General features: G+C 48.3%; 3 protein-coding genes across 7 annotated transcripts in view; 1 reads left to right on the plus strand and 2 right to left on the minus strand.

Moving 5' to 3' along the window:
- Nucleotides 1-1,839: 1,839 nt before the first annotated feature.
- On the plus strand, nt 1,840-61,022 carry ZNF395 (zinc finger protein 395). Of its 2 annotated transcripts, none has more exons than XM_081854787.1 (10): nt 1,840-2,039; nt 33,950-34,196; nt 37,317-37,621; nt 42,068-42,183; nt 46,809-47,035; nt 48,299-48,399; nt 51,245-51,527; nt 52,562-52,654; nt 54,598-54,728; nt 56,561-61,022. In XM_081854787.1, exons 2-10 carry the CDS (start codon nt 33,960-33,962, stop codon nt 56,670-56,672), a joined length of 1,605 nt encoding a protein of 534 aa, XP_081710913.1. In that variant the 5' UTR covers nt 1,840-2,039; nt 33,950-33,959; the 3' UTR covers nt 56,673-61,022. The 2 variants fall into 2 exon arrangements, with proteins under 2 accessions (XP_081710913.1, XP_081710912.1); XM_081854786.1 differs by lacking the exon at nt 1,840-2,039 and adding an exon at nt 10,948-11,204.
- A 12,202-nt stretch (nt 61,023-73,224) lies between these two features.
- On the minus strand, nt 73,225-100,906 carry LOC309337910 (Golgi-associated RAB2 interactor protein 3-like). Of its 4 annotated transcripts, none has more exons than XM_081854927.1 (9): nt 100,719-100,906; nt 94,546-94,663; nt 89,136-89,293; nt 85,964-86,133; nt 84,355-84,613; nt 83,140-83,381; nt 78,821-78,918; nt 75,468-75,635; nt 73,225-73,574 (listed from the first exon to the last, which is right to left on the minus strand). In XM_081854927.1, the coding sequence occupies exons 2-8, from the start codon at nt 94,661-94,663 to the stop codon at nt 75,535-75,537; spliced, it is 1,146 nt and encodes a 381-aa protein (XP_081711053.1). In that variant the 5' UTR covers nt 100,719-100,906; the 3' UTR covers nt 73,225-73,574; nt 75,468-75,534. The 4 variants fall into 4 exon arrangements, with proteins under 4 accessions (XP_081711053.1, XP_081711054.1, XP_081711055.1 ...); XM_081854928.1 differs by having other exon boundaries at nt 73,225-73,592; XM_081854929.1 differs by lacking the exon at nt 73,225-73,574 and having other exon boundaries at nt 75,594-75,635; nt 83,114-83,381.
- A 10,351-nt stretch (nt 100,907-111,257) lies between these two features.
- Nucleotides 111,258-111,871, minus strand: part of PNOC (prepronociceptin) — a gene marked incomplete at its 3' end in the record, with an annotated part of 36,792 nt that continues 36,178 nt past the window's right edge. The window contains exon 3 of the mRNA XM_081855111.1: nt 111,258-111,824. Coding sequence (XP_081711237.1) covers nt 111,258-111,824 — 567 coding nt within the window. The remainder of the gene's footprint in view (nt 111,825-111,871) is intronic.

A 111,871-nucleotide genomic window follows, 5' to 3' on the forward strand; every position in this document is an offset into this window, starting at 1 on the left:
AACCTAGCAGTTCGAAAGCACACCAGTGCAAGTAGATAAATAGGTACTGCTACGACGGAAAGGCAAACAGCATTTCCATGCACTCTGGCACTCTCACTGCGTTATCTTCCTTAGTGGGTCCTGCGAACTGCTACTCTGAATAATGCTTTTTATAGGGCAGGGGCACTGGAAATGAGTTCATAGAACAAGGGCCCAGAAAAGTTTGGGAACTACTGCTTTGGTTCTCTTTAAAGGTAAAGGGACCCCTGACCATTAGGTCCAGTCGTGACCGACTCTGGGGTTGCGGCGCTCATCTCGCTTTATTGGCCGAGGGATCCGGCGTACAGCTTCCGGGTCATGTGGCCAGCATGACTAAGCCACTTCTGGCAAACCAGAGCAGCGCATGGAAACGCCGTTTACCTTCCCGCCGGAGCGGTTCCTATTTACCTACTTGCACTTTGACGTGCTTTTGAACTGCTAGGTTGGCAGGAGCAGGGACCGAGCAACGGGAGCTCACCCCGTTGCGGGGATTCGAACCGCCGACCTTCTGATCGGCAAGTCCTAGGCTCTGTGGTGTAACCCACAGTGCAAAGAGAATAATAATAATAATAATAATAATAATAATAATAATAATAATAATAGAAGAAGAGCTATTATGCAGGCCAAATCTGGTTGGAGAGCTGTAAGGAGAAATATCATGTGTGGAGGTGTTATGTACTGCCCTCCCTTCCTTCCTTCCTTCCTTCCTTCCCTCCCTCTGGGATAAATGCAGGGCAAAGTTTCCCTCCTGCATGTTTGAGAACCATTCGCTGAGCAGAGGTGAAAGTTCCCCATGTGGATATTATAAACTAGTTGTGTTCTGTGTTATAAATCAAGCACTGCTAGGAGCTGTTCCTTTCCCCCCTTTCCAATATGTTTCTTATCAATAAAAGAAAAACCGGTGTAGCCAGAGCACGTTTTGATTCTGAAAGTGGGGCCCAAAGAAAAAAAAGTTCCGAGAACCACTGGTTTAAGAGGGACGTCGCGAACAGCCTACATCCTCCCTCCCAAAGTCATAACACTATGATGCCAGGCACACCACAGAGGTTTTATTTGTGGCAGAGAGAAAAAAAGATACAGCGGCCTCGCAAGCAAAGAGGATTTGAAACTGACCAGCGGTACCTGGGTGGGCTGAGGGGGAGAGAGAGAAAGCTTCCTGCCGAACAGCTTTGCAAAGCGCCGCAGCTCAACTGATCGGTGGCGTTTGCAAAGCCCTTTTGCCCCTGTGTCTTATTTTCAAACGCCCCAGGGCCCGAAGGCGTCCAGCAAGGTCGTGGCACGAGGGAGATTTGAACCCAGCCCCTCGTTTCCCTTGCAGCTCCAGACCTTGAATGCGCCGGCCTTTTGGGGGATGCCACAGGGCTCTCCAAATGAAAACGAAAACAGACACAAAGCCCCTCTCCACGGCGTTTAAAGCGGGTTTTGCAGCAAGAAAGCTGCGCGCCCAGAGGCCAGCCCTTTGGATCTGCCTCCTTTTAGCGGGCAGCGCCTTCTCGTTGCATTTCCCGGGCTCGTGGGAACGCGCGCATCTCCTCGGGCGAGCCCTTGCCGTTGGCAACAAGGCGCTCGCAGGCAGCCCTGGAAACAGATCAGGAAAAGCAACAGCGGGAGGTGGCGAGAGGGAGGGAGGGAGGGAGGCGGAGGGCTGAAGGTCTCTTTTCCTGGCCCGGGTGTTTATTTTTTGCAGAGCTCCGGCTGGGGGCGTGTATTTAAATGGCGCCGCGCAGCCAATGCGCACCGAGGGGCCGGGCCATGTGGGCAGCTTGTTTACAACAGACCTTCGCGAGAAAGCTTGAACCCGGCCGGCAAAGGAGGCGGAGGAGGCGGCGAGAAGGAAAGCCCGGCGCCCCGGAGCACGTGGAGGAGCCGCGCGCGCTCCGGGGATCGGTGGCTGTGCGCCGGCTCTCGTGCGCCCTGGTGCGCTCCCGGTTGCGCACCCGGAGGCTGCGGTGATGGGCGCGGCGGCCCCCGCGAGGAGACCCCGCTAGGAGAGGACCCCGCAGCGGCTCGGAGGCGAAGAGGTGAGCTCGGAGGAAGGTTGTGCATCGGAAGACACGGGGAAAAGTGGCTTGGTGTTGCAGGGGGAACGTCGGAACGGAGGCCCACCACCTGGTCCTTTTTGCAAGCAGAGCAGCCAGGCAGAAAACCTTATTTTGCCGTCGGTGCTGCTGTTGGTCTCAGCCAGCTGGTATCGGGGGGGGGGGGCTGCTGTTTGCTTAATTCAGGCTTAGGACCGCATGGATGTAGCTAAAATTCCTCCCTGGATTCGCCCCGTCCTTTTGGAGAGCTATCTAAGCAAAGGGCTGCCGCCACACCTTGTGGCAAGGAGTTCCGTGCATTAATGAGGGGATGATGGGAGGAAGTGCTCGCCTTTGTCTGCTCTGCCTCTCCTGCCAGGAAGAGTATCCCGGGAACCCGGGATTCTGGAACTATGGGAAAGGTAGAAACATAGAATCGTATTTTATTTGTTTATTACATATATGCCACATTTTTTCTTCCAAGGAATTCAGGGTGGTGCACTTGGTTCTCATCTTACCCTAACAACAACCCCGTGAGGTAGGTTTAAATCATAGAATTATAGAGCTGGAAGGGACCACAAGGGTCATCTAGTCCAACCCCCTGCAATGCAGGAATCTTTTGCCTAAGTGAGGCTTGAACCCATGACCCTTAGATTAAGGGTCTCATGCTCTGCTAATTGAGCTATATGAAATATAGGACTCTCTGGTTGTTTTCTTGCGCCATGCATTCTTCCCCCAACCCTCTCCCATGCATCCTGTTGTTCTCCTAATATATATTTTTTTAAAGCATCATAGCCCTAAGCTCAGCCTTTCCCAGCCTGGTGCCCTCCAGACGTTTTGGATCGCAGATCCTGTTGGCCCAGGCTGCTTAAACTCTTCCACAAAGGAAAGATGCACAAACTTCGCAGTCATTTTAATTACTTTTTTTCTGGCTGTTTTTGCACCTCTCTGAATATTAACAGTTAACGGCTGCAGATCCTGCCTTTGGTGCTAGGAAAGAACGTTTTAGGTAGGTAATCTAGTACAGTCCTTTGCCAAGCTGGTGCCCTCCAGATGTTTTGGACTACAGTTCCCATCAACCTGATGTGCTGACTGGGATTGGTGGGAGTTGTAGTCCAAAACACCAGGAGGGCACCAGGTTGGGGATTAATAATAATAATAATAATAATAATAATAATAATAATAATAATACCATACCCATTTGGCTAGGTTTCCCGGGAAGGAAGGCTGGGGCTGGGCTTATAGATTCCCCTATCCCCGTTCTCCTTTCTTTTGCAATCTTATTTATGATATGTTTGCCCTGATTCTGAGCTCATGTGGCAAAGAGACTGTGGTGTGCGCCTTGCCATGCTGCCATTTGTGCACATCCAAGGAAGCTGGGTGTTGGATGATTCCGGGACAGATACAAGGAAGGAATTACTTCCACGTGGTGCATAGTTAGACCGTGGAACTCCCTCCCACTGTAGACAGTGCTGGCCACCAACGTGGATGGCTTTAAAAGAGGATGGGAGGAGGAGGACCATCAATTGGCCTCATCCAGCAGGCTCTCCTTATGTTCCTATGCCAGCAAGTCACCTGGAGATATTTGCTCTGCCTGTTGTGAATTTCCACCCGCTGATAGCGTACTTTAAAGCCCTAAATGGCCTCGGTCCAGTATATCTGAAGGAGCGTCTCCTCCCCCATCGTTCTGCCCGGACACTGAGGTCCAGCTCCGAGGGCCTTCTGGCGGTTCCCTCACTGCGAGAGGCCAAGTTGCAGGGAACCAGGCAGAGGGCCTTCTCGGTGGTGGCGCCCGCCCTGTGGAATGCCCTCCCATCGGATGTCAAGGCGATGGACAACTACCTGACATTCAGAAGACATCTGAAGGCAGCCCTGTTCAGGGAAGTTTTTAATATGTGACATTTTAGTGTATTTTTTATCTCTGTTGGAAGCCGCCCAGAGTGGCTGGGGAAACCCAGCCAGATGGGCGGGGTACAAATAATAAATTATTATTATTATTATTATACCTGGCCTGGGATGTGTAAACAGATCTGTTGCCAGTCTGATGGGGGAAGGTGTAAGGGTTTTGTTTTGCTAACAGTGTGAATCTCCTGATAGCAGGTGAACCGTGGCTGGAGGGGTGAAGTGGACTCCTTTATAGCTTTGTGAAAGAGGTAAAGGTAAAGGGACCCCTGATCATTAGGTCCAGTCGTGACTGACTCTGGGGTTGCAGTACTCATCTTGCTTTACTGGCTGAGGGAGCCGGCATACAGCTTCCGGGTCATGTGGCCAGCATGACTAAGCCGCTTCTGGCAAACCAGAGCAGCGCATGGAAATGCTGTTTACCTTCCCACCGGAGTGGTACCTATTTATCTACTTGCACTTTGATGTGCTTTCGAACTGCAGGAGGTTGGCAGGAGCAGGGACTGAGCAACGGGAGCTCACCCTGTTGCGGGAATTCGAACTGCCGATCTTCTGATTGGCAAGTCCTAGGTTCTGTGGTTTAACCCACAGCGCCACCCGCATCCCTTGTGAAAGAGACCCCCTCCTTAAAAAAATTCCTTCTTTACATACTTGAAATAGCCCTGTCTCAAAAGCAGCACAGCCGATTCTGTGTAACTTACTATGTCCACCTGGTGATTTGGACTACGGTTTCCATCAGACCCACCATCCTATGGCCTTGCTGACTAGGGAAGATGGGAATTGCGGTCTTAAATCATCTGGAGGGCAAAGGCTGCCGTAGAATATTCAGCCGCCAGAGCCTTCCTTATAGAATTGCAAGATTATGGATTTATATCTATTGTAGAATTACAATTGTGCATCGGAAAATGCAGGGAGGGTGCATAAGTTAGTGCAGAAGGTTCTTAGTTAAATCTCTGGCATCTCCAGTTCTGACCCCATGCACACACAAACAAAACAAAACAAAACAAAACAAAACAAAACAAAACAAAACAAAACAAAACAAAACAAAACAAAACAAAACAAAACAAAACAAAACAGGTAGCAGGACTCTGTACAGAAGATCCAGGAGTGCTGTTCCGGTGTGATTAGATGGTAGCAGGCGGGTGGAAAAATAGCCTGACTTGTTCTAGGGTAGCTTCCTTTTACAATAGACCTTTAGAGCATGGGTAGGAAAACTAAGGCCCGTGAGCCGGATCCGTCCCAATCGCCTTCTAAATCCGGCCCGCTGACGGCCTTGGAATCAGCGTGTTTTTACATGAGTAGAATGTATCCTTTTATTTAAAATGCATCTCTGGGTTATTTGTGAGGCCTGCCTGGTGTTTTTACATGAGGAGAATGTGTGCTTTTATTTAAAATGCATCTCTGGGTTATTTGAGGGGCATTGGAATTCGTCCATTTCACCCCCAAAAGTATAGTCCGGCCCCACACAAGGTCTATGGGGCAGTGGACTGGCCCCCTACTGAAAAAGTTTGCTGACCCCTGCTTTAGAGAGTCTTGTGACCTAGAGACCAACATCTCCAGGATGCAATCAAGAGGCCTAGCAAAATGGGAAGCTTTTTTTTTATACCAAGTCAGACGGTTGGTCCTTCTGGCTCAGTATTGTGTACCCTGATTGGTTGTGTTTCCCTGGGGTTTCTGACAGGAGTCTCTCCCAGCCATACCTAGAGAGTCCCAGGACTGAATCTGGGACCTCCTGCTTGCCCTTCTCTCCCTGACTTCATAGGACTCTATATCCACTGATAGCTCTTGGCTGCATGAAGCAGATGAACTGAATGTTGACCACAAACTTGACATGAGCCAACAGTGTGACGCGGCAGCTAAAAAAGCCAATGCAATTCTGGGCTGCATCAATAGGAGTATAGCATCTAGATCAAGGGAAGTAATAGTGCCACTGTATTCTGCTCTGGTCAGACCTCACCTGGAGTACTGTGTCCAGTTCTGGGCACCACAGTTCAAGAAGGACACTGACAAACTGGAACGTGTCCAGAGGAGGGCAACCAAAATGGTCAAAGGCCTGGAAACGATGCCTTATGAGGAACGGCTAAGGGAGCTGGGCATGTTTAGCCTGGAGAAGAGGAGGTTAAGGGTGATATGATAGCCATGTTCAAATATATAAAAGGATGTCACATAGAGGAGGAAGAAAGGTTGTTTTCTGCTGCTCCAGAGAAGCGGACACGGAGCAATGGTTCCAAACTACAAGAAAGAAGATTCCACCTAAACATTGGGAAGAACTTCCTGACAGTAAGAGCTGTTCGACAGTGGAATTTGCTGCCAAGGAGTGTGGTGGAGTCTCCTTCTTTGGAGGTCTTTGAGCAGAGGCTTGACAACCATATGTCAGGAGTGCTCTGATGGTGTTTCCTGCTTGGCAGGGGGTTGGACTCGATGGCCCTTGTGGTCTCTTCCAACTCTAGGATTCTATGTCAAGCTAGCACTTCGCGATGTATTTCAGGGTTGAAAGCTCGTTCAGCCAAGCCACATCTGAGTTGGTGTGAACCAGGCACCCCCAAACTCAGCCCTCCAGCTGTTTTGGGACTACAACTCCTATCATCCCTAGCTAACAGGACCAGTGGTCAGTGATGATGGAAATTGTAGTCCTAAAACATCTGGAGGGCTGAGTTTGGGGATGCCTGGTGTGAACTCTCCTGTGGTAGTTCTCAGGCCTAGTTATTTAGGATGCAGTCATTTCCAAAGGCTGCAAGATGAAATTCCTTAACCAGAGATAGCTCACAAAGAACATGTCTCAAACCTGAAGGTTCACATACTCCAATGGTGTCGCTTGCCATGGAGATAGGATGTAATTCTCCTAGGAAATGCTTAAAGTTTAAGTTCTTAAAAGCAGTTATGATGAGCCCTCCTGTATAATCCAGGTCAAGTGGTGGGGTGTGTGTGTGAAAAATCCACATTTGTGAACTTTTTTGGATGCAAGTGGATGGTATGCAAAACCCTGATAGCAACGATCTTTCAATTAATGTGCAAATGACAATTATGAAACATTTGCATTCTTTAATGTGGGTTGTTATAATTGTACATATCAGGAAATGTGCCCAGGGCTGCCGACTCCCACCTTGCCTCAAGTAGTCCTATTGTTGAACCTTGTGGCAAACCCCCACCGCCCCAAATTAAAATACAGAGCACATTGGCACACTTGTTCCCTTATTCCCTGCAGACAGGAATACTAAGAGGATGTTCTTCGGGAAAGAAAGGCGTGAGTTCTCTGGTGCTAAGGTGCTGCGAAACATACAATTGGATCCTGCCGCGGCCTTGCCCCCCCCCACTGTTTTTCTTTTCATTAAAAGAGTTTCAACAATATGGCGCCCTGCCACCTTATTCCTCCAAACACTCAGAAGCTGCACTCAGCCAGTCTGTTTGCACTGTAGGTGTGTCTCTCCGAAGAAATATCTGCAAACTCCCAGTGCAAACAAAGGGGTAGTGTAAGGCTTCTGCTGGGGGCTGGATCACGTAGGTGTCTTCATTAGGTGAGGACTGCAGCTCATGTGAATAGGCTGGCATAGAGCCAGCAACCCTGCTTTTCAGGGCTGGCAGTTCACACATTCAGCTCCCAGCCATGCCATGTGCAGAGGAGATGGACAGAGCAATGTTTTGCCTGTCCGCTCAGAACTCAAGCACTGCCAAGTAACTGTGTACACTTGGTTCTCAAGCGTAAAACACTCCGGAAGTCCGTTTGACTTCTGAAATGCTTGAAAACCAAGGCTGCGGCTTCCGATTGGTGCAGGCGCCCTGGAAACAATAGCCAGGTGTTCGGCTTCTGGAAAACATTCGAAAACCAGAACACTTACTTCTGGGTTTTGAGTGTTCAGAAGCTGAAATGTTCAAGTACCAAGGCGTTCAAGAACCAAGGTTCCACTGTACAAGCACTCTTCCCCAAATTCATGCCCTCCAGTGGCATAGCGAGGGTTGCCAGTGACCGGGGCAAGCAGGTATCCTTGGTTCTGCCCACCGACACGCTGGAACGAAGGGGTAATAGCTTGGTGGCCTACCCGAGTGGGGCGCCATGGTACCCCGTGAGGGTCAAGCATTGCGCTGTGCAGAGGGTGCCCTAGCAAACCACCATTGCCCAAATCCACTCCTCAGTCCGCCCACACAAACATTGGGAGACATTCTCTGTGAGGGAGAAGGTGCACTATTTTTAGTTATTTATGATTCTTTCCTTTTGAAGTTTTGTTCCCCTAATAATTTTGCACCCAGGGCAAGCTACGTCACTGTGCAACTCCCAGCTTCTCCAGCCAGCATGGCTGCAGGATACTGGGTGATGGGAGTTGTAGCCCAAGGGTGCCAGGGTGGGTAATGCTGTGAAGGATGTGAATCTGCAAGGCAGCCCGAGGCGGCTGCTTCTCAGTTACTGTAAGTTCCAGGGATCTCGCCTAAAGCCAAAACCGTGTATTGCCAAAAACATTGGGTTCAATGGTGGGTAGGCTTGTCAAAGTCTTTATTCCCAGAGGCCCAGCCCCTTTCTACTACAGTGGTACCTTCATTCTTGAATTTAATAATAATAATAATAATAATAATAATAATAATAATAATAATAATAATAATAATTTATTTGTACCCCGCCCATCTGGCTGGGTTTCTCCAGCCACTCTGGGCAGCTTCCACAGAGACCAAAAATACACTAAAATGTCACACATTAAAAACTTCCCTGAACAGGGCTGCCTTAAGATGTCTTCTGAATATCAGGTAGTTGTTTATCGCTTTGACATCTGGTGGGAGGGCGTTCCACAGGGCGGGTGCCACTACCGAGAAGGCCCTCTGCCTGGTTCCCTGTAACTTGGCTTCTTGCAGCGAGGAAACCACCAGAAGGCCCTCGGAGCTGGACCTCAGTGTCTGGGCAGAACGATGGGGGTGGAGACGCTCCTTCAGGTATACTGGACCGAGGCCGTTTAGGGCTTTAAAGGTCAGCACCAACACTTTGAATTGTGCTCTGAAACGTTAGTTAGGTTAGTTTCCAAAGACACCCCCACACCTCCTCGCTATCCATCATCTAAGGAAGCAAAAGGCATTGTTCAAGCCCAGGTCTTGGCCACGTGAAAACAACACGAAGGGAAGTTGCAAAGCCAGGGGGTGTGTGGCTACGAAGGAGATGTGGGCTGTAGAGTGTCCTGTGGGCCATACTGAGAAGGTTGCATTCAGTCCCTGTAGCCTCATCCACTGGTGTAGCTTAAGAAAAGCTGGTGGTGACTCTGGTCTAGTGTTCTAACGCAGTTCTTTTCCTGCACTGGTGCAAACCCACCCGCCATCCTTTGTGAAGGGCAGGGGGAGTGTTGAATTCTGTGGCACTCATTTGCTGGCCAGCAGAGACGAGAACTCTAGGACAGGGGTCGGCAACCTAAGGCCCATGGGCCACAAGCAGCCCATGGGGGTCGTTTAACCACCCCATGGACCCCCATCACCTGCTTGGACGCCTCCCGTGCACCACGCTAAACTGATGCAAAGCAGAGGGGGGACCACATTCCAGGACGCTGGCCTGCTTCCCATTGGTTGCAGGAAGCTCCTGCAGCCAATGGGAAGCTGTGCACACCTCCTCTGCGCTGGAAGGAGTGCTGGAAATAGCATTTGCGCATGTGTGTGTGTGTGTGCACTCGCGGGGTCTGCAGGACCGTGAACTGGCCCAAGCCACAAAAACTTTGCCGACCCCTGCTCTAGGAGTATTAAGGGAGCATAGATGGGTAGAACTCATTCACTCTATCAAGGAAAAATCCTTCCAAATCAACACGTGCCCAGATTCTAAGAATGCTCAGATTGCATTTCACTTTTATTTATTTCCTCCTTTAAAGAAACTGTTTGTCCATAGTGATTCTATACTATGTTTTTTGGGGGCGGGGAAACACCAAATGCCTAGAAATTCGCGATCTGTTTGGCTCACATCCTGTGGCTTCCCATATGCCCCCTTCGTAAGCAACTTTTGTGCAATTCAGACTGCGCAACAGGGCCAGCCCTGGGTCTGCACTCTCAGTTTTCTGCCTTTGCCCACTTTGGCCCTTTTCTCTCCGTTTGGGGTCCCAATTTCTCCCTCTCTTCTCGCCCAGGTTTGTGCAGGGCACCGTGGTTAGAATCCTGGTCCAGCGGCGTAGCGTGGGTTGTCAGCACCCGGGACAAGGCAAGTAATTTGCGCCCCTAACCCCTAACCTGCCGCTGCTGCCAGCTTCTTCTTGCTGCTGCCTAGGCTGGGGTATTTACGGCAAGGTGGCCACGCGGCGGGTCCGTGTCAGGTGATCTGAGGCGAGTTGCCGCTGGCGCTGCCGCCCAAACGACGCCGCTTGCCCGGAGGAGGAGGGCATAGAGGCGAGGAAAATGCAACATGGCCCAGCAGCTGCAGTGGTGGCGGGGCTGTGAGGAGGGGCTGCCTGGCGTGCCCTCCGCGGCGAGCGCTGAGAGCCGCTGCCTGCCAGACGCCTTCAGCCCGGACGCGCACACAGCTCGTCGGTTCCGCGAGACATGGGGCTCTGCTACAGCCTGCGCCTGAGGCTCTTCGGCGACTCCGGAGGCGGCGAGCGCCCCCCCAGATGTTGCGCCCGGTGCGGCCGGCCGCCCCTGCACCCCCCACGCTACGCCACTGTCCTGGTCTAGGACCTGGGAGACCAGGGTTCATATTCCTGATGTGCCATGAAGCTGTCTGGGTGACCTTAGGCCACTCTAACCTACCTCACAGGACTGTTGGGAGGATAAATGGGAGGTGGGGAGGTGTATGTACACCACCTTGAGAGCCTTTGAAATAAGGTGGGATATACATATAGTGATCATAAAAGCTATTTAGGCCTTTCTCACTCCCTGTTGGGTGTGGGTGCGTTTTCTGCAGACCAAAAGTCTAGATAGCGCGGCCCTCAGCCTCCAGCTGGCGGCCAGGCAGGTGCGCCCTTGGCGACGCGCAGGTAACTTGCCGCCGCCGCTCCTGGAAGCTCCGCTGCGCGCCACCTCCCTCCAGCCCGTCCACCGGCCCCTTCCGCGCGTCGGCAGCTTTCTCTCCTTTTGCGCGCCCGCCACTCCCTTCCGCGCGCGGGGACTCCATTCCGGGGGCTGCCTGCAGCCGCGTACGTGAGGCAGCCTGTGCCGGGGACAGCCGAGGGGAGGGGACTGGAGGAGGAGGCGGCGGCGGCGAGGGCGGAGGGAGCGGGCGAGCCGCGGCGGAGCTGGAAGGGGAATTTCAAAACAAGCTGCGCGAGGGAAGGAGGGAGCCGAGCTGGCAGGCGAGGCGGAGCGCGCGCGGAGCTGGTAAGCCGGGGAGGGGGCGCCCGTCGGGGGCTGGCGGCGCGGGCGTGGGGTTTGATGGGGGTGGGGAGGGCTGGTTGTGCGGGTGGGCGACGCTGCTCTTGCAGCTGCACGGCGGTGAGAGAGGGGTGTGTGCGAGGGGGCGCGCCGGCGATGCAATCCCCTCGCCTTGCGCCCGTGCGCCCTAGCCAAGCTGCACGGGCCACTCCGCGCTGCCCGAAGGCGCGCACTCTTTTCTCTCCCCACGCGTGTCTCCCTCGATTTCTCTCCTCCTGCCGTGGCATGCAACATCCCCCCCTTCTTCCAGGGAGGGCGATCGTGCGTGGATCCCCCCTCCCTCTCCAACCGTGCAGCCTCCTCTTGCGCCCCCCCCCCCCGTTCGCTCCCACTTATTCCCAGCTGCAGCCCCGGGATCCTCCGCTTTCCCCTCGACGGGTTCTCGCCCGCCTTTTGCTTTCCCCGCTGCAGGAAGCCCTTCGCCGCCTCCGCGGCTTTTTGCGCGCACACCCGCCCGCCATCGCCGGTGATCGCGGAGGAGTGCGCACTTGTGTTTTGCTCCCCGCGTGTTCGCCACGCCTCCTCCACCTCCGGGCCGTGGCGCTGTTTTTTGCGCGCCTGGCGAGGCGGCGGCACCCGCGGGCGCTTTCGGCCCGGCACACCCCCTTCTCGCCTCCGCGGCCGAGCCTTCCCCGCACCCCCCGCTTCGGCCTCGCTCGCCGGCCCCCACGGGCCAGCTGGCACGCCCACCCCCACGACAGCCGGGCCGTGGCACCGCGCGGAACGGTGGATGGTGGCGGACACGGGTCGGCATGCGCCACGCCCCCTCCCCTCGCGGCCATGTCGCGGTAGTGCACGGACCTCGCACCCCTCCCCGAGGGGACCTGATCCTGCCTCGCGAGTGGCGTCGTGCGTCCGGAAGGCCGCTTCCTCGGTGCGCGCTGCGACGGCGCCCGCGGGCATTAGGAAGCCGCCTCGATCGAATGAGCTTGGATGCGTCCACTCAGACCGGGGCTTTAGGCATAATGGTTTGGGGCATTCTGCCTGCAGAGGAGAAGCTTTACCGGTGAGCTGCGGCCCTGATCCGTGGTGAAGCAGGGGTCACCCCCTCTCTCCAAGATTCGCTTGTTTGCTGCATTTCTAGCCCGCGTTTACCTCCAAGGAGCTGGAGGTGGCATGCATGGTTCCCCCCCTCCTTTAATCCCCACAACACCCCTGCGAGGTAGGGCACCCAGTGGCTTCCAGGACCAAGTGGGGAATTTGAGCCCTAGTTTGCCCCAGGTCCTCGCCTGATGCTCTAACCACTGGGCCACACTGGCTCAAGTGGAGATACTAGGGACTGAACTAGGGAGAGACCTTCTGCATGCATTGCAAAGTGGCTGCCAATATCTTCCAGACCTAATTCAAAGTGCTTGTTTTGACCTATAATGACTTTTACGGCTCAGGACCGCAAGACCTCAAGGACCACCTCTCCACGTATAAACCGTCCCGGGTTCTGCATTTATCATCATAGACCCTTCTTGGTGTGCCTCCTCCCTGGGAGGTCTGGAGGGTGGCAACGGAAGAAAGGGCCTTTTCTGTGGTGGCTCCCACTTTGTGGAATGCTCTCCCCAGGGAGGTTCGCCTGGCATCTTCGTTATACTGTATATTTTTTAGGAGCCAGGCAAAGACCTTCCTCTTCAACCACGCCTTGGGCTGATTAATATCCTACAGCCTTTTAAATGTACCTGTGGGGAAGGGGGTGTTGCTGTTTTGCTGTTCTGTTTTAATTATTTACTTGTGTCTTTACCTTGTATTTAATTCTGTGAACCGCCCTCAGATAGTAATAATAATAATAATGATAATATAATATTTATATCCCGCCCATCTGGCTGGGTTTCCCCACCTATTCTGGGTGGCTTCCAACAGAATATTAAAATACAATAGTCAGTTAAACATTAAAAGCTTCCCTGAACAGGGCTGCCTTCAGATGTCTTCTAAAAGTCTGGTAGTTGTTGTTCTCTTTGACATCTGGTGGGAGGGCGTTCCACAGGGTGGGGGCCACTACCAAGAAGGCCCTCTGCCTGGTTCCCTGTAGCTTTGCTTCTCGCAATGAGGGAACCGCCAGAAGGCCCTCGGAGCTGGACCTCAGTGTCTGGGCTGAACGATGGGGGTGGAGACACTCCTTCAGGTATACAGTAGACGCTCGGGTTGTGAACGTGACCCGTGACACGCGGGTTGTGATTCGGTGCTTCTGTGCATGCATGACCGCCGAAACCCGGAAGTAACCCGTTCTGGTATTTCCGGGTTTTGGCAGTCTGCAACCCAAAAAAACACAACCTGAAGCGGACACAATGTGAGGTATGACTGTACCGGACCGAGGACGATTAGGGCTTTAAAGGTTAGACCAAAACTTTGAATTGTGCTCATCTTTGGATGAAGGGTGGTATATAAGTTTAACAAAAACCAATGAAATAATAATAATAATGTGCTGTGCCAGCCATGGCCTAGGTAGGCTAATAGTTTGATCTGGGGTATGACAGCTCCTTCCACATTGAGGGATGGAGATTCTGGTGCCCCCCTTCAAGACATTGCTGGGCTCCCAACTCCCATAAGCCTTAGCAGCCAGCCTGGCCAGTGGTCAGAGATAATGGGAGTTCTAGTCCAGCAGCATTGGAATGGCCACACAGGTTCCCTCACAGGCATGCTTGGTGGGGAGGAAAGGCAGGGCCTTCTTGGTGGCTGCTCCCAGACTTTGGAACTCCCTTCTAGACTGGCTCCCTCCCTGTTGTCCTTTGGGAACAGGGCCGTCTTAAGCATATCCGGCACCGTGGTGCAAAGATCCTTCCGGCACCCCCCCCTTCCCCAGAGTTGACTTTTTTTAGGGCTGGAGGAGGCAGGCAGCGGCTGGAGGGTGGCTCCTCTGGCGGAGAAGAGGTGGAGGCTGGACGCGCCAACTCCTGGCTCAGCTGACCGCTTTGTGCTGCGGTGGCTATGGCAGGCAGCGCACCGAGTGAGCGGGCCTGCGCCGAGTGAGCGAGGGCACATGCGCTGCTCCCGCCAAGCACCGGCTCGGTTTTTTCCTTTTGGCACCCCGCAGAATTTGGCGCCTGCAGGATAAAAGGGAAAAAACTGAGCCGACGCTCGGCAGGAGCGGCGCATGCACCCTCGCTCACTCACTGCGCTCGTTTGGTGTTCCCCGGACTCTCGCCTGGCGCCCTCCAGAACTTGGTGCCCCGCGCCACTAGCCTCAGTGGGTAAGACGGGCCTGTTTGGGAACAGAATTGTGTTTCAAGCAAAGGGCTTTTAACAGTGCTGTTAAGAGTATGATTGCCTTTTAGTCCTGGTCTTTCATGCTTTTTACCTTTCATGCATTTTACCTTTCGCTATTTTATATGAGGGACGCGGGTAGCGCTGTGGGTTAAACCTCAGAGTCTATGACTTGCTGATCATAAGGTTGGCGGTTCGAATCCCTGCGACGGGGTGAGCTCCCGTTGCTCAGTCCCAGCTCCTGCCAACCGAGCAGTTCGAAAGCACGTCAAAGTGCAAGTAGATAAATAGGTACTGCTCCGGCGGGAAGGTAAACAGCGTTTCCGTGCGCTGCTCTGGTTCGCCAGAAGCGGCTTAGTCCTGCTGGCCACATGACCCGGTAGCGGTACGCCGGCTCCCTCGGCCAATAAAGCGAGATGAGCGCCACATCCCCAGAGTCGGTCACGACTGGACCTAATGGTCAGGGGTCCCTTTACCTTTTTATATTTTATATGAGCTGTTGTTTTGATTTGTGTTAGCCACCTTGAGTCCTGGCCTGGGGAAAAGCACAATATAAATATTATAATAAAACCGCCCTGAGATCTCTGGGTATAGGGTGGTATATAAATTCAATAAAAAATAATAACAACAGATAAAACTTGTCATAGTCGGTAGAGCATGAGACTCTTAATCTCAGGGTTGTGGGTTCGAGCCCTATGCAGGGGGTTGGACTAGAATGACCCTCATGGTCCCAACCCTGCAATTCTATGATCCTACTCGCTGCGTGGCTCGCCCCTTTTGGACACCCACTGTGCTTTGAGATTTCCAGTCCTTTCTCTGCTATTATGGTTTCGCTCACATACACAACGTTGCAACATGTGGATGGCCCTTTGCTATGCAACTTTGCCTTCTGGTTTAGGCCTGAGTGTGTCTACTCAGAAGTAAGCCTGCTGAACTTGAGCCTGTCGAACTCTCAGGAAAGTGTGCTTGGGGTGGCAACCAGGGCCTTACTTCTGCCGTCTTCCTGAGTCTCTCATGAAGTGGCCACCTGTCAGGGATCCTTTAGTTGCGATTCCCAGATTGTAGGGGGTTGGACTAGAGGACCCTTGGGACCCATTCCAGCTCTACGGTTCTATGAATCTTTTTGGGCCCAGCTGCGGAAAGGATTGGAGCGGAGTGTTTTGGTGTCAGGTCCTTTTGAACTGGGTTTTGCCTCCTCCTCCCGTGAATTCTCCTACTCTCTTCTGGATTATATCTCAGGTCTTTTCCCTGGGAAGATCTGTGGTCACTCAGAGTAACACTGCCATCTCGCCTTGGGACAGCTGATACAGTCATACCTCCGGTTACAGACGCTTCAGGTTGTGGTTTTTTTGGGTTATGGACCCGCCGAAACCCGGAAATACCAGAATGGGTTACTTCTGGGTTTCAGGGATTGCACATGTGCAGAAGTGACCAATCACAAGCTGCGTGTGCGCAGATGTGCCGCTGTGGGTTGCGAATGCTGCGGGTTGTGAACGTGCATCCTGCAGAGATCATGTTTGCAACCTGAGCATCCACTGTACAGTGGTACCTTGGGTTACATACGCTTCAGGTTACACACTCCGCTAACCAAGAGATAGTGCTTCAGGTTAAGAACTTTGCTTCAGGATAAGAACAGAAATCGCGCTGTGGCGGCACGGCATCAGCAGGAGGCCCCATTAGCTAAAGTGGTGCTTCAGGTTAAGAACAGACCTCTGGAACGAATTAAGTACTTAACCTGAGGTACCACTGTACCGCGATGGAACTCAACTGAATTTATTGGCTTTATAGCCCACCTTTTCCTCCAAGGAGCTCGGGGTGGTGTACGTGTCTCTCCCCCCCTCATTTAATCCCAGCAACAACCTTGTAAGGTCGGCTAGCCTGAGAGGCCTGAGACGCCCACCGTCAGCAAGTGAGCTTCATGTCCAAAGGGGGATTTGAACCCTGGGCTCCCAGGCAGCGTTTGAAATCCGCCAGATGTGTTTTACACCCGACAGTTCGATAGCACGTCAACGTGCAAATAGATAAATAGGTACCGCTCTGGCGGGAAGGTAAACGGTGTTTCCGTGCACTGCTCTGGTTTTGCCAGAAGCGGCTTAGTCATGCTGGCCACATGACCTGGAAATAAATCATCATCATAATAATAATAATCATAATTTATTATTTATTTATTTTTTTATTTTTTTTTTTAAATAATTTTTATTGATTTTACAACATAAACAAAAAACAAATAAACATAACACGACTTCCCCGAACCTCCCCTTCACTGCATCCATATTTTAAAATTTTTAGCAATTCTTCATCCCATTTTTATATTTAATTCTCTTTAAAAAAAATTCTATTTTATAAATTTCAATTTATAGCTGTAATTCTTTGTATCCAATCCCTTGACATCTTAACATTCCGAAATTTTACAACAATTTTTAAGATAGATTTTAAAATTTTTCCAGTCCTCCTCCACTGTCTCTTTATTTATACCCCGCTCATCTGGCTGGGCTTCCCCAGCCACTCTGGGCGGCTTCCAACAAAATATTAAAATACATCAAACGTTAAAAGCTTCCCTAAACAGGGCTGCCTTCAGATGTCTTCTAAAAGTCTGGTAGTTGTTGTTCTCTTTGACATCTGGTAGGAGGGCTTTCCCCAGGGCGGGGGCCACCACCGAAAAGGCCCTCTGCCTGGTTCACTGTAACTTGGCTTCTCGCAATGAGGGAACTGCCAGAAGGCCCTCGGCGCTGGACCTCAGTGTCCGGGTAGAACGTGAAAAACTGTCTACGGACAAAACGTCAGCTCCCTCAGCCAGTAAAGCGAGATGAGTGCCGCAACCCCAGAGTCGTTTGCGACTGGACTTACCTGTCAAGGGGTCCTTTACCTTTACCTTTTTATCAGCCCCTTGAGACCAAGTGTAGATGTCCGGGGGGCCAGCGTGGCGCCCGACGTCTCCACCACCTGGAGGTGCATTCCTGGGGAATCCTTGGGTCGTGCCTGTTTTCACACACCAGCAAGGCCTCCTGTAGAATTCCGTTACGTTTTTTATCTGCACAACCAATGAACTTCAGGAACAGAGAAGCCATCTTGAAAAATACGACTTTCGAGATGCCTAGCTCCCAAATGGCAACTAGGCATTCTGTTTTGGCACCTGTGAACCCTGTTTTAAGGAGCCGTTTGGCTCCTAGCTGATATATCTGAGCTTCTCAGTTTGCTCCCAGGTCTGGCACACCATGCAGATTGCGACACCTTTATTTGGCTGGCAGCTGTTTATATGCCCGATAGTATACCTGGCTGCTCTTTTTGTATGCTCACCTGTGTGGGTGTCTGTGCCACTGACGCAAAACACAGGTAGAGGCTTTTCTCCTGGGCATGGTCGGCCAATTGGTGCCAAAGAGAGATAGGACTTTTTTTATGTACGCTACCACAGCAGCAAGGGTACTTATAGCAAAGTATTGGAAGACACAAGAACTACCCACTCTGGAAGAATGGCAGACGAAGGTGATCGACTACATGGGACTGGCCGAGATGACTGGCAGAATCCGCGACCAAGGAAAAGAGACGGTGGAGGAAGATTGGAAGAAATTTAAAGTGTATCTTAAAAATGATTATAAAATTAATGAGTGCTAAAATGTCGAGGTTAGAAAAAAAGAGGATTACAGCTGTAAATGATTAGGTAAGAGAGAAGGGAGAAAAAGAGTAATTAGTTAAATTAAATGAGGATTTGCTGAAAGAAATTTGGAAATAGGGATGCAGAAAGGAGAGGTATGGGGAAGTCGGAGAAGTAAGGTTTATGAAAAGAAGGTTTTGAAATTATATTTGTGTGTGTTTATGTGGTTGTTTGTCTTTGTATAATGTATTGTAATGTGTTTAATTTGTGTTGGAAAATCAATAAAAAGATTATATATAAAAAAAAAAAAACCACAGGTAGTGTGGAGCCGGGGAGGAGATCGCCTCTTTGGAGCGTCTTTTTTGACAGGCGGCTGGTTCTGTGTGATTTCCCCCCTCTTAAACCACAGATGACTATCGCAGGCGTAATTTCAAGAGGAACAAGCCACGTTAGCTGTTGCAGCACGCAGCAAATGGCTCCGGTGGCACCTTGGGCGTCTAGCCCATTTTGCACGAGACCTTCTGCCACGATAAAATCGGTTGTCGCAAGGCCGCACGGTGTCGCAAGACCTGTCGTCATCTTGCCACAGAAATGCCACACGGGGTGCCTAAAAACCCTTCTGCGTTAGAAACTTGCGTGGGCTACAGAATAATGGTAGGCTCACATGAAGCTGCTTTCTTTGGAGGATAGAGTTACGTACAGCAAGCGAAATAATAATAATAATAATAATAATAATAATAATAATAATAATAATAAAATTTATTATTTATACCCCGTCCATCTGGCTGGGTTTCCCCAGCCACTCTCGGTGGCTTCCAACAAAGATTAAAAATACATTAAAATGTCACACATTAAAAACTTTCCTAAACAGGGTTGCCTTCACATGTCTTCTAAATGTCAGATAGTTGTTTATTTCTTTGACATCTGCTGGGAGGGCGTTGCACAGGGCAGGCGCCACTACCGAGAAGGCCCTCTGCCTGGTTCCCTGTAACCTCACTTCTTGCAGCGAGGGAACCGCTAGAAGGCCCTCAGTGCTGGACCTCAGTGTCCGGGCTGGATGATGGGGGTGGAGACGCTCCTTCAGGTATACTGGACCGAGGCCGTTTAGGGCTTTAAAGGTCTGCACCAACACTTTGAATTGTTCTCGGAAACGTACTGGGAGCCAATGTAGGTCTTTCAAGACCGGTGTTATATGGTCTCAGCAGCTGCTCCCAGTCACCAGTCTAGCTGCTGCATTCTGGATTAATTGCAGTTTCCGGGTCACCTTCAAAGGTAGCCCCACGTAGAGCGCGTTGCAGTAGTCCAAGCGAAATGATAGAATGCCCTACATCTCCCTGCACATAGAAAGCTAGCAGGTCAAGGAGAAGGCCAGGCAAGAGCCTGCTAGTTTGCTATGAGTCAGGAGGTTGTTTTCTGTGGCAGTCGGGGAAGAGTGCATCTGCCGCACCCCTCGACCGATTCTTATTGACAACTCTTTTTTAAAATGTTTTTATCTATGCAATTGTTTTAGCTGGTTTTATGTATGTAAACTATTTTAAATACAATGTTGTAAATTGCTTTAGGACGCTGCTGTATTTGTTTGATATTATGGTATGTGTTCTTCTGTCTTTATATTGTAAACTGCCCTGGGGTCTTCAGATGCGGGATGGTGTAGAAATCTAATAATAATAAAAATAATTAATTTGGCTTTTTTGTGCACTGTGCTGACTGGCTTGCCGCCGTAACATCACAAAAATATCTTTTCCCACAACCAAAGTGTTCTAAAGCCAGGTTTGAGGCACTCAGCCTTATCTATACGCACCTTTGGCAATTAGCTCTACCTTGCCTATAGTTTTGTCACCTCTAAAAGTGGTGTAATGTAAGGAATTTTAAAGGTGGCCAGTAAGTCATATCCTAGCCCTCGCTCCCCCCTCCCCCCGGAAAGGACCGTGGGAGGAAGGGATACTATCACCACTGCCATCCCCACCTATTTTCCTCCTCCCTCTCAACCCATTTTCCTTTTGTGTCATATCTTTTTTTCCAGTTTTGCAGGCCTGAGGGCAGGAACTACCTTACGAATGATAGTTCCAAGCCGATCTGATCAATGGGATCAAATGCTTTCAGCAGCTTTCCAGTAGGCTATATATTCGCTGAGGGACGCGGGTGGCGCTGTGGGTTAAACCACAGAGCCTAGGACTTGCCGATGAGTAGGTCGGCGGTTCGAATCCCCGCGACGGGGTGAGCTCCCGTTGCTCAGTCCCTGCTCCTGCCAACCTACCAGTTCAAAAGCACGTCAAAGTGCAAGTAGATAAATAGGTACCGCTCCGGCAGGAAGGTAAACGGCGTTTCCGTGCGCTGCTCTGGTTTGCCAGAAGCGGCTTAGTCCTGCTGGCCACATGACACAGAAGCTGTACGCCGGCTCCCTCGGCCAGTAGAGCGAGATGAGCGCCGCAACCCCAGATTTGGCCATGACTGGACCTAATGGTCAGGGGTCCCTTTACCTTTACCTATATATTCTTTGCATGCGTTCCACCGGCCCTTCAAGCTCCCCTCTCTCCTTTTCCTCTTGCACCCTGGGTGCCCTTTCCTAATATCCCATTGCCGGCTCCTTTCTGCCTCTGGGCAAGACCGCCACACCCCCCTCTGTGTAACCCTCCTCCTCCCTGTCTCTCTCTGCCCGGAATATGCTGAGGCTGTCAGATCTGCTAATCCTTCCCTTTTCCTTCCTGGAGACTTTGACTGTTAACCCTTTCGCGCAGCTGCCTTTGGGAAGGGAGGGCCGTAGCTGAGCAGCAGAACGTCTTCTTGGCACGCGGAAAGACCCATGTTCTGACCATCTCTATTTATTTTTTTAATATATTCTTATTGGTTTTTAACATACAAAATTATAAAACATACCACACAATTTATCACAAATACATTCTTATTGGACTTCCATCAGCACCTCTGATAATCCTCCGTCTTAATCACCTCTTACGCATTTCCTAACTTAATATTGCCTTTACATCTCTTAACATTTCACATCTCCTTCTCCATTTTTGCAATATTTCTAATATTATTCCTCACAGAACTTCTTGCAAACCTACAAAGGTCGCCTGATCATCACAAATACTTTTCAAATAATCCGTAAACTTACTCCAGTCCTCGGTAAACTTCTGGTCCCACCGGTTTCGGATCCTTCCCGTTAGTTTATCAAGTTCCACATAGTCCATTAATTTCATCCTCCATTCTTCCATCGTTGGTAATTCTTCTTGCTTCCATTTTTGGGCCAATAGTATTCTTGCCGCTGTTACTGCATATAGAAAAAGCTTACATTCCTTTCTATTTATATCGTTTCCAACAATACCCAAGAGAAATGCTTCTGGTTTCTTTATAAATGTATATTTCAACATTTTTTTCAACTCATTATATATCATCTCCCAGAAGCATTTCACCCTTTTACATTCCCACCACATGGGATAAAATGTTCCCTCTTTTCCTTACATTTCCAACATTTAACGTTCTGACCATCTCTAGGGAGGACTCGGAAAGGTTCCTTTGCCTGAAACCCTGAAGTGCTTCTGCCGGTCAGTGTCGACTGTATTGAGCTAAATGGAGCAGAGGCCGGACTGGTATATTGCAGATTTCTCTGTCCTGCAGAGGTTTATGGCTCAGTGGTAGAGCTCTTTCCTTGCAGGGAGTCCCAGGATTGATCCACAGGATCGATCCACAGCCTCTTCAATAAGGACTGAGAAATACTCGGTGCCCGAAATACAGAGAGAAGCTGTCAGTCCATGTAGATCACACCACTGGATCTCAAACCTTTTTCTCTGAGCCACTCTTTCAGAATGCAAATTTGCCGTGCCATTTTTTTTATTGATAAGGATTAGGCTGGAAAACAAAAACAAACAACAGTGCTTGATTTATAATATAGAACACAACTACTTCATAATATCATCAGAAAGTATAAAACGACGCAGCTACCTAAGAACACAAATCATTCCCAAAATATAATTAGAAACGGGCCTCTTACGTATGTACCTTAAGTACATCTACTCTACAAACTCAATCAGAGGTGTGAGCTTGCTTTTGCCGGCTGATTTCATTTATATTAGGTTTAATTTGAGCAAGCAAACTCTCCTCCTGTTTGGCACAAATAAGCCTTTCTCTTTTCTGGTCTGTCATGTTTGTCAGAGTTGAGAATCGCGGCTCACAATAATACGTCATGGAGAACTGTAGAATAGCCAATGCTCTTGAAGAGAGGCCATGGGTATTACTTTTGGTTGTATATCCAGAAGGAGTTCAGTGGCATACTGCCATGTGAAACTGAGACTTGGATAGCTGTCCACATATTGTTGACTAACTTTCTTTTTTGGCGGTTTGCTCGTCGAGTCTTTTGCAGCGCTCTGTTCGAACGGTGATTCCAGGCAATCTCGACTAGCATTGTCCTCAGTTTTGCTTGATGCTCTTGCTCCCGTTTTGAAAAGAAATCTACCCATATTCTGCAAATAAATTAAAAAATATTTTGATAATGTAGTATACAGTGGTACCTTGGTTCTCAAACGCCTTGGTACTCAAACAACTTGGAACCCAAACATTGCAAAGCCAGAAGTAAGTGTTCTGGTTTGCGAACCTTTTTCAGAAGCCGAACATGTTCCATTTTGAGTATTACACTGAGGTGTGTTTATTTTTGCTATTTATTTTGCCGTTCTGTTTTTGTGACTGCGTGGAACCCAGTTCAGCTACTGACTGATTGATTGTGTGACTGCAGTATGTTGTTTATTGCTTTCATTTCATGGATCAGTGGTCTCGTTAAATAGTAAAATTCATGTTAAATTGCTGTTTTGGGGGTTGTTTTTAAAAGTCTGGAACGGATTGATCCATTTTGCATTACCTTCTATTGGAAAGCACGCCTTGGTTTTGGAACGCTTTGGTTTTGGAACGGACTTCCGGAACGGATTAAGTTTGAGAACCAAGTAACACTGTGCTGTACTGAAATGTTTCCATGTTTATCTGATTGTCCTTGAATCTTCCCTCCACACTTGCCATCCACTATTGCTGTCTTAACCTCACTGTGTGCTGTGTTCCATATGTTATCTTTGCAAATATGTACATAGCTGCTAAGCAGGGCAGCCTCACCTGGACGTAAGCTCTACGGAACTCGGTGGGATTTACCTCTTAGGAAATGTGTACAGGATTGCGATGTTACAAACCATTTGAGGGGAAATGTTCCGCTTGGGTTCTGAGAGGGCAACCTGTGAACCTCAAAACGCTTGGCTCAAATCTCAGCTGAGGATTTCATGGGCGATTGCAACCTGCCTCAGTTCCTCTGTCTGCAGTATGGGGGCAAGAACACATCTCTCAAAGTTGTGTGTTAACACGTGTCTTTGTGATGTGCTTTCGGTACTTAACCAGCACTCACGGTTGGAGGTTGTTATAGTGGTTGTAACATTGCATAGCCTAGTTTAATGTTGTGTAGCCTATTAATAATGATAATATTTATTTGTTTATAGCATTTCTATCCTGCGTTGCGGGGGGTTGGACTAGGCGACGTCCCTTCCAACTCAAGGGGGTCTTTGTGGATCTCCCCCTCCTTATTTAATCCCCACAACAATTGTGAGGTAGGCTAGGCTGAGAAGCAGGGACTGGTCCCCAGGGGCCCCCAGTGAACGTCAAGTGGTGAGATTTGAACCCAGGTCTCTCCCAGGTGCTAGTCCGGCTGACACTTTATCACTGGCTCTCTAGATAAGGACAGAATGGTAGCATTTCGCGTTTCGCCTGGATTTAAATGGCTAAGCAAATTTTGCAGAGGTTGTGTTTGGTACTTCAATTTTTATTTTTATTTTTAAAAAATATATAGAAGCTAGCGGTGCAGTCCTGTGCGTGTTTACTTGGAAGTAAGTCCTGCTGTCTTCAGTGGGACTTACTCCCAGGCAAGGAGTCTAGAGTTTGCAGCCTAGGCGGGCCTTACTTGCGAGTAGGTCCCCTTGAAGACAGCGAGGACCTCTGTCTTGCGACTCAAAGCACAACCTTGCGGCACAAAACTTGTGACATTCCCTGTGAGATTTCGGGTCGCTGGCAGCTGTGTGGGTGGGTGACCAAACTCAATATTTGCTGACTGGAATAAAACTTTGGCACCAGGAACCTGGATTTCGAAATTCACGGGTTGCGTTCTGATGGCCTCCGGGATGAGTTTACCTGCGTTTTGAGGTGTGCATTGTCAGTTCCTCTCCGTTGACCTGGGAGCCTAAGACCTGGACATTGTACTTTTGAAGATGAACAAGTTGTTGTTTTTTACACACGGGCACAGAATTTTGAATCCCATGATACTTTGCCTGCTCTGAATATTCTTAATATAGTTTTTACAGTTGCTTTCAATCAAAGAGTTAAAATTGTGCTCAAAAATGCTTCGGGCATAACAGACTTTCTGGAGTGCTTCAGTAAATAGTTGGTGTTGGGGTTTTTTTTCAGGCCTTTTTTAAAAGTGTGCTTTACTTGGTTTCCTAGACATTTCACTATTCAGTACTAGTTGTATAGGGCACAGGTTTTGCAATTTTCCTGCCCCCTACGGGCCGCTTGAAAATTGTTGAGGGTCTTGGTGGACGACTTAAATATTTCTCTATAACGCAGTGTGCAAGGAGCTGTACCATTTTTAATTGTTTTTTTTAACAGAGCAGCTGAAAAGCTTGTGGACTGCTGGTATCTTAAAACAACGAATCGTTTAAATTTTATATTACATCTTCTTCATTTTAATGATCATTTCTCATTTTTGTGTGTGTGTTGCATCTGTGTTGTTTTAATTTGTGTAAGCTAGTCTTGGGGGGGGGGGAGGCAGGATATAAATAATGCGGTGATAATGCTGATAATCTGAAGGCAGCCCTGTTTAGGGAAGTTTTTAATGTTGGGTGTTTTATCGTGCTTTCTACATTTCTGCTGAGAGCTGCTCAGAGTGGCTGGGGAAACCCAGCCAGATGAGCGGGGTAAAGTTAAAGGGACCTCTGATGGTTAAGTCCAGTCACAAACGACTCTGGGGTTGCGGCACTCATCTCACTTTATTGGCCAAGGGATCCGGCGTACAGCTTCCGGGTGATGTGGCCAGCATGACTAAGCCCCTTCTGTCGAACCAGAGCAGCGCACGGAAACGCCGTTTACCTTCCCACCGGAGCGGTATCTATTTATCTATTTGCACTTTGATGTGCTTTTGAACTGCTAGGTTGGCAGGAGCAGGGACCGAGGAACGGGAGCTCACCCCGTCGCGGGGATTCGAACCGCCGACCTTCTGATCGGCAAGCCCTAGGCTCTGTGGTTTAGACCACAGCGCCACCCGCGTACAGTCATACCTTAAGTCGCTTCAGGTTGAGTGTTTTCAGTTTGTGCTCCGTGGCGACCCGGAAGTAATGGAACGCGTTACTTCCGGGGTTCGCCCCTTGTGCATGAGAAGACGTTCAAAATGACGTCATGCGCGTGCGCAGAAGTGACGAATCGCGACCTGTGCACGCACAGACACAGGTTGCATTCTGCTCTGGATGCGAATGGGGCTCCAGAATGGATCCCGTTCGCATCCAGAGGTACCACTGTATTATTATTATTATTATTAACAATAGTAGTAGTAGTAGTAAAAAAATAAATAAAACCAAACCCAGAATATAATAAACAGCAGCACTGGGTGTTTTGCTGCTTCCCTGTGGAGGGTGGGGCACATTGAGGCTTTTGTTGTGTGAGCAGAGCATGGGACCAGACCTAATCTTCTGATTTACTCATTGGGTGACCCACCCACCTGTCCGCCCCCTGCAGGTATGCAGTGTTCTTGCAAAGAGAAGGGCTGTGTGAGAGAGATGGAGAAACAAAGAACAGAATGGAAGCAGAGAGGGGAGGCATAGGCTGTCCTGGTTGGCTTTTTCTTATTCATAGCTTTATCGCCGTATCTTTTTGTAAACAACCACCGGGGAATCTCCCTGCATGGTGCTGTGGGGGAAAGCCTTCGCCCGTGTGGTTCTCAACAGATTACAGTCTCTCGCAGACAGTCACAATGCGGCTTTAGAGCTCAGAGGTCGACAGTCGACATGATTTCCTCGTTGCGCCAGCGGCAGGGGAAATGCCAAGGGCACAGAACACCCCAGGGGCATCATCGCCTTTGTAGACCTGATGGAGGCCTTTGACCTCATTGGCCAAAAAGGACTCTTCATTCTGCTCAGTGAGATAGGATCCCCACCTGAGGTTTGCAAGAGGATTGTATCCTTCTGCAAGAACACGCAGCACTGTCCAATAGGATGCACACCTCCCCTACAGAGGGTGGTATGAAACAGGACTGTGTTCTTGCCCCAAACCTCTCTGGCATATTCTTCTCCCTTTTGTTCTCCAAGACTCTTAAGAGTCCCATGGACTGCAAGAAGATCAAACCTCTCCATTCTGAAGGAAATCAGCCCTGAGTGCTCACTGGAAGGACAGATCCTGAAGCTGAGGCTCCAATCCTTTGGCCACCTCATGAGAAGAGAAGACTCCCTGGAAAAGACCCTGATGTGGGGAAAGATGGAGGGCACCAGGAGAAGGGGACGACAGAGGACGAGATGGTGGGACAGTGTTCTCGAAGCTACCAGCATGAGTTTGACCAAACTGCGGGAGGCAGTGGAAGAGAGGAGTGCCTGGCGTGCTCTGGTCCAGCGGGTCCCGAAGAGTCGGACACGACTAAACAACAGCCTTCAGCTCGTCTGAAGACAGCTTGTACAGCCGTACCTTGGAAGTCGAACGGAATCCATTCCAGAAGTCTGTTCAACTTCCAAAATGTTTAGAAACGAAAGCGCAGCTTCTGATTGGAAGCCCCATAAGCTCCATCGGATATTTGGGTTCCAAAGAATGTTCGCAAACTGGAACACTCACTTCCGGGTTTGCAGTGTTCGGGAGCCAAAACGTCCGAGTACCAAGGCGTTCGGTATCCAAGGTATGACTGTACAGTGGTACCTCGGGTTACAGACGCTTCAGGTTACAAACGCTTCAGGTTACATACTCCGCTAACCCATAAATAGTACCTCGGGTTAAGAACTTTGCTTCAGGATGAAGAACAGAAATTGTGCTCCAGCGGCGTGGCGCCTGCAGGAGGCCCCATTAGCCAAAGTGGTACCTCAGGTTAAGAACAGTTTCAGGTTAAGAACAGACACCTGAGGTACCACTGTTCAAGGAGCAATGGGAGCCTGTTTGACCCGACAAGTCTCCACACCAACCAAAAGTGAGTCCTTATCTGAGATATGTTTGTAGAAGATGTAGCCTTGACAGTGCACCCAAGGAAGCTCTACAGAGATTCGCCAACTGCTTGACCAAGCCTCACCATCAGCCTGAGCAAAGACCGACGTCCTGGGTCATCGCCAACAGTCCACACATCCGCATTGGTGATTGTAATATTGAGGTGGCCAATGCTATTATGGGCTGCATCCACAGAAGTCGAGGGTCCAAATCAAGGGAAGTCAAGAGTCCCACTCTCTTCTGCCTTGGTCAAACCCTCACTTGAAGTTCTGGGTCCAGTTTTGGGTGCCATAATTTAAGAAGGATGTTGACAAGCTGGAAGGTGTGCACAGGAGGGCAACCAAGATCGTCAAGCTCTGGAAAACCAAGCCTTATGAGGGATTGTGGGTGTTTAGCTCGAGAAGAGGACCCAAACCAACAGATTCAAAAAGGAGATTCCAGCTAACCCTAATGAACTGAAAGTTCATAATGTTTTGGGACTACAACTCCCATCATCCCTGGACCTGTTAGCTAGGGATGATGGGAGTTGTAGTCCCAAAACATCTGGAGGGCTGAGTTTGCCTATGCCTGCTTATGAAGAACTTTCAGATGGTAAGAGCAGTTTTGGCAGTGGAACGGACCCCTCCGGAAGGTCTTGACTTTCCTTCATTGCCTGAGCTGCCTCACAGAGTTATTCTGGGGATTAAAAGAATCATTGTTACAGATTTGAGCTTTGAAGAAAAGACGGAATATACCGTAAATGCAATAGATAGATAAAACAAACCCAGGTGTGGTGAGGTAGCGACTGCAGCAGGATTTCACCCATAGCTCCCATAAAATGGGCATTTTGTCTTGTTTCATGGAGTAGATTTCAGACTGAAGAGTAGCCTGCATGGCTATTAAAAGGGCTTTCTGCATCGTCAGAATTCAGTGGCCTAAAATTATCTTGGAATATTTTTTAGCCCGCTCCGTCTGGAAGCCCAGACAGCTAAGAACAGCTCCTTACTCAGCAAAGCAGCAATGCTGTAAGACGGGCCCAGACTGATCCCATTTCGCAGATGAGGGCATGTCCGCCACAGAGTAGAGGCTGCTCAGAGCTATGGGATATTTTTAACTGGTTTACTGGAATTATTTATATCCTGCCTTTCTAGCAGTATTGTTGAGCCAAGATCTGAACCCTGGTCTTGACAAGTCCCAGTCCTGCGTCTTAACTTGGCTTTCTCTTTGAGCAGGCCAGCATGCTCATCCCTGGCTGTGATGGCTAACACCCACTCCAAACAGGGTCTGTCCAACCCGCTAGACCAGTGGTGGCCAAACTCGGCCCTCCAGATGTTTCGGGACTACAATTCCCATCATCCCTGACCACTGTTTCTGTTAGCTAGGGATGATGGGAGTTGTAGTCCCAAAACATCTGGAGGGCTGAGTTTGGCCACCACTGCCTTAGACCTATTAATATTAATATTAATATTAATATTAATATTAATATTATTAATAATAATTTATTTGTACCCGCGCCCACCCATCTGGCTGGGTTTCCCCAGCCACTCTGGGTGGCTTCCAACAAAGATTAAAAATACATTAAAATGTCACACATTAAAAACTTTCCTAAACAGGGCTGCCTTCAGATGTCTTCTAAATGTCAGATAGTTGTTTATTTCTTTGACATCTGATGGGAGGGCGTTCCACAGGGCGGGCGCCACCACTGAGAAGGCCCTCTGTCTGGTTCCCTGTAGCTTTGCTTCTCGCAGTGAGGGAACCGCCAGAAGGCCGTCAGAGCTGGACCTCAGTGTCCTGGCTGGACGATGGGGGTGAAGACGCTCCTTCAGGTATACTGGGCCAAGGCCGTTTAGGGCTTTAAAGGCCAGGCAGCACAGCAGGGTTTGACACCCGTCAGCATCACTGAATGTCCACAAATTATAGTGTTATGAGAGCAGGAGAAGAATGTCTCTCTAGCTGTTTCTGCATGCCAAACATAGATGCATAAACCTTTGTCGTGTTGTGTTTTCGTTGCCTTTTCTCTAAGCTAAGATGTCCCAAGCGTTGCAACCTTCCCTCCACCCCCTTGATCTTTTGAGTCACCATTTTGTTCACCTTTCCAACTCCTGCTACCATGGTTAGTGCGTAGGGGTGACGGGAACTGAAGAGAAGAATAGGTTGCTGGATCTAGTCCAGAGGGGCACCCGGTTGGCTAAACTTGCTCTCTACTGGTCTACCTTTTCATCATCTCGATCCCTATCAGAATCCCGGATTTGAAGTGATTTTTTTTTGGGGGGGGGGGAATTAAGGGAAAAGGCTATGGAGATAAGTTGTATTTGGATTCCTATCTGGCTATGGTCACCTTCCGATGGGCAGTATATTCTGGGAGAGATCCAGGCATATGCTGGAATCTGAAGTTTGCACAGTTAAAAGTGGATTAAAGTGCTCTGTTGTCCTAATGCAACACTCCCATTTTAAAAAGGGGTTTGGGGAGTGATGAGGAAATGCGCTTAAAGGTGTGGGATGAACAAATGGTTAATGGGAAGATGCATGGCATGTCAGGATGAATGCTCGTTGTTGTAGACCTGCCCCATGAATAAATTGGAACATATGCTCTGTAGAGATTGGACACCGTCTAACCTCCGTGGAAGCTTTGCGCAAGCGAATCAGGATGAGCGTTCAGTAAATGTGTCATTTGGATGAGCCTATAGCGAGGGGGTGAAGCCTCTGGATTGAGACATGCCTGTCAACTCCGCCTAACTCCAATTCCAAACTTCCATTTCGTGGGAATGTTGTCAAAGAAGCGCTCTTGGGAGTTTCGCTTTCTCCAGGAGCGTTCTGAAGATTAGCTTGAGACACCAAAGTTTTCCTTGTGACCCAGGCTGGCCATCTTTGACGGGGGAACTGCAGCCTCTTCATCCCATGCGATTGTCGTCCTTTGCTGGCGATATGATGGCAGGAGTGTTTGCAGAGGGGTGCATGTGTGGCAATTAAAGCAACGTAAACCCAATGTACTTTATGTTTATAATAATAATAGTAATAATAATAATAATAATAATAATAATAATAATAATAATAAATTATTTATTTTCTGCCCTCCCCAGCCAAAGCCGGGCTCAGTGAATTGAAATGTTTTGTAATGTAAATATAAAGAATCGATTTAGCGACAATAAGGTGAAATATTATCATTTGCCAAAGGGTAAATAAGTGCTTATAGAAATGCAAAGAATACGGAAAGTTATGTGGAAGTCAGAAGGAGGGAGGGAGGGAGGTCGATGCTCTTACAAGAGTAATATATTAAGTCATAGAATTATGTAATAAAATGTGAATAAGATTTAATGGAAAACTCAATAAAAAATACTTAAAAAAAAAAAAAGAGATAATGGAGGTTTGGTGGTTCCCTGTATGGTGCCTGTCCCTGGTGCCAGCACCAAGCCAGGCCCTCTGCACATGCTCAAAAGACATGTTCTCTCCGCTGCAGATTCCAGAGGTGAGCTCTGGATTCCGATTGAGCTCTGGCTTCTTCTTGGAACCTGGCTTGCCCAGCGGTGGGCTGCAGACTTCTTTCAATACAGGCGAATGGTTGCCGAATTTTGGAAGCTCAAACTTCTGTTTACACAGCCGAGGCTCATCCGGTTGCTGAAAAAGCCATCCCTCCGCTTCTCGTCTGCCGCTTCCTGCCAGCGCTGTCCCTGGGGGGCGAGGGGGAGACGGACGCGTGGGCACCGGCGTTGCTTGTCTGCCATCCTCCCGGCTTGTTTTGCTTTTTTAAAAAACTCCCCTGGTCAAATGCAAAATAAATGAATATCTTTACTGTACTTGGCTGCACAAACACTCGCTGCACAAGGAAACTCTTTCTCTCCTGCCTCGTTCCCGAGACACCCCAGCCTTGGTCAAACCGCATTGAAAGCAGCTTCTACTGGGAAGGCGATTGTTGTTTGAGAGGCCCCTGCATTTGGGTCGGGGGGGGGGGCAGGTCTCCCTGGTGCCGCTCTTTGGGCTGGCTCAGCCTCCCCGCTCTGTATTTTTAGACATCGTGCGCAGCAGCCAGCACGCAGCTGACGGCTTGCTGCAGAGCTTTCCATCGAACAGAACCGTGGAATTGTCGAGCTGGAAGGGACCCCATGGGGGCATCTAGTCCAACACCCTACGGTGCTTCGACGAATCGAATTCCAGAGTTTCATAGAAACACAGAATTGTAGAGCTGGGAGGAACCTTCAGGGTCGTTTAGTCCCACCATTCAGAGCGGGGATCCTGCCCACAGCCATCCCTAGGTGGGCTCTGTTATGTACTGAAGTTCTCACCCTGGGCCAGCAGGGGGATACTGTAGATAGTTCAGGTCCACATATGCAAATAAGGGATTGAAAGTGACGTTCAGTGATTGGATAGTTACAGAAAGTTGTTACAGTTACGTTGTAGTGGAGCTCTATATAAGCAGGCTGGCTGAACCCTTCAGTTCAGTTCTGTTCTGGCCTGTGAATAAACAAGAGCTGTTTGGAGAATCGCTGTGTCGTCTGATATGTTCACCCACAACTTAACAGGCTCGAACCACCAACCTTCTGGTTAGTAGCCAGATGCATGGACCCATTGCACCACGGCTACCCGTATGTGGTGTTTTTGCAGTTCCCACAAAAGATGGCCGCATGGAAGGTGGCCCAGTCGGACATGTAGAGCTCAGTCCGTTGGGCAGTTGTTACTTATTAGACCCAGCGGGTGCAGAATGCCGGGGCGAGGCTCCTTACGGGGTCCTTGCCGCGGGATCACATTCACCCAGTGCTTTACCAGCTGCACTGGCTCCTGGTGGAGTACAGGATCAGGTTTAAGGTGCTGGTTTTGACCTTTAAAGCCCTATGTGGCCTAAGGCCCACATTCCTACAGGACCGCCTCTCCTGGTATGCCCCACGGAGGACCTTAAAGTCCACAAATGACAACACTTTGGAGGTCCCAAGTCGCAAGGTGGTTAGATTGGTCTCAGCTAGAGCCAGGGCCTTTTCAGCACTGGCCCCAACTTGGTGGAATGCTCTGTCCCAAGAGACTAGGGCCCTGCGGGACTTGACATCTTTCCGCAGGGCCTGCAAGACAGAGCTGTTCCGCCTGGCCTTTGGTTTGGACTCAGTCTGACCCTTATGTCTTCCCTCCCCTTATGGTTTTGATTTATGGGCTACTTTTAAAATGAGGCTGCATTTTAAATTGCATTTTAACCTGCATTTTAAATTGTTTTTCCCCCCTATAATTGTAATTTTACTGGTATTAGCTGTCCTTAGCCCAGCTCTGGCCAGGGAGGGTGGGGTATAAATAAAATTTATTATTCTTATTATTAAATTTGCATGCCACCCTTCTTCCATAGGTTTCAGGGCGGTTCACAACGCAAAGTGGGAAATGTGATATACGTAATGAAAACAAGAACACAAAACAAACCACATTTGTACTCCTGCTTTCGTTTCGGTGGGGTTTGCTCAGGCGACATTTCCTGACGTTGCATGCTTGCAATGGCGCAGCAACCCCCTATCTGCTTCCCCTGCGGTTCCGAAACACGCAGTTTTCCACCCGTATTTTATCAGAGCATCCTAGTTAGCTGCCTTTCGCTGGGTCAGAGCTATTGGTCCATCTGGCTCAATACCGGCAGCAGTGGCTCTCCAGGGATCCAGTCAGAGATCTCTCCCAGTTCTACTGGGAGTTGGGGTCTCTCTCTGCATACAGAGGAGGTGCTCTGCCACTACCAATATTTTCCACCCAGGAGTGCAAAGAAGGGCTGTTTTAACTCTGCTTGGAGGCCAGGCTTGTGCTTTTGAGAACTGTGGCCCGGGGGGGGGGGGCGTTTCTGGAGGTCAAGCCAGAACCTTTGTAGTTTGCATGGCCTTACTCCCATCAAAGCCCATTCGGCCGCTTTGGTTGGACCAGGAGGTTGGACCAGATGACCCTCTCAGGGGTCCCTTCCAACACTACAAATCTGTGATTGGCAGAACCGGCATGGTTACAGTTTCCGCGTTTCGTAGAATCGTAGAACGGTGGAGTCTGAAGGGACCCCTGGAGGTCATCCATTCCAACCCCCAGCAATGCAGGAATCTCAGCTAAAGCACCAGGACAGATGGCCAGCCAAATTCTGCTTGAAAACCTCCAAGGAAGGAAAGTTCAACACCTTACAGGGAAAACTGTTCCACTGTTTAGACGGAATCTCCCCTTTTGTAACTTGAATCCGTTTTCGGGTGGCAGAATCAGTACTCTGGAACTCCCTGCCACTTGACATCAGGGAAGCGCCTTCTCGATGCCTGCTGAGAACATAGTTGTTCAGAGAAGCCCATGTGAAGAATGTGGATGTGTGTTTTAATCGGTTTTCAGTCCGTTGCGGATATTATATTTTTGAATGTTTTGAAGCGTCGTTTTTACTGATACAGTGGACGCTCAGGTTGCGAACGTGATCCGTGCGGGATGCACGTTCGCAACCTGCTGTGTTCGCAAACCGCGTCTGCGCATGTGCAGGTTGTGATTCGGCGCTTCTGCGCATGCGCAACTGCCGAAACCCGGAAGTAACCCCTTCTGGTACTTCCAGGTTTCGGCAGTCCGCAACCCGAAAAAACGCAACCTCAAGCGGCTGTAACCCGAGGTATGACTGTAGTTTTACAGCGTTGTTCTCTTACTAAAACCTCTTTGAGGTTTGCTTGTTTTACAACCGAGAGGTGGATAGATTTTATGGAGAAAACAAATGTGAAAATGCAATCTCCCGTGACCTAACCTCTGCTGCCCCTTTTTCTCTCTGCAGCGGGTCCGAGATGGCGAGTGTTCTCTCCAGGAGGCTGGGGAAGCGGTCCCTGCTGGGCGCCCGAATTTCCGCTCCCCCCTTGCTGGGGGACGGGGTGCTGATGATGGCCCAGCTCCCCCCCTTGCAGACGGAGCACGTCAAAGAGTCTCCTTGTCTGGCTTCGTGTGAGGACGGGCGCTTCAAGGAACCTGTCGCAGACTCTGGCGGTCAGGGCCAGAACTGGCCACTCCTGCAACCAGGCCAAAAGGTAACCGAACCAGTTTTTCTGCTGGGTGTGGTAGCATGTAAAAGGGGTTCTAGTCCTTGCCAATATCTCAAATTATGCATGATTTCCCTCTATTACAGCTATATTCCAGAGTGAGCGATTTGATGTTTTCAGATGTTGTATACAGCTTTGGTTTTTTTTCTTTAAAATGTAAAGCGTTATATAAATGCAGTGCTTTTTTTCCTTTAAAAAATGTTTGGGGGTACTCTCATTTTCCTACTCATATTGAAATACTGCCCCTCAACGAGGCCAAACTTCAATTCACAAAATGTATAGGGGTATGCGTTCCCCCAGAAAGAAAGCACTGTATAAATGAATTTTTTAAACTTAAGGCCATTCCCACCAATTATGCATAAATGAACCATAGTCGTATTTTTCGCTCCATAGGGCGCACCGGACCATAGGGGGCACCTAGTTTTTAGAGGGGGAAATCAAGAAAAAAAATCTTATTGCACGCGGCTATGGCACAAGCCAAGGCAGCGAGCGGGATGGATCCTGCTCACTGTTTTGGCTTCCTCTTTAGCCCCACGCAACCTCCCCCTGCCAGGAGAGGCTGTACGGGGCTAAAGAAGCCATAGCCGCATGCAGCCTCTCCCTGCCGGAGGGGTTGCGCGCGGCTATCCCTGAAGCCTTCCGAGCACAGCGCAAGTTTCTGCTGCGCTCCTCAGGCTTCGGGTTCCTTTTGCTGAAGCCGGGAGAGCAAGACTCTCCCGGCTTCAGCGAAAGGAACCTGAAGCCTCCAGAACGCAGCGGGAACTCACGCTGTGCTCCGAAGGCCTTCAGGTGGCTATCCCTGAAGCCTGTAGAGCGAGAGGGGTCGGTGCGCACCGACGCCTCTCGCTCTCCAGGCTTCAGGGAAAGCAACGGGAAGTCTCCGGAGCGCGGAGGGAGCGCTCCCTCTGCGCTTTGGAGACTTCGCGTTGCTATCGCTGAAGCCAAGGAGCCTGCATTCGCTCCAGAGGACCCACACACATTTCCCCTCAATTTTTGGAGGGGAAAAAGTGTGTCCTATAGAGCGAAAAATACGGTACCTGTCCAGGGATCCTTTACTTTGTTTACCTTTTTACCTGTGGTTGACCACTTTGCGAATGGGATGCTGGACTAGATGGGCTCTTGGCCTGATCCAGCAACCTCTTAGGATTTTACATGCAGACGCTACTCTGAGCCACCGAGTCTGGTCCCCAGTTAATCTGTCCTCCCAACAGAGTGGTGTTTTATCTCTCGTTTTCTGCTGCCCATTCCATTCCGGCTTGTACATTATAGCACCTTCAGTCTTTCTGTAGGGTAACCGGAGTTCTCTATAAATAGCTCCCAGGAATAACTAACACAAGTGGGCCCATCTCTGCACAGATACAATTACATACGTAAAAATAGACTTTGGGATTTAAGGCAGTGGCTCTGTGTCCAATTAGGTCACTGTGGAGAGGGGAGACCCATCTAGGCCTCGGATATCAGGTCTCCCAAATGAGCTTGTCCCAGCTGGATAAATGGGTCATAGAATTGTAGAACTGTAGAGTCGGAAGGGACCCCAAAGGACATCTAGTCCAGCCCCCTGAGATGCAGGAATCTCAAACACAAGTGTCTGCTTAGAATAGAAGAGAATTTATTTATACCCCACCCATCTGGCTGGGTTTCCCCAGTGACTCTGGATGACTTCCAACAGAGTATTAAAATACAGTGGTCTGTTAAACATTAAAAGCTTCCCTAAACAGGGCTGCCTTCAGATGTCTTCTAAAAGTCTGGTAGTTGTTGTTCTCTTTGACATCTGGTGGGAGGGTGTTCCACAGGGTGGGTGCCACCACCGAGAAGGCCTTCTGCCTGGTTCCCTGTAGCTTGGCTTCTCGCAGGGAGGGAACCACCAGAAGGCTCTTGGCGCTGGACCTCAGCGTCCAGGCCGATTAATGGGGGTGGAGACGCTCGACGCTCCTTCAGGTATACAGGACCTGTTTGTTAGGATTTCAGTTTCGTTTTAAATGCATTTGTGGTTTCAGTTATCTTAGGTGTGAATTGCATTGAGACGGTGCTTTGGAAGTCAGTGAATCCAACAAATTGCGGGAATAATAACACAGCCTTTGCTCGTCAAACACACTCTTCATTCCTGCTAGGCTGAAGGTGCAATTATCTACAGGACACTGATAGGGTAGCTCAGTTGGTAGAGACCACGAGGCTCTTGATCTCAGGGCCGTGGGTTCAAAACTCCATGTTGGGCTAAAGATTCCTGCATTGCAAATGATGCTCATGGTCCTTTGCAAAGCTATGACTCTATGACACAATGGGGCCTATTTTCAGGGGTTTAGTATATTTTATTTCTCAGATTTGCACGCTTCCCTTCATCCTTAGATCTCAGGGTGGTTTGCAACTTGAAAACCCAAGGCATGAAGAAGTATGGCAAGGGAAATTGATGGACTTTGTAGAACTGGCAAAACTGACACATAAACTACGGGACAAGGATAACTGTGACTTTAAAGATGAATGGGAACCTTTTGCAAAGTATTTAAAGACGCAGCAAAGTGAATTGGACTCCTTGGCAGGTTTTGATGAAACACTCACAAACTTTTTACAGTGTTATCTTGGGTTACATACGCTTCAGGTTACAGACTCCGCTAACCCAGAAATATTACCTCAGGTTAAGAACTTTGCTTCAGGATGAGAACAGAAATCATGTTCTGGCGGCGCAGCGGCAGCAGGATGCCCCATTAGCTAAAGTGGTGCTTCAGATTAAGAACAGTTTCAGGTTAAGAACCGACCTCCGGAACGAATTAAGTACTTAACCCGAGGTACCACTGTATTGATAACAACCAGTTAGACAAATTAAGGATCTATACAAATCTGTAACATGCAGAGAATAGCATTTATAGAGAAACCAGAGATTGGAACTGAGGGAAGTCAGGGTGGGGTGGAGTGGGGAGGGGAGGGTGGGTTGTTTTATGGGAGGGGGGGGAATGGGAAAAAAATTAAGGATGATATGTGTTTAAGATAACATGTTTTGTTTAAATTTATTAAAAAAGAAAAGAAAACCCAAGGCATGGCACACTGGGCTTGGGGGTTTGAGCCTGAAATGGCCGCCATGACGCTAGAGCGCATTTCCTCCTCCCTTTATAGGTCTACGTCTTCTACAAAGGTCAAGAGGCCCCTGGCTTGGTGGAGCACCACGACCACCTCAGCAACGAAGTGAAGGTGCTTCTTCTGGAGCAGGGCTTCTACGTCTGCCGGAAAGCCGAGGAAGTGAGGCTGGTTAACATGCAGGCCTTGCCTCTCCCAGCTCTGGAGATGGACCTCGGGTCTCCTGCCACGACGGGCTACGACACCGTCCCAGTGGCCATGGACCACGGACCGACCACGGAGGCGGCTGCCGTGGCAGCACCTGGACCGAGGTCGGTCTCACGGAGCATCGATGTGCCAAAAAGGTGAGTCCCGGATGTTTTGCTCGTGGCTGCGTAATACTTAATTCCTTATGACGTGGATCAAGTATTTTTTTAGCGTGGCCATCACCAAAATGGTGGCCCCCAGATGCATAGCTGTCAACTTACAGATTTGAAAATAAGGGACCAGCAGCCTCGAAAATAAGGGACCAGCAGCCAAAATAAGGGATTTTAGTCAACCAGCTGAAATGCGAAGTTAAAAGGGACCAGATAATTTGGGAGAGCAGCGCCAGTTTTTGGCCCTTCGTTTCCAGAGGTTGCTGCTCAAGACACCAGCTGATGAAACTCTGCAATTAAAGAACTACAAGCAGCAACCACTTTTCACGCAAAACGAAGTCCAATCTACGAAGATGCTGCTGCAGTTCTGTATCTTTTCTCTCGTGCTCCATGTGCAGCTCTCAGTTCCATCAGGCGGGGCGGGAGGAAGCGAGGGGAAATAGTGGCCGAAGTAAACCCACAGATCAGACCATCTATGCTAGTCTACTACTACAAATCTATGGGAGAAGCGCTTGCGGTCCTTCCTCCGCTTTCCCCCCTTGGAACACCTGCCCGCGCCTCCGCTTCCTCCTCCTCCTCTCTCTAAACTGCTTTCTCTATGGTTGCCCTCGCTCTCCTCTCAAGGCTCCTCAGCAATTCATAGGCCGCGCCAGGCTGCCCATCTCATCCGGGTCCTTCAGCGGAGCAGCCGCAGTACGGCCTAGTGGGAGCGGTGGTGATAGGCAGAGGGGAGGACCCAGGCAGAGACGTTCAGGAGGAGGATGGCGATGGAAGGGCCCGAGGCTCCCACCAGTCCCGGCAGGGAGGGGCTCCCGGGGGCCAAGGCTGGTGAGAGGAGGCCGGAGGGGGGCGGGCCAGGCAGCCAAGCAACACAGTTGGAGCCTCCCTCCTCCCTGGCCGGCAGGGAGGGAAATTTAAGGGGCATCATCAATAAGGGACAGCAGCGGGACATGGCGCTGGGATAAGGGACTGTCCCGCCAAATAAGGGACGCTTGACAGCTATGCCCAGATGTTTTTTTCCAGCTTCCCTCGGTTTCCAGAGCAGCTTGCAGTGATAAGACCACCTTAGAAACATGGACCGCCATTGTTAAAATGGCTGCGATCAGCTGCCCACTTCCTCACTGGAGTTCTTGCCTTTCAAAGGAGTTGGGGCGGCACTGCTGTGCCTTGTTAAACTGGGGTGCAAGTTGGGAGGTTCCTAAAAGGTGTCCAAAGTCCACCCCCCCCCCCGTGATGCACGAAATCTGTTACAGCATCCATCTTCAAACATGTGGTTGGAGGGTGGATGGTGGCTAACAGATTGAGGTTGAATCCTGACAAAACAGAAGTACTGTTTTTGGGGGACAGGGGGCGGGCAGGTGTGGAGGACTCCCTGGTCCTGAATGGGGTAACTGTGCCTCCGAAGGCCAGATGATCAGCCTGGGAGTCATTTTGGACTCATAGCTGTCCATGGAGGTGCAGGTCATTTCTGTGTCCAGGGCAGCTGTCTACCAGCTCCACCTGGTACACAGGATGAGACCTTACCTGCCTGCGGACTGTCTCGCCATAGTGCTGCATGCTCTGATTATCTCCCGCTTGGACTACTGCAATGCGCTCTACATGGGGCTACCTTTGAAGGTGACCCAGAAACTGCAATTAATGCAGAATGCGGCTGCTGGAGTGGCTGCTGGGACAGTATAACACCAGTCCTGAAAGATCTGCATTGGCTCCCAGTAAGTTTCCAAGCACAATTCAAAGTGTTGGTGCTGACCTTTCAAGCCCTAAACGGCCTCGGTCCTGTATACCTGAAGGAGCGTCTCCACCCCCATCATTCTGCCCGGACACTGAGGTCCAGCACCGAAGGCCTTCTGGCAGTTCCCTCGCTGCGAGAAGTGAGGTTACAGGGAACCAGACAGAGGGCCTTCTCGGTAGTGGCGCCTGCCCTGTGGAACGCCCTCCCCTCAGATGTGAAGGAAATAAGCAGCTATCTTCTTTTTAAAAGACATCTGAAGGCAGCCCTGTTTAGGGAAGTTTTAAATGTTAGATGCTGTATTGTTTTGACACTTGATTGGAAGCCGCCCAGTGTGGCTGGGGAAACTCAGCCAGATGGGCAGGGTATAAAAAATAAATTATTATTATTATTACTTTATTATTATTATTATTATTATTATTATTATTATTATTATTATTAGATCAAATAGTTCTTTGTAATGTTCAGTCTCCCTTTTCTAGTAATTGCAACCTGTTCTGGTCTCCCCCAGAGTTTGCATAGCAATAGCAAACAATACATCGCCCAGGACCGCTATGAGGGGCAGAGCGCGATGGCGGCTTCGCCCAGCGGTATATTGGAGGGGTGTGTGAAACTGCCATGTGCTCCCCAGCAGAGCAGCTTAAAGAACACCCCCCAGCTCTTGTGAGTCATAGGTAGGGTAGGGGCTCCGTTGAACGAATGGAGCCCAATGTTTTGACTCTGTGCAAGGAGACAGCTTCCCATGTTCCTAAATTGGGCAGCAGTTTTCAGGGTCTGGGGAGGGGCCCGTCCTGCTTCCTTTTTATTGCAGATGCTGGTGACTGAATGTGGCACCTTCCTTAGCAACCCCCCTTGCCTACTTCTGAGTTGCAGCCCCCCCGCGTTAAAGCAGACCAAGACATTGCATGGCAGTCCAAGCTGGAAATCCTAAGGAGAGCTTTCTTAACTCCTGGATACAACTAATGCTTAATTTTTTTAAAAAAAGGGGGGGGAGCGAAATGCTTTCTCTCCTGACTCCAGGTACGTGATGTTCTCCAGATCTGCTCTTGGGGGCTGTTTGGACTCGCCGCTTAAATAATTCATTCTGTTAAAAGCGCCTCTTACAGATCTCTCTTCCTGGATAGGCGGGCGAGCTGAGTTCAGCGCTGAGCTGAGTTCAGCTTTCCGTGCAGATTTGGGGGGCGGGGGGGGGGGGGAAGAGGCCTGGACTTTCCTTAACCCCCCGTGCCGGTTTCAAAGCTACCTTTTTTTTAAACGCCTGCTGAAACCTAACCAATTAAATGTCCTGTTTGAAACCCTCCATTCATTGCTGCCTTGTTGAGTCGATGCTTGCCGTCGTTTCATGACACCATGCTGAAATGCCTTCGTAGGATCAAGGCATAGTGCGATTCTTCCGCTGTGGTTCTTGCATTTCATTGGGGGGTACCTTCCAGTTCGACGATTCTGGTTAGAAGGGACCCAAGGGTCATCTAGTCCAACCCCCGTGTTGATTGGTTCGGTGGTTAGCACAGTGGAGGAATGCGCTTTTGGGGGGGGGGGTCAGACTGTTGGAAGATTCTTTTTTCCCCCTGGTGCAGAAATTCAACCAGCTTGTCGAGCGATACTCTGAGCTCCAAGCACCCATTGAAGCAAGCGAGGGACAGTGGCGGGTCAGTACTTTATAGACAAGGGACTGTCCGGCTCAAGGCAGGCAGTAGCTGACCAGCGACACTGTGCTCTCTCCCACCTACAAAGGCAACCTGTGGCACGCCTGCAGTGCAGGAATAGCAGCTAATAATACTGTAGTAGTAGTAATAATAATAATAATAATAATAATAATAATAATAATAATTTATTTATACCCCACCCATCTGGCTGGGTTTCCCCAGCCACTCTGGGCGGCTTCCAACAAAGTATTAAAATACAGTGGTCTGTTAAACATTAAAAGCTAGCAGCTACATTCTATTCGGCAGCTAGACTGGTGACTGGGGGGCGGCCGCCGAGACCATATAACACTGGTCCTGAAAGACCTACACTGGCTCCCAGCATGTTTCCAAGCACAATTCAAAGTGTTGGTGCTGACCTTTAAAGCCCTAAACGGCCTCAGTCCAGTATACCTGAAGGAGCGTCTCCACCTCCATCATCCATCCTGGACACTGAGGTCCAGCGCCGAGGGCCTTCTGGCGGTTCCCTCGCTGCGAGGGTGGCACCCGCCCTGTGGAATGCTCTCCCACCAGTTGTCAAAGAGAAAAATAACTACCAAACTTTTAGAAGACATCTGAAGGCAGCCCTGTTTAGGGAAGCTCTTAAAGTTTAATAGGTTATTGTATTTTAGTGTTTTGTTGGAAGCAGCCCAGTGTGGCTGGGGGGGCCCAGCCAGATGGGCGGGGTATAAATAGTAAATTGTTGTTGTTGTTGTTATTTATTATATAAAAGCTTCCCTAAACAGGGCTGCCTCCAGATGTCTTCTAAAAGTTTGGTAGTTGTTCTTCTCTTTGACGTCTGGTGGGAGGGCATTCCACAGGGAGGGTGCCACCACCGAGAAGACTGGTTCCTTGTAACTTGGCTGTTTGAAACAAATGCAAGCTGTTCAAAGTGTGACAGCAGGGCTCGAATCCTGGCGCCGTTTCTCCTGGGACGTGCTGGTTTCCCACCGTTTTTGTATGCATGGAAGTTGGCTTCATATTCAGCCCCCCTCCACCCTGTTCTTCGGTCTCTTGTTGCAGGAAATCAGATGCTGCTGCTGTGGAGATGGACGAAATGATGGCAGCCATGGTGTTGACCAGCTTATCCTGCAGCCCCGTGGTCCAGAGCCCCCCGAATGGTGATGCCGGCATCCCAGGTGAGCTTGATACGCCAAGATCGAATAGGAAGGACCCCATGGCCTAGTGGCAAGGGACACAAGGTCCCAGGTTCAGTCCCAGGTGTCTCCAGGTAAGGCTGGCAAAGGCTTTCCATTTTCATTGTCATTCTGGTCTCCCTGCTGCTCCACAACAGAGCAATGGAAAGCAAATTTGCTCCATATGGTTGACAGTCCTTAAAACACAGGGTGAAATCATGGGATGCCTTTGCCAGCCAGTTCAGATGTCCTGTTTCCTCCGTGGTCACAAACACTCAGACTCTCCTCTCGGTGATTTTGCTGAAGGTTTTGTTCCAGAAAACAGCATGTGACCTAAACATAGATCCGGTGATTGATTGATTGATGGACTACTGATCATTCAATTTCTGTGTGGCTTAATAGATTAAAACATACGAGAAAACAGAAGTGACAACAGACGACTTAAACATGAATTACTGCAAAAATACACGGTTGCGCATAAAAACGTTGCATTAATGCAAAGATGCTAATATACAGTGGTACCTCTGGTTATGTACTTAATTCGTTCCGGAGGTCTGTTCGTAGCCTGAAACTGTTCTTAACCTGAAGCACCACTTTAGCTAATGGGGCCCTCGCTGCTGCCGTGCCACCGGAGCACAATTTCTGTTCTCATCCTGAAGCAAAGTTCTTTGGACTGGGTGTCCATCAATATGCAGATGATACCCAGCTCTACCTCTCTTTCAAATCAGAACCAGTGAAGGCGGTGAAGGTCCTGTGTGAGTGCCTGGAGGCGGTTGGAGGATGGATGGAGGATGGATGGCGGCTAATGGACTGAGGTTGAATCCTGACAAGGCAGAAGTACTGTTTTGGGGGGACAGGGGGCGGGCTGGTGTGGAGGACTCCCTGGTCCTGAATAGGGTAACTGTGCCCCTGAAGGACCAGGTGCGCAGCCTGGGAGTCATTTTGGACTCACAGCTGTCCATGGAGGCGCAGGTCAATTCTGTATCCAGGGCAGCTGTTTACCAACTCCACCTGGTACGCAGGCTGAGACCCTACCTGCCCGCGGACTGTCTCGCCAGAGTGGTGCATGCTCTAGTTATCTCCCGCTTGGACTACTGCAATGCGCTCTACGTGGGGCTACCTTTGAAGGTGACTCGGAAACTACAGCTAATCCAGAATGCGGCAGCTAGACTGGTGACTGGGGGCGGCCGCCGAGACCACATAACACCGGTCTTGAAAGACCTACATTGGCTCCCAGTACGTTTCCGAGCACAATTCAAAGTGCTGGTGTTGACCTTTAAAGCCCTAAATGGCCTCGGCCCAGTATACCTGAAGGAGCGTCTCCACCCCCATTATATTATTATTATTAACCCAAGGTACTATTTCTGGATTAGCGGAGTCTGTAACCTGAAGCATATGTAACCCGAGGTACCACTGTATATAATATTTTCTTCTTAACACGCCCTCCCTCTCAGCTTCCAGGTTCTCATCAGGGTCCAAACAAATGCTCAGCTCACCCCAAAAATTCTCACCGCCAGAAGAGTTCCTGAAAACAGTGTTCCTCGCCCTCGTCTCTCACTCTAGACTTGCTTTTTCTGGGCGTCTCAAGGCGAAAGGTCCTTAATCAGGCTGCCCACAGCTGCGTCCCGTTCAGCTGCCCTCTGCACACCTAGTTCCAGGTGTGGCAGGTTTGGTGGGTTTCCAGCCCAATCACCTTCTAAATCCAGCCCACGGACGGTCCGGGAATCAGCAGTTTTTTACATGAGTAGAATGTGCCCTTTTATTTAAAATGCATATCTGGGTTATTTGTGGGGCCTGCCTGGTGTTTTTACATGAGTAGAATGTGCACTTTTATTTAAAATGTATCTCTGGGTTATTTGTGGGGCATAGGAGTTCGTTCATTATTTCCCTTCAAAATACAGTCCGGCCCCCACAAGGTCTGAGGGACAGTGGACTGGCCCCCTGCTGAAAAAGTTTGCTGACCCCTCGTCTAGAGGATGGGAAGAGGGGCCCCTTCCACTCACAGCAGGTTATGTGATCCTAACCCTGCAAAAATAAAAAATAAAATCCAAAGAGCTCAAGGTGTCATATGAGGCTTCCCCCCCCCCCCATTGAATCTCCCCAACACCCCTGCGAGGGAGGTTGGGCTGAAAGGCAGCGATTGGCCGAAGGTCACCCGGCGTCCTCAGTGGCCAAGTGATTGGATTTGAACCCAGGTCCTAGCCTGACACTCTAAGCCAGGCTTCCTCAACTTCGGCCCTCCAGATGTTTTGAGACTACAATTCCCATCATCCCTGACCACCGGTCCTGCTAGCTAGGGATCATGGGAGTTGTAGGCAAAACACATCTGGAGGGCCAACGTTGAGGAAGCCTGCACTAACCAGTGAAAAAAAGACAGCCACGCAACCAAGAAATTACACAAAACAAAAGAATTGCCGTGAAAATCCCTGAAACGAGAGATAATCGACTATCGAATTGAATAACAAAAATCATTTTTTTTGGGGGGGGGGTGTGGAAATTAACCTAGAATTAAACAAAGACTTAATGAGATGCCGGCTACAAAACTCCTTTCACTGAACTAATCCGTTTCCTCAGAAGGAAATAAAGAATTTTTAAACCTTGAATGATTTTAAGTGATATCAAACAAACTCAAGAGCAGGGCTGCGACGCTTCCTTGAGTTTACAAAAAAGGTATAAAAACCTCAGTGACAAGTTTAAAACATAGCCCTATTTAAGAGAACATTATAAACCATAAATGGTTTTCAATGATTTCCAGAAAACTCAAAAGCAGGGCTGAAACGCTTACAAAAAAAGGTTTTAAGAAAAACTTACAAAGGAATACGAGATAAGCTGTTTAAGTTTCAAACAAACTCAAAAACAGGGCTGAAGCGCTCCTGACTGCTGATGTTAAAGACTGATTCCCCCCCCCCGCCCCACTGCTCTAACCACTGAGACACACTGTCCTGGATCAGGACAGTGGCTCGTCTGGTCCGTAAGCAGGCCCTGAGCGAGAGAGCGCTCGATTTCACCCCTCCAACAGCTGCCCCATCTCCCTCCTTCGAGGTCTGACGGGACCCCTGCGTCCCCCCTGCGACCGTCTGGTTCAGTCGCCTTCTGAAACCAGCAAGGAGATGGTGGCGGAACTTTGCTGGCCGAGGAAACCGCCAGCCCAGTCCCTTGAGGGTTGCTGTTTGTGACCGTCCGCTCCCTTCTCTGTGCCCTCCGCCCGGCCCTGCCGTCGGACAGCTGCTTGGAAGGGCAGCTGGCCGCATTTGGGACGGTGTCTGCATTCCTAGAGAGAGGCACGGAGCACGTAACCCGACTCCCGGCCGCCGTTTCCAGTCGGATGCTCGGGCCTATTATGGGAGCGATGGGTCCTGGGGCCCCCAGAGGAGCCGGCGTCTCTATTTAGAGGTGCTGCCCAGGAATCAAGTTAAAAATAGGACTCTGCCAGTGTGGGAAAAGCCATCGATCGACTTAAGTTGGCAGCGCATTTGTGGAAACTCAGAGTGTGTAGGATTTATTCTCTTGCCCTCCTTTCCAGAAGCAAATTTCGCAGGTGCGATCCTGTGGACGCCTGCTCAAAGGTTATCCCTTTTGAGTTGGTTGGGCTTTGTCCAGCAGTGTCATACCCAACGCACAAATTTACTAAAGTCCTTCATATATCAGTTGCTGGAAACCACAGGAAGCGACAACGCTCCTGTATTCGAATCCTGCTTTCGGATTTCCCGAAATGGGCATCTGGTTGGTCACTGTGAGAGGTGGAAGCTGGACCAGATTTGCCATGGGCCTGATCCAGCACACTCATCTTACGTTTGTTAAATTGCTGTCTGAAACATCTGGAAGACACCAGCCTGAAGAAGGCCGTTTCAGCAAGACCTCTGACGTATCCCTACCCCATAAACAACCCACAATATTCCAGTGGAATCACAAAATTGTAAAACTGCTTTTCCTTTTTTTTTGCATATGCTTTTCGGTAATGGATAAGTAAAAAGCAAAACAAATAAATTTACAGATCAATTGTAAACAGATAAAAACATTAGCAGGATCATTGTAATAACCCGCAGTTTTATAAGAGTGTATATTTACAGTAGATAATTTAAGTGAGCAAGTTGAATGAATTTGGATATCCAAAACTAAATTTAAGGAACCGCAGAAAGGGGGGGGGGGGAGGAAGTCAAATTTTGAAATGTGAATTTGATTGTGAAACTAATGAAATGTATAAATTTTGAAAAGTATAACTGAAAAACAAAAACAAAGCAAAACAGAGAGGTTGATAGATGGGTGGATAAATTGAATGGCTATCTGGAGAGGGTGAGATTTGAACCTGGAGCCCTTTGCATGCAGGGCAGATTCCTCGGCCCTCCAGATGTTTGGAGACTACAATTCCCATCATCCCTGACCACTGGTCCTGCTAGCTAGGGATCATGGAAGTTGTAGTCCCAAAACATCTGGAGGGCCGAGGTTGAGAAGCCTGGCCTAGTAACGGGGGGGGGGGGGGGGAGAACAATTCGGAAAAGACGTTGACGGGGGCTGGAACTGAGCCAAGTGCGAAAGCAGTTTGCGTCTTGTTTCTCAAAAGAGCCGTGGGGTTGGAAGGGCTTCCCGAGGGTCATCTAGTCCAACCCCCTCTCTCCTCTGTTCCTTAGCATCCCAAGCGGCGGGCGATGTGTGGAAGGAAAGCGGAGACATGTCGGACGGGGGCAGCAGCAGCACTAGTGGGCACTGGAGCTGTATGTCGACCCCGTCTCCTCCCCATTCTGAGGCCAGCCCCAAGTACTCGAGCGAAGCCTTCAGTTCTCCCCGGCCGGACGACGGCTTTGAGACGGACTTGGACCCCTTCCTCTTTGATGAGCCTGCTCCCCGGAAGAGAAAGGTAGGGGGCGCAGAAGTGGGGAGGGGCAGTGGCTGGAGAATCGCCCCATGGAACGCGGATTCTTCGCTGCCTGATTTTTTGGCGACTTTCATTAACTCACTGTTAACCTGTGGAACTCCCTCCCACAGGAGGCTGTAATTGCCACTGACTATTATGGCTTTAGGGACGCGGGTGGCACCACAGAGCCTAGGATTGCCAATCAGAAGGTTGACGGTTCGAATCCCCGCAACGGGGTGAGCTCCCGTTCCTCGGTCCCTGCTCCTGCCAACCTAGCAGTTCGAAAGCACGTCAAAGTGCAAGTAGATAAATAGGTACTGCTCCAGCGGGAAGATAAACAGCGTTTCTGTGTGCTGCTCTGGTTCACCAGAAGTGGCTTAGTCATGCTGGCCTCATGACCCGGAAGCTGTATGCCGGCTCCCTCGGCCAATAAAGCGAGATGAGCACCGCAACCCCAGAGTCATCCGCGACTGGATCTAACAGTCAGGGTTCCCTTTACCTTTTTACAGTGGTGCCCCGCAAGACGAACGCCTCGCAAGACGGAAAACCCGCTAGACGAAAGGGTTTTCCGTTTTGGAGGCGCTTCGCAAAACGAATTTCCCTATGGGCTTGCTTCGCAAGACGAAAATGTCTTGCGAGTTCCTGCGGGGTTTTTCCTCTTTTTTCCCCCTTTTCCTAAGCCGTAAGCTGCTTATCAGCTGATCCGCTGATAAGCCGCTTATCAGCTGATCCGCTAAAAGCCGCTAAACCGCTAATAGCGCTAATCAGCTAAGCTGTCAATGGGCTTGCTTTGCAAGACGAAAAACCCGCTATACGAAGAGCCTCACGGAACGGATTAATTTCGTCTTGCGAGGCACCACTGTATGATGGCTTTTAAAAAGGATCCTGGTCTAGATGGGTCATTGGCCTGATCAGCAGACTCCTCTGTTCTTACTCAGCAGTTGGCTGATAATTAACTTGGCTAATGATGAGAAAAACAGGCCTGTTTTTCATGTGAATGTCCCTTTTGTGAGAATTTTTTTTTTTTACTGAATTTTTTCAGATAAGCAAAGAATAGCTATTAATGAACAAGACATATAAGAAAGCCTGACTATAGACTTAGTCCCGGGGATTCTTCTTCTTCTTCTTCTTTGATAACATTTTTTTTTATTTTCCAAATATGACAAAACGGAAACAAACAAACAAATAACCAGAAAAAAACAATAACCAGATTTAACTGCCTGCAGACCTGAACCAGGTGTCTCTCTCTCTCTCTCTCTCCCCTAGAATTCTGTGAAGGTGATGTACACCTGTCTGTGGCCCAGCTGCGGAAAAGTCCTTCGCTCCATCGTGGGGATCAAAAGGCACGTGAAGACCCAGCACTTGGGGTGAGTAAGGCCCCAAGACCCCGGTTGAACAGCGTTCACCCAGAGGGAAGCGACACGGTGTTGAGATTCCTTTCATTGTAGCTGGTTGGGCTGGATCAGCAATGTCCAACAGGTCAATCACAATCGACAGGTCTCCTTTGGATTGCCAGCTGGAGAAAGAAATGTTCTGGAATTCTCCGCCCACCGCGGTCCTTGTTCTGTCCATGAAATGGGGGAAGACGTTACTGAAAAGAAGCTTTCTCCTCTTATTTGCGTCGTGTTGTTTTGTGTGTGTTTTATGTCCTCCCCTTGGTGCTGGAGGAGACTCTTGAGAGTCCCATGGACTGCAAGAAGATCAAACCTCTCCATTCTGAAGGAAATCAGCCCTGAGTGCTCACTGGAAGGACAGATCCTGAAGCTGAGGCTCCAAGACTTTGGCCACCTCAGGAGAAGAGAAGACTCCCTGGAAAAGACCCTGATGTTGGGAAAGATGGAGGGCGCAAGGAGAAGGGGACGACAGAGGACGAGATGGTGGGAGAGTGTTCTCGAAGCTACCAGCATGAGTTTGACCAAACTGCGGGAGGCAGTGGAAGACAGGAGTGCCTGGCGTGCTCTGGTCCAGGGGGTCACGAAGAGTCGGACACGACTAAACGACTAAACAACAACAACAACAATGTCCTCCCCTCCGTTTTGCTTCCTCCAATGATGATGGGTAGATTCCCCCTCTCCATTGATCATTCCAGATCACTGCCAGTTGTTTTATGCTGGGAGTAGATCGCAGCCTCTAGGGAGTTGGGACTTGCTTGGGCTAGATGAACTTGGGGTAGCGTCCAACTCTTTCGTTCTGTGATGGAACTCGGGCGCTATTGATGGAATCAGAGGCTCCAGATGTGCCTGATTCCAGATATGGAACATTTGTGTGCAGGTGGCCTTCCAAGCTGAGCTCCTCAAGATCAGTTGCTGTACCTGCCAGCTTGAGGAGTTGTTGTTGTTGTACAATCACAGAATTGTAGAGGTGGAAGCGACTCCAAGTGTCACAGTTGTCCCCGTTGGGTTGTCACAGCTGGCCATGGTGGACGCCGCGACTGGTGTAGTGGCCAGAATTGGAGCTTCAACTTCTAACCGCCTGGTATTTATACCAAGCCTGGCCAATCCGGAGGTGCCATGCTGCCTGCCAATCACAGCCGCCGACATTGCCCATTCCCGTCCGTTTGCGAGCCTGAAAGAGAACTGAAAGGTGTAATAGAATGATTGGAACCTTATAACATATGTGGTGTTCATGTCCGGAAATTAAGAAATATTGGAATACAATACATGAGGAAATTAAAAAGCTAATAAAAACATCACATACTAAAAGAGCAGAATCATATTTATTAGGAATTTTGAATGGAGACATCCCAAATGACAAAATTAATATTTTATTGTACGCGACAACAGCAGTGAGAATGTTAATAGCCAATAACGGGAAAGGAAATTACGTTCCAACCAAAGAAGAATGGCTGAATAAATTATGCGAATACTAGGAATTAGCAAAGTTGACCGATTTGATAAGACAAAAACCAAAAAATATAATCTAGAAACAGTGGAAATGTTTAAATGATTTATTTATTATTTACAAAGATTAAATGTAAGGTATTGGTTGTGTTTAGAATAGATTTATGAAAGATTTAGAAAACTTATTGATTAGAATATTTGTGTGAGATTGTATGGGAAAAATACGGAATAACAGATACTATCTTGCTTAAAATGCATATAGGAAGTGCAGTGTAAGCGATGGAAGTCAACCAATGAAATTTTATTATTGAGATATTTGTAGGATAAATATGGAAGAAATTGTTCCAACTTTACTCTTTATTTTTTATTTTCTTCCTTTCCCCCTCTTTTGTTCTTTTTTTATATGTGTGTGCTTATCTGTATGTATTTGCAATATTTTGCATATATTTGACAATAATTATATTAAATAAATTAATAAAATAAAAGGGGAAAAAATGAAAGAGAACTCTGAGGCTCGGACATTCCCGGGGAATTTGCCTCCCCAAAAGCACAGCGTCGTCTCTGAGCTCTGAACGATGAGCAAAACAAAAGGGGAAACTGGGAGGTAGGCGGTTAACGCTACCTGGGCTGTTCTGTGGTCAAGAGGACGGTGCTTCTCTGTTTGATCTGGGGAGCCGATGGAAAAAGGGCGCCTCTAATTTAAATTAGACTACTGCAATGCGCTCTACTTGGGGCTACCTTTGAAGGTGACCCAGAAACTGCAATTAATCCCGAATGCAGCAGCTAGACTGGTGACTGGGAGTGGCCGCCGAGACCACATAACACCGGTCCTGAGAGATCTGCATTGGCTCCTAGTATGTTTCCGAGCACAATTCAAAGTGTTGATGCTGACCTTTAAAGCCCTAAACGGCCTCAGCCCAGTATACCTGAAGGAGCGTCTCCACCCCCATCATTCTGCCCGGATACTGAGGTCCAGCTCCAAGGGCCTTCTGGCAGTTCCTTCATTGTGAGAAGTGAGGTTACAGGGAACCAGGCAGAGGGCCTTTTCGGTAGTGGCACCTGCCCTGTGGAACACCCTCCCTTCAGATGTGAAGGAAATAAGCAGCTATCTTCTCTTTAAAAGACATCTGAAGGCAGCCCTGTTTGGGGAAGTTTTTAATATTTAATGCTGTATTGTTTTTAACACTTGATTGGAAGCCGCCCAGAGTGGCTGGGGAAACTCAGCCAGATGGACGGGGGTAAAATAAATAAATAAATAAATAAATAAATAAATAAATAATATCCCCAGAGCCCAAAATTTGCCAAATGTTGGACTTGTGTCTCCCCCCAGTTCCCTGGGCGTTGCTTAATCTCTCATTTCCCATCGCTGCAGAGACGGCGCCAATTCTGACCAGCGGAAGAGGGAAGAGGATTTTTACTACACGGAAATGCAAGTGAAGGACGAGGCGCCCCCAGAACCCGCAGCGGCCGTCTCCAGCCCCACCGCCACCTCTGTGGGGGCTTCTTCTCCCATCGCCATTCAGCAGACTCCGTCACAGCCAGAGGCTCTCATCCTGGACCAAGCAGTCCCTCCGGAACATCACCTGTCCAGCAGCGCCCTCAGCCAGTCGGCTCCTAGCTCCTTCTGGCACATCCAAGCCGACCATGCGTATCAGGTAGGGCCCGGCTGGCCCTCCCCAAATATATATCTCCCCCTCACACCCTTTTTATTACAACTAGCAAAACCCCAAAAGTGTGGCTTTGGGGTATTGCATCATACCACGTGCAAAACAGTTGAACGATAAATAATAAGAGGAATAGGGATGCACCAATATAATTTGAGGTTAAACCACAGAGCCTAGGACTTGCCGATCAGAAGGTCGGCCGTTCGAATCCCCTCTACGGGGTGAGCTCCCGTTGCTCGGTCCCTGCTCCTGCCAACCTAGCAGTTCGAAAGCACGTCAAAGTGCAAGTAGATAAATAGGTACCACTCCAGCGGGAAGGTAAACGGCGTTTCGACTTAGTCCTGCTGGCCACATGACCCGGAAGCTGTACGCCGGCTCCCTCGGCCAGTAAAGCGAGATGAGCGCCGCAACCCCAGAGTCGGCCACAACTGGACCTAATGGTCAGGGGTCCCTTTACCTTTACCATTATGCCACCTACAAGCGACGCAGGAGGCGCTGTGGGTTAAACCACAGAGCCTGGGGTTTCTGCTCAGAAGGTTGGCGGTTCGAATCCCTGTGACGGGGTGAGCTCCCGTTGCTCGGTCCCTGCTCCTGCCAACTTAACAGTTCGAAAGCACCTCAAAGTGCAAGTAGATAAATAGGTACCACTCTGGCGGGAAGATAAATGGTGTTTCCGTGCGCTGCTCTGCTTCGCCAGAAGCGGCTTAGTCCTGCTGGCCACATGACCCGGAAGCTGTACGCCGGCTCCCTCGGCCAATAAAGCGAGATGAGTGCCGCAACCCCAGAGTCACCCGCGACTGGACCTAATGGTCAGGGGTCTCTTTTACCTTTAGGCCACCTACAAGGGTAGTCTGGCTACGGTAATGCATGCTTTGAAAACAAAGTCCTCCTTCATGCAGCGTGCAGTTAAACTACAAACCTCTCTCTCTCTCTCCTGCCACCCCATAAATGCATTTTGCAAAATAGGCAGCGGAGATGGAAACGCAGTGAATCCTTTCACACCTCCCTTGTTTTTTCTCTCTCAGGCTCTGCCGTCCATCCAGATTCCAGTATCCCCGCACATATTCACCAGTATCAGCTGGGCTGCAGCGACATCTACTATCCCCACCCTCTCGCCGGTGAGTCCTGACTAGAGATTTAAAATTTCCGGAGATTTTGAAACCATGAGAAAAAATTGTTCCCCCCCCCTTGTTTTTTCCGGGGAAAAATACAAATTTTGGAAAAATTGAAAAAAAGTTTAGTGTGGAGTAGTTTTACAAATTGCGCGAAATGCAGTGTATATAAAAATATTATGCCTGCAATAAAACACGTAGCCACCCCCCTTCCCCTCAAAGGCAACAAAAAAAGCAAGAAACCATCAACGTAAAAATAATCAGATTTGCTCCTTAGCACCAATAGCAAATAAAGTTAAGGTCCACCTCAGTATTTAAGCTCCATAGAAGGTCTACCCTTTGAGTAGCGCTTTTTTAAAAGAAGAAACAAGACACAACATATGTTAAAACAAAATAAAAATTTTTCCTTCCAGTAGCACCTTAAAGACCAACTAAGTTAGTTCTTGGTATGAGCTTTCGTGTGCATGCACACTTCTTCTTTATTTTGTTTTGACTATGGCAGACCAACACGGCTACCTATCTGTAACTACAACATAGGTTGTTGTTGTTTAGTCGTTTAGTCGTGTCCGTCTCTTCATGACCCCATGGACCAGAGCATGCCAGGCACTCCTGTCTTCCACTGCCTCCCGCAGTTTGGTCAAACTCATGTTCGTACCTTCAAGAACACTATCCAACCATCTCGTCCTCTGTCGTCCCCTTCTCCTTGTGCCCTCCATCTTTCCCAACATCAGGGTCTTTTCCAGGGAGTCTTCTCTTCTCATGAGGTGGCCAAAGTATTGGAGCCTCAGCTTCAGGAGCTGTCCTTCCAGTGAGCACTCAGGGCTGATTTCCTTCAGAATGGAGAGGTTTGATCTTCTTGCAGTCCATGGGACTCTCAAGCGTCTCCTCCAGCACCAGAATTCAAAAGCATCAATTCTTCAGCGATCAGCCTTCTTTATGGTCCAGCTCTCACTTCCATACATCACTGCTGGGAAAACCATAGCTTTTACTATACGGACCTTTGTTGGCAAGGTGATGTTTCAGCTTTAAGATGCTGTCTAGGTTTGCCATCGCCTTTCTCCCAAGGAGCAGGTGTCTTTTAATTTCGTGGCTGCTGTCACCATCTGCAGTGATCATGGAGCCCAAGGAAGTAAAATCTCTCACTGCCTCTATTTCTTCCCCTTCTATTTGCCAGGAGGTGATGGCACCAGTGGCCATGATCTCATTAAAAGGTTCTTTAATTCCTCCTCACTTTCTGCCATCAAGGTTGTGTCATCTGCATATCTGAGGTTGTTGATATTTCTTCCGGCGATCTTAATTCCGGCTTGGGATTCATCCAGCCCAGCCTTTCGCATGATGAATTCTGCATATATGTTAAATAAGCAGGGAGACAGCCTTGTCGTACTACTTTCCCAATTTTGAACCTATCCATTGTTCCATATCCAGTTCTAGCTGTAGCTTCTTGTCCCACATAGAGATTTCTCAGAAGGCAAATGAGGTGATCAGAAATGGGAGTGTTCTTTAAGAACTTGCCATAGTTTGCTGTGGTCGACACAGTCAAAGGCTTTTGCATAGTCAATGAAGCAGAAGTAGATGTCTTTCTCGAACTCTCTAGCTTTCTCCATAATCCAGCGAATGTTTGCAATTTGGTCTCTGGTTCCTCTGCCTCTTCGAATACATGCAGTTTATTCTATCTCATTTTCTGAACTACTGTCATTTTCCATTTCTTCCTCCTTTGTCATATTTCTCGTGGACTTCTAAAAACCGGCTTTGGAAAAAAACAGGAAAAAACCTGATTTCCCCCCAATTTTTCTGGTTTTTTCCAGGCCTTTCCATCTCTTGTCCTGACTTCTGTGGCTGCAGGAATCTTGAGCGGCACAAAGGGCTGTTTCCAGCGCCTTGGGGAGGTGGGGTCCTGGAGTGACTTGCACTTGGGTGTATCGTAAACCGCGTACGTTTCTTGTTTGCAGGTGCGAAGCCGGTCCCTGAGTTTCAGCGAGCAGCAGCCTCCGCCGCCGCTGCCTCCTCCTCCTCCTCCGCCCCCTGTCTTGAAATCCCACCTGATTGTCACGTCTCCTCTGCGGGCGCCCAGCAGCTCGAGGTAAGGCCGGCAAATAATAATAATACAGCGGTACCTCAGGATACGAAAGGGATCCGTTCCGGAGCCCCGTTCGCATCCAGAAGCAAACGCAACCCGTGTCTCTGTGGCTCGCGATTTGCCGCTTCTGCACATGCGCATGATGTCATTTTGACCGTCTGCGCATGCGCAAGTGATGAAACCCGGAACTAACGCGTTCCGTTACTTCCGGGTCGCCGCGGAGCGCAACCCAAAAGCGCTCAACCTGAAGCGACTTCAACCCGAGGTATGACTGTAATACAGCGGACGCTCGGGTTGCGAACGTGATCCATGCGGGATGCACGTTCACAACCCGCAGCGTTCACAACCTGCAGCGGCGCATCTGTGCACACATGGGTTGCGATTCGGCGCTTCTGCGCATGCGCAAAGTGCGATTTAGAGTTTCTGCGCATGTGTGACCGCCGAAGCATCTGTAACCCGAGGTATGACTGTGATGATGATGATGATGATGATAATAATAATAATAATAATAATAGTAATAATAGTAATAATAATAGCCCACCCATCTGGCTGTGTTCCCCTGGCCACTCTGGCCAGCTTCCGACACATATAAAAACATAATAAAGTGTCAAACATTACAAACTTCCTAATAGCTTTTTATTATCAATTTATTTTACAATGCATATAAAATAGAGAACAACAATTACGGCAACAGGCAAAAATTAAAAGATGGGGGGAAACGAACTGTAAAATAGACACCTAGAATGGGTAAGCTGCACATGAATTAAAATAACCAAGCCCAGATCATCAAGTATTGTTCTACATTTGCCAGGCTTGTGACAGATTTGAAAATGATGGTTCTGGACTGCACTGAGATCTAGGGATGGAGGAAATAAAGGAAGGAACGAATGGATGAATGTCATAACAGAATGCCAAATCCTATCAAAGGTGTCTGGAGGTTCTAGTCCTTGTAGAAATCACAAATTATGTGTGATTTAAGTCTGCCTGGATAGCTCAGTTGGATAGAGTGTGGTGCTGATAACGCCAAGGTTGCAGGTTTGATCCCCGTATGGGACAGCTGCATATTCCTGCCTTGCAGGAATTTGGACTAAATGATCCTCAAAGACCCTTCCAACTCTTCAGTTATACGATTCTTTGATTTTCCTGTATTATAGCTATATTCCAGAGTCAGCAGTATCAAATATCTGGTGTAAGATTTTGGGCAGTTTCTGATTGAGTTGTGATCACTATTTGTGCTGCCAAGATTATATATATATATAACGACAACAACAGCAACAACAATTTCAATTTGTACCCTGCCCTCCCCGGCTGGAGCCGGGCTCAGGGCAGCTAACAACATAAAACTAACACAGTATACAAAGAACATAGTAACAGGCAATCAATTAATTAAAATACATCTTAAAATTTAGTTCAGAGCAAATTAAAATCTGGACAGATGGCAGTCCACAGGTAAAATTGACATGATGATGATGATGATATTTTATTATTTATACCTTGTCCATCTGGCTGGGCTTCCCCAGCAACTCTGGGCGGCTCCCGACAGAACCCCCAAAACAGAATAAAACTCCAAATATTAAAAAGCTCCCTAAACAGGGCTGCCTTCATCAGAAACACTCAGCAACATTTATTTTGAACAAGGCCTTCTTGACTTCCTTTTCGTTTGGCCCCGTGGTTCCCAGAGTGGGCGTAGTTCTGAACACGCCTAGAAGACGCCCCCCCCCCCCCAGGACTGCAACAAAGGCTGCTGTCCGCCTCTGTCCCCCTGTTTTCATGGCCCTAGGAAGTTCTCCTGCGTCTCGTTCAACGCCTGTCCCCTGCCTTTCTCTCTCCCGCAGGAAAGTCCGCGGCGAAGCCAAGAAGTGCCGTAAGGTCTACGGCATCGAGCACCGCGACCAGTGGTGCACCGCCTGCCGGTGGAAAAAGGCCTGCCAGCGATTCCTGGACTGAGCGCATGCAAGTTTCCCAAGATGGAGGGAGCAATTCTCTCTCTCGCTGCCAGCCAAGCACCAAGGGGCCAGACCTCTGTGTTTTTGCAGCGTCCGCGCCCTTGGAAGCCACTCTCCCCGTGCTTCAGCGGAGATCTCGAGATCCCGTCCTGGGCTCCGTATATTCTACATCCGGCAGGTTTTTTTCCTTCCTAATTTTCAGTGTTTTGTGGGAATGTTCGTTTTTTTTAAAACACACCTTTTCCTCCTATTTTTTAACACACATACACAAACACAGCACCTCCCTTTCTGTTTGTAAATAAGAGGGGCAAAGTGGGGAGGAAAGAGAGTTTTTGGCTTGGTGTAGCTTAACAGACTTGTTTCTCGGTGTGCCCAGGGACCAAAGAACCTTTTTTCCTGAACTGTTCCCTCCAAACGTAGTTGGCTGAGTGTTTGGGTCGGTGGTTGCCATATGGAGTGCATAGGAGCATCCCTTAGCTAACCCCAAATCGAGAGGGTGCTGGGTCCATCAGCTGAAGGAGGAAGGGGCGTGGCTGACTTCCTGTGGACTGTCTCCCCCTTCTGGTGCCCGGGAGGAATTACACGCTTGCACCCAAGCCCTGGGTGTTTTTTCCCTTCCTTTTAAACATTACGCTGTCAAAAGAACAATCATTGCATCAAGCTACAATCCAGCTTGTTTCATTGAAGTGGAAGAAACCTGGCTATATTGCTTTGATTTATGCTTTCATCCCCCCATTTTACACCTAAAATTTAATGTGCAAAACAGCCCTGGGGCACCTGAGGATTTCTCGTGTGGCTTCAGTTGCCCCCTCCCTCAAAGGCCAGACCCGGCGTTACCTGAGGGAGGAAATCATATTTTTGCTTAATGATGGGCTTGCCCATCAAGACCATAGGGTGGTTTTGTGGGTGCTCTGGTCCGAACTGGAGCGAGCAAAAGTCATGGGTGCCAGGGCATAAACGCCGTTATCGTGGCCTTCCTCAGCTTGGCCCCCCCTGCCAATGTTTTGGGCTGGCTGGGGCTGATGGGAGTTGTAGTCCGAAACACTGGCAGGGCGTCCGGTCGAGGAATTTGCTTCCTTCCTTCCTCTTCAAGGTCAGACCCGTTGTGCATGCAATCCAGACCGTTTGTCGCCAATGCACCCAACCTGCGCCATTTTGCAGAGCATGCTGGGAGAATGCACTTGGCTCACGCTGTGCAGTTGTGTGGAAGGGCAAAACATTTTGGGGAAAACCCTCTTTCTAGCCTAGTGCTGCCAGCAGTCAGTGCAGTTGCCAAATGACAATCAATGCAGAGAACTAGATCTCCTCGCTGGGGAACGATAAAAGTAGCCCAGGGATGTCTTGGGACAGGAGATTTAAAAACTCCAGGAATGTTGAAGCCCTGTTTCCCTGCACCCCCAGGTTGGGGGGGGGAATGAAAGTTTAGGTAGTACTTTTTTAAAAAATCGGATTTTCAACTTGCTTTAACACACCACGTTCCCAGCGGTTTCCATTTAGGCCCCAGAACCCTGGGGGAGAGGTGTGGGCCCCCACCCACAATTTGTCACATGACTCCATCTGCTTTTCTCTCGGTTGTGGGTACAGCACTGCGCAAGGAGGGAGTCCTCATTGAGGGCACTAAACTTTGGGGCTGCCAGTCACAACAGAGATGTGCTTGTTAACGAATCGTGGTTTCCCTTCCTTGGGGGAGCGCTTCCCTCCCTCCACAAAAACCCGTTGCCCGGACAGCTTTTTCGGATTGCTTATGTGGTTCCCCCCGTCCCAGTCACCTGCGTTTTGATAATCATGAGCCATAAACTAAAGACACAGATCTCTCCTTGCGAAAAGAGCAACGGAATGAACAATGAACACTCTGAGAACGAGGATTTCTTTACAGAAAATAAAAGCTAGCCCTGCTTTACTTTTAAGGGTACTTTTTAAGGCTTGGGGTGGGAGAGTTTTTTTTTTTTTAAAGGAGTTATGTATATTATCGGTGCTTGTTGAAAATTTTGTGTTTTTCTTTGTTGTCATTTTGCGCATCATAAACACCAGCCTCCCTCAATCTCCTGATCCTTTGGACCAGAACTGTGCCAGCTGCGGCTGGTTGGCAGATCTGGTCCAATACATCTGGAACACCCGAAAGTTGCGGGATGCTGCTATACACAGTATGTCGGATTTTTTATTTCCCTAAGCCCAGACTCCTGGTCAGTGCTAAAGCTGGTCGACGCCAAAATGTGGGTCTTATTTGAGCGCTTTGAACATCCAGGGAATCAGTGGATTATTGGATCACCCAAAGCTTGAGCCCAGATTTCTGCATTTTTATATTTCCAAATGTGAGATTTTGGGATATTTGTGTTCTCTCAATATCTTCAAATCAAATCAATCTTTATTATGGCCCAGAGACCCAACAAAACGATTTCTTCAAAGCAGTGTGCATTTTTTGGAAAAAGATGCCGTCATGAATTATGATGCGGAAACCTTGTCTTTTTGACAGCTGTGTTTAAATTTTGGGGACAAATAATCTGGGGCATCAGAGACGTTTCTTTGGAAATCTCATTCATCCTTCTTCAGAAATATTGATCTGTAGCTGCATTTGACCTTTCTGAGGTCCGGCAAAAATCTACCGGATTTCCAAAATTTTCTGTTTCTGCTCCTGAAGGAGTCGCCTGACCTCTCTTCCCCATCAGAACTAATTTGTCTTGAGACCAGTTTCTTCACTGGCAGAAGTCTAGGCCCTTTGGAATCTCTTTTTCGCTTCTGGTTTTTGTTTTGTTTTGTTAAAAGGTGATTAAGGAGGAGGTGGAAACAGAGAAATAATTTGTAAAGGAAAAAGGAAAGAAAAAAGAAAGGACTTTGGGGTAAGCATGGTGGTATCTGGCTTTCTCTTGCTAAGCTGCAAAAACCCCGGGGTTGGGGAATATTTCCTGCTGTTACCGAGCTATTAAAGGAATGTGCACTCCGTCAGCGGGGAGGCGATGAGTTATACTCACTGCTAAAAGCAGCGCCCTGGTTGCTGTATGCTCCAACCCCTGGCCTTGTTCATCAAATGCCTCGTTCCAAAATTCTATAGCACTTAAATTTTGGAAAGTAAAAAAGGAAAAGCTAAGCTTGCATAGGAATATATTTGTTGTCAGTATTTTATTTTTTTTTGTTTCATTCCATGGGATAAGAGTTCCCCACCGTCTCTTTTTATTTTCTGAGCTGTGCAGTACAAGTTAGACTGGACAACGTAGGTCTGTGGTTTTATGTATGCCTAGCCTTTTTCTTTCTTTTTAAAAAAACCTCGCTTGTCAAAGTCGTGGGGTGGGAGGGAACCCAGAACGCAATGGAAACTCGAGGGAACAATCTACCCATGCAACAGATTTCCGCTTTGCCATTATTTCCTAGGGCGCACAACTTCCCCTGCACCGAAAGGGCGCAATCCTGTTGTCTCTACACTTAGGATAGCGGACTTTACATCTGCATGTGATGGCCAGAAACTAGGGGCGAGTGATGGGAACAGGGAGGGCTGGCTCATTCTGCCTCCTCCTGGCAGACTGACTGCGAGGGCTGCCTATGCATGAGACTAGCCCTCATTGAGGAGCCAGGTTTAAGGTGCAGCCTGCTTCGTTCCACTCAAGATGCTCTGCTTCCTAGACTCTGGTCCTCCCCACCAAGCGCTTTGTGGCCCCACATGTAACTCCGATGGCTGGCATGCCTGTGTGTTGCCACGCTGTGGACTAGCGCCTTCCTTTTTGAATTGTGGCATGGTGGGAGCTTCGGGACTTTGCACTCAATAGAAACCAGCAATACACAAATCCCATCACCACTTCAAAAGCTGTGACCTTCATCTTGGGTCTCTGCATGATGTCCAGAGAGGTGTTCTGCAAATTATTTCAGGGCCCCAAAGTACACAATCCGGCTTCGATCAACGATAGCCTTGCAACTATTGCAGGTAACTTCAGTTTTTTCCCTTGGCAGGAAATGAACCGACAGCAAAATATTTGCTATTTCCGATGGCCAAAACAGCTGTTCCTCTGGATTTTCTTTACAGCTTTGAGCTCCCCTTTCCTCTGTTTGGGAAAATAGCCTAAATGTTTAGATCTCATTTTTAAAAATCTCTTCCCTTCCCCTTTCTCGTTTTCCCAGCCCATTCTCTCAATTTCCCTTGAAATGTGGTCGAGTTTCTTACGTAGAACTTTTTATAGTGAAAAGTCTCTCTTTTCCTCACCTGTCTGTAAAATGGGGTCGGGGGTCTCTCCTCTGACCACAGGTGTGTTTGTAGCCTTCCTAACAAATGGCAGCTCCTGCAACTGAACTCTATGAGCTGTTTTTCGTTGCCACATCTTTAAGGACATGGGTATATCCTTACTTCTAAAGGGGTTTTTTAAAATAAGAAAAATATAGGGTTGTATTCAAGCCAAGTTCCTCAACCCATTGATTCCAGTTTTGCAGGGCTTTCGGTCCACCATTCTGTGATCAGAATTTGTTCTTGTGCAACAGAAATTTTCTCTCCCTCCCTCTATACCTCCTAAATCTAAATCCTAGGGGTTTCTCATCCCATAACGGGGCACACATCAGAGGGGAATCTTGTTGTGTTAGCACGAAATCCCACACTTGTACAATTACTCTGTTGCACGCCACCTATATTCTTGTCCATCCAGTGTCTCTCTTTCCCCAATCGAACGGTCCAGGTTTGTCATTTCTGTATCCTGACTTTGCGAGACAGAAATCGCGTGAGTCGAAGACCCAGGAAAGATCTGCACACACCGCTGTGGGCTGGATCTCCCGCCCCACTTAAGAGGACTTTTGTACACATGTATATAGGAATCTTTTCTACCAGGCACTAATAGGAAGAGGTGGGAGCTGTTTTCTAATTTACACTTTGCACTGTGAACCGTTGAGTTTTCGTTGGGAGGCTGGGAGCCCACACGAGACAGACAGAGAGGAAGAGTTTGTGCAGAAAACCGGCACAAACTGACCCATTGCACAATGTCTGGTTCAATCCAGAACTCATTTATGACCCCTTCCTACCAGGAAAGAAAAAACGAACGCTTGGGTTTTGATCGGGGATGGGAACAGGGGACCCTTTGTGGATGTTGTTGGACTACAACTCACCCCAGCCAAAATAAACTACCAGCGAAATCCCACATGGAAAGGGCTGCGTGGGTATGTGCATGTGTGGATGTCGTGACCTGTCGGGCATGCATAGACATTTTTGTTAGCTCATCCTGGTGGGCTTTACCTGCATTTCTAGTTGCCTGGATACAAACTCCTTTTTGCATTTGGTAGAAATCTTCACACATACATACACACATACACACACATCACACACACACTGGTGCAAACAATTTTGTGGGTGCATGAGAAAAGGGACCAGTCTGATCACCAGCAATTTTCTTCTTCTCTTTTGAAAGAGTTTAACAAAGGTGTGGGGAGAGAAAGAACCAGGAACCTCCATTTTTTCTGCCCTTTCTCCCTCGCACAAGTCACACACCAGCCAGTTCAGAAGTTCCAAGATGCTAGCCGTCCTCTCCAAACTGTCCGTCTGTCAAGATCTCCTTAGGAAGCTAAGGAATGCAACATGGCCATTTTTGTGAGCTTGCTGGGTTGCTGGCAGGGTGGGAAAGGGCGAGGGGCGCACCCCCCCCCAGTTATTACGAGGCGTTTGGACAGGAAAGGGGAAAGGATGAGATCTTGTAACCCGCCAATAATAGCTGCTGTTTGGATGGTGATACGCTACCAAGCCTAACGGGGGGAATATATCGTATCGGTGAATTACTGTCTCTTAATTGGAGCTTTTCTTTTTTGATTGTCTTCCAAGTATTATTTTTTATTGTAAGCAAAACAAAAAAAAAATGTGAAATGTAATTTTTACAACGGCAATATGAAATATATTTTATAATAAAATGATATGGCCTGATAACCCCACGTTTCTCTGGGTTTTTCTTCTCCTACTTGCTATTACTGAATCATCATCAAGATGACATTTATACCCTACTTTTTCCTCAAAGAAACTGAAGGTGTCGTACGTAGTTCTCCTCCCTATTGCAACCCTACAACAACCCTGTGAGGTAGTTTAGGCTGAGAGGCAGTGACTGGACCCCAAGGCCACCCAGAGAGCATGCAGACTGAGTGGCGATTTGAACCCTGGTCGCCCAGGTCCTTGCCTGACTCTAACCACTACACCACCGCTGCCTCTCATTCCATTACTTCAGCGGAAACCCCTGGGGGATGTCCCTGTGTGCTTCAGGTATGTGTGCAGCAACCACAAGGCCATTTAGAAACAGCCTGACAATGTTTTGGACTTGCTCTGTGTTATTCCGATTTGATTCTTTATTTGGGTTTGAATCTGTTAAATCCAAAGCTCTGGTTTTCCTCCCATTGATTATATTTGGGGGGGAGGATCTAAAAAGGCTATTAAAGTTTCTTTCCCCGACTTTATTACATTCCTATCCCACCTTCCCTCTCAGCACCTGAAGGTGCCACATGAAGCTCTCCTCCCCATCTAATCCTCACAACGTCCTTGCGAGGGAGGGTAATAATAATAATTTATTATTTGTATCCCGCCCATCTGGCTGGGTTTCCCCAGCCACTCTGGGTGGCTTCCAACAAAGATTAAAAATACATCAAAATGTCACACATTAAAAACTTCCCTGAACAGGGCTACCTTCACATGTCTTCTAAATGTCATGTAGTTATTTCCTTGACATCTGGTGGGAGGGCGTTCCACAGGGCGGGAGCCACTACCGAGAAGACCCTCTGCCTGGTTCCCTGTAACCTTGCAGTGAGGGAACCGCCAGAAGGCCCTCTGTGCTGGACCTCAGTGTCCGGGCTGAGTGACGGGGGTGGAGACGCTCCTTCAGGTATACTGGAACAAGGCTGTTTAGGGCTTTCAAGGTCAGCACCAACACTTTGAATTGTTCTCGGAAACGTCCTGTGAGCCAATGTAGGTCTTTCAAGACCGGTGTTATGTGGTCTCAGCGGCCTCTCCCAGTCACCAGTCTAGCTGCCGCATTCTGGATTAGTTGTAGTTTCCGGGTCACCTTCAAAGGTAGCCCCACGTGGAGTGCATTGCAGTAGTCCAAGCGGGAGATAACCAGAGCATGCACCACTCTGGTGAGACAGTCCGCAGGCAGGCAGGGTCTCAGCCTGTGTACCAGATGGAGCTGGTAAACAGCTGCCCTGGACACAGAATTGACCTGTGTCTCCATGGACAGCTGTGAGTCCAAAATCCCACGCTGCGCACCTGGTCCTTCAGGGGCACAGTTACCCCATTCAGGACCAGGGAGTCCTCCACACCTGCCCCACTCCTGTCCCCTAAGAAAAAGTACTTCTGTCTTGTCAGGATTCAACCTCAATCTGTTAGCCGCCATCCATCCTCCAACCACCTCCAGACGCTCACACAGCACCTTCACCGCCTTCACTGGTTCTGATTTGAGAGAGAGGTAGAGCTGGGTATCATCCGCATATTGATGAACACCCAGCCCAAACCCCCTGATAATCTCTCCCAGCGGCTGCATGTAGATGTTAATAATAATAATAAAACTATTATTTATACCCCGCCCATCTGGCTGGGTTTCCTCAGCCACTCTGGGCGGCTTCCAACAGAACACTAAGATACAATAACCTATTAAATATTAAAAGCTTCCCTAAACAGGGCTGCCTGTTAGATGTCTTCTAAAAGTTTGGTAGTTATTTTTCTCTTTGACATCTGGTGGTGACATCTGTTAAAAAGCATGGTAGGACTCCCTCAGAAGGTGCCGGATTCTCCTTCATGGCAAGGTTTTTAAACAGATCGGGAAGACGATCGGGTCGGATTCTTCAGCTGCAGTTCCTGCGTTGCAAGGGGGTTGGACTGGATGACCCGGGGTTCCCTTAAAGCCCTGCGATTCTATGATTTTTACGCAGCCGTTCAGAGAGGCTGTGCGGGGCTTGGGTGAGCTGGGTTCAGATCCTTGCCTGCTCCGCCTCAGAGGTTTGGCAGTGCGAAGGGCGATGGAGAGCTCTTATTTTATAAAGTGCCTCCAGCCTCCTTGGCAGGCTTTGATTTGGGCAATTAAAAAGGGAGGGAGAAACAAAACATGCACTAGGGTGAGGTGTGGCCTGGGTGAGGCATCAGTTCCTTGCTTCCCCATTGGAATGTCCCTCCCCCTTCCTTTCAATTTCTATGAATTATGACTTCGTAGGAATGCAAACACCATCGCCCCGAGATGGAACACCTGGGCTTTGCTTGCAGGAAAGTAATTAAAAAGTGGTCCTGGGTGGCTCACAACTCGGGCCAATGTTTCTTGCGAGGTAGGGTTGCTTGAGCAACGAGCCTCGTGGCCAGGACAGGCTGTTTTCACCCCTGATTTTGGGGGGTATGTGTGTGTGTTGTACTTAAATAGTTGTTGTTGTTCAGTCGTTTAGTTGTGTCCGACTCTTCGTGACCCCCTGGACCAGAGCACGCCAGGCACTCCTGTCTTCCACTGCCTCCCGCAGTTTGGTCAAACTTACACTGGTAGCTTCGAGAACACTGTCCCACCATCTCGTCCTCTGTCGTCCCCTTCTCCTTGTGCCCTCCATCTTTCCCAGCATCAGGGTCTTTTCCAGGGAGTCTTCTCTTCTCATGAGGTGGCCAAAGTCTTGGAGCCTCAGCTTCAGGATCTGTCCTTCCAGTGAGCACTCAGGGCTGATTTCCTTCAGAATGGAGAGGTTTGATCTTCTTGCAGTCCATGGGACTCTCAAGAGTCTCCTCCAGCACCAGAATTCAAAAGCATCCATTCTTAGACGATCAGCCTTTTTTTCATGGTCCAGCTCTCACTTCCATGTACTTAAATAAGAGCCTTGCTTATTCTGGTCTCAGAGAGATCATGAGTGCATTTGCATCCGTAGTTTTTGTGCAGGGTGCTGGGAATTGTAGTTCTCTGTGGTTATGCTCAATAGTTCCAGGGATTCTTTGTGGGAAAGTTCATGAGATTTGGATGGATGTTGCAAATGTCATGTCTGTGCAGTGCCAGATCACCTATTCCACCCTCACCCGCTGCCTTATGCATAGCTCAGCTGCTTAGAGTAGGTGCAGACAATGCCATGGTGCAGGTTCAATTCCTGTAAACAACAGCTGCATTGCAAGGACTTGGACCAGAAGGTCCTAGGGTCTGCTTAAAGGTAAAGGTAAAGGTAAAGGGACCCCTGACCATTAGGTCCAGTCACGGACGACTCTGGGGTTGCGGCGCTCATCTCGCTTTACTGGCCGAGGGAGCCGGCGTACAGCTTCCGGGTCATGTGGTCTGCATGACTAAGCCGCTTCTGGCAAACCAGAGCAGTGCATGGAAACACCGTTTATCTTCCTGCTGGAGCGGTACCTATTTATCTACTTGTGCTTTGACGTGCTTTTGAACTGCTAGGTTGGCAGGAACAGGGACTGAGCAACGGGAGCTCACCCCGTCATGGGGATTAGAACCGCCGACCTTCTGATCGGCAATTCCTAGGCTCTGTGGTTTAATCCAGAGCACCACCCACATCCCTTAGAAGCCCTGTTTAGGGAAGCTTTTAATATTTAACGCTGCATTGTTTTTAACGCTCGGTTGGGAGCTGCCCAGAGTGGCTGGGGAAACTCAGCTAGATGGGAAAGAAAGAAAGAAAGAAAGAAAGAAAGAAAGAAAGAAAGAAAGAAAGAGAAAGAGAGAAAGAAGGAAGGAAGGAAGGAAGGAAGGAAGGAAGGAAGGAAGGAAGGAAAGAAAGAAAGAAAGAAAGAAAGAAAGAAAGAAAGAAAGAAAGAAAGAAAGAAAGAAAGAAAGAAAGAAAGAAAGAAAGAAAGTCATGCTACCATGAATCCACTAGAGGGAACTGTTGACCCATTTTCCCCTCCTGCTTTACCTACCACGCACTTCAATGTTTCTCCCACCAGATGGCAGTGTCTGTCCTTTCTTGTTCCCAGATATGAGGCTTGGCTTGAAAGCAGACACATCTATCTGTCTGTCTGTCTCTCTGTCTTTCTGCCTCTTATTATAGATAGAGCAATGGTTATGGAAGGTGTTTAGCCATCCAAATGTGAACTTTCTTTTTTCTTGCTCGGGCAATTAAAGGTAAAGCAGGGTGAATATGGTGAAAAGTTTCAGATTAAGGCTGAACTCTTCTGCTCACTTTCTCTGATTGATTTCAGGTGAGACTTACTTCTGAGTAGACACATGCAAAATTACACTGGAAGACAAGCAGTCCAGGGATGCATTAGGGATGGGAGTTTGTGGACCTTCTGGACCGTCTAGAGGGACTGGGAGCTGGGGGCACTGTTATACAGTGGTTTCGCTCCTTCCTCCTGGGCCGTGTCCAGAAAGTGGTGGTGGGGGATGAGTGTTCAGACCCCTGGGCTCTCACTTGTGGGGTGCCTCAGGGTTCCGTCCTCTCCCCCATGCTTTTTAACATCTATATGAAGCCGCTGGGAGAGATCATCAGGGGATTTGGACTGGGTGTCCATCAATATGCAGATGATACCCAGCTCTACCTCTCTTTCAAATCAGAACCAGTGAAGGCAGTGAAGGTCCTGTGTGAGTGTCTGGAGGCAGTTGGAGGATGGATGGCGGCTAATGGATTGAGGTTGAATCCTGACAAGACAGAAGTACTGTTTTTGGGGGACAGGGGGCGGGCGGGTGTGGAGGACTCCCTGGTCCTGAATAGGGTAACTGTGCCCCTGAAGGACCAGGTGCGCCGCCTGGGAGTCATTTTGGACTCACAGCTGTCCATGGAGGTGCAGGTCAATTCTGTATCCAGGGCAGCTGTCTACCAACTCCACCGTTTTGCCTGGACGCTGAGGTCCAGCGCCGAGGGCCTTCTGGCGGTTCCCTCATTGCGAGAAGCAAAGCTACAGGGAACCAGGCAGAGGGCCTTCTCGGTAGTGGCGCCTGCCCTGTGGAACGCCCTCCCATCAGATGTCAAAGCGATAAATAACTACTTGACATTCAGAAGACATCTTAAGGCAGCCTTGTTCAGGGAAGTTTTTAATCTGTGATATTTTAGTGTATTTTTGGTTTCTATGGAAGCTGCCCAGAGTGGCTGGGGAAACCGAGCCAGATGGGCGGGGTACAAATAATAAATTATTATTATTATTATTATTATTTGTTATGTACTGAGTTGAATAGGATCCAAAATGCAGCAGTATGATTGGCCGTAGAACAATAGGATCCAAATTGCAGCAGTCTGATTGGTCCTAGAACAATAGGATTCAGAATGCAGCAGTTTGATTGGTCCACAGGAGCCACCCAATCCAACTCCGGGTGGAAGTGAATTCCATAGCTGTCAACCGTCCCTTATTTGGCAGGAGAGTCCCTTATCCCAGTGCTGTGTCCCGCTGCTGTCCCTTATTGATGGATGTCCCTTAAATTTCCCGGGTTTCAAAGGAAGCAGCTCCTCTCCCTCCCTCTCTGCCGGCCAGGGAGGAGGGAGGCTCCAACTGTGTTGCTTGGCTGCCCAGCCCGGCCCCCTCTGGCCCCCTCTCATCAGCCTTGGCCCCCGGGAGCCCCTCCCTGCCGGGACTGGTGGGAGCCTTGGGCCCTTCCGCCACCATCCTCCTCGCGGCCGCTGAACTGAGCATCTCTGCCTGGGGCCTCCCCTCTGCCCTATGCTGCTGTTCCCGCTAGGCCGTACTGCGGCTGTGCCGCGGAAGGACCCGGATGAGATGGGCAGCCTGGCGCGGCCTATGAATTGCTGAGGAGCCTTGAGAGGAGAGCGAGGGCAACCATAGAGAAAGCAGTTCAGAGAGAGGAGGAGGAGGAGGAGGCGGAGGCTCGGGCAGGTGTTCCAAGTGCTATCCATAGAGGGGGAAAGCGGAGGAAGGACCGCAAGCGCTTCTCCCATAGATTTGTAGTGGTAGACTAGCATAGATGGTCTGATCTGCGGGTTTACTTCGGGCGCTATTCCCCCCCCTTCCTCCCGCCCCGCCTGATGGAACTGAGAGCTGCACATGGAGCACGAGAGAAAAGATACAGAACTGCAGCAGCATCTTCGTAGCTTGGACTTCGTTTTGCGCGAAAAGTGGTTGCTGCTTGTAGTTCTTTAATTGCAGAGTTTCATCAGCTGGTGTCTTGAGCGGCAACCTCTGGAAACGAAGGGCCAAAAACTGGCGCTGCTCTCCCAAATTATCTGGTCCCTTTTAACTTCGCATTTCAGCTGGTTGACTAAAATCCCTTATTTTGGCTACTGGTCCTTTATTTTCTAGGCTGCTGGTCCCTTATTTTCAAAGTTGACAGCTATGGTGAATTCACAACCTGATTGGCCTACAGGGGAATCCCAGAATTAGCCAATCACGTGGGGTCCATTGTGTAAATAATGTATATAAAGCAGACATTTCGGAGGAACTTCCATTCCTCCTCACCACTATGAGCTGAATAAAGAGCATGAAATCCACTCTCAACTCAGTATATTTCAGAGTTGTTCAGGCCACATCATGTTTTAATGCAAACCTTCCTGATTCCTGTTTCCCAAAGCAAGATACGAAACGAAATGCAGCTCTCCTTGAAATTCCCACCTCTCCGAATTTTGTGGGGCAGTTGCCCAAGCACAGAATGCATATATTCAGGGAAAGGGTGCAGCGAAGTCTCTCACTGTGGGGAGATTAGGGTGTGCATAAGTGCAAAATGGATATTGTAGAGTTGGAAAAGGTTCAGAAAAGGATCTGGACAGAGGAAAGCTTTTCTCCTGCTCTCGTAACAGTCATGGAAGTCCATTGAAGTCGAGGCTGATGGGAATTGCAGTCCAACAAAATATGGAGGGCACCAGCTTGGCAAAGAATGTTCTGCTGTCTCTGGCTTGCTTTTTGCATTTCTTGTAGGCATGTCCATTTGTTAACTTTTGCTTTGATCTATGTGTGATGCTCTGTCCCAGCTCCTGCCAACCTAGCAGTTCAAAAGCACGTCAAAGGGCAAGTAGATAAATAGGTACAGCTCCGGCGGGAAGGTAAACGGCGTTTCCGTGCGCTGCTCTGGTTCGCTTAGTCATGCTGGCCATATGACCCAGAAGCTGTACGCCAGCTCCCTTGGCCAATAAAGCGAGATGAGTGCCACAACCCCAGAGTCGTCTGCAACTGGACCTAATGGTCAGAGGTCCCTTTACCTTTTTATGTGTGATGCACCGCTTTGAGGGCACAACATCGTTGCATAATGCCTCAGCAGTCTATATGAGTTGGTGGCATATCCATTTCTTTTTTAAGGAAAATCACTGAGGAGGTCATAAATGGGAATAATTAATGAAAGTTCTTCAGTGCCTCTGAGCATGCACAGAGTACCTAGCTTCCACATCCGGCCCTCTAGCCCCATGTGCATCGGGATTAAGGAAGGGTAGACTACTTGCACTGTATCATCATGTGAATTCTGGCCTCCTTTGAGCCTTGCTGCTGGTTTCTTTGCAACGGGTTCTGCTCAGTTAAAGAAATAATAATGTGTAGCAAATAATTCAGTCCCCAACAGAAATAAGCCTGTATAGCCAATAATTCAGCCCCCAACTTGGCAGCCTCATCTCGCGCCACGAACGACCCATAAATTTTCCCCAAACTACAATGAAGAGTTGTCATTTCCGCGCCTCTCCTCTTTCCGTGGCGTTGAGTTTTATGGGTCCCCTTCTGCTCCAAAACGCTCCGAATACAAAGGACTCAGACGCCATCTAGCATGCTCAAGTGCTTCCCAGAGCTCGTTCGATGAACGCCGGCGCAGGAAGATCCTGATTCGGGGCAATCAACCCGTTCCAGGCTGCTGGGCCCGCCTGGCAATCTGGGGCTCATAACTGCTGTCAAACTCTTCTGCCTGTTTGGGCTCCCTTCTCAGCGAAGGCAGGCGGAAACATTTCCCCGTCTCTGCAAATGGTTTGGGGGGGGGGGGTTGGATGGAGAGACAGGCAAGGAGCACACCTGCCATAGTCCTGAAATGCCAGCACCTAATACAGTGGTTCTCAAAGTGGATGGTACTGACCCTCGGGGGGGGGGAGGGATTATTGGGGCACTAGGAGGCAGCATCTTACAAAGGCACATAGACGGGATCTTAAAAAGTAGAGACATCACCTTGCCGACAAAGGTCTGTATAGTTAAAGCTCTGGTTTTCCCAGTAGTGATGTATGGAAGTGAGAGCTGGACCATAAAGAAGGCTGATCGCCGAAGAATGGATGCTTTTGAATTCTGGTGCTGGAGGAGACTCTTGAGAGTCCCATGGACTGCAAGAAGATCAAACCTCTCCATTCTGAAGGAAATCAGCCCCGAGTGCTCACTGGAAGGACAGATCATGAAGCTGAGACTCCAGGACTTTGGCCACCTCATGAGAAGAGAAGACTCCCTGGAAAAGACCCTGATGCTGGGAAAGATGGAGGGCACAAGGAGAAGGGGATGACAGAGGACGAGATGGTTGGACAGTGTTCTCAAAGCTACCAGCATGAGTTTGACCAAACTGCGGGAGGCAGTGGAAGACAGGAGTGCCTGGCCTGCTCTGGTCCAGGGGGTCACGAAGAGTTGGACATGACTAAATAACAACAACAACAACAGGAGGAGGCAGCGGGAGCTGGAGGTGTGAAAGGTGTGACTTTGGAAAGCTGGATCAAGCCCATCAATTTTTCTGAATTCATTAAACTAAATAGTTTTAACTGGGTTTTGCACAAATGTGCAACGGAAAGGCGACCACTGCATTTCGCATCAGGGTCATTCCATATAAAATGCTCCAACTTTTTACCTCACGTCATCCAATTTTATTAATATTTTGTGCACCTGTTGAATGATCAAAACCAAGTTTAAATCTAAAATGTTAGCTTTTTATCTCATCCCGTTTTTGAGTTTTGAGGGTTTGAAATTTCAAATAAAAAGATGGTTTTAGCCTTGTCGGGCTACACAAAAGCCTTAAAAGCTCAGCCCAGCATTTAGATATGTCAAAACTGAAAACACCAATCTCTTCAGAATGTCATGGGCTTTAATATGATATGTCACAAGAGGGACTTACTTTAAATTTTAAATTTAAGTTACGAAATTGATACGAAAAAAGTGATTACAAAAATTAATATAATTCAAAAAAATCAAAATATGTATTACTTAATATTTCCAAGATCTACCCACAAAATTTCATTTTGGGATCTCAATGGGATCACATGGGTCGGGATATTTAGCCGCTCTCAGCGCGGCCTTGGCTGGGGAGGGCGTGGTATAAATAAAAAATTATTATTATTATTATTAATTATTATTATTATTATTATTATTATTATTATTATTACATACATGTCTGCCTTATTGGGTTCTGTTTAGGATAAATGGGTCTTCTTGGAGTAAAATATAGCAGAAGAAACAAGAACTTCCAACTAGAAGATCAGGCATTTCTTTAGAAAGTTATATAATTAAAAGTAATCTGAAAAGCTAGTCAGGCTTTTATTTTAAAAGACGAGTACCAAAGCAGATTGATAGCTTGCTGAAGTTTTAGGTTGAAACTTAGTTTAGATCATTTGACAAGTGTACAAAAATATTAAGAAAATTGGGTGACACAATCAAGTTGGATCACTTGATATGGAATGAGCCAGCAGTGTGTGCCTGGCAATTCTGCTATTGAGATGCCTGCTTTGCGGTGGTGGGGGGCCTTTCCAGTTCTCCAATTCTAGGTTCTAAGATCTCCCTGCTATGGATTGCGAGATATGAGTGAGGAAGGAACAGAATCCAGGAGCTCCCATTGTGCCACAGCTGCCTCCTTCCCGCACTCGCCAGCTAATGCTGACCGGGCAGAAATATTAATCGGTGGAATTCTGCATCCCTGTGCGCTTATGACACCCCCCTCCCGCTAATCTTGCTAATACAATAGACTGGAGACCTGTCAGGTCTTCTGTTTCTGCTCAATGTTGTGGAAAACGCAAGCTGGCTTCTTTCTCGAAATTAAAGTACGGCTCAATTACCTATTGGCTTTGATTGCTAATGAGGTTACAAAAGAGGTGAATCCCGGGTTAATTAAAGAGGGATGTGTGTTTGTGTGTGTGTGTGTGTGAGAGAGAGAGAGAGAGAGAGAGAGAGAGAGAGAGAGAAAGAAAGAAAGAAAGAAAGAAAGAAAGAAAGAAAGAAAGAAAGAAAGAAAGAAAGAAAGAAAGAAAGAAAGAAAGGGGTTATGTACTGAGTTGAATAGGATCCAAAATGCAGCAGTCTGATTGGTCCTAGAACAATAGGATCCAGAATGCAGCAGTCTGATTGGTCCGTAGGAGCCACCCAATCCAACTCCAGGTGGAAGTGAATACGCAACCTGAGTGGCCTACAGGGGAATCCCGGAATTAGCCAATCACATGGGGCCCATTGTGTAAATAATGTATATAAAGCAGACATTTCGGGGGAACTTCCATTCCTTCTCACCACTATGAGCTGAATACAGAGCATGAAATCCACTCTCAACATGAAAGGAAGGAAGGAAGGAAGGAAGGAAGGAAGGAAGGAAGGAAGGAAGAAAGGAAGAAAGAAAGTTTAAAGTGCCCAGGCTAAAAACTGAGCTGTGTTCATTATGCTTTGGCCATAGGTGGGTGAAGGCATTGCAACAATCCGAACAGAAAACAAAATGGGCATGGTCCATACAAACACAAATCAAGAATGCCGTGCCTTTAAACAGTAAAGGTGCTTAAGATGGCAGTGAAAACAGACTTTTTAATAGAATAAAATAAACCTATCTCCACCTTCCCTCTTCCCTGAGTTCTTAATTGCAGATTCTCCTCTTCTTCCTCTGCCTCCCTCCTTCTAACTTTGCTTCCAGGTTTCAAGTCCTCTCCTCTCTGAGCTCACAGAATCCAGGCTCCTGTAGACTCCAGCCTTGGGTTTGAAGGGTGAAATCACCTACGCAAGACAGAGAGGCATCCATCGCCTTGCGTATCAGAGGCACAAACACTGCAAGGTTGAAGCGTTTTGAAGTACTGCAATAGCTGCTATCTCTGGACGGTGATGAAAATGACGACGATGATTTCTAATCAGTCTTTCTGGCTTAGGACTCTCAAGGCACTTAGAAGTGAAAAAGAAAAATGTTAAAACAGAAAATTATTCTACATTTTCCTTGATATGAATCCTTTCTCCCACCCGCACCCAAATTTTCTACTGTTTTAACTTCATTGTACAAGAAGCAACCATTCAGCAGTTCCCTGCAACAGAAGCACCAAATGTCTACTTAATTGCATTTAACTTTTTCAGTGCTTTCCGTTTTCAAGCAAAGGCGTCATTCTTCAAGTTGCCATGTGCCTATAGCCAGTAGTACGACTCATGCAACACGTTGGTGACTAATAAAGGTAAAGGTAAAGGGACCCCTGACCGTTAGGTCCAGTCGTGACCAACTCTGGGGTTGTGCCGCTCATCTCGCTTTATTGGCTGAGGGAGCCGGCGTACAGCTTCCAGGTCATGTGGCCAGCATGACCAAGCCGCTTCTGGCGAACCAGAGCAGCGCACAGAAACGCCGTTTACCTTCCCACCGGAGCGGTACCTATTTATCTACTTGCACTTTGACGTGCCTTCGAACTGCTAGGTTGGCAGGAGCAGGGACCGAGCAACGGGAGCTCACCCCGTCACGGGGATTTGAACCGCCGACCTTCTGATCGGCAAGTCCTAGGCTCTGTGGTTTAACCCACAGCGCCACTCGCATCCCGCTTGGTGACTAATATACACACAATAATTACCAAGATGATTATGCATTCTTTATCAATCTTCTGAGAAAAATACAAAACCTTATGCAAAGCCACAGAGACTTGCGAACTACCCATCCTAAAATGAATTTATAATGCCTGATTTCAATGGATTAAGTGCTTAACTCAGTCTATAGCCAGGCTGATTCAAAAGTAGTGATTTTTAGTGAAGTAGTGAAGCACCTCATTTTAGCTGGCAGCACCTGAGTTCTGGAACTCGCCCCCCCCCCTTGCAAGTTCACGATCCCATACCCTCCAACATTTCTCCGATGAAAGAAGGGACGTCCCATTCCATAATGATTATCTTAATTTAAACCCCACCCATCTTCCTGGGTTGCCCCAGCCACTCTGGGTGGCTTCCAACATATATAAAAACACAATAAAGCATTAAATACTTTAAAGAATCTTCCCTATACAGCATTGCCTTCAATGAAAATAGGGACATCCTTGGAAAATCGGGACTTCAATACCAGCTCTTGCTGAATGCCAAAGCAGCATGGCTTTACCCTGGCTTTTAACACTTGGGGGGGATGTTTTCAGAATGTCCCCTCTTCCTGGGACTATAATTAACCTTTTTAAAATACTGAATTTTGATATATATTTTAAAATTCAAACAGTTTACACACTGCTTAAGGACAGTCTTCTCCAAGTGGCTGAAAGGTAAAGGGACCCCTGACTATTAAGTCCAGTTGCAGACGACTCTGGGGTTGCGGCACTCATCTCACTTTATTGGCCGGCATACAGCTTCCGGGTCATGTGGCCAGCATGACTAAGCCGCTTCTGGCGAACCAGAGCAGCTCACGGAAACACCGTTTACCTTCCCGCCACCGTTTACCTTCCCGTTTACCTATTTATCTACTTGCACTGGTGTGCTTTTGAACTGCTAGGTGGGCAAGAGCAGGGACCAAGCAACAGGAGCTCACCCCGTCACGGGGTTTCGAACCACCGACCTTCTGATCAGCAAGTCCTAGGCTCTGTGGTTATGCAAAAATTGGATGCTTCTGAACCCCAGTTCCTGGAAATCAAAGGAAGGGAGAGGGCTCTTGTGCCCGGACCCTGATTGCGGGTTTCCCACAAACATCTAGATGGCCACTGTGAGAACAGGATTCTGGACTAGAAGGGCTATCAGCCTGATCCAGCAAGTTCTTTGTCTGTTCCTGTTAACAATAAAATCTAAGGGCCACCAAAGGTCTTGCTCTGGTACCTGAGTCCCTAGTTTCCCTTTCTGCTTCCTCCATAACGTTCAGGCTGAGCCCATTTCCCATCTCTGCTCAGTTTTTCCGCTTCCCACCTTCCTGCCTTTCAGCTGTTTTGGAGACGATGGAATAGAGCGTGACAATATTAAGACTGCTGGATCCTTCTTTTTTTGGAACTGCAAAGATAGACCAAACCAGACACACATACAGTCATACCTCATGTTACATACACTTCATGTTACGTTCTTTCAGGTTATGTCCCGCAGCGACCCGGAAGTACCGGAAAAGGGTTACTTCTGGGTTTTACTGCTCGCGCATGCACAGAAGAGCAAAATGATGTCACGCGCATGTGCGGAAGCGGCGAATCACAACCTGCGTGTGCACAGACGCACTGCTGCAGGTTGCGCTCCTTTCATGTTGCGAACGGGCCTCCGGAATGGATCCCGTTCACAACCAGAGGTACCGCTGTATCTACGTAAAAGAGGAATAGCAGGGACCTTGACCATTCATTCAGTCATTCCATTTACATTCCACCTTCCTCTTCCAAGGATATCAAGGTGGCGTACATGTTTGTCCTCCCTATTTTATCCTCCCGATACCCTTGCGAGGTAGATGAGGCTCAGGGAAGGTGACTAGCCCAAGGCCAACCAGTGTGTTCCATGGCTGAGTGGAGATTCGAACTCTGGTCTCCCAGGTTGCAGTCCAACACTCGAACCATTACACCACACTTCGCTGAAGTGTCAAGAACTATGCCACCATTCTTTATGCCCAAAGTCAGAACCGTCCCCTTAGGGCAGTGGTGGAGAGCCTTTTTCATCCAGAGGGCCTCATTCCAGGCAACTTCCAAAGGGCCACATGTAATTACTACTGTAATTCGCTCTACGCGGGGCTGCCCTTGAAATTGTCCCACAAACTCCAACGGGTGCAGAATGCTGCAGTGAGGCTCCTCACGGGGTCCCTGCCATGGGAGCATATTCACCCAGTGCTTTACCAGTTGCACTGGCTCCTGGTGGAGTACAGAGTCAGGTTCAAGGTGCTGGTTTTGACCTTTAAAGCCCTTTGTAGCTTAGGGCCCTTGTATTTACAGGACCACCTCTCCTGGTCTGCCCCGCAGAGGACCTTAAGGTCCATGAATAATCATAGTCTAGAGGTCCCAGGCCCTAAGGAAGTCAGATTATCCTCCACCAGGGCCAGGGCCTTTTCAGTGATGGCTCCAACCTGGTGGAATGCTATGTTCCATGAGACCAGGGCCCTGCAGGATTTAAGCTCCTTCCGCCGGGCCTGTAAGACAGAGCTATTCCGCCTGGCCTTTAATTTGAATTCAGCCTGATCTTTTATTTCCTTCTCTTCCCTCCCCCTCCCCTTTTACGAAGATCACCCGCTCTGAGACCCCACAGCTAATTCTCCCCTGGCCTCCTCGCTGGCCCAAAGAGGTCTAATTCAGCCAGCTAGCCCTTGTGACCATCTAATGTTTATTGGATGGATTTTCCTCCAAACTGATTTTTGAATTTATTGTTATTCTCACTTTTATACTGTATTTTATGCTGCTTTTACAATTAAGTGTTTTAAATTTGTTGTTAGCTGCCCTGAGCCCAGTTTTTGAACCGGGAAGGGTGGGGTATGAATAAAATTATTATTATTATTATTATTATTATTATTATTATTATTATTATTATTATTATTTGAATGGTGGGTGGAGCCAGAGGCTAAAGTGGGTGGAGCAAAGGTTGTCAATTTTTCCTTTGTACTGTTGGTTAGTTTCCATACATACCCCTCTCCAACCTCCATCCAGACCATCAAGAATTCCTTCCTGGGGTTGGATTGGATGACCCTCTGGGTCCCTTCCAGCTCTATAATTTTATGATTCTATAATTTAAGGTTATATCCCAGCCACGCAAAAATGTGGAATGAGGGGTGCGGCCTGGAAACTCTTCCAAGGGCCATATAGAGAAGCCCAGAGGGCCACATTTCCCCTCTTCCTTAGGGTTAGGTCCGACGGCAAGCCCATACTGATAGCAGGGATTTCTTACAGTCACCCTTTGTCGACTAGCAACTGGTACAGGGAGGTTATCTAGAGTAGCTGAGCAGGATCTGGCTGGCTTCCAGGAAGGTGGGCAGAGTAGATGGGTCCTTCTGAGCCCTGGGGTCCCGAGAACACTGGGTGCTGGCACCTGCTCCCAGAGTAGGACATCATTCTTCCACAAACTCCATTAGTGCAGGAGCTTAGTTGCAGGTGCGGCTGAAATACTGCAATTCTGGCCACCAGCTTCATATTTTGGGTGCAAATTAGCCACTTAGCCAAAAGGCATTCTCTCACCCACCCCGGTTGAGGCCAGGTGAGGCTTTGGACTACTGCAATGCGCTCTACGTGGGGCTACCTTTGAAGGTGACCTGAAAACTACAACTAATCCAGAATGTGGCAGCTAGACTGGGGACTGGGGACGGCCACCGTGACCACATAAAACCAGTCTTGAAAGACCTACATTGGCTCCCAATACGTTTCCGTTCCCTAAGCCCTAAACAGCCTCATCCCAGTATCCCTGAAGGAGAGTCTCCATTCCCATCGTTCTACCCGGACACTGAGGTCCACCTCCGAGGGCCTTCTGGCAGTTCCCTCGCTGCGAGAAGCCAAATTACAGGGAACCAGGCAAAAGGGCCTTCTCGGTGGTGGCGCCCTCCTTGTGGAACACCCTCCCATCAGATGTCAAAGAGAAAAACAACTATCTGACTTTTAGAAGACGCCTGAAGGCAGCCCTGTTCAGGGAAGTTTTTAATGTGTGACATTTTAATGTATTTTTAATCTTTGTTGGAAGCTGCCCAGAGTGGCTGGGGAAACCCAGCCAGTTGGGTGGGGTGCAAATAATAAATTATGATTATTATTACAGTGGTACCTCAGGTTACGTACGCTTCAGGTTACAAACTCTGCTAACCCAGGAATAGTTCCTCGGGTTAAGAACTTTCCTTTGGGATGAGAACAGAAACCGGGCGGCGGTGGCGTGTCGGCAGCAGGAGGTCCCATTAGCTAAAGTGGTGCTTCAGATTAAGAACAGTTTCAGGTTAAGAAGGGACCTCTGGAATGAATTAAGTACTTAACCCGAGGCACCACTGTATATTATTATTCTGGAGTCACAAGGACCACCCAAATCCCAGGAGGAAGGGAAGGGCATCCTTGTTGCAGGCAGATCTCTCTGTTTTTGTCTTCTTGAAAATCTCCCCGGAGCAAATATTGGGCCATCGTGAGAACAAGATGACATTGCGCTTGATGGGTCTGACTCAGCCAGTAGATGTTCAGGTCCTTCCTGTAAATCTCAGTGCAGAGAAAAAGGAGGAGAGTAGACGTGGGGAATGTTTTTCTACACACCTGGGAAAACTCGCGGTGGCGAGCGAGGATTTTTGGTAGCTCCTGCAGCCGAACTGCTTGACGAACTGCCAGGGGAAAAACTTTCTGAGCTGAATAACCTAGAAATAACAACAACAATACTTAATGATGCTTTACAGGCAAACACAATGGACTTCAAGGTAGGTCAGCACTGTGACCCCTTATATTACAGAGGTGTGTGTGTGTGTGTGTCTGTGACTCAGAGGGGCTTCACCTGAGCCCACCTGAGGCAAAGTTCACGGCAGAGGTCTGAACCTGGGGTTTCCTAATTTGTCGCCCAGCCTCTTGGCCACGAAATCTCAGGGCAGCTGTCTACCAGCTCCATCTGGTGCGCAGGATGAGACCCTCCCTGCCTGCAGACTGTCGCGCCAGAGTGGTGCATGCTCTGGTTATCTCCCGCTTGGACTACTGCAATGTGCTCTACGTGGGGCTGCCTTTGAAGGTGACCCGGAAACTACAACTAATCCAGAATGTGGCAGCTAGACTGGTGACTGGGAGAGGCCGCTGAGACCACATAACACCGGTCTTGAAAGACCTACACTGGCTCCCAGTACGTTTCTGAACACAATTCAAAGTGTTGGAGTTGACCGTGAAAGCCCTAAACGGCCTCAGTCCTGTATACCTGAAGGAACGTCTCCACCCCCATCGTTCTGCCCAGACACTGAGGTCCAGTTCCAAGGGCCTTCTGGCAGTTCCCTCACTGCAAGAAGCAAAGCTACAGGGAACCAGGCAGAGGGCCTTCTCGGTGGTGGCACCCTCCCATCAGATGTTAAAGAAATATACAACTACCTGACATTCAGAAGACATCTGAAGGCAGCCCTATTCAGGGAAGTTTTTAATGTGTGACATTTTAATGTATTTTTAATTTTTGGTGGAAGCCGCCCAGAGCGACTGGGGAGACCCAGCCAGATGGGCGGGGTACAAATAATAAATTATTATTATAATATTATTATTTCTTTGTTCGCTATGGCTGGTATCCAGCCAAGCCATTCTCTGAGAAGGCTTGGTCTGAGTTCACACTGCACCTTCAAAGCACATTCAAAGCAGATTTTTTCACCCTCAAAGAATTCTGGGCGCTGTATTTTGCTAAAGGTTGCTTGGAACTGTAACTCTTATGAGGGGTAAACTTCAGTGCTCATAATCCTTTGAGGGAAAGGATGTGCTCTGAAAATTTTTTTTAAGGCATTGTGTGTACACAGTCTGGCTCTTGACTAATCAAGACCATTGATTTCAAAGGGTCTACTTACAACATAGCCGGATACTACCCTACATTAATTCTATACGCTGTAAAAATATCTCAAGAATTTTTCCAATTTCCTTCCTCATGAAAAAGTCACCTGAAAAAAATTACCAGTAATTGCCAGGGGTTTTTTTTATTTTAAAAATCATAATAATCTGGATTGTTGCTTTCAAGGCTTTGGCAAATTGCCCTATTTGGAAAGATATTTCTTAAACTAGATGTATCTAAAGGGCAGATCTCAAATGACTATATATATATATATATATATATATATATATATATGGCATGGTTTTATTTCTCATACACTCACTCATCGCCACCAGTAAATGCAAATGTCTGGGTCATTTAGATCCTTTATTCTCAGTAATAATGAAACTTACATGTAGAGAAGACTTTTATTTTTTTAAATAAATCTTTATTATTTATAAAGGGAATATTTGCATGAGTCAATACTTTATTATCTCTTTGCAGCTCCAAAGAGCTTTGTACTTTTATCCTTCCAAGCTGTGATGCTTTTATGATTTAAATTTTCGATTCTTTTCTGCCCCCCACCTTTGTTATGCTTGCACTATTGTTGTTAATAAATGAGTTAATTGAAATTTTTATTCTACAACTACCTGACATTTATCGGTTCCACTTGCCTAGGCTTGTATTGTTTGCTATGTCACTAATTTCAACTTATGAAAATTATTTTTCCAAAATTGGGGCGGGCGCGGATTTTTGGAAAATATAGCAGTGGAAGATTTTCTAGAAAATGCCCCCCTCCCCAGCACTGGTTAAGTTTGCATTTTACATCTGCAAGGCTGCCATCATCCACATCTGTGAATGTTGTCAGCTGTTATATTAGTGACAGCTGGACGATGGTCCGCCAAGGGTTTATTATCCCATTATACATGCCTTGGTAAAGATGAGCACATTGTAATGAACTCTACATGGGGCTTCTCTTGAAGATCATTTGGGGAAATCATTGGGCCCTAAATGCAGTTATTAACCGGTGAAAGTCTCACGGGTCGTGTGACGCTGATGTTTAAAGAGATCTTGGCTGGCTGTGTCTTTGTTTCCCTGCTAAATACAAGGCCCTGCTGAAAGCCCAAGACATGTCATCAAATCACAGAATTGAACTCCCTGCAAGGCAGGAGTCAGAGCTAAAGATCCTTGTCAAATGCCCACCCAACCTCTGCTTAAAAACCTCTAATGAATTAGAGCTGGGCCATAAAGAAGGCTCATCGCCGAAGAATGGATGCTTCTGAATTCTGGTGCTGGAGGAGACTCTTGAGAGTCCCATGGACTGCAAGAAGATCCAACCTCTCCATTCTGAAGGACATCAGCCGTGAGTGCTCACTGGAAGGACAGATCCTGAAGCTGAGGCTCCAAGACTTTGGCCACCTCATGAGAAGAGAAGACTCCCTGGAAAAGACCCTGATGTTGGGAAAGATGGAGGGCACAAGGAGAAGGGGACAGCAGAGGACGAGATGGTTGGACAGTGTTCTCGAAGCTACCAGCATGAGGGAGGTACTGTGGGAGGCAGTGGAGGACAGAGGTGCCTGGCGTGCTCTGGTCCAGGGGGTCACAAAGAGTCGGACACGACTAAATGACTAAACAACAACAACTTGGATGCAGGTGAAGACTGTCTCAATAACCCCACCACAAGAGTGCTAAATAACATCGGAACCTTTCTGTCCGCTGGTCCTCCCTACCAGCCTTCCAAAGAACATTTTATTACTTTTATAATTCCCTGGATTTCTGATTCCTCCGCAGGAAACTTTGGCAAGATAATAGCATCGTAGAATCTAGCGGGGACGCAACCAAGAGTCATCTAGTCCAAGCCCATGCTGCAATGATAACTAAAGGCATGGAGTTGAGAGGTGACCTAACCTGGGGAGAAAACAGCAAAGACCTGATGACGAGAGCACAGCAGAGGTTATATTTTCTGAGAATCCTCAAATCCTCACTCTTCCCACCTTGGATCAAATCTATGCTGCCAGGCACCATAAGAAAGCTGCAGAGATAGCGCAGGATAGTGCCCACCCCAGAAATGATCTCTTTCAGCTTCTGCCTTCTGGAAGAAGGTCCAGGGTTATCAAGACTAGGACTAGCCGCCTGAGAAACAGTTTCTATCCAAATGCGATTTTGGTTTTAAATGCAGTGTAAGGGATGCAAGTGGCACTGTGGATTAAACCACAGAGCCTAGGACTTGCCAATCAGAAAGTTGGCGGTTCGAATCCCTGCGATGGGGTGAGCTCCCGTTGCTCTGACCCTGCTCCTGCCAACCTAGCAGTTCAAAAGCACGTCAAAGTCCAAGTAGATAAATAGGTACCACTCCAGCGGGAAGGTAAATGGCGTTTCTGTGCACTGCTTTGGTTCATCAGAAGCAGCTTAGTCATGCTGGCCACGTGAACTGGAAACTGTACACCAGCTCCCTCGGCCAGTAAAGCGAGATTAGGGCCGCACCCCCCGAGTCGTCCATGACTGGACCTAACGGTCAGGGGTACCTTTACCTTTATGGTAGCTTCTATGGGAGTATATTGTATTTAATTATGGGGTATCAGAGTTTTTCAGGGGCTAACCAGGCTGGGATAGCTGGGGTAGCAGGCTTGTGGGTTTTTGAATGTCTGATGTAAATTTTTTCAATTTCGTTGTTCCGTATGGGACAGTGAAAATAAAGATTATCATATCGTATTGTATCGTAAAGACTCTCTGACAGATGGCCATCTGTCTTCTGTTTAAAAGCCTTCAGTGGATAATCAAATCTTAGAATTGTAGAGTTGGAGGGAACCCTCTGCCAACCCACTAGACCAATCCTCTGCAGTGCAGGAGTCACAGCTAAATAATCCTTAGTAGATGGCCATCCAACCTCTGTCTGAAAGGATGATGTGGATGACCAGCTGACCAAGTGGTTAGAGCAGCCTTCCCCCTACCTGGCGCCACGCTCGCTGGTGGGAGTCGCAATCCAAGACATCTGGAGGGCACCAGGTTGGGGAAGGCTGAGTCTGAGACACGGCGTAGGAAATGTAAAAATTCAACATTAGAGGCACCTTGTTCCGTCCTCTTCTGGTCTTACTTGGGAGTCTTTGGCACTGTGGGGACGCTGTCGTAGATCTCATAGCTCTCTGCCCTCACGTACAGGTCCCTTAAGCTATACTGGAAGCGTCCTTCTGCCTCTATCGCTTCCCTCTCCTCTGTGGAATACTCCTCTTCCTCAAAGAGGACGCGGCTCTCGACAGGGCTTTTCGCTGCCTCCTCTTTCCCTTTCTCTTTCTCCTCCTCCTCCTCTTCTGGCTCTTCTGGAAGAGGAGAAACCTCCTGGAGTTCAAGGTGTAAGGGGGAAAAAAGGGAAGGAACTAGTCAGATGTAGCAGAAATGTCTGCAGAGGCAGATAATTTTTTAAGAATGTGTTTATTCACATTCCTCATGCAGGAGCCCAAGGCAGTAAACACACCACGATAAAACAACACTTTAGTTGCACCATCTACTTCCCCCAAGCAACTCATTATTGCATTGCTCCTTGCTTTTGTCTCCAAAGAATTGTAGAGTTGGAAGGGACCAAGAGGGTCACCGAGTGAGTGCAGCCTCTTGCAATGCACGGATCTTTTTGCTCCACACGGGGCTCAAACCCATGGCCTGAGACTGAGAGTCTATTCCTCTACCAACTGAACTGCCTCTCTCTCTCTCTCTCTCTCTCTCTCTCTCTCTCTCTCTCATTCATTCAGAAAATGAAATAAAAGGAAGGAAGGAAGGAAGGAAGGAAGGAAGGAAGGAAGGAAGGAAGGAAGGAAAGGGAGGGAGGGAGGGAGGGAGGGAGGGAGGGAGGGAGGCAAAGAAGGAGGAAAGGGAGGAAGGGAGGAAGGGAGGAAGGGAGGAAAGAAAGAAAGAAAGAAAGGAAGGAAGGAAGGAAGGAAGGAAGGAGAAAGGAAGAAAAGGAAGGAAGGAAAGAAAGAAAGAAGAAAGGAAGAAAGAAAAGGAAGGAAGAAAGAAAGGAAAGGCAAGAAAATGACACATGAAAGGGGGAGAGAGAGAACATAACTAAAACTCTATGGTACCATGAGTAAATTAAAAGGAAATACACAATAATTTACATTGTCATTCCTTGCAAGCCTTTTCCCACCTGGCCTGGGAAAGCCAGACATTGGCAGGATTGGCAGCGACAGCAGCAGCAGCAGATAGACTCTAATGTTTTATCCTCTTGCTAATTACGCCGCTTCAAAGGGTGCCTGCAACTCCCCTCGCCCAATCCTGGCCCAAAACCGCCCCCCTGTGAAGTCCAACTCATACTCACAGCTTCATCGTCGCTTGGGAAGACGCGGACGCTGAGGTTCTCCAGGACAGCGTAGGATTTGGGTTGTGGTTTCAGGTAGCAAGGAGGCGGGTGCTGGAGAAGGTAGACCAGGGAGAGCCAGCGGTCAAAGACGGGCTCCTCTTCCTCGTTGGTCGCGTGAAACCGAAGGTAATAAGTGCGCCCATTGATCAGCTTGATCTTGATAATCCGCTTCTCCGGGTCGTGAATGGAGATGCGCACATATCTCAGAGGGATGAGCCTGTAGTGGCAGCAGAGCGGGTGCAGAAAGAGAATATTCAGGGCAACCCGGCAGAAGGATGCGGGGAGCCACTGCCTTGTACTGAAGGAATGGGTTTCCCAAAACCCAAAACTGCACAAAAATCCCTATTTTTCCTTAGCTAAAATTCATAAACTTGAGCCGTTGAGCAAATGTATAACAAGAACACAGCTCTCTCCCTTATCAGTCCGTGGCGGCAATGAGTGAACCTTGCCAAGTTCCAGTAGAGCAGGGATGATGTGTCTGTGCCTTATCTTATGTGCTGACCACAAAAGACGCACAGACCCAATCTGGGAACAGCACCAGAGCGTGTTCTCGGAGATGACGACCTCTTCCTCCAAGATAAGAGTAGGAAGAGGGAGATCCCTTTATGGTCAGAAGTACAGGAAGGAAGATCCTTTTATGGTTAAGAATACCAGAGCAAGAACATATGTGATGTCAACCTGCGTACATAGGCTGACGTGGTTGGATTCCTGGGGAAGGAGAGAGAAGGTGCCTGGAGGATATATATACTGCATGAAACTTGTCATTTCTTTGGCCTTGCTGTGGACTTGATCACGCAAGTGCCTTCTGCTATCCGGAGAGCAGAATAAACTCTTTCTTTGAATCAACCTCAGTGTCATTTGACTTCCTTCCTCCTGTCCCGGAGCAACGCAGACCCAATCGGTGAACTCCAATAAGGCTACAGTACCTAAGCCAAGAGGACCAATCCATCTAGCTTATCAAGACAGATAAAAGAAAGCTCTTCTTGCAGGGCATACTTAACCTGTGGAACTACCTCCCACAGGAAGCAGTGATTGCCACCAACTTGGATGGCTTTAAAAGAGGAACACACAAATTCATAGGGGAGAGGGCTATTGTTGGCGATTAGCCAGGATGGCTCTGCTCTGCCCAGTGGTGAAGCTGCATGCTCTGAAGAATGGATGGTTTTGAATTCTGGTGCTGGAGGAGACCCTTGAGAGTCCCGGGGACTGCAAGAAGATCCATCCTCTCCATTCTGAAGGAAATCAGCCCTGAGTGCTCACTGGAAGGACAGATCATGAAGCTGAGACTCCAGGACTTTGGCCACCTCATGAGAAGAGAAGACTCCCTGGAAAAGACCCTGATGTTGGGAAAGATGGAGGGCACAAGGAGAAGGGGACGGCAGAGGACGAGATGGTGGGACAGTGTTCTCGAAGCTGCCAGTATGAGTTTGACCAAACTGCGGGAGGCAGTGGAAGACAGAAGTGCCTGGAGTGCTCTGGTCCAGGGGGTCACGAGGAGTCGGACACGACTAAACGACTAAACAACAACAACAACACAGCAGTACTTGGAGGTGATGCCTTAACTTACCTGGTGAGCATTGGTTCCTCTGTGTCCTCAGAGGAGACTTGGCCAGCAACAACAGGGCGAGCAATAAACATCAGGGTGGGTAGTGGCAGCTTGATGTTGGTGGAGGCAATGCCAATGATGGCCTCGTTGCACTGGTTGTGCATGAAGATTTGCCGGCCCCTTTTCGTCACCTGGGGTAGCAGAAATAATAACAATAACAATAGCAGCAACAGCAACAGCAACAGCAACAACCGCAGCAGCAGCAACAACAACAACAGCAACAACAATATATTATTATTATTATTTATACCCCGCCCATCTGGCTGGGTTTCCGCAACCACTCTGGGCAGCTTCCAACAAAACACTAAAATACAATAACCTATTAAACATTAAAAGCTTCCCTAAACAGGGCTGCCTTCAGATGTCTTCTAAAAGTTTGTAGTTGTTGTTCTCTTTGACATCTGGTGGGAGGGCGTTCCACAGGGCGGGTGCCACCACTGAGAAGGCCCTCTGCCTGGTTCCCTGTAACTTGGCTTCTCACAGCGAGGGAACGACCAGAAGGCCCTCAGCACTGGACCTCAGCGTCTGGGCAGAATGATGGGGGTGGAGACGCTCCTTCAGTTATACAGGACCGAGGCCGTTTAGGGCTTTAAAGGTCAGCACCAACACTTTGAATTGTGCTCGGAAATGTACTGGGAACCAGTGTAGGTCTTTCAAGACAAAGATCACCATAACCAAGAGTACCATAACTGTTGGAGAAGGTCTTGCCAATAAAACAAAAAAGCTCTCCTAGATTAGACTAGGAGGCTGATCTGTCAGGTAATGGCTGGATGAAGAAGAGTGGTGGACAGCAGCAGCTGGGGAATCCCTAGGGAAACCTCAAAAGTGTGGGATGTAATCCACTGGGAGCAGTCAAGTGCAGCATTCCTTGTTTTCCTAGAGTGGACATGCAAGGGTATGTTTGGTCCAGCCAGGCGAAACTTCCTGTTCCTCCTGGCCTGGAGCATCCTTTCTCTTGCATGTGACTAGTAGGTGGTCGTGACCTTCCCAGACCTGGTAAAAGGACAAGGCAGGCTGCCACTGTCTCTCTTTTCCATCTTCCGATCGATACGATACAATATGATACGATACTCTTTATTGTCATTGTCCCATACAGAACAATGAAATTGAAAAAATCTACATCAGACATTCAAAACCAACCAACCTGCTATCTCAGCTATCCCAACCTGGTTAACCCCCTAAAAACTCTGATACCCCATTTTTAAATACAATATACTCTCATAGAGACTACCTTACACTGCGTTTAAAACCAGAATCACATTTGGATAGAAACTGTTTCTCAGGCGGCTAGTCCTAGTCTTTATAACCCTGGACCTTCTTCCAGAAGGCAGAAGCTGAAAGAGATCGTTTCCGGGGTGCGCACTATCCTGCGCCATCTCTGCAGCTTTCTTATGGCACCTGGAAGCGTAGATTTGATCCAAGGTGGGAAGAGTGCACCCAATTATTCTCTCCGCAGTCTTTACAACCCTGGACAGCCTTGTTTTTTCCCTGGCTGTGCAGCTCCCAAACCACACACACAGACCATAAGTTAATACACTCTCCACAGTACAATGGTAAAATGCCATCAACAGGTCCTTTGAAAGATTGTTTTTCTGGAGGATTCTCAGAAAATATAACCTCTGCTGTGCTCTCTTCACCAGGTCTTTGCTGTTTTCTCCCCAGGTTAGGTCATCTCTCAACTCCATTCCCAGAAATCAAAACACCGAGACCTGTTCCACGCACTTCCCCTCAATAATAAATGGCTGAATATTCAATTTACATTTCCTAAAGTCCACAATAATCTCTTTTGTTTTCTTTAAGTTAAGGAGTAAGTTGTTTTTCCTGCACCACTCCCCCAACTGCTCAACTTCCTTTCTATAGGCCGCCTCCCCCTCTCCAGCCGTGATTAAACCAACCACCACTGCATCATCTGCAAACTTAATGATCTTATTAGTGGGGTATTTGGGGGCACAGTCAGCTGTATAGAGCGTATATAAAAGCGGGCTCAACACGCACCCCTGCGGCGTTCCCGTATTCATGTTGAGATCCGCAAAGACGTGGGAACCTTTTTTCCCCGCGAACTTTCCCGACTTCTAACTGCAGTCACTAGGTCAACCCACAGATGGGGTAAACCTGTTTGCATATGGTTGTAACTTTAAGCCTAAAGCCTGCCTTCAGGGATCACGCTCTGGTCTGCCTGATCGTGAGTAAACTTTTTGTTCCTTATGAACAAGACTGTGGTGTCTTTATTCTTTAAGGAGAGATTCAAGGGGCCTTACAAGGAAAATATTAGAACACATTTCAAACTGGACAAGCCAGATTGTATTGTGTATTGTGTATCCTCTCCTGCCGCCCTGAATATACCCACAAAAAGAAGCTCAGATCCCAGTGGTGGTGGGACACTGAGGACACATCAGACGGGGAAGGAAGGGAGGAATGGTTGGATGCTGAAGAGGCAACAGGCTTTCGTAAGCAAGAGGAGCCAGGCACAGAAAGCGGTTCAGATTCAGCAGATGAGCAGAGGTGGAGAGGACACAGGCTGCGGAAGTTTGCTGCTCCTACTGTATAAGCTCAACCTTGTCTCCAAGGACACAGAGGTCTTTGTAGCAGAACAAAGAACACAGACACACCCCCCACATAGTTTGAGGCTGGGAAGGAGACTTAGAGGAAGTAGAAGGCAAAGACCTCCAGTTCTGGCAACTGAATCATAGGGGCCAGTCCTGTCTGTAGGCATAACTACATTGTACACTGTTTCCTTGAATAAAGAGCTAACTTTTCTGCTCGTCTCTGCATCTTCGGTGATGACCTGCATCTGAACCAGCCCTGACGTGATTTCTGGGTCAACCTTGTCACTTCCATCCTCAGGAGAGACACGCTTACTGCCATGGGTTCCCAAGGCTTCTTTTACATTTCCCTTTATTGTCCTAGAATCGTAGAACTGTCCAGTCCAACCCCCTGCAACTTGCTTTGACAAGCTATAGGAACAGAGGAAGCTGGCCATTTGTCCATCTAGCACAGTATTGTCTACACTGACAATACCTGGGACCTTCTGCATGCAGGACAGATGTTCTGCCGCTGAGCCACAGCAAATAGGATGCCGGGTTCCAGAGTTGGTTGAGGTCATTGTAGGTCACCTCTCTGCAGTTCCATTTACCTGCAAAAAGCTGCTCTCGAACATGGCAACAGACCGAAAGTTCGGGTATTCTCCTTTCCCGAGGTATTTCTGCAGAACTGTCTCAATCGGGGACTGGGTCAGAGAAGAGAAGTCAATGTTTTCATGTGGGCTGTGGAAGAACTTCAGGATGCGGCCGCCTGCAAGGGAGATTCCACAGCCTCGGCGTTACATGCAAAAGAGTGCAGTTAATAATAATAATAATAATAATAATAATAATAATAATAATAATAATAATTTATTTATACCCCGCCCATCTGGCCCGGCTTCCCCAGCCACTCTGGGCAGCTTCCAACCAAATATTAAAATACAGTAATGCATCAAACATTAAAAGCTTCCCTAAACAGGGCTGCCTTCAGATGTCTTCTAAAAGTTTGGTAGTTATTCTTCTCTTTGACATCTGGTGGGAGGGCGTTCCACAGGGTGGGTGCCACTACCGAGAAGGCCCTCTGCCTGTAATTTGGCTTTTCACAGAGAGGGAACCGCCAGAAGGCCCTCGGCGCTGGACCTCAATGTCCGAGTAGAACGATGGAGGTGGAGACGCTCCTTCAGGTATACTGGGCCGAGGCCGTTTAGGGCATTAAAGGTCAGCACCAACAGTTTGAATTGTGCTCAGAAACGTACTGGGAGCCAGTGTAGGTCTTTCAAGGCTGGTGTTATGTGGTCTCAGCAGTTGCTCCCAGTCACCAGTCGAGCTGCCGCATTCTGGATTAGTTGTAGTTTCCAGGTCACCTTCAAAGGTAGCCCCACATAGAGCGCATTGCAGTAGTCCAAGCGGGAGATAACCAGAGCATGCACCACTCTGGCGAGACAGTTTGCGGGAAGATAGGGTCTCAGCCTGCGTACCAGGTGGAGCTGGTAGACAGTCGCCCTGGACACAGAATTGACCTCTGCCTCCATGGACAGCTGTGAGTCCAGAATGACTCCCAGGCTGCGCACCTGGTCCTTCAGGGGCACAGTTACCCCATTCAGGACCAGGGAGTCCTCCACACCCGCCCGCCCCCTGTCCCCCAAAAACAGTACTTTTGTCTTGTCAGGATTCAACCTCAATCCGTTAGGCGCCATCCATCCTCCAACCGCCTCCAGACACTCACACAGGACCTTCACCCTCTTCATAGGTTCTGATTTAAAAGAGTAATCCCATCAAACTGAATGGATCTCACTTCTGAGTAGACATTTCTACACAAGATTGGACTGTTGTGTGTTTTGGTTGTTTAAAACAGGTTTTTGTTGTTGTTTGCTTTCCTATGTCTGTTTTTTTTCTGTATTCCCCTTTACTCCCCTTTTACATATTCTATTCTTTGTTTTAAGATTTCTGCAAACTGCTCTGGAAGGTTGTTGAAAAGAGTTATATAAATGCCGGAAATAATAAATTGCTTACTAAAGTATATGAAGCTCTGCTGTTCAGCCTGGACACTGAGGTCCAGCTCTGAGGGCCTTCTGGCAGTTCCATCATTGCGAGAAGTGAGGTTACAGGGAACCAGGCAGAGGGCCTTCTTGGTGGTGGCGCCCTCCCTGTGGAACGCCCTCCCATCAGATGTCAAGGAAATAAGCAGCTATCTTATTTTTAAAAGACATCTGAAGGCAGCCTTGTTTCGGGAAGTTTTTAAATATTTAATGCTGTATTGTTTTTAACACTCGATTGGGAGCCCCCCAGAGTGACTGGGGAAACTCAGCCAGATGGACGTAGTATAAATAATAAATTAATATTATTATTTGCATGTGCACAACACGTTTAATCCAACCACTTTTATTTTGGAGAATGAAGCAGTCCCAGAATGGTTTCGCTAACCATGTGGAACAGATAAACTGCAATTTAGTTGTCACACGCTGTATTTTGTTCTCAAATTTCAGCAGCGTTAAAATCTTCCATCATTGTTCAAGGGCCCCCTGTCAAAAATGGCACCCCTAAAACCGCCTCTGCGAGGTAGACCATTGGTCTGATGCAGTACTTACAGTGGTACCTTGGTTTTAGAACAGCTTAGTTTATGAACAACTTGGAAATAGAACACTGCAAACCCGGAAATAGGTGTTTTGGTTTGTGAATTTTGCCTTGGAAGCGGAACATGTGCCACTTCCTGTTGAGTGTGTTCCATTTGTAAATCGAGTCCTCCGCTGCTAATCGGGCTTCCTGTTGAGTCTGTCGGCTGTTGAGTCCCAAGCACCCACGTAACACAGAGGTAGTATTCGGAGCTTTTGTTTTTGCTATTTATTTTTTACGTTTTTGCTTATGTGGCTTTTTCGTTTTTTTGACTGTGATTTGTTCCTCGTTTTATGGGACTGACATGTGACTGTGACTTGTGACTTGGTTTTTGTGACTGTGTGGAACCCAGTTCAGCTACTGATTGATTGTGTGACTGCGGAAATGGATAAGAAAAAAAACCTGAATTTTTATCATCTACAATACTGTCTAAGGGACGCGGGTGGCGCCGTGGGTTAAACCACAGAGCCTAGGGCTTGTTGATCAGAAGGTCGGCGGTTCGAATCCCCGCGATGGGGTGAGCTCCCGTTGCTCGGTCCCTGCTCCTGCCAACCTAGCAGTTTGAAAGCATGTCAAAATTCAAGTAGATAAATAGGTACCGCTCTGGCAGGAAGGTAAACAGCGTTTCTGTGCGCTGCTCTGGTTCACCAGAAGCAGCTTAGTCATGCTGGCCACATGACCCGGAAGCTGTACGCCGGCTCCCTCAGCCAGTAAAGCGAGATGAGCGCTGCAACCCCAGAGTTGGCCACGACTGGACCTAATGGTCAGGGGTTCCTTTACCTTTACCTTACAATACTGCCTTATTTATTTCATAGTCCAGCACAATGATTATTGCTTTCATTTTATGGATCAATGGTCTCGTTAGATATTAAAATTCATGTTAAATTGCTGTTTTGGGGGTTGTTTTTCAAAGTATGGAACGGATTAATCAATTTTGCATTACTTTCCATGGGAAAGCGCTCCTTGGTCCCCTAAAGCGCTTTGGTTTTGGAACGGCTTTCCGGAACGGATTCAGTTTGGGAACCAAGGTACCACTGTATAAGGCATCTTCCTAGGATGATAACAATTCATGCGCACGATGTATCAGGCTGCTAGCGCATGAAAGCTTAAGCTATAATCAATCTGTTTGTGATGAAGGTGCTCCGAGACTTTTGGGTTTTTGTTGCTTTTATTTTGCAGAGACAGACTTGGCAAGGCTGCTCCTCTGGTCGATGAAATATTTGCAGTGTCTAGCAGCCAACAAATAAAGCATGAATCCAGCCTCGCCATTTATAACAGTGACATTTCCTATCAACACCTGTCCTCACACTAGCAGTAACACAAAGGTAGAGAGAGTCAGAGATAGGATCTATAGATTCAATTGTGCAGCATCTGTTCTGCACCGTGTACGGCAGCCAACCTGGTGTCATCCAGATGTTTGGGCCCACAACACCCAGCAGAGTGCTGGGTGGGGATCATGGGAGTTGTAGTCTAAAACATCTGGCTTGGGGAAACAGAGCGGCAATGGCTTTTCCCACCTGCCTTGCCCCACCCCCTCCAGCCCAAAGAGCCTTTCTCAGTCCATGACTTTGGGAACAGCAGAAGCAGCTGGGAAGGGATAAGACAAGGACAGGGATATCTTATAAAAATAATTTTATGGGCATTGTGACTTGTCGTTATTTTTATTGATTATAGTTTAGTAATTCTTTTGTTGTTGTTTAGTCGTTTAGTCGTGTCCGACTCTTTGTGACCCCCTGGACCAGAGCACGCCAGGACCTCCTGTCATCCACTGCCTCCCGCAGTTTGGTCAAAAGTAATTATTTACTTTTCCAGAAAAACATCTACTTCTGCCTGGAGACAGACAGCAGTGGCCAGAGGAGGAATGACCACTGGGAGGAGCACAGAGAGAAGAAATGCCAAATCTAAAAAAATGTAGTATAAACGCCGACAATTGGGAACCACTGGCCTGCGAGCGCTCCAATTGGAGAACAGCCTTTCCCAAAGGTGTCCTGGGCTTTGAAGACGCTTGAACTCAGGACGCAAAGGAGAAACGTGCTAAGAGGAAGGCACGCTTGGCAAACCCTCACCATGATCAACTCCCGCCCGGAAACCAATGTCCCCACTAGGGAAGGACGTGTGGGTCCAGAATTGGCCTCCACAGTCACTTACGGACTCACTGTTAAGACCTTGTTCATGAAGAGTGACTAGTGGGGTGCCACAGGGTTCTGTCTTGGGCCCGGTCTTATTCAACATCTTTATCAATGACTTGGATGATGGACTCAAGGGCATCCTGAACAAATTTGCAGATGACACCAAACTAGGAGGGGTGGCTAACACCCCAGAGGACAGGATCACACTTCAAAATGACCTTGACAGATTAGAGAACTGGGCCAAAACAAACAAGATGAATTTTAACAAGGAGAAATGTAAAGTATTGCACTTGGGCAAAAAAAATGAGAGGCACAAATACAAGATGGGTGACACCTGGCTTGAGAGCAGTACATGTGAAAAGGATCTAGGAGTCTTGGTTGACCACAAACTTGACGTGAGCCAACAGTGTGACGCGGCAGCTAAAAAAGCCAATGCAATTCTGGGCTGCATCAATAGGAGTATAGCATCTAGATCAAGGGAAGTAATAGTGCCACTGTATTCTGCTCTGGTCAGACCTCACCTGGAGTACTGTGTCCAGTTCTGGGCACCACAGTTCAAGAAGGACACTGACAAACTGGAACGTGTCCAGAGGAGGGCAACTAAAATGGTCAAAGGCCTGGAAACGATGCCTTATGAGGAACGGCTGAGGGAGCTGGGCATGTTTAGCCTGGAAAAGAGGAGGTTAAGGGGTGATATGATAGCTATGTACAAATATATAAAAGGATGTCACATAGAGGAGGGAGAAAGGTTGTTTTCTGCTGCTCCAGAGAAGCGGACACGGAGCAATGGTTCCAAACTACAAGAAAGAAGATTCCACCTAAACATTAGGAAGAACTTCCTGACAGTAAGAGCTGTTGGACAGTGGAATTTGCTGCCAAGGAGTGTGGTGGAGTCTCCTTCTTTGGAGGTCTTTAAGCAGAGGCTTGACAACCATATGTCAGGAGTGCTCTGATGGTGTTTCCTGCTTGGCAGGGGGTTGGACTCGATGGCCCTTGTGGTCTCTTCCAACTCTATGATTCTATGATTCTATGAAGGACAATCTTACTCAGCTATGAGGGATCGCCAAAGAAGAAGATGCTGTCCTTCATCCAAAGATGTAGGAAGCATTGCTTCTGTTTCCCAGTTGCACTTGTGCTCCAATCCTGCTTGGAGATGTCCCACAGGCATCCGGTCAGTCCTTGTCAGTCCAGAAGAGGATTCTGGACTAGATGGTCCATTGGCATGATCCAGCAAGCTCTTCTTACCTGTGCATGTTCTTAGGTACAGAGCACCTTGACTCACCTGCATGGCCTTGGAGATAGGCCTTTCCCCCCTTATGATCTTCTCTGTCTGACGCAGGCGACCTCGGCTGGCTGTTTTCTCCCCTTTGAAAGCCTGGTATCCTGGACAAAATTGACATCTGCACAATAGAAAGGTCAGAGGTGTTGGAATTTTGGGGGTTTCCTGTGCTGACCTGAATGTTTGTTTGTTTTTTATTTTTTATTTTTTTTGTATTTTTCCCATTCTTTATCATCACACTTTCATCCAGTGATGTCGAATAACTAACCAAAAAAACCATTCTGTTGAAAATCTAACAATAAATAACATGCATCAAAATCATCCTATTAGTTATACATAACAGTATGTACTTTTGTCCCTTCTCATTTATCCTAATTTTTTTCGCCTTCCTCCCTCCCTCCCCTTTAACCCCTCCCCCCAAAACCTGTTCTTTCTTCAAATCTTTAACCATGTGCACAGATTATTCATTCTGCTTTGGATGCTTGGGTTGAATTTCCCCCCGTGCTGTCCATTTCCTACAACTTGTCCATTTATTCAAAATCTTTTGAGATTTATTTTCCCATGTATCTTCCGTCATTACCTGTTCAGATATATCAGATTGTATATATTCAAAACCATAGTCATTCCATTTTTCCACTGTCCATTTATCCTTTTCTATAAGGGACGTGGGTGGCGCTGTGGGTAAAACCTCAGCGCCTAGGGCTTGCCGATCGTATGGTCGGCGGTTCGAATCCCCGCGGTGGGGTGAGCTCCCGTCTTTCGGTCCCAGCTCCTGCCCGCCTAGCAGTTCTAAAGCACCCTTAAGTGCAAGTAGATAAATAGGGACCACTTTATAGCGGGAAGGTAAACGGCATTTCCGTGTGCTGCTCTGGTGCCGGTTCGCCAGAGCAGCTTCGTCACGCTGGCCACGTGTCCCAGAAGTGTCTGCGGACAGCACTTGCTCCAGGCCTCTAGAGTGAGATGAGCGCACAACCCTAGAGTCTGTCAAGACTGGCCCATACGGGCAGGGGTACCTATATATATATATATATATATATATATGCAGGTTTTGGTGTCCTCGGGTGTCTTCCCGTGTAAAAGTTGGGGTGTCTAGGCGACGTTTCGACGAGGTCTCACTCGTCATCTTCAGGCTGGTGCTTTCGGCTTCTTGTTACTGGAACAGAGCAGGATCTCAGTGTTTGTGTTCCTATAAATACTGTAGAGGGGGTGTGGTGTATAGCCTCCAATGTTCTGGGCAGAGAGGAAGTTCCCAGGCTAGTGTGCCTTTTCTTCTTTTGTTCCTTAATTACTTGAGAGATATCTTGAGTGATTTCTTGAGTGATATCCTGAGTACCACTTAGGTGGGTCATTAGGTGTGGATTAGTTGCTAAAGTCTTTGTGTCTTGACCTCTTGAACTTTGTGAAGAGTTTTCATGAGAAGATGGCTGTACTGTACTTAGTTGTGCTCTGGCTTGGCTTCGTGTATAGGGGCGAGCTGTGGTTTTGTGGCTTGTGTCAGCCAGATCTGTGTAGGGATTGCAGGGGGGTGCAGCATCCGGAGGTGCCACCATGGATTGGCTACTGGATGGTGCCCTTGATATAAGGAAGGAGGGCCATGCCATTGTTTTCTTCTGTGTCTTGGTTTTTGGGGGGTGTTTCCTTTTGGAAAAAAACCAAGACACAGAAGAAAACAATGGCATGGCCCTCCTTCCTTATATCAAGGGCACTACAGATAAAATTAGCAAAATCCTCCATAAACACAATATCAAAACAGCCTTTTGCACCAACCAAAAAATAGCCAATATCCTCAGAAACCCCAAGGATAAAATCCAGTTGGAAAACCAAGGGATCTATGAAATACCCTGCAAAGTCTGCCCAGCCACGTACATTGGACAAACAAACAGACGAATAAATGCACGTATCGCAGAACACAAGAATGCCGTCAAAAAAGAAGAAAAAACTTCCTCTCTTTTCCAACACATGAAAGAAACAGGACACGAAATTAATTTTGCAGATTCCAAATTGCTCTTTAACACGGAACATCACCACAAGAGAATAATCATGGAAGCCATCGAGATAGAGAAACACCCTCACAACATGAACAAGCGTGACGACACATCCCGCTTGCCAGACATCTGGAAATTAGCCCTCCCCACAAAAACTGACACCAGATCCAGAGGCACACAGAACGCCAACACCAATCAACCACACCAGACCCAAACCCAGACCCTCTCCACAGATGAATTACAGACACCATCCAGTAGCCAATCCATGGTGGCACCTCCGGATGCTGCACCCCCCTGCAATCCCTACACAGATCTGGCTGACACAAGCCACAAAACCACAGCTCGCCCCTATACACGAAGCCAAGCCAGAGCACAACTAAGTACAGTACAGCCATCTTCTCATGAAAACTCTTCACAAAGTTCAAGAGGTCAAGACACAAAGACTTTAGCAACTAATCCACACCTAATGACCCACCTAAGTGGTACTCAGGATATCACTCAAGAAATCACTCAAGATATCTCTCAAGTAATTAAGGAACAAAAGAAGAAAAGGCACACTAGCCTGGGAACTTCCTCTCTGCCCAGAACATTGGAGGCTATACACCACACCCCCTCTACAGTATTTATAGGAACTCAAACACTGAGATCCTGCTCTGTTCCAGTAACAAGAAGCCGAAAGCACCAGCCTGAAGATGACGAGTGAGACCTCGTCGAAACGTCGCCTAGACACCCCAACTTTTACACGGGAAGACACCCGAGGACACCAAAACCTGCATTCCTGTACCCGTGAAAATCTACGAAAGCATATATATATATATATATATATATATATATATATATATATATATATGAAATTGGAGGTCAGGCATGGAAATGAGGGAAAGAGCAGTCACAGAGATTGGGTGGGTGGGTGTGCGGGGAGGAATAGTTTGAAGGGTAGGGGATGGGGGGTGGCAGCCAGCGAAGACGCATGGCCACTGTGACGGCTGACGTTTGCTTCATGTTATGTTTTTTCAGGTTCCATCCCATGGTGACTCGGAAGTACCGGAAAGGGTTACTTCCGGGTTTCACCGCTCACGCATGCTCAGAACTGCTAAATCGTGCTTCATGCTTGCGTACATGCGCACAGGCACCAAATCGTTCCGCACACCTGCGCAGATACAGCGCTTCAGGTTGCGGGCTTTTCATGTTGCGAACGGGCCTCTGGAACGGATCCCGTTCGCAACCAGAGGTACCACTGTATAGTGAAAAACCTATCCGTGCTAAAACAGATCCACATTCTCTTCTGAGCATGGCCACAGGCAAAAGTGATTCTTATTTTGAATTTGCTTTTCTGATGTTCTGTGTTTGGCTGTCTATATCATACGCCGTGTGAGCTGGTGGCATATGAATGCTTGTTTCAAACAATAAATAAAAGTGGGTTTGTGACCTCACTATGCGAAAATGACAAAAAATTAGTTGTGGGAGGGGGGAAGGGTGTGTTCTGTAGACCCCCTGGGGTTCCCGGACCCCTAATTGGGAACCACTGGATTAGACAATTGCAGCTGGAACTTCTGTGTGCTGAGAAGGAAGACCCACAAAATTGCAACCTTACAGGATTACAGTCAGAAACTACTCAGCTGCACTTGGAAGTAAGTGCTGTCTGTTTGCAGTTCAGTCTGCTAATTAAGTAGCTAATTGAAGTGTGTGAGGTGTGGAAACCTCATTCTAGAAAGCAATTAATTACGGCTGAGTGCCAACAGATCAAGGAAAAGGACTTGTGGGGCAGGATGTGAAACAGTGTGAAATGGGAAACATGCAAGGGAGAAAGGAGGTTTGCCCCAAACAGGGAAGTTGGAGAATGGGAAACGGAAATTGCTAGTCTTCATTTATTTGCCCCACGTCCAGAATAGAAACCCAGCCAATTAATGCAAACTTTATTTGATGTCACTGCTTCTTTCAGTTCCCAAACGATAAGTAATTGATTACATGGCCCTCTCGTTTGCATTGAGTGAGAGGGACTAACGTAATGACAACCTGGTTTACATAATTTGTCTCATTAATTACATAAGTTATAGAAATTAACCGCAGCAGACAACAATAATGTAGTTTTTGGTGGAAAGTGACCTGCAGTGGAATGGAAACAGTGATGTGTGTGTCAAATATAGGGCAGAACAGAATAGGAAGCCTTCATAACATCTTTACCCACAACACATCTTCTACTCCCCCACCCCCTGGGACTGTGCCTTTTCTTGTCCACTTCTGCAAAGCAGTTAGGCTGCTATTCTGCACTTTCCCTTCTTAATGAAGAAGCAGAAACAGTGAGAAAATAAAATACAGTGGTACCTCCAGGTTACTACTGTAATTCGCTCTACGCAGGGCTGCCCTTGAAACTGTCCCACAAACTCCAGCGGGTGCAGAATGCTGCAGCGAGGCTCCTCACGGGGTCTCTGCCATGGGAGCATATTCACCCAGTGCTTTACCAGTTGAACTGGCTCCCGGTGGAGTATAGGGTCAGATTTAAGGTGCTGGTTTTGACCTTTAAAGCCCTTTGTGGCTTAGGGCCCTTGTATTTACGGGACCGCCTCTCCTGGTCTGCCCCGCAGAGGACCTTAAGGTCCATGAATAGCCATAGTTTAAGGTCCTGGGCCCTAAGGAAGTCAGATTAGCCTCCACCAGGGCCAGGGCCTTCTCAGTGAAGGCTCCGACCTGGTGGAATCCTCTGTCCCATAAGACCAGGGCCTTGCAGGATTTAACTTCCTTCTGCAGGGCCTGTAAGACAGAGCTATTCCACCTGGCATTCAGTTTGAACTTAGCCTGATCTTTTATTCCCCTTCCTTCCTTCCCTCCCCCTCCCCTTTTTATGAAGATTACCCACTCTGGGATCCCACAGCTAATTCTCCCCTGGTTTCCTCGCTGACCCAAATAGGACTAATTTAGCCAGCTAGCCCTGGTCATCATCTAATGTTTATTGGATGGATTTCCCCCAAAATTGATTTTTGATTTTATTGTTATTCATGTTTCATACCACATTTTATGCTGTTTTTTTTTGTAGCATCAATTAAGTGTTTTAATTTTTTTGTTAGCTGCCCTGAGCCCGGTTTTCTGAACCGGGAAGGGCGGGGTATAAATAAAAAAATAATGTTATTATTTATTATTACCTTGGGTTACAGACACTTCAGGTTACAGACACCACTAACCCAGAAATAGTACCTTAAGAACTTTGCTTCTGGATGAGAACAGAAATTGAACAGCGGCGCTGCGGCAGCAGGAGACCCCATTAGCTAAAGTGGTACCTCAGGTTAAGAACAGTTTTAGGTTAAGAACGGACCTCCAGAATGAATTAAATTCTTAACCCGAGGTACCACTGTATAAAAACAGCTTCGAAATTCTTACTTATTTTAATATAATATCTGAATTATAGCATATTCCACAGCAATATGAATTATAACTCCAGATAGTTTATTGCTCTTTACCTCCAGTTATACTCAGTCTTGCCCTTTATCTGTGTTTCTGAATTTGTATTCATAGTTATTCCCAATAATTCTACTTCCCCTGTATTAACCTTATATCCTGTCAGGGTTCCCACAGACATCAAAGCATTCTGTTTCCATTGACTATGGCAAGGCTTAGTTAAGGCAATAATGAAATATCATCTGCATATTTCCCCCCCCCCCCTTTATTCACTATAACCTCGTTTCCTCTTATTTAGATTGCTATGAGTTTTAACACAAAAGCACATAAGGGCAGCGACACAGGGAGACTTATTTTGTTCGTTAAGTTAATTGCTTATGAACTTTTCATTGTTCTCCATTTTCAACTTTCGTCCTAGGTGGGGATTTGAACCCGAGTCTCCCTCAGCTTCTAGCACAGCGGTTCTCAATCTGTGGGTCCCCAGATGTTGCTGGACTACAACTCCCATCATCCCTGAGCTCTGGCCTTGCTAGCTAGGGGTGATGGGAGTTGTAGTTCAACAACTTCTGGGGACCCACAGGTTGAGAAAGGCTGGTCTAGCACAACACTCAAACTTAGCCTTCCCCAACTTGCTACCTTCCAGATGTTTCAGACCACATCTCTTATCCCCACAGCTGCATATTCCTGCATTGCAGGAGAGTCAGACTAGATGATGCTCAGTATTCCCTTCCGACTCTACAATTCTATGGTTCTTTATCACGACTCTGCTGGAGAATGTAAAGTCTTATACTCTTATACCTGGAGGATGAAAAGTCTCTCCCTGCTTGGAATAAATCCAGGGCCCCAGAATTCTCTTCAGCTCCACGGTTAGGGACAAGACCAAGTTACAGGGATGCCTTGAAGGGTCTGCTCTTCCTAGATCTGCAGAAGGTGAGCTGAACTGCGTCCAGCCAAGACAAGGAGGTGGTGGGCTTCATATCTCCCCAGCCCCTCCAGCACCACCATTGTGATGTCACAATCCCACCATTGCATCACATCATGGCTTCATGTGACTTTTCCCCTTGCCCTGAGTAGCAGTTGTCAGGGAGGAATGGTTGGAGGCACCAGTTAGGGAACCCCCAAGGGAACCCCCAGAGAAGGAAGGCTCAGGGAGTTGGTGGTGGGATGCCAAGGAGAGGTCAGAGGAGAGGACCAGGAGAAGGTGCTGGATGCTGAAGGGGCAACAGGGTTTGGTGGGCAGGGAGAGTGGGTGACAGGGAGCAGTTCAGACTCTGAGACTGAAGCAGATGGGTGTGTGTTGTTAGAATTCCTGATCCATGATTGCAAGTCATGGGACTTTGGTCTTTCACATGACGGTGTATGTTTTGACTCCACAGATTGGGAAGTGACGGAGACAGGATGTTTGTGTTACTGTGTTCCGTGAAGTGGGACTATTGTCCTTTGTTCTTTTTCCCTTTGCTGTCTGATGCTAGAGAGAGAGGGAGCCATGTTGCAGTCCTCCGTGTGTGTTTATATGTAAATAAAGTAGATGTGATGGCCTGGGATTCCGATTCAGAGGCTGAACCGGAGGAATCCCAGCCTGCACAGGAGTCCTCGCCTCCAGGGCCGGCTGAACTGGGGCAGGGCCTTGATTCTGAAGTGCCTGCACCTGTGTTGGATCCTCAGGAGCAGGCACCAGGTGATTCCACTCTGGCTCCAGAGGTGGTTGAGGACTCAGTGCCTGCAGGTGAGTCTCCCCCTGGGCCCAGTAACCCTTTAGCCTCTCCTGAACTGCAGAGACTCAGGGCAGAGAGGCGAAGGGAACTGGTTTCTCCCAGGAGGAGTGCTCGCCTTAAGGCCAAGAGAGGCGGGTCTCCTAGGGGCCGGGACCGTCCCTGGCCTCAGAACAGATAAAGGCCAGTCGGCCCGGTCCCAGGTTGTGGGAGCAACGTCGTTGTTGAGTACCTGTTCCTGCCTGGACCCAGACCTGACTCTCCAGTGGTCCTGTCCCCACCCGGCTTCCTGCTTCGGACCTCGCCCCCCTCCTTGTGGACTGATTCCAGGCTAGTGACCCAGGGCCGGACTTTGACTACGCCTACGGTAACCTTCCCCCCGGGATCAGCACAGTAGATTAGCCAAAATGCTGAGTTGCTGTTACGCAACTGCAAAGACTCTGCGGATCCCTAAGTGCACAGGTGTCCGTTGGCATCGGTCGCTGTGATGTTCGGGCTGAAGAAAGCTTATGAAACTCCCAAATGATTGACCAGGAGGGAGGGAACATGCCAGTCGGGCATGTGTCTCTGCTAGGGTCCTACTCGAGTGTAGGCTGAACTCCTGACATGTGTGTGTGTGTGTCAAGAGGCTGCTGAAGAATCCCAGAAGTCTCCCTTTACTCTTGCGACAAGCTCCTCTCTCCCCCTGGTCTCCAAGAAGGTAATGAGGAGGGCAGGACACAGGGCCCTCTTAAGCATATCCAGCGCCATGGTGCAAAGCTCCCTCTGGTGCACCCCCTTGTTTCCCAGAGGTTTTTTTAGTGAGGACAGTGCTGCTGGTGGGGCTGGAGGAGGCAGGCAGCGGCTGGAGGGCGGCTCCTCTGGTGGCGAAGAGGTGGAGGCTGGACACGGCTCAGCTGGACACTTTGTGCCACGACAGACAGAGGCTCCGGGCGCGGCGCTGCTTTGGCATAGCATGGCAGGCGAGGGCGGCGAACTGATGCCAGGAGGTGCCGCCTCCAGTCTCCGCCTCTTCCCTGGCGCCCTCCAGAACTTGGCGCCCTGGCGCCTGGTGCCACTAGCCTCTACGGGTAAAATGGCCCTGGCAGAACAGAGATCAGAGGTGCACAAATGCAGTTTGAGACTGCTTGGGAAACACATCTGGGATAGGTGGAGCCTTAGAAAGGGTGGAAGGCAACTTCAGTCCTGGCACCTACTCCATAAGGGCAAGACCTACTAGGAAGTGTTGCTGAGCTGCATGCCGTTTTCTTGAATGAAGAGTGAACTTTACTGATAATGGAACCCTCCTCCTTTCATGCTGGCCTGCTTCTGACTCCAGCCCTGACAGCAGCTATAGGAAGAGGAGTGAGCCGGACATCCCAGTAACACTCCAAATGAGGGTCTACCTTGGCATCCTCCATCATACCACGATACTCCCCAGCCCCAGTCCAAGACCACGAGCTGACTTTGAGGGCGTTGTCCACACCAGGGAAAGACCAGCTTTTGGGTTAGGAGAGACAAAGGAGTCCCTCCTACTTACATCAATGTCCTGAAACCAGCAATGGGCTGGATTCTAAAAATCAGGCTGGAACTGAATCCAGATGAAACTGGCTTACCGTAGGTTGTGTGTGTGTGTGTGTGTGTGTGTGTGTGTGTGTGTGTGTTTGGGAGTTGGATTTAGGTTGCATTTCTCCTTAAGCGTGAGGAGTAAAGCAGGGGCTACTCCAAAATGGCCATCTGCTACGACTACTTTGTGGAAGCAGAATGCAGGGGTCTGGGGTCTGCAGGGACCTTGCACTGTTTATAGCCCCGAGCCTGTTTCTGTCTCAAGGCCACGTCTCCTTAGAGTGGAAAAAGAGATCCAGCATGAAGGCAGGTGAAAAGGTGACAGAGTGGAGGAATCCTGGAACGTTTGAGAATTTTGACCAGGAATTCTCTTTTCCTTCATGTTCCCTGCAAAGCAGGTTTCCTGTTGTTTCTTCTTAACTGGGTTGCAATAACTTTGTCACACTTATAAAAGCCCACCAGACGCCTGGGAGAAACTCTCAAGCGCAGGGGTAGGCAACCTAAGGCCCGGGGGCCAGATGCGGCCCAATTGCCTTCTCCATCCAGCCCGCGGACGGTCCAGTGATGTTCAGTTTCTTGCTAGGCTTGATGGGAGAGGAGATAGAAAAAGCAGATAAAGGTTATCTATGTATGCTACGACTGCTGCCAGAACTTTGTTAGCACCAAAAATGGAAAGTACCAGAATTACCAACAATAGAGTGGCGGCAGACGAAGATGGTTGATTATGTGGAACTAGCAAAACTAACCTGTAGAATCCGAAATCAGGAGGAAGCAAAATTCCAACAAGATTGGAGTAAATTTATGGAGTACATAAATAATAACTGTAGAAATCTGAAGACTCTGGCAGGACTGAAATAAATCTGACGGTGTAGATAGGATTGGATACAATAAGAAACTGTGGGAAAGTTACTGACATAAGAAAACCTGTTGAAGGGACGGGAGGAAGTCAATGCTCAGCAGAAGAATGTGGGTAAATGATTGTTGAATTTTACTGTATTTTGTTTGTTTGTATTAAATGAAACCCCAATAAAAAGCATTAATAGAACCCAAAAAACAGAAACTGATATTCAGAAGCATTGCTGCACCTTGAGCTGCTTAATAATCTTCCTTCCTTCCTTCCTTCCTTCCTTGATAGCTCAGTTGGTTAGACTATGGTGCTGATAATGCCAAATCTGCAGGTTTGATCCCTGTATGGGACAGCTGAATATTCCTGCATTGCAGAGAGTTGGACTAGGATGATCCTCAGACGGCCAATTCTATGATTCCTTCTTTCCTTCCTGGAAAGGTTTTCCCTCTTCCTTTCCTTTCCCCCTCTCTCTCTCTCTCTCTCTCTCTCTCTCTCTCTCTCTCTCTCTGAAGAAGACTAACTCCTACATTTCTGGAAAGATCATATGACTTTCCTTCTTCCAACAAACCCTCAATTGAGGATGATTAACTCGTCTTGTTATTATCCCACAATGTCAGCCTGCAGGAGAGAACTTCTAATAAATGTCTGAGATGAGCGCTCCGTTGCTGATGGAACTGTCAGGTCCCCCCCCTCCAAAACCCCCAGATGGGCTCCTTCAATTTATTTTGTGCTACTCCTGTCTTATGTAATTGGGAGAGGTGTGTGAAATCATGAACAGAGGCAGCTACTCTTCCAGGACCGAAAGATAAGGAGGGGCTGATTGTGGAGAGCCTGTGTGGCATAGTGGTTAGAGTGTTGGACTGGCATGTGGGAGACCAGGGTTCGAATCTTCTTTCTTGTAGTTTGAAGAAGGAATCTTCTTTCTTGTAGTTTGGATCCATTGCTCCGTGTCCGCTTCTCTGGAGCAGCAGAAAACAACCTTTCTCTCTCCTCTATGTGACATCCTTTTATATATTTGAACATGGCTATCATATCTCCCCTTAACCTCCTCTTCTCCAGGCTAAACATGCCCAGCTCCCTTAGCCGTTCCTCATAAGGCATCGTTTGTCCGTGTCCTTCTTGAACTGTGGTGCCCAGAACTGGACACAGTACTCCAGGTGAGGTCTGACCAGAGCAGAATACAGTGGCGCTATTACTTCCCTTGATCTAGATGCTATACTCCTATTGATGCAGCCCAGAATTGCATTGGCTTTTTTAGCTGCTGCGTCACACTGTTGGCTCATGTCAAGTTTGTGGTCAACCAAGACTTAATAGTTGCCCCCGCCCTGTGGAACGCCCTCCCATCAGATGTCAAAGCGATAAACAACTACCTGACATTCAGAAGACATGTTAAGGCAGCCCTATTCAGGGAAGTTTTTAATGGGTGACATTTTTGTGTATTTTTGGTCTCTGTGGAAGCCGCCCAGAGGGGCTGGGGAAACCCAGCCAGATGGGCGGGGTACAAATAATAAAATTATTATTATTATTATTGTTATGATTACTACATGATGTGTCACCATGAGAACGTCTCTCTGTTCCCATCCCTGCTGCCTTACAGATATTTGAGGACCTAACTGGTCTTACTTGGTGATGGGGGAAACGTTGATACAAGGCGAACAATTGGTTAAAATTACACAGTCCTTAGGATCCTGCCTTGAGGAGCACATCCTCCACATCTGGATGCTCTGAGATAAGGGTTGCCATAGCAACACCATTCAAGGCCAAGTCATTCACCCTCCCATTGGTTCAGGAAATATGCCTACATGTAAGTAAGGTAAAGGTAAAGGACCCCTGGACAGTTAAGACCAGTCAAAGGCAACGAGGGAGCTGGCGTTTGTCTGCAGACAGCTTTCCGGGTCATGTGGCCAGCGGGGCTAAACCACTTCTGTCGCAATGCGACACTGTGACAGAAACCAGAGTGTATGGAAATGCCATTTACCTTTCTGCCACAGTGGTACCTATTTATCTACTTGCATTGGTGTGCTTCTGACCTGCTAGGTTGACAGGAGCTGGGACAGAGCAACAGGAGCTCACCCCATTGAGCGGATTCGAACCGCCGGCCTTCCAATCGGCAAGCCCAAGAGGCTCAGTGGTTCAGACCACAGCACCACGTGCCTATGTGTAGAGATGGGTATAATAGTCTCTAGGGCATTGCTTTCATTATGTTGTGTCCCATCCTCTTTTGCTGTCAGGGTCTGATTCTGAATCTGTGAGGGGAAGAGGCTGTGGGTTAGCTAGCATGGTGATGGTGGCACTTGTACATACCTTTACTTCTAAGACCAGAAGAACTGTATATAGATAGTAATGTTTAGCTTTGTGTTGTGCCTGGAGAAAATAAACCCTTTCTTACTTGGAACTGCATGGGAGAGGACTTTTCCCCCTGAACAGGGACTCTGGAAAAGCTATCTGCTGAGATCAGGAAATCTCTACGACTCGGCTGGAGCTCTGCATATTCTGCTGACACATCACACAGATTGAGGTGTGGTGAACTCCCAATTCCCTTCCACAAGTCACCAGCAGGAAAGGCTCTTCTTCATTATACCTCTGCAGCTCGGCCTGCAACAAAATGCCGCAGTGTGGCTTGCCCCTTTTCAGAAAACTCCATTCCACTCCCCCAACTCCTTGTTTTCTTTCCCCGCCCCCACCAGAATTAAATTAACTACATGCCTACTGATTATTCTAGTCCTCACTGGGCTGTTTGTGGGCACCTTGGGTATCCCCATCCTAAATAATTATTGGGACTTCAGTAAATATGCCGTTTCCCAAACTGTATGTTGCTGTGATATAGAAAGGTGGTGTGCAAATGTGAAATGAAAGTGAAATCAAACATGCTGATAGCTGAGTTACTGTATTTTTCGCTCTATAAGACTCACTTTTTCCCTTCTAAAAAGTAAGGGGAAATGTGTGCGTGCGTCTTATGGAGCGAATGCAGGCTGCGCAGCTATCCCAGAAGCCAGAACAGCAAGAGGGATTGCTGCTTTCACTGTGCAGCGATCCCTCTTGCTGTTCTGGCTTCTGAGATTCAGAAATTTTTTTTTCTTGTTTTCCTCCTCCAAAAACTAGGTGAGCCTTGTGGTCTGGTGCGTCTTATAGAGTTAAAAATACGGTACTTAAATCTGCTGATTTCAATTGGCCTGCTCTGAGCATGACTAGTGTTGGATATTACCTAATGTTTTCTGTATCATTCATTTCCATATGTTTATGAACACTCTCAAAGCACTCTAAAAAGTTAGCCAGCTAGGACTTCCTCTTGTGGAAGCCATGCTGCTTCTGTTACAGCAAGGCTTATTCTTCATATGCTTAGTGAGCGCTGTCTTTCACCAGTTTTCCCAGAAAAGAGAAGTTAACCTAATCAGCCTCTGATTTCCAGGATCCCTAACCAGCTTCTAATTTCTAGGATCCAGATTCCCAGCCTCTAATTTCCAGGATTTTAAGAATTGGTGTTAACATTGGCCACTTTCTAGTTTTCAGTGAAGAGGTTCAGCTGAAGGACATTCAGGGTAACATTTTGGTCTGGGGGACACCAGTACTTTGCCAGTACAGTGGAACCTTGGGTTAAGTACTTAATTCGTTCCGGAGGTCTGTTCTTAACCTGAAACTGTTCTTAACCTGAAGCACCACTTTAGCTAATGGGGCCTCCTGCTGCCGCTGCGCTGCCGGAGCACAATTTCTGTTCTCATCCTGAAGCAAAGTGCTTAACCTGAAGCACTATTTCTGGGTTAGCGGAGTCTGTAACCTGAAGCGTATGTAACCTGAGGTACCACTGTACTAAATTACCCCTGGGGCCCAGTATGCCCTGACCCTTCCAGTTCTTGGGATCCTGTATCTGTGGAGGTAGAACCAGTCCCTTTGTCTAGGTAATGGTTTTGCCGAACTTGTTAAGCACCACGATTAGCATACCCAATAAAGTTGTTCTGTGCCGCAAAACAAATGGGTAGATCTCTCCCACCTCACCTAGCTGCCAGGTAGGAGGAGACGAGCCAGAGTTTTGGGGTGTGAACTGAGCTGAAAGCAGACTGGAAGCGGGAGACACAGAGACTTCCTTGCTCTGTGCTGGGCCCAAAGCTGCGATTAATGGAGAAGCAAGATCTGTTGGGGTGTCATTGCTTGGAGCCCCTCCATCTTAGGCTCAGGTTGTAAAGGTAAAGGGACCCCTGACCGTTAGGTCCAGTTGTGGCCGACTCTGGGGTTGTGGCGCTCATCTCGCTTTATTGGCTGAGGGAGCCGGCGTACAGCTTCCAGGTCATGTGGCCAGCATGACTAAGCCGCTTCTGGCGAACCAGAGCAGCGCACGGAAATGCCGTTTACCTTCCCGCCAGAGTGGTACCTATTGATCTACTTGCACTTTGACATGCTTTCGAACTGCTAAGTTGGCAGGAGCAGGGACCGAGCAATGGGAGCTCACCCCGTCGTGGGGATTCGAACCGCCGACCATCTGATCGGCAAGTCCTAGGCTCTGTGGTTTAACCCACAGCGCCACCTGCGTCCCTGCTCAGGTTGTACATATGTGTATATATGACCATACATCCTAAAGACATTGCAGTCTCCACTCAGCTTCATTCCTAGGAAGCTGAACTGTGGGCAATTTCTGGAGCCCCTGGGAGCTCTTAGAGATTGGGACAGAGATAATTGTGTCCCACTGGCTCTTTCCATTCTGCTAGGGTTTGTCTATGCCATGGTTAGGCAAACTAAGGCCTGGGGGCCGGATCCAGCCCAATCACCTTCTAAATCCGGCCAGCAGACGGTCTGGGAATCAGCATGCTTTTACATGAGTAGAATGTGCCCTTTTAATTATAATGCATCTCTGGGTTATTTGTGGGGCATAGGAATTCATTCATTTTTTCTTCTTCTTCTTTCAAAACATAGTCCGGCCCCCCACAAGGTCTGAGGGACAGTGGACTGGCCCCCTACTGAATAAGTTTGCTGACCCCTGGTCTATGCCCATCGATGTTCATCTTTAAGTATTCCAGTTTGCCCACCTTAGCTCAGAGGCACCTGACATTATTGTATAAACACCTGTGCATGTTCTTCTTTTCAAACGTTTTTGGCACACACATTTTACCATCCTGGGCTTTGGCCTTTCTGACACCCCTCACTTGTGCCAAATTTAGTGTGAAAATACAAAGGTGCTGCAAAAACAACCCGTTAAGTCCCCTGTGCATGGAAAAAGACCCTAAAAGTTCCTTTGAATGTTGGGGAGCGAGTTCGAGTGAGCCACGGGCGAACGCCAAGTCTGCAAAGCAGGCCTCTGACTCAAATCTCCGTCCGAGACTTGAGCGAGTGGGGTGGCCAGGGCAGAGACAGGGGTGTGGGTGGAGAATGCGCTCAGGTAGCACATTAGCGCCATGCTCATTGACGGTGTGCTGACCACAACGCTACAGTAGAAATAGAAAAGTAATTTATTAATCTTTTCTCTTTTTTTCTTTTTGCTATGTACAAGTTTAATGGAGGAATCTTGGCGTCTGCAACAATTAAAAAGAACAGAGGTTCGCGTCTCATTTCCCATGTTTTTGAACATTCAATGGTTAACAGGAGGTGCGCCCAGCTCTTGCTACATTGCTAATTTTCGGTCATGCGGTCTTTTCCGGAGACGATTGTTACCAGGCAGGGCAGAGGAAGGGGGCAACAGGAGTCTCATGGGCTCCTCACCCCTTGTAATTACAAAAATACACCTTTGAAAGTGACAGCCCATAGACAGCGGCTTTGACAAAATGCATGCCATAGGGGGAGAGAGAAAGACGGAGAGGGATGGGGAAGGGGAACAAAATATCCACAAACACCACAGTACTGCCAATCCAAAGATGTCAACCTCGTTTGGGGAACATAATCCAGGATTTTGACTCGGTCCCAATTAAATTCTGGTGCTAAAATAGAACAAATATCAAAGTTGCAAGCCAGAAACCACAGCCTTTCTTCATTTCTAGCTATCTCAGGCAGTCAGGGATTCTTTAGTTGAGATTCCTGCATTGCATTGCAGGGGTTGGTCTGGATGACCCCCGGGGTCCCTTCCAACTTTACAGTTCTGTGATTCTATAAATATCCCAAGGAGGCTCATACAGAAGTCAATAACTTGTCTACACAATCACAACAGCCTTCCTAAACCTGGCAGCCACCCCCCCGATGTTTTAATTAATTAATTAATTACATTAAAATTATATACCGCTTGATTGTAAAAACGAAATAAAACTGAAAGCAGTTTGCAAAAAAGAATAAAAACCTATTTTTTTAAAAAGGGAAAAACAAAACATTAAAAAAAATTAAAACCAGCAATGTTTTTTTTTCTTCTTCTTCTTCTTCTTAAAACAGCATTTTAGATAACTGGCAGGCTTGGCTCAACAAAAATGTTTTTAGCAGATACTGAAATGAGTACTTTGAAGGCGCCTGTTTGATCTCAATTGGCAGGGAGTTCCAAAGGTGTAGGTGCCAACACACTAAAATATAGATTGCTTACAGATGTGGAAGGGGTGTCGTGGGTCACCTCTAACAGTGCTGGCTGGGGGTGATGGGACTCTTAGACCAAAGACATCTGGAGTACAATCAGTCAATCAATCAATCAATCAATCAATCAATCAATCAATCAATATAAAGCCCTACATGGCTTAGGTCCAGGAAACCTGACAGACCATATTCCCACATATGAACCTGCCCAGTCTCTGAGATCTTCAGCGGAGGCCCTTCTCTCAGTCCTGCCAAGCTCAGTGGCGGGCTTTGTGGGGACGTGGGACAGGGCCTTCTCGGTGGTGGCTCCTCCTCCTGGGCAACTAGTGAGGCTAGACAGGCTCCCTTCGCACTGCTCTTCCACCTGCAGGCGAAGATCGTTTCATTCCAACAGGCCTTTGGGAATTGTTTGTTCGAAGAAGGGCTTCTAATAGCACTTTGCTGTTTCCATCATGTGCATCTTATCTTTCCGTAGTCTTTTACTTCTGTTAGAGCTCAACTGCTTATCTCTCATATCTTTTTACCTCTTCGCAGTTTATCTGCACTGCGTATTTTCATTTGCAAGCCGCCTCAACTCCCGGTCTGGGACGGCAAACGTGGGAACGACGATAAATAGAACGAGAACAGAAAGGGACTAAATCGGAAGCTACGGGGTTGACTCCTTAGGCTTCGGCAGACCTGAACCAATTCACTATAAGTTGGCGGTACGAGAAAAAAAACGGGAACGCCGCGAGGGGGGGGAGTCCATCCACCTGCCTAGATCTCGTTCTGCTCTTTCGGGTCGTCGGCTAGGCCATCGTACTCGACGGATCGCGGAGACATCCCCAAATACTGCTTCAGGAACTCACTGAACCGCTTCTGGTTGTGCCACTTCCGAGCAGACTTCCGGACCCCAATGAAGCCCCCGAACCGCTTCTGGAGTTCCTGGACTCCGGCCTCGCCTACCGGCTCGTAACCGAACGGCCTGCTCAGGAAGCCGCTCACCCCTTTCGGTATGTCGAGCTGGGCCGGCAAGTCCCTCAGCAGAGCTTGGACCCCGTCGCCATCTCCACCTTCAGCTTGGCGGAAGAGGCTGCTCGTCTTGGACACCCCCTTCTCGCCCCCGGCCTTGTCGAGGTCCGCCGCCCGGGCCAGGCTGCCGAGGCGTTTCAGGCCGCCCCTGCTTGGCCGCAGGCCGCCGTCCCACATCTCCAAGGGCTGGCTGGCGTCGTCTTCCGGGCTGTTGAGGTCGAGGGGCAAAGGAGCCTTGCCTCCGGTGGCCTTGCTGCACAGCCCCCAGGTGGCGCTGGAGAGCAGCTTCCCTTCGCACTCCATGACACAGATCTGCAAGAAGGGAGGGAGGAAGAAACAATTTCAGGAGGAACGTGTTT

Source organism: Podarcis erhardii (assembly GCF_964252035.2).
Source record: "Podarcis erhardii genome assembly, chromosome: 3".
NCBI classification, from domain to species: Eukaryota; Metazoa; Chordata; class Lepidosauria; order Squamata; family Lacertidae; genus Podarcis; species Podarcis erhardii.

Coding starts and splice junctions, on each gene's coding strand:
- ZNF395 (XM_081854787.1), top strand. CDS start 33,960: ATGGCGAGTGTTCTCTCCAGGAGGCTGGGGAAGCGGTCCCTGCTGGGC. Junction 47,036..48,298: donor CTGCTCCCCGGAAGAGAAAG/GTAGGGGGCGCA, acceptor TCTCTCCCCTAG/AATTCTGTGAAGGTGATGTA. Junction 48,400..51,244: donor GTGAAGACCCAGCACTTGGG/GTGAGTAAGGCC, acceptor CCATCGCTGCAG/AGACGGCGCCAATTCTGACC.
- LOC309337910 (XM_081854927.1), bottom strand. CDS start 94,663: ATGTCAATTTTGTCCAGGATACCAGGCTTTCAAAGGGGAGAAAACAGC. Junction 86,134..89,135: donor TCGAGAGCAGCTTTTTGCAG/GTAAATGGAACT, acceptor CTGCTACCCCAG/GTGACGAAAAGGGGCCGGCA. Junction 83,382..84,354: donor TCCCAAGCGACGATGAAGCT/GTGAGTATGAGT, acceptor CTTGAACTCCAG/GAGGTTTCTCCTCTTCCAGA.